Source organism: Castor canadensis, chromosome 8, assembly GCF_047511655.1.
Source record: "Castor canadensis chromosome 8, mCasCan1.hap1v2, whole genome shotgun sequence".
Taxonomy (NCBI): Eukaryota; Metazoa; Chordata; class Mammalia; order Rodentia; family Castoridae; genus Castor; species Castor canadensis.
The window spans coordinates 74827588-74971766 of NC_133393.1; positions in this window are offsets into that span (position 1 = coordinate 74827588).

The following is a 144179-nucleotide window of genomic DNA, read 5'->3' on the forward strand; positions in this document are numbered from 1 at the left end:
CTTAAATAATAATAATGAAAGACAGAACTGTAAAATAGGCACAGTGTGGGGGCACTTGAGGGAGGAGGAGGGTGAATGATGGAGTTTAAGGTGAGGGTATATGGTGGATGGACTTCATCATATACTTGCATGAAATAGAGCTCAACTGTTGCAATTGCCATAAGTGAGGGAGGAAGAGGGTAAAGGGGGAGATACAGAGAGGATGATCTAACCAATGTGCAATATAAGCCTATTTGGAATTGTCACAGTGAATCCCCCTTGTACAATGAATATAACCTAATAAAAGATAAATAAATAAAAAATAAAATTTATGCTCTTGAGGAAGAGTTAGCTTCGTATAGGTACATACACTTTTGTTTTAGTCTTTTAAGATATTGAGATTTTGATAAAGATATATAAGCTAAGTATTGTTATGCTACATTAAGAAGAAAAGATAAAGAAAATCTATTATGTTTTAGATCTATATTTTTTTTAAGAGAAGAATGTAATTCTGTGTCCTAAAAACACTTCAATCAGTGAACAAAATTTTATTATACTTCTAAACAGCCACAATAATTAAATATTTTGTTCAGGTGCCATTTTTATTTTGGTTTTCTTTCCAACAATCTCTGATATTGCCTTTTAGATTATTACAACCACTTGCATCTGTTATGATCTGGAGCCATGACTCTTTTTTGTAGCTGACATTTTAAATTTATTTGTAATGTCATTTGTTGTTTTACTTTTCTTATTCTCTAACTGCCTATTTCTTATTTGCAAGTTTGGAGCCTTCTCTAAAAGCTAGTTTGTATTTTTATGTGCCCTGTATGGAGAAACTAGTAAAAATTAAAAAAAATATTCAAAGGAGAGTTGAGTTCAATTGCTCGGTGATTTTGAGTTATTGCCTTTTCAAGTCCAGGGATCTTCTGAGTTTAAAGGCAGCTTTGTAAACTAGTGCTCTTTTTATTCTCCGGAGAAACTATTCTGCAGTAGCTACATAGAATGAGGTTTTAAACAGTGTAACTTTATAACTTTTCTTTCTGCATTTGAAGTATTATGAGGATATTACCAGACAATAAGTCCTGAGTGATTAAATAAAGGTCAGGCTTAGAGGTTAAGGGTTAGCATTCTAGGTCATGTCAAGAAATTTGAAAAGAGGGATAGTGTGACAGACAGGTGCATTGAGGGAATTTGGCAGAAATATGTCAGCAGACTGGAGAGACTCTACAATTGGAGAGTCCTCTGGAGGCATGTAGGTAGGAACCATTAAGATTCTCAATCAAAAGAATGAAAGTGCATTCTGTGACAATGCTGGCAGGATCATCCATAGTACTGGCCATGTTTAGATATGGTGGTATAGGGAGAGGAAGAAGCCAAGAATAAATTTAAGATTTCCTTTGGGACCAGAAGAACAATGAAGTTGTTAGAAGATATCAGGTTTCAGGAAGAATAGGTTTTGAAAGAGTATATTAATAATTTTAGTTTTGCATAAACCAAAGTGGAAAATCCCAGCAAGTTTTGATCTAGATTTAAAAACCATATGCATAGATGTGTTTTGGTGTCCTAGGGCAGAGGGGCACTGACTTTGTGGAGTCCTAACAAATAGGTTGAATAGCTAGGGGACCCCAGGAAAGTTCCACAAGAAGCAGACCCAGTAACTGCTTATTTTACAGAACAGCTTTACCCATAAGGTTGTACAAAATGTTTCAAACTACAGAGAAAAACATCCTGTTTTCTTGGAGACTTCCCCCTGAATTGAGGGAGTGATAAAGAGGAGGGAGGAAAGGCAGAATGGACCTAAGTGGGAACTGCTGGTTGCCCTTGATATTAATAGGGTGAACATGGTTCTCTAATCTGGGCTCGCCATGTAGGCAATCAGCCAATGAGCATAGCATCCTTCATGCACCTAATTAGCATGTACATTGACCCACACCAAGAACTAGGTCAACAAAAGCCCCTAGACCCTGCTATCACCTGTGGCCCACTCAGGATCCCTCCCTTCCCTTGGGAACTTTCCTGCTTTTACCCTTGCCATTTGTTATCAATAAACTTCATTTTTCAGCTTCATGAGACAAAACCCAGAACGTTCACACTCCCTCTGGCCAAAATGCTGTAACACTTAAGCCAACAAGGTTGATTAAAGGTTTTCAGTCCTGCCCAAATCTCCCAGATCACTAACAAATCTAGTTTGGCCACTTGCCCCAGAAACCCAAAGGAAAAAGTTACCATGAAAATCAGGAAAGAAATCTAGTTGATACAGCTATTTTAGGATGACGAGGGGGACCAAGAGTCTGCAGCCTCGTCTTTGGGTGTACGGACATGAGCTTTGGGTTTAAAGAGGGAAATAATTGGGGCAGGGGACAAGAGGTGTGCACAATTATTATTGGTCAAACTGTGGCCTGGGTGATCATGATCTCAGGTTTGGCTCTAGGGAAGTTGTCACCACTTGAGGAGGTTATTTGATTTCCACTATGCACTGATCGTTTCTGCTTAGAGGGGCAACCTCAATTCCCATCATAAGGATACTTGCTCCCAATTAGGGGAGGTGCAGTGTCACAATGGGTGATCTGCCTCCAAGGCTTGCTGTTCCTGACAGGTTAGGGCAATGACTCAAGACTTGTAGGTGCCACATTGGGGGACTGGAACAGTTATTGTAAAGGCTGACCATTGATGATTTGCTATGATGTTCCTGCAAATCTTGAAAATGCTTTAGTTACTCTTATCTCAGTATCTTCAGTTTTGAAGTGGGGGATCACCCGCTTTGGATGGACACCCCTTAAATGATTAGTGTGCTTGTGAGCAGAGTTGAGCAGGAATCTGGACCAAACTTTTAAAGTAGTGGAGACAGATACAGAATGAAGGCAGAGGTGCCAAGCTTTTATTGCTCTTCATTACTCAAGTGAACAGTCAGTACTCTTTCGCAAAGACAGCCCCTAAGTCCCTGTAACAAACAGGTTGGGTTGAAGGCACAGAAAATGTTAAAAGCACTCATAGAAAGTAAACTGCAACATAGAAAACAGTTTCTTGAAGAAAATTTGGAGAACTTCATTAAAAAATGAGAAACAAGCATGTATCATTGGAATTGAAATATATTGCGATGAGAATTAACCTAAAGGTAAAAAGATGGTGTCATTAACATCCATCTAGCTCTTTTAGGGTCAAAGAATGCTTCTCAAAGGAAGAGAGGGCTGTTTTGATATCTGAAGCCTAATTAGAGGTTTTCCAGAAAGAGCTGGGGGTGACATGCAACACTCTGTGGGTTTAGGGAAATGGTTCTTCACTGAGCCTAGGAAGGTACTTTGAAGCTTCTTCCTTGGCATCTGATCTCTGGAAGTAGTTGCAGAGACTAAATGGGAGGGTCTTTTTGCCCCAACTGCATGATTCATTGTTAGACTCTAACACATGTATATAGGCAGCAGTATATTTATATCCATTGGGATAAAGCTTACATACCAATTGGATTCCTAGCTCTTTTAGTTTCTAGCTGGAGATTGGCATTGGTTTTTGCTCAATGAAGCCCACACAGTGCTTCTTTGATAATGAATTGTGGAAAGTTCCTTTGGGTCTAACCTTGATAGGAGTTTGAAAGGGAACAGTACTGCTGGCTTCGCAAATCCCAGCCCTGGGTCAATAATACCATCTGCTCTGTAAACACTTTGATGCAAGGTTGAGCTGACAGTCCTGCTGACAGCCTAGTTAGCTGAACTTCCTGTGTAGCTAGAGTCGCAGCAAGAAACCACAGTGTGTCAGCCTACAAGGTGGCAATAAGAAAAAGCTGGTGGTTTTTCTCAAAAGTCCCTACCTGCAGCAAGAATACACTGAGAATGAGGTGACAAAACCAACCAAGAAACAGAAGCTCTAAATGCATACTATAGGGACCAGTGAGCTTTGGGGGAAGAGGAAATAAAGAGGGAGTAAAAGCAAGATAAGGAGAAACCCAAAGCATTTCAGCAGAATACTGGTTTCTGGGTTCTGCTGTTTGACTCTCTGAGCAGCCTTTTCTTTCACCCGTGTCAATAAAGCCTTCTTGTTTTAACTCTTCCAGTGTTTCTAGTTTTAATTCCTTAAAGCTTAGACAATAAGAACTATCAGCAGCCGAGCGTCTCTAACCCGTCCGTCAGGTTTTACCTTTGCATGGAGGTGAATCTTAGAAGTTCTGCTTTAATTTTTTTTTATCAAGTCACTTGTTTCACTTTTACTTTATTGAAATATTACCATGACTGTAGTTTTCCTCTAAGATGAAAGAATTTGGAGAATACTCTGAGGGTTCTGATTCCTTTCTGTCCTTGACACACTACTTTCATCCTTAGGCTCCTAATACAGGCACTATTGTACCCAGAGCCCAGAAGACACTGTCTTCTTTTTATTTGTTCCACATTTACCTCCTCAAGTTTGAAGAGTGCCCTTATATTTGGTGAAGTCATGAATCTATTCATGCATTGTTAATATGAATATATGCAGTTGAACATTGTGTACTGGCTTGTACTATATTCCTTGTGGTCAGAATGTACCAGCTTTTCATATTTCAGATTCAGTAGGAGATATTTTACAATTCCTCTTGGGGAGTGTCTTTCTATTGATGTCAGTTGTATCCTAAGGCACGTTAAAAAAATGTCAATATTGCAACTCATAACAGGCAATGGAGGCTTTTTTTTACAATTTTCTTTGGAGGACTTTAGGGCATATTTTAGAAGTATTTACCATTTTTGGAAGAACACTAATATTGTCTCAGTCAACCATGTACTATTATAATTAACCTCTTGATAATTCTCAAGTTTTAGCACCCATTTGTAATGTTTTGCAGAACAATCTACATAACAAGTAAATGTGTAGGGTTTTTCTCTGTGCTAGGTAGTGTTCTAAGTACATTAGTAAATATCGACTCAGTGCTATGATTAAAAGGTGTAAATCCTGCTAACTTGAATAAATCATTAAAAAGTAGCATGTTTTTGGGTGTAAAATATGGTAATCACTAATGATTTATATTTTAGATTAAAAAGCATGCAGAAAAGCATACTGCAGTACTAATACAGACTATATTTGAGGATTTAAGTTTCTATAGAAAATGAAAATTATCATGTATCTATTAGTCAATCTATTTGTGGAACCATCTACTTATCCATCCATTCATCTGTCCATTTATTAATTGATTAATAATTTAGAACATTTTTTACTTCAGAAGAACTTTTCATGGTTTGCAGTGTTTGGATATTTGAAAGAGCAAGTGACTTCAACAGAATGGCAAGCATGATCAGAAATGATTTAGATGAAGAAAAATATTGGTGCTGGGATCTATAGGAAGATAGTTACAACAATGAAATCTTACACTTTTCTGTTCTCTCCAAAAACAATGATGTATTCATTTTACATAATAAAAATTTAAACATGAGTTTTTCCAGAAAGACTTTTTTCTTCTAGATTCAAGGTAAAAAATTTGGGTTTTTCTTGCATAAAGATACCAAGCACTAATATTTTTGCTGTGAGAACTAGAATTTTCAAACATCATTACACACTATATCTAGGCTTCCTTCTAGTAATAACCTAACATCATCTAGCCATATTGTTTCAGTGGATTTAATTTAACAAACAGCAAGCACACATAACACCAAAAAACAGGGAAAGCGTAGTCTCAAACTTCATTGCTCTCAGCTGACTTTTAGCACATCTTTGAGAGTGATTAGTTTAAAATAGTTCTTTCTGGCTGCCTATTATACTTTGTTCCAATTCATGGAAGGAATTCAATATCTGATAGTTAATATGCATTCTGCATCACTGAGTGATGCTGTGATATTTATCCCTACAAGGGCTAGTACTTCAAGGTCCTGATCTCCTTGATTTGAATAGATGTCTCTATAAACAAATTTTATTATGGCACCTTTTGGTGGAGAGCATTTTAATTTAATGTTATTTCATGTTCATTCTGCCTTCCTAGTTTCTGAGTTTTGAGAGCAGGTGCTTTCTTACTCATCGCTGTATCTCCAGTACTTGGACAGATGTGACATGTAGAGTATTCCATACATATCTATCAAATAAATTAGTGAGTGCATGAATTAGTTTACCAGCTACTGGTATTTTTGTGGAGGCAATGGACTGTGATCAACGGAGACCAGTGGAGACTGAAATATCAATGCTGTATAACATATTTTTGAGTTCTAGCATAAATTTAGCAGCTATTTTTCAATTTTTCTGTAATTATGGGTAAAATCAGATTCAATGACTACACACACACACACACACACACACGCATGTATTATTCTTTGCAGTACTGGGGGTTGCGCTCAGGGCCCTCAAGGCCTTGTGCTCACTAGTAAGGCATTCCACCACTTGTGCTACTCTACCAGCCCTATAGAGGTTATATTTTGACTGAGGTTCTGTTCCTCAATTTTCCAGCATCAAGGAACTAACTGGTGTGCCATGATTCCATGTAGAAAGGTTCAGTTTATTGCTTGTCAAATTTATAAGAGATTGGCCTAAATGCCAATTCATTGATTTATAAGACAGATATGTTTAGCTGGGAACTCAGATTTATTGGTGGCATAGGACTTTCCCTTCTGGGAAGTTAGAAGAGTGAAAGTGAACAAAAGCTTAAATGATTTTGGATGCTCATGAAGGTATGTCTGCTTGAGTTATGGTAGCCAAGTGGATCAATCTTTTTTATTTTAAAGGCATTTTTTCTGAAGAGGGTGCAATCAGCATCCATCTGTTCCAGTCCATTGGTCAATAGATGTTTCTAGAAGGGATCATGGAACATAGGTAGAGTAGATGTTAGTAGGTAGACCCTGAAAAAGTAATTTCAGGACTCAGGATGTAGCTTAGTGGTAGAGTGTTTATATGGCATATACAAGGTGTTGGGTTTGATCCTCAGTATAGGAAAAAAAACAATGATGATTTCATGATAAAATGAATAAGAAAAAAGCAAAGCACAGATTCCTCTTGAAAATTTGGAGATTCATAATTGATGATAGGAATCCTTCCCAAAAGAAACCAAATTTATCCTAGCTTTTGTCAAATGAATTAACCTTGGAACAATTTTTCTTAGCTTACCTTAAGCATTTATTAACAAAAATTTATGGGATAAGGATTGCTTAGGCAGTTTTCAGGTCTCCAGGTGGTATACAACTCAGAATCAAACCAACATGGCCAACAATTTCCCATAACTAATAATGAAATGAGATGGTGGGGGAGGATGGAGACTGGGGAGAAGAGGAAGCAAAGAAAAATAGATTAGGATTTCTAATATGTGCTATTAAAGAATAAGGCAGGATACTGGGATTGTAAATCACAAGAGAACCTGCTTCAGATGGGATAGGTTGAGAACTATGTCTTTGAGGAGTTGAGGAATAAACTGTGCAGTGAATCATCTGTACACAGAAAAGGAGACAGCATGCACAGCAAAGAAAATGAAGTAGAGGAAGCATCATGTCGAATTGGATTGTTCCAATAGTCAGTGGAAACATCTTACAGAACCCTGTGTGTGTGTGCCCATCTGTGTGAATTTAGAACCAAGCATAGTTCTACTTGCTGGCACTTCTTGAAGGAACCATTACACTTCAGCTTGAGAATTGCAGAGAAATTCAGCTTCCCACCCCCATCCAAGACCTGAAAAAGGTCATTCTTAGTGGGGGGAAATAGGGTTTTTTCATCACCTCTCACTTGTCAATAGGAATACAAGGGATTCCTTTAGAAAATTTGTCCTAAGGTTTTTGTGCTTGGTTTTGCTTCCATGTGCATCTCCCCAAAATGCATGCTTCTCCCTGGATTGGGGCAGCTGTATGAAAACAATAGGTCTCAATCCTGTTTTCCCTTTTTTTTAATCCTGTATCATAACTGTGCAAATTAATTTCTTTTTTTTTTTGCCTCAAATGTTAGTAGCAAGGCAACTGTCTTGCCTAGGTGCAAGTAACATGATGCAATTGGGTAAATGGCCAACTGACATTTCTGTTGTGGTAACCTGGCTTCATTGTTGGCATGTTCCTTTTCTGCCAGTCTTGTTCAATCACCCTCAGCTCTAGTTTCCCTCTCATTCTGGAATGCAGAATAGAGCATGGCTTGTTCTCTCCAAATGACTTAAAAAATTTGACTGTTCCAGTGTTGCAGCTTATTTACTTTCTGAGGTCAGGTATAGTGGTGCACATCCGTAATCCCAGCTAGGTGGGAGGTATAGGTAGGAGTCTGAGGTGGTTCATAGCAAAAATGCAAGACTATCTGCAGAAAAGGCTGGCAGTATGGCTCAAGAGGCAGAGGACTTGCTTAGCAAGCACAAGGGCCTGAGTTCAAGCCCCAGTATTGCCCAAAAAAGTAAGTAATAAAATAAAAACAAAACCAAACTCACTGATATCTCAAACAAAATAACTTATGTTTTATCTGGTCTCCAGTTGCTTCTTTAGTCTTTAGTCACAGGCAAACAGGAATTGAGCAACTGACCTGGAGTACAAGCTACATCAGAAGTGAGAAGGGTGAATCTACAGCCATACCTCCTTGAATGCACCAGATCTCATCTGATCTCAGAAGCTAAGCAGGGTTGGGCCTGGTTAGTACTTGAATGGGAGGAATGAGAAAGGCTGTGGTTGGCTAAGGCATCTAATTTGGAGACTTCAGAAAAGTGGGAAAGAGACAATGTGTGGGAAATTTATAGAGATGTACCTTCAGGTCAAGTTCAGTCCACTTCTTTAAAAAGTCTTCAGAGCACCTGGAACATAGCTGTGAAGACAAAGCTCAGGAAAGGCAAGATTAACAACATTGTTTGGAGAGAAAGAGCTTCACACTCCCTAATGATAGGTCAGCTCTTATGGACATAGGGGACTCCTTTTGGTGAAACAGGCTGAAATCAGTAAATTTAGTTGCAGTGTTTAACACACTAAAAGAGCAACCTGTTCTTTCTAAACCAGCCCTACAACTAGAATCAATTATTAAGTATAAACAAAACACTTGTTTTTCTTAAAGAACTATAGCAGGGAGGAGGACCAGGAAAGAAACAGGCTGTGTTCTGATGGTGAAACAGGATGGCAAAGTAGAGAGATAAAACTTAAAGAATTGAAACATGAAGAAGGTCACATAGGATGTTGTTCTAGCTACTCTTTTTGTTTGATGAATTGAAACTACAGCTCTTCTGCTTCCAGTCCAAACACTAAGGTCATGATGCTCCCCAACACCTATCCTTCTTGGAAGAACTGAAATACCACTTTCTTGGTTTATAAGGATCCACATGGAAAGTTATAGGTTCCAAGATTAGAGCATTCTTTACTGTTTTAGGTGGTAGTTTTGTGTTAATATTGAAAGTGAGGATCATTTCATAAATTGTTCTCTAGGTACCAGAGGAGACGGATCTTCACCTAATCTCAGTGGGGTGGCAATTTTTATTCATCTTCAGTTTGGGGTCTTAAATGCAAATGCCTAGAGAGGGAAGGCAAGTAAGAAAGAAAGCCAGGGGTCAGGAAGATATGATAGGAAGCGATGGGAACTTTGTGAGCTGAGGGGCAGTTGAAGGGCATAGCCACAGGTTAGTCCTAGTGCTTACCGCCATGTGGAGATTGTCAGGTGGCTTAGATATTACATGTTTAAAAGGAACTTGAAATATCTTTTTTTTTTTTTTTTTTGTGATAGTGGAGTTTGACTTCAGGGCTTCACTCTGATGAGGCTGCTGCTCTACCACTTGAGCCATGGCTCCAGCCCATATCCCTATTTTTAGATACTAGTGACTTACTGCTTTTATAAATTTTATTTTAACAAACAGGGCAAAAACAAACAAACAAACTAGGCCTTGACTGCTACTTTGTAGACTAAGTTAGATAATAGAGGTGGCTGATCTTGCTCTTAAATTTAGTGACTTTTGTTTTTGTGTGGTTTATCCACCACCCTATGGTCTTTGAGGATAAAGTTGCATTTGAAATTTTGTTAAATAAAAAAGCCTAGAATGATGAAATGCAGAAAGTCAGAAAAAGGTCAAAATTAAGCCGATGGACATTTTTGGAGGAGGAGAGGCTTTCTATGAAATGTGTTCAAATGATCATTGCTCATTGATTCATTCATTCAGTATGTAGCACTGAGGAGCAGGGCACCTGGGAAGAGCCTTGGAATGGAACTTAAGCTGAGGTGATTTCATTACTGGCAAATTACACAAAGAGCACCTGGCTACGTCATACACATTAGCTTTAAAATGTGAACCAATGTATGTGCTTTCATGAAGTACTATGATCACAGGAAACGGTCTCAGTTATGCAAAAAGTATAAATGTGGTCAAATTACAGCAGCTATTAGCAAAAAGTAAACATTATCAAATATGTATTTAAAAAACATTAAGCTATATGACTATTTTAATTTACAAATTATTTTTATGCATTTTCCTGAGGTATTAGATTTCTAACAACACTGGGGTCTTGCATTCTTGAGCACGTGTATGTGTGCTTCTGATTCAGTGAGTGCAAACGCCTCACAGCATTTATAACATTTATATTATATTTATATGTTACAAATATAAATTTTCAAGTCTTTTTAGTGTTGCTACACTGAAATTGAGAACATTTAGATTGTCCAGGTTTGGCTAACTGCAATTAAGAAAATATCACTCCCACTATTCATATTTTCCAGTAAAATATTAGCATGAAAATGTCCAAGTTATTTGAGATATGTTTTTTTATTACAAAGAAAACTATGTATTTTTAAAAAGTCCTTCTGATTATTGCCTCATTTAAATAGTTTCTAGCAATATTTTACCAATTATAAGGAAATCCCTTGCCTCAACACTGTTCTGAAGCCATAAGGAATAAGGGCATGAGAGAGTGAATTTCAACCTGCAGTTTCATCACAATGCTATAGGCATCCTATTAACGCTCCTGTTTTCCCCTTGTAATTTTTCAGCAGACAGATACTAGATGACTTTGCATTCACTGAGTAATAATGAGATTCATTTACACATCTTTCTCTGAGAAGATGAAATGATTAAATTGAGACATATTAGAGATGGGATTTAAATCACCTAAACCACAAATTCTTACAATTATGATAGACTTGATGACAACTTGCTAAATGCCATGTAGCTGTGCTTATGGTTTGTCTAAAATAATGATTAACTTCTACAATTTGAGAGATTTTTATGAGAAGATTAAAAAATAAATTATCAAGGCCATTATGATTGTCTTTAATATTTTTCTGATATAGGCAGCAAATATAATTTGGGACACCTTAATTTCATGTAATAAACCAAGTTAATTGAAGCTAAATGGAAAAGAAGTAGTAAGAAATGACTGAAACAGAATGGTTGAAGAATATGTGGCCTGTTGAAAATCTATACATTAGAAATCTCTGTCATCTTGTACATAGCATTAAGACTTTAATTTCTCTATTTTAATAGAGTTTGTAAATGGGAGATGGTTAATGGATTATTTTTGGAGTGTTGGTTATCACCTATCTCCAAAAATCACATTTTCTATCTGCATTTGTGCAATATTTTAAAGAGAAAAAATTCTTTTATTATTTATAACGTTTGGCATGCACACCAATGATTTAAAATACATAGGAAATCTGTCTATACTCTTGATTTACAAATGCAGAGCCTGGTTTGCATGAAGTACATATAGCTAGCAAGTAGTGGAGTCAAGTCTCGAGGCTATGTTTTTGGATTCCAAGTTCAATTCTCTTTCAAGGGATTGGAAGTCTTTGCCCAATAGTAGTTGAAAGCAATTAAAATGTCTTCCAATTCAGGATGCATAAATAAATTATGCTTCATATATTCCTTGGAATACTAATAATCAGATTTTTTAAATGAGGTATCTGTAGGCTATCATGAAAAGCATTGTAAAATTTATGAATAATAAATTGCAGGTGAAAATATGCAGTGTGATTATTTAAAAATTTTTATTAGCATAATTTAATCATACAAAAGGGTTTCATTATGATATTTCCATACATGCAGATAATGTACTTTGATCAAATTCATCCCCTCCATATTCCTCTTTTTTAATCTCTTTCTTTCCTCCCCCCCTTTTAAACAGTTTTAGTGGATTTCATTGTGCTATTTTCATACTTATGTACAATAACTTCAATCATATTCAGCCCCTGTAACCCACTCCTTTCTCCCTCCTCCTACTGGCTCCCCCCCCAAGCAGTTCCCCCTTTACAATAATGTCTTATTGTGATCATTATTAGTTCTAGATTCTGTATGTGAGTGAAAACATGTGATATTGTCTTTCTGAGCTTGGCTTATCTTGCTTAATATGATGTGGTCCAGTTCCATTTATTTTCCTGCAAACGACATAATTTCATTCTTCTTTGTGACTAAATAATACTCCATTGCACATATGTACAACGTTTTCTTTATTCAATCATTGGTTGTTGGGTATGTAGTGATCCCATAGGTTGGTTATTATGAATAGAGATCCTATAAACACAGGTGTGCAAATATCTCTATTGTATGTTGACTTAAATTTCTTCAGATATGTGCCCAAGAATAGTATAGGCTGGATAATATGGTAGCTGTATTTTTAGTTTCTTGAGGAACCTCTACTCATTTCCATAGTGGCTGGACTGATCTAACAGTGCATAAAAGTTCCTTTCCTCCAGTATCCTTGCAAACATTTGTTGTTTTTTGTTTTCTTGATGATAGACATTCTGACTGGAGTGAGATGGAATCTCAGTGTCATTTCAATTTGAATTTCATTGATTGCTAAGGATGTTGAATATTTCTTATTATTTACTGGCCATTTATACTTCTTTAGAGAACTGTTTGTTCCATTAATTTTCTCATTTATTAATTAGATTATTGTTTGGTGTTTAATTTTTTGAGCTTTTTTCTTTATTTTGCATATTAGTCTTTTGTTTGATGAACAACTGGCAAAGATTCTCTCCTGTTCTATGGGTTGTCTCTTCATTCTGATAGTAGTTTCTGTTGATGTGCACAAGCTTTTTTATTTGATGTAATCCCATTTGTCAGTTCTTATTCTTATTTCCTGAGCAATTAGAGTCCTATTTGGAAAGTAATTACCTGTGCCTAGGTATCTTCCAGTGTTTTCCTACAGCAATTTCAAGACTTCAGATTTTACATTAACATCTTTCATCATTTGGAACTGATTTTTGTGTGATTATTTTTATATAACCTCTTCTCCCCCTATAACCTCACCTCCCCCAACAAAACCTATATGAACTTTACATTTCGAACCCATATAAAATCCTCCAAAGAGCTGTGACAAATACCCACCAATCCATTAATAGCAATTTTCTTGAGAAAGGAAATTAATTTGAGGGTTGGACTGAGAGTATGAATGGAAGCTCACATCTACCATGTATACTGCTTCATTTTTCTTAAATACTGCAGCAAAAATGTATTTATATTTTGTGACTGATGTATTAAGGCACCAAACTTAGGCTTGTTATTCTTTATTCACTATGTGAAAAGGAACATGTGGTGTCAATTTATTTCATTGCTCATGATTTGTGGGGGAGAGGAGGCAGTGGTAAGGATGGAACCCACTGCCTCATGCCTACTAGGCAAGCACTCAAACACTGAGCCAAACCCCTAGTCAACTAGTGATCACTTGGTTAAGATGGTGTCTGGGGTAGTTCTATCAAAGTTACATAATAAGATTCTAATTATGAGTAAATTTCAAATAAAGCTAATTTGAGAAGTAACAAAATACAAAAAAAGATGGTGGAACTGTATCAGATTAAAGGAGAGTAAAGAGACTGGCAGTGAAAAGCAATGCATGATCTGGGATTTTCTTTTGTAAGAAAGAGCAATAAATATGGCAACTAGGGTGCAAAACCAGACAGCATGAGCTCTGTGACTCCAAAACCTTGCTGAGATGCTGGAGCCACACTTGGCCAAAATAGAACTTCTCCCTGACATATTATCATTAAAAGAACAAGCACAGAGAATAGAGGAAGAACATTGAAGCCTGTAAGAGAAAAAACAAATAACATACAAAGGTAAACCCATCAAAATCACAGCAGATTTCTCAACAGAAACCTTAAGGGAGAGGTGAGGATAGGTAAGACACCTAAAAAATTAGCTAGCATTTGTTGCCCTTAATGCAGAGAAACTAAAGCAGATACCTTAAAAGCAACTGAGGCCAATAGGAAAAGGGGAACAGGTACTAGAGAAAAGGTTAGATCAAAAAGAATTAACCTAGAAGGTAACACCCACACACAGGAAATCAATGTGAGTCAGTGCCCTGTATAGCTATCCTTATCTCAACCAGCAAAAACCCTTGTTCCTTCCTATTATTGCTTATACTCTCTCTACAACAAAATTAGAAATAAGGGCAAAATAGTTTCTGCTGGGTATTGAGGGGGGGGAGCGGGAGGGGGTGGAGTGGGTGGTAAGGGAGGGGGTGGGGGCAGGGGAGTGAAATGACCCAAGCTTTGTATGCACATATGAATAATAAAAGAAAAAAAATGGTAAGAGAAAGAAAAAAAAAAAAGAAGATACATCAAAAAAAAAAAAAAATCATGGAAATCCAGGGAATCATCAGAGACTACTTTGAGAACCTATATTCCAATAAATTTGAAAATCTTGAAGAAATGGGCAAATTTCTAGATACTTGTGACCATCCAAAATTGAACCAAGAGGATATTAACCACCTAAATAGATCTATAACATGAAATGAAATTGAAGCAGCAATAAGGAATCTCCCAAAAAACAAAAGTTCAGGACCTGATAGATTCTCTGCTGAATTCTATCAGACCTTTAAAGAAGAGCTAATACCAACTCTTCTTAAACTTTTCCATAAAACAGAAAGGGAAATAATACTGTCTAACTCACTCTATGAAGTCAGTATTACACTTATCCCAACACCAGACAAAGATACATCCAAAAAGGAGAGCTATAGGCCAGTTTCCTTAATGAACATTGATCCAAAAATCCTCAATAAAATATTGGCAAACCAAATCCAACAACATATCAGAAAGATCATTCACCACAACTATGTTGGCTTCATCCCAGGGATTCAGGAATGGTTCAACATATGTAAATCTATAAATGTAACACAGCACAATAATAGAAACAAAGATAAAAACCATTTGATCATCTCAATAGATGCAGAAAAAGCCTTTGATAAGATCCAACACCACTTCATGCTAAAAGCTCTAAGAAAAGTAGGAATAGAAGGAAAGTACCTCAACATTAAAAAGGCTATATATGACAAACCTATAGCCAACATCATACTTAATGGAGAAAAACTGAAAACATTTTCCCTAAAATCATGACAAGACAAGGTTGCCCACTCTCCACTCCTATTCAACATAGTCCTGGAACTCCTAGCCAGAGCAATTAGGCAAGAAGAAGAAATAAAAGGAATACAAATAGGTAAAGAAACTGTCAAAATATCCCTATTGGAGTTGATATGATCCTATACCTTCAAGACCCACAAAACTATACCCCAAAACTCCTAGATACCATCAACAGCTAGAGCAAGGTGGCAGGATATAAAATCAACTTACAAAAATCATTAGCTTTTTTATACACTAATAACAAACTGAGAAAGAATATATGAAAACAATTCCACTTACAATAGCCTCAAAGAAAATCAAATACCTAGGAGTAACTTAACAAAGGATGTGTATGACTTCTACATGGAGAACTACAAACCCCTGAAGAAAGAGATTGAGGCAGACTACAGAAGGTGGAAAAAATCTCCTGTGCTCATGGATTGGTAGAATCAACATAGCAAAAATGGCTATACTACCAAAAGCAGTCTACATGTTTAATACAGTTTCCATCAAAATCCCAATGACATTCATCACAGAGATTGAAAAAATATACCCTAAAGTTCATTTGGAGACAAAAAAGACCATGAATAGCCAAGGCAATACTGAGCAAAAAGAGCAATGCTGGAGGTATCACAATACCTGGCTTAAAACTATATTACAAAGCAACAGCAATAAAAACAGCATGGTACTGGCACAAAAACAGATATGAAGACCAGTGGAACAGAATAGAGACCCAGATATGAATCCACACAATGATGCCCACCTTGTTTTTGACAAAGGCGCTAAAAACATATGATGGAGAAAAGACAGATTCTTCAACAAATGTTTCTGGGAAAAGTGGTTATCTATCTGCAGAAAACCAAAACTAGATCCATGTTTATCACCCTGTACTAGTATCAACTCAAAATGGATCAAGGACCTTAATATTAGACTCGAAACTCTGAAGTTAGTACAGGAAAGACCAGGGAATACTCTGGAAGCAATAGGTATAGGTAAGGACTTCCTTGCTAGAACCCCAGCAGCTCAGCAACTAAGAGAAAGGATAGACAAATGAGACTACAGGAAATTAAAAAGCTTCTGCACAACAAAAGAACTGGTCTCTAAACTGAAGAGACCCACACCCACAGAGTGGGAGAAAATATTTGCCAGCTATACATCAGACAAAGGACTGATAACCAGAATATACAGGGAGCTCAAAAAACTAAACTCCCTCAAAATCAATGAACCGATTAGGAAATGGGCAACTGAACTAAACAGAACTTTCTCAAAAGAAGAAATTCAAATGGCCCCAAAACACATGAAAAAATGCTCACCATCTCTGTCTATAAAGGAAATGTAAATCAAAACCACACTAAGATTCCACCTCGCCCCTTTTAGAATAGCTACCATCAAAAACACCACCAACAACAAATGTTGGAGAGGATGTGGGGAAAAAGGAATCCTCATACCCTGCTGGTGGGAATGTAAGCTAGTACTACCACTCTAGAAAACAATAAGGAGGCTTCTTAAAAACCTAAACATAGATCAAATCCCACTCTTAGGGATATAACTAAAGGAATGCAACACAGGTTACTCCAGAGGCATCTGCACACCCATGTTTATTGCAGCACTATTCACAATAGCCAAGTTATGGAAACAGACAAGATGCCCCACTACTGACAAATGGATTAAGAAAATGGTATTTATATACAATGGAATTTTACTCAGCCATGAAGAAAAATGAAATCTTACCATTTGCATGTAAGTGAATGGAACTGGAGAACCTCATTCTGAGTGAGGTTAGCCAGACTCAGAAAGCCAAAAATCGTATGTTCTCCCTCATATTTGGACTTTAGATCCAAAACAAATGCAGTAGTTTTATTAGACATGGTCACACGCTAAGGGAAGGAAATATACAGGAGGAAAAGGGAAAGGAAGGAAACCCAAAACTTGAAAGTGTTTGATGTACCCACTGCAGAGGAGCTAATACAGTAACCTCAAAATGACAGAGGTCAATATGGGAAGGTGACCGGGAAGTAATGAAGAGGTCTGGTAGAGATGAATCATTTCAGGTTGTAATACACTTGTGCATGGAAGCAATGCTAGGAATCTCTCTGTATAGCTATCCTTATCTCAACTAGCAAAAACACTTTGTTTTCTTAATATTGCTTATGTCTTCTCTTCAACAAAATTGGAGAAAAGTGCAAAACAGGTTTTGTCTGGAAGTGAGTGGTGTGGTGGGAGGAGGAAGGGGTGAGGGTGAGGAGGGAGAAATAGTCCAAACAAAGTATGCATATATGAATAAATGAATAAAGAAAAAAACTGATAACAAAAAAGGAAAGCAATATTAGCACTACTGGAAATATTCAAACAAAGTCTATAAAGTAAACATGATATTTAATAATTAGTAGCTGACTAGGTATAAAATTTTAAGGTCACCCTTCCTTCCTTTGATAATTTAACTGTATTGTCAACTATTTTCTAGTAGTAAGTGCTTTGATGTACAGTGGGAGGCTAATTGAGCTTGTAATTTTTTTTTCTTACCTGGATTACTCTACAGTTATTTCTTATCCTTATGCTTGAGTAACTTCCTAAGAGTATATGCCAGCACTAATCTTATTGTATTGATTTTCTTTTCCTGGAACATGATCTACTTGTTCAATCTGCATATTAAAGCCATTATTTCAGGATTATGTTCTTGTATTTTAGATTTGATATTTTGTTTAGCTCTTTTTAGATCATGAGAGCAGGAAACCTGGGGAGGGAAGAGATCTATGATCATAGTGAGCTACTATTTTTGGTGTTACATACCCTTTCACCAAATCTGTCATTTTATTACTTTTTAAAATCTGGACACATCAGTTTCCTAAGCAGGTGGTGTGGCTCAGAGCAAACCCTTTAAGACAAAAACGTGCTGACTTTCATTCCTCCTAATCACTCCTTCATTTCTGGTGATCTTTGCTCTACTGAAATCTAGGGAGTAAGTAATAGAAACAATGTGACAGTAAGATTTGAAACTGACATTTTGAGGTGGTGTGTGCATATTGAAAGGAAACAAGTCCTTGTAGGATCATCACCTCTCTTTCTACTTTCCATTCATACCCTGGATTTTGACATTTTAATTGGAGCATAGGCTAAGCCTTTCTAGACTGCAGTCCTTGTTTTGGGGAAGTGCCCAACAGGCCTATGTTCAATCTCTGCACTTCCTCTCCTAGTCCAGAGTCCATGGAGTTTGGCAGGTGAAATTCATTGAACTTTGAAATGGAAAGTCATTGAATATGGATAACTTCATCTGTGTTTCATTATTTTTTGATGGAGTTTTTTGTTTTGTTTTGCTTGAAAGTCTTGAGAAGAAATAAAAGGAAACCTAAAGTTATTTAGAAGATAAACTACTTTATGTGTTCTTATCTTCTTTAAATTTAATGGAGTCTTTGACTTATTATGGAAAGCAGAACGTGATGTAATAAACAGAATTTAAGAAGATATCTGGGAAGAAATAAAAATAGTTAGAGTCAATCTCACTTGGATTTATGGGCAATACATTGTATGCTCATGAATATGTATTAACTCCAATACAGATCTTGCTTGAACATTTTAAACTTAATTTTGTAGTCATAGATAGACTACATATGTAATTAAACTACCATTTACTGCTTAGAAAAGTTCCACTTGATGCTGATTATACTTAATGATTATAGTTCTTAACAAGTAGAATTATCTTTATCATTTAGGCTGGATTTTTAGTAAGAAAGAAGCCTAACACTTTAGTAATATAGATGTCTCAGACATAAATTATATTGAATGTCTAAGTAATTTTCAGGCTAAATCATTCAAGACTCCAGTATAGTGGGCTTCTTGGTGAGTTCTGTGTGTCTTCTGTCTTGGGCCATTTGGGTCGCAATAATGAAATACCACATACTAGGTGACTTATAAACAACAGAAATTTATTACTCACAGTTCTGAAAGCTGTGAAGTCTAAGAGAAGGTGCCAGCAGATTCAGCATCTGATGATCATAGTTGGCAACTTCCAGTTGTCTCCTCACACAGTAGAAAGAGGCAAGGCAGCTTTCTGGGGCTTCTTTCTCAAGGGCACTAATCTTATTGTGAGAACTCCATCCTCATGACCTGGTCATTTCCAAAAGGCCCACCTCCTAACACCATCAATTGAGATTAGGTTTCAACATATGAACTTGGTGGGACACAAGCCTATATACCATAGAAACTTCCTTTATCAATCTCCCTTATAAGGGAATATTGAGAGGCAAGGAACTTTTACAGCTATAAAATTAAGTTATTTTGAAACTAAATAAGAATACTACCTCTGGTAGTGGCAGCTTACACAATTCAGACCAGTGTTCTTACAAAAGGAACAAGTAACTTATTTCTGGGGAAATAATTATTTAATAACTATTTAAAGGTATTAGCAATACTTAAAAAAATGTATTAGAGAACAATCAGGACAGCAGACAATGAATGAGCCAAAAATTGGGAAGGGCAGAGGCCAGAGAAAGGGCATTTTGTGGCCTCTTTCCTCTGGATTCTTTGCAGCTTCTTCTAGGGTGGATAAAAGCCCCAGGGACTGGGTCATACCTATGACAGCCTCACTGATTCGGGTGAATAGTGATTGGTATTCAGGACACTGAGGGAAGTAGGAGCAAAACTCCTTGCTTTGATTGGGCTCCAGAAGGGGCTGCATTTTAGCAGTAGGAATGAAATAGAAGTAGCTATGGTTCTCTCAGATGGCATTGTTTAGTGTGACCTTAATTCATGAAAATTGATCAAGAAGATACCAGATCACTTGTGGCCCAGGATACCTGGCAGATGTAAATATAAATTTTCCCCAGAGGAAAATTACACCACCTCAGTCCTTACATGTTTTTTACACAAGCAATTTTACAAATAAAACTTCTGTATATAATAAAATATCCCTTTGAAAAATGAGAAGACACAAAAGAAACAGAAATGGCAGACAGAAGAAATAGACCTGTAAAGATTACTGCCATGTGATCTGTCAGAAAACACTTTAAAATGTAAGATATTTGAAAATGTTTATCACAATAATGAATTGCATATTTCAAAAAGTTAAAAGAAAGAATTTTGAATGTTTTCAACACAAAGAAGTGGTAAATGTTTCAGAATTGGACGTGTTTAACATGACTTAAGCATTATTCAATGTATATGTGTCACTCATGAAAATGTACAAGTTTTATGTATCTATTAAAAATAAATTAAAAATTTGGCAAATACCATGGCATAAAGCCAATATCAAAAAGTTAAAATCATACTTAGTATTACTTAAAGCCTTAGTATGGTTAGAATATGGTTTATCCCCCAACTCTTGCAGGAGCTCAATCCCAAGAGTCATATATTAATAGCATTAAAGGTATGGAAAACTAATCCAGTTATTGTGCTCAGGGTGGTACCCCAATGACTTATTCCTAGTGGCTTTATAAGAAGAGGTAAAGAAACCAGATGGTCGCACATAACACATGTGCTCCATGATATGGTGAAGCCAAAGTCTGTGCCATGCTGTATGGATTTTCAGTATCCAAAATGGTGAGGCAAATAAATCTCTTTTTAAAATATCACCCAGACTCATGTATTTGTTATAGTAATGAAAATGACTAATATAATCATATTGATTTATACTAGAAATTGACATCTGTAATATAAAATAATAAATAGATTTCTAAACAATAATTAGTAGAAGAAAGAAGTAATTATAATGAAACTAGATAATATTTTAATTAAATGATAGTAAAATAATACTTAATAAAACTTGTGGGATGAAGCCAAAGCACTAATTGTGGGAAATACATAACTTTAAAATAATATATCAGAAAAGAAATATGGCGAACAATCACTGACCTAAAGAGGAAAGACACATAAATTGAGTCAAAGGATTTAGAAAAATGAGAATAAGAAAGATAAAAGAGTAAAAGTTAATTAAATAAAAATAAACATACAATAAAGACGAGCAAATCAAAAAGTAGTATAATTATTCAGAGAGAAAGAAATATAACAAATAATATCAAGAATGCAAGAAAGATATCACTACAGAGTCAACAAGTATTTGAATGAGCATAAGAGTATCTTGAAAACTCTGCAACTTTAAATCAATAAATTAAAACTTATGATTATATGAATTACTAAAATATGCATTCTAACAAAATTGAAGTCTAAACAATACATAATATTAAAGAAATTTCACCCATAATTATAAAAACAATTCCTGCAACTCCATATTAGTAAAGCTTAAGCTTAAATCTGCTAAATATTTAAGGCATTGCAAATCTCTTCTAGAGACCAAAGTGAAACCAGAAAACCCTTATCAAAGCTTAATAAGAATATATAAGAAAGGATTAGCTCATATAAGAGGTTATACACAAAAATCCTAAGTAAAGTAATGAATGAATCCAGGAATCACAAAGAGAGAGAGAAAGAGAAAGAGAGAGAGAGAGAGAATGCTCAGAGAATGAACAAATTTTATGTATGTGCATAATAAGTTACATGTAAGTGGGGGGGAAGAAAGAGAGAGAGAGTAGAGGTCAGTACAAACTATTCCAAAAATGAAAGCTAGGTTTAATATTTTTTAAAATCTCCATCAATGAAATTTCCAAAATAAGACAATAAAGGAGAAATATGATTGCCTCAATAGATAAAGAAATAATACTTATAAAATTCAACATACATTAATGGAAAATGCTCTTAACAATCTAAGACTATAAATGATTTTTTAAAAAAATTTAACTGATAGAGATCAACCTACAGTGAATACCATATTTAATCATAGAAGTTTTGAAAGATTTGCCTTTGTAGTCACTATTAAGACAAAAATAGTTTCCATTCTATCTCTATTCAGATTGTAGAAGTCTTAGCCCAGGCAGTAAAGTTAAAAAAAAATCAGAAAGGGAGAAATGAAAACTCTCATTGTTCATTAATATTACCATATAAATAGAAAAAGTACAAAGCCATGTAGGGATAATTAGGATTAACAAGAAAATTTACGAAGTTTGCCAGGGCCCTCCACACCTCCAGCCTGTGCAGAGAACCTCCACTTCATGTTAAAGGGAGAAACCAGGAGGGCCCCCGGGCTGCCAGTTGCCCCCATCCAGACAGCTTGGGAAGACGCGGACAAAGTAGCTAAGCGGTATGCGGTACATCCACAGAAAACTCTGGGCCAGATCAGCATAGCCCCCTGGACAGACTGACCCCTCCCCAGGGAAAAAAGAGAAACTGAGTAATAAGCAATAAGAATAATTTTATCTCTCTCCCTACCTTTGATGAGAAAACAACTGAACTACACCTGCATGCTGAAAAACTTACTGAAACTGTATTGCATTTGAACTTGGGACACTTTTTTTTTGTGCAGTTTTATTCTACTTTATGCGTCCCCTTTGATGAGAGAACTACAGAAAAACATCTGAGGCACCATCTCCAGGATTGCAGGCTGAGGGACGAACACCAAAATTATTAAGACTGAGATATCATTGCATTTCAACTTGGAGGTTTTTATTTTTTATTTTGTTATATTTTATTTTATATATATATTTTTTCTTTCATTTACTTATTTTTTATTTTTATTCTTATCTTTACTCTTTTTATTTGCAATCCTCTCTCTGTCTCTCTAATGCCTTTTCAGCTTACGGTTGATTAGTACACTGTCTCTCCCTGTTTATATCCTTGAAAATTTTTGTTTGTTTCTTTGTTTTGTTGTCTTTTCTACTTGATTATTTGTTCTTCCCTTTTCCTTTAACTTCTTTGCTTTCCATCCCCTCTCACCCTTCCATTCTAAATATACTAGTGCTATTATTACAAGCCAGAAAATACTTAATTGCACACATACAGGGACAATAGCAACACCAAGGGCAATGTTGGGAAGACAGAAAAAACAGGGAAACCAGTTTCCCCACAGCAAAAAATTAGTACAGGAACCAGAGGGAAATGAAGAAAACAGATACTCAGATCCAGACTCCAACAAAATGAAGATAAGCTATGCCAAAGAACCCAATGAAGCCCACAAGAATAATATAAAATAAGACATACAGGTACTCAATGAGAATTTTATAGAGATGATACTGGATATGGTCAACCAAAATATACAGGAGACACTCAAGAAATTCCAAGACAACAAAAATAGAGAATTTGAAAAAGTAAAAGAAGAAATAAAGGAAACCATAGAGGCACTGTATAAACACCAAAGTGAAACAGAGAACATGATTAATAAAGAGATAAATGAACTCAGGAGAAAAATAGACAACATTAAAGAGGAACCGACCCATGATATGGAAAGCCTCAGAAAAAAGAACAAAACAGAATTGCAAAACAAAATGGAAGGCCAATCCAGCAGAATAAAACAAACAGAAGACAGATTCTCAGAACTCAAAGATGAAATGGTAATTAAAGGAAAAACCGAAGAACTATTAATTAAACAACTCAAGACCTGTGAAGAAAATGCAAGAACTCACCGACTCCATCAAGAAACCAAACTTGAGAATCATGGGCATTGAAGAAGGAGAAGAGGTGCAAGCAAAGGGAATGCACAATATATTCAACAAAATAATAACAGAAAATTTCCCAAATCTAGAGAAAGACACTCCCATACAGATGCAAGAGGCCTCCAGGACACCAAACAGACCAGATCAAAATAGAACTGCCCCACGACATATCATCATTAAAACAAGTACAGAAAATGGGAAAGAATATTGAAGGCTGTAAGAGAGAAAAAACAAATAACATACAAAGGTAAACCCATCAAAATCACAGCAGACTTCTCAATAGAAACATTAAAAGCAAGAAGAGCGTGGGATGAGATCTTCCAGGCACTGAATGAAAATAACTTCAACCCAAGGATACTCTACCCAGCAAAACTATCATTCAAAATAGATGGAGCAATAAAAGTCTTTCATGATAAGCAGAAACTAAAACAATATGTGACCACAAAGCCACCACTACAAAAGATTCTTCAAGGGATTCTACACACAGAAAGTGAAACCCAACATAACCATGAAAGGACAGGCAGCACCAAATTACAGGAAAAGAAAAAGCAAGAAAGTAGAGAGTAACCTCAACTTAGGTACACACAATCAAACCTTCAAACAACTAAGACAACTAAATGACAGGAATCGCCACATACCTATCAGTACTAACACTTAATGTTAATGGACTTAATTCACCCATCAAAAGGCACCACTTGACGAAATGGATTAAAAAGGAAGATCCAACAATTTGTTGCTTACAGGAGACCCATCTCACTGACAGAAATAAGCATAGGCTTAGGATGAAAGGCTGGAAGAAGATTTACCAAGCCAATGGCCCCTGAAAACAGGCAGGAGTAGCAATACTTATCTCTGACAAAGTAGACTTCAAACCTACATTGATCAAATGAGATAAAGAAGGACATTCCATACTAATAAAAGGGGAAATAGACAAAAAGGAAATAATAATTACCAACCTATATGCACCCAATGCCAATGCACCCAATTTCATCAAACATACCCTGAAAGACCTAAAAGCATATATTAACTCCAACACAGTGGTTGTGGGAGACTTTCACACCCCATTATCATTAATAGATAGGTCATCCAAACAAAAAATCAGTAAAGAAATCCAAGATCTAAAACATACAATAGATCAAATGGACCTACTTGATGTTTACAGAACATTTCATCCAATTTCTACACAATATGCATTCTTCTCAGCAGCCCATGGAACCTTCTCCAAAACAGATCATATCCTAGGGCACAAAGAAAGCCTTAGCAAAAATAAGAAAATAGAAATTATACCGTGCATACTATCTGATCACAATGCAATAAAACTAGAATGCAACAACAAAAGTAAAGACAAAAAACTTACAAACAGCTGGAAACTAAATAACTCATTACTTAATGAACAATGGGTCATTGATGAAATAAAAGAGGAAATTAAAAAGTTCCTGGAAGTCAATGAAAATGAAAACACAACCTACTAGAACCTATGGAACATAGCAAAGGCAGTCCTGAGAGGAAAGTTTATAGCCATGAGTGCACATGTTAAAAAGACTGAAAGATCCCAAATCAATGACATAATGCTACATCTCAAACTCCTAGAAAAATAATAATAAGAAAATCCCAACACAAATACAAGGAGAGAAATAATAAAAATAAGAATTGAAATCAATGAAATAGAAACTAAAAAAACCATACAAAGAATTAATGAAACAAAAAGTTGTTTCTTTGAAAAAATAAACAAGATCGACAGACCCCTGGCAAACCTGACTAAAATGAGGAGAGAAAAAACCCAAATTAGTAGAATCAGGAATGCAAAAGGGGAGATAACAACAAATACCATGGAAGTCCAGGAAATCATCAGAGACTACTTCAAGAACCTATATTGAAATAAATTTGAAAATCTTAAAGAAATGGACAGATTTCTAGACACATATGATCATCCAAAACTGAACCAAGAGGAAATTAATCACCTGAATAGATCTATAACACAAAATGAAATTGAAGCAGCAATCAAGAGTCTCCCCAAAGAGAAAAGTCCAGGACCTGATGGATTCTCTGCTAAATTCTATCAGACCTTTAAAGAAGAACTGATACCAACCCTCCTTAAACTGTTCCATGAAATAGAAAGGGAAGGAAAACTGCCAAACACATTTTATGAAGCCAGTATTACACTTATCCCAAAACCAGGCAAAGACACCTCCAAAAAGGAGAACAGAGGCCAATCTCCTTAATGAACATTGATGCAAAAATCCTCAACAAAATAATGGCAAACTGAATTCAACAACACATCAAAAAGATTATTCACCATGACCAAGTAGTCTTCATCCCAGGAATGCAGGGGTGGTTCAACATACGAAAATCAATACATGTAATAAACCACATTAACAGAAGCAAAGACAAAAACCAGTTGATCATCTCAATAGATGCAGAAAAAGCCTTTGATAAGACCCAACACCATTTCATGATAAAAACTCTAAGAAAACTAGGAATAGAAGGAAAGTACCTCAAAATTATAAAAGCTATATATGACAAACCTACAGCCAGCATTATACTTTACGGAATGGGTGGTAAGGGAGGCGGTGGGGGCAGCGGGGAGAAATGACTCAAGGATTGTATGCACATATGAATAATAAAACAATAAAAATAAATAAATAAATAAATAAAGAAGTTTGTCAGGTGTGATGTCATCATGTAGAATCATTTTTCTCTTTATACTGGTAATAAACAAAATTTAATAAGATGCAGATGGTCTTCAATTTAGGATTCAATTTATAATGGTTTGAAAGCTACATGCATTCATAGAAATCATACTATATGTTCAGTAGGCTGTGTGTATTGAAAACATTTTTGACTTAAGATTGAAAGAAGACATTTTGAATTATGATGAATTTATCAGGATGTAGCCTTATCATAAGTTGAAGAGCATCTGTACTATACTAGTCTGTTTGTTAACCAAATACCTTAAACTGGGTAGCATGTAAATAACAGAAATTTATTTCTCACCATTCTGGAGGCTGAGAAGTTCAAAGTCAAGGTGCTGGCAGGTTCAGTACTTGGTTTGGGCTTATCTCTGCTTCCAAGATGGCTCCTTCCTGCTGCAGCCTCCATAGTGGATTTATGCTGAGTCCTCACATGGCGGGAGGGTAGAAGGGTAAAAGGCCTAGCCCATTAATAAAGTGGATAATCATATTCATGAAGACTCTGCCCTCATGACTTCTCCTGAAGACCCCAACTTTTCATGCTATCACATTGGCGTTTAAGCTCCAATATATATGAATTTTGGAAGAACTCATGCACTCAAACATCACAGATGAAATCAGATTAAATCTCCAATATTAGGAATAAATCTAATAAAATATGTGTAAAATATCTATATAGACAATAATAAAACTTTGTGGAAGGATATTAAAGAAGATCTGGAAAAATGACAGTATATAATTTATTCATGGACATGTTGAAAGATCAGTCATGGTAAAAATATGAATCTTTACCAAACAGATTCATAGATATGATGCAAACCAAACCTTAGCAGAATTTTTTATGGATCTTTACAAGATGATTCTAAAATCTATATGAGAACACTGAAGACCAATAAAATCAAGAGGACTTGCTCAAATAACATGGATTTATTAGAACACTATGGTAATTAAGAATGTGTAGTTAAAACTGATCAAGAATGTGCAAATTGTATAAGTATAGACAAGTAGCTCAATGGAAAAGAATAAACAATCAAGAAAGAAATCTCAACATATTTGGATCCTTGAAATGTCACAAAGGTGACTCTTCAGAAAGATAAGGAAAAGCCAGACTTTCAATTAATGATAGGGGACCTCATCAAATAAGTGAAAAATTAAACTTGATTCTGACACTACACAAAAAAGATGTGCTGCTGATAGGTTGTAGAAATGAAGGTGAAAGATAAGAGGAAAGCCTAAGAAAAGAGAGTATCTTTAAGATCTTTGACCAGACAAAAACTTACATGAGATATAGAAGTCCAACAAAGAAAAAGATTGGTTAAGTATGAGTACATTCAAATTAAGAATTTATATGTCTTAAGCAACCCCCTTACAAAAGTGAAAAGACAAATCACAGCATGGTAAAAGATATTTGCAAAACTACAACTAACAAGAAGCTCATTTCTAGACTATATGTTCATATCAACAATACTCATAACAGAAAACCTAGAAGATTCTTAATGTCCATCAACAGAACAATGGACATACAAATTTTGGTATATCAAACATTTACTGTTTAAAAAACATAAATGAATTTTAAAAATGTAATGTTGAATGGATGAAGTCATACAGAAAATGATACATACTGTGATTTTATTCATGAGTTTAAAAAACACAGGCAAAACTATTATGTTTTAGAGACACATTTTAAAACTAAAACAACAACAACAACAAGGAAGTGATTACCATAAAGTCATTGATTATCATTAGCTACATTTTCAGGGTGAGAGAAGGATTGATGGTGGGGAAAGGAGCCGATAGAGCTCTATCAATACCCTTTTTCTTACAATGGGTTTCAATTGGAGAGAAATTATTTTTTGTTTTGTGCATGGAAGCTACACAGTCCAGCAAAATGTACACCACTGTATGAAATACAGATAAACAGAAAGTGTGGCCTTTCTGAATGATGCTCTATGATAGTGACACACAGTTGAGAGATTTGTAGATGAAAATTAAGAGCTGTAAAGATGAAAGACAAAAAGTGTTGGCAAGGATGTGGAAAAAGGGGTCTCTTACACACTGTTGATGGGAATGTAAGTTAGTGTAGCCATTATGGAAAATAGTATACATGGTCCCCCCAAAAGATTTTAAAACAGGGCTGGTAATGTAGTTCAATGGTAGAGTGTTTGCTTAGCATGTGTGAGGCCCTGGGTTCAACTCCTTGCACTGCCAAAAAAAAATAAATTAATTGAAAAAAGATCGAAAATAGGACTAGCTTATGAACCAGCAATCCCATTTCTGGGTACATAACCAAAGGAAGGAAAGTCCCTATGCTGAAGAGATATTTGTACTCCCATGTTCTTTGCAGCATTAGGTACAATAGCCAAGATATGGAGTCAGCCCGTGTCTATCAACAGATGAATGCATAAGAAAATGTAGCATATGTTCACAATAGAATACTATTCAGCCTTAATAAAAGACACCTTGTCATTGGAGGCAACATAAATGAGCCTAGAGGGCATTATATTAGGGAAATAAACCAGGCATAGGAAAACAGATGTGATTTCACTCATACGTAGAGTCTAATAAAAGTCAAATTCATAGAAATAGAAAGTGGAATGGTGATTATTAGGGTGAAGGGGTGGAGGGGGGATTGGAGAGATGTTGATCACATCAGATTTCACTTAGAGAGGAGGAATAAGTTCAAGAGGTCTGTTGTACAACATGGTGACTATAATTAGTAATAACATATTGTATACTTGAAAGCTGAGAAGGGAATAGATTTTAAGTGCTCTCCTCACAAAATGAATGATAGTTATGTGGGATAGTTGATATATTAACCATTCCATGCTATTTATATATATCATGTATGCCATAAATATATGCAATTTTATTTGTCAGTTAGAAGATAAATACATTTAAAATTTAAGAGCTTCCAAAATAATGCAAATTTAGTTCAAATTAATATAGATTTGACTACTTCCTAACTCTCTCTTATTAAGAGATTGCATCTCCTGCAACATGAGATGTGGCTCGTGGAGGCACAGGTGGTCCTCAGTGTTCAATTCTTCTGAACAAAGCAGTTCTTTCTGATATACTTCTATCCACAGACCTCACTAGGAAGAGTGATCAGGAAGAGAAATAATCTAGAAACGGAAGAGACCATATGAATTATGAGTTTAAAAATCACCGAAAGACCTTTTGCAAAGTCTTAGAATACACAGACCAAAGCAACTATTGGCTCTTTCAGACTGGCCAATCAAAGAAGAGGTCAAAATGAAGACTCAGGATTGGAAAAATATAGGTAAATTTAAAAAAATATGTCTTCCGAGGAGTTTTTAGGAATTGATATATCTGGTGATGGGGGGAAGTTATAAAAAGTTTAGAAATTCCTTGAGTTTACTTTATACGGTCCTATTCCTTTTTAGTTATATGTTATACATTTATTAAAAATACAATGTATCTAAGATTCTCCATTTTCTCTTGGGATATGTTTTTATAGGGATGGTTTAGATTAATGTTTTCCGATTTAAAGATAGTTATTTCTGCAGGCTGGTATTTTGGTGAATGTTTAAAACATTCTTTCAGGATTGCTGAAAACTTTTGAGGGGTACATGTACCTGTTTTTCTAATAAAATGAAAATCAAAAAAAGGTCAAACTGGAGGTTAAAACTGAACGATCAAGAGATCAAGGTTTAGCCTGGCGATGTGGCTCAAGTGGTAGAGCACTTGCCTAGCAAGTGTGAGTTCCTGAGTTCAAACCTCAGTACCACCCCCCAAAAATAGAAGAAATAAAGGTTTAAATATATTGGAACTATTGTTTAAAGTTACGAAGATAAGCAGAAAATAAGTAAAAATAACAGTGTTTGTGAGGTAGTAAAAAAGTGGTCATTACATTTTATGGAATCTACATATTATATGGAGTTGACAGACCAAGAAATAGGAATGTAAGTATGTTGTTTGATTATATCCCTACCTCAACACTGTAGTTAGAATGGTATTTTTGTTGTTTAGAAGTACTGGAGTTTGAATTCAGGACCTTGTGCTTGCTAGGCAGGCACTTGACCACTTGAGCCATGTCCCTTGCCTAGAATGGCATTTTTTAAAATGTAAATCAGATCATGACATTTTCTCACATAGAGCGTGCCAGTGGCTTCCCATTCCACTCAAATTGAAATCTAATGTCCTCATCATGGCCAGCCATTCCCGGTGTGATCCTACCTCTCACCATCACTTGCTGTGCTCCCACTGCCTGCCTCCTTGACCTTCTGCTACATGAGTCTTTACCTTAACTGCCCCTTTCAAAATGAGCTGTCATTGGCAGGGCATGTTATCCCAGGTACTTGGGAGGAAGAGATAGGTGACGGAGGTCTGAGGCTGGGGGGACAAAAGCACAAGACCCTATCTGACAAACAACTAGAAAATTAGAAGGACTGAGGATGCAGCTCAGGTGGTAAATCACTTGTATGAGGTCATGAGTTCAACCTCGAGTGCTGCCAGAAGCAAAAATAATTAGATGAGCTATTGTCTTTTCACCAGACATTTCGTGGGGAGTGTTGGAAAGAAGTGAGGAAAAAGAATGATATAATAGAGTTTAGTCATGTCTTTATAATGTGAAGAAAATATCTTGGTTTTAGGGATATAGATTCTCCAATTCTTTACTAAATTTTTACACATGCACAATTGTGATGACTAAATGCAATGTTCTTTTCTAGAATAATATTGTTAAATAATTGAGTATTTCATTTACTTAAAAAAATGAAGACTACTGGAAAGTTTTGGTCTTATCTCTAAACCATCATAGCAAGCACAAGCAAAAGTCAAAAAGACCCAAACCTGTAAATATTGTCCCAACCAGCTCCAGTGAGCATGCAGCTTGTCATGGTCTCAGCCTCCTTAAACCAGCAGGAAAGCAGCTATTGCATGAAACTTCGGTGTGGAGTCCAAGTGAGTTGACTGGAGGTGTGCTCTGCAAGCCCATACCAGATGACAAGAGATGCTATGTCTAGTAGTTTTTTAAGTATCCTGAGAAGATCCTTTGAGTAAGTGAGTTATAAAGAAAATGATATCAACTTCTGCAATTGGACCTGGTATATCACAGAAATAATAACTACAGGAGATGAGAGAGGAAAACAACTGTTAGAGAATGAAACACATCCAAACATCCCATTTACATATGAATATCATATGACATAGTTCTGTAAGCTGCTGAATAATAGGGAAGCATGGTGATAGAGTAATGGGGCGGTAATCTGAGTAAAGCACAATATACACCTGTCTGAAATGCCAAGGTGAAACTCCTTTGGATTATCAATATAGTCTTTAAAAAAAAAAGAAAAAGGATATGGGATAAAACAGGTCTTTTCTGGGAGGGGGTGGACATAAGGAAAGGTTGAATGAGGGCGAATATGGTGGATGTATTTTATATTCATATGTGAAAATAGAAGAATGAAAACTGTTGAAATTGTTCTAAAAAGGGAGGGGGGCAGGAGGGAGAATGATGGAGGGTGATATAAGATATATCATAAGCACATATGTAACTATCACAATTTATCCCATGTATAACTTTTACATGTTAATAAAAGAAAAAAGTAAGAAGAAATAGCTACCATAGGCTGTTTACTAAGTGTCAGACACTATTATACATAAGATCTAACTTAATCTTCAGAATAAGCACTTAAAGTTGTTATTCATTTTTGCAAAAGTAGAAACAGGTCTTAAAGAGCTGTATTCCTCAAGATTAATCAGGCCAAGTGGCAAAGCAGAACTTTCAACCCAAATTGGCCTAATTCTCAAAGAGGCTGTGTTCTGAACCAAATTAAATTAACTTCCAATGTCCTTTTTTTTTTAAAGAAAAGCTTTTAAAATAAAGTTATTTTAGAGTTGTTTTAGATTTATAGAAAATTATGAAGCTTGTACAGAGTTCTTATATACCACCACCCTGTTCCCTTGTTGTTAACATCTTATGGCACATTTGACATGATTAATATTGTTACACTATTATTTACTAAAGTCTCCCTTATTCAGATTTTCTTGGTTTTTACTTAATGCCTTTTACCTGTTCCAAAGCCCACTCAAGACATCATGTTATATTGGTTGTCACATGTCCTTAGGCTCTTCTAGGCTGTGACAGTTTTTCTGATGTTCCTTGATTTGATGACCTTGACAGTTTTGAGGAGTACTAGTCAGGAGTAATGGTTCCCTTGACTGAGAATGAATCTATTTCTTTTTCATGATTAGACTGGGGAAATGGACTTTGGGAAGGAAGACCACAGAGGTAAAGAATTGTTAATTATATCTCTGTCAACATGGCCCATCACTGTTGATGTTGACCTTGATCACATTGATGAGGTAGTTTGTCAGGTTTCTCCACTGTATAATTAGTTTTTTCTACCATTTCTATCCAATTCCTGCTTTTTAAATGTCAACTTTTGCCTTGATCCAAATTGACAATTTCTATCAGGAATGTAGAATTACTTATTATTAAATTTCATTTCACTTTGAAAGGACCAATTTGTGTGTATGTTTTTGGGTGTTTTAAAAAAGAAAATATTTGCTGAAGATGTTAGCATATTTGAAACACTTATCTTTTTAGAAAGAAATGTGTATAAATCATCTTAAGGTTTGAGAGGTCTTTCTATTGTTACCCTCAGATAATTGTTATATATTTTTAGTTTTTTCAGGAACTCCATAATGATTGTTTTATGTTAAAAATTGATTCTTTTATCTTATTCTCATGAAAGACATTGATCACATCTTGTGGCAGTTAAAAGTGGAATACATCCCAAAATAAGCAAAGAAGTCAAATAAAGGAGCTGCCCTTTCTCCTCTTCATTGAATTCCCTTCCTACTTGAGAATAACATGAGAACTTCACGTGGCACATGGCACACATAGGAGCCAGCATCAAGTCATTTAGTACACACCAGTTGAACTTAACTTCTCACCGAAAAGAACTTCATATTAGTTTTCAATAACTTATCACTATACTCCAGTAGATTGTCTTTTACATGCTCTGGTATGGCCTCGCCCTATTGGACTACATCTGGAAATTCATTTCTATTTCCTGTGCTCTTCCAGACTACATTCCAACACATGCACTCTTTCATGTGGGACATATTTACTATGCTTTATACAAAGTTTTCTAGCTTCATGTGCTTCCTAATAACTTAAACACCATTCAGGTTACCCACCCCAATTCTTGGAGAGTTTCCTTCTGCTAGTTTTATTTACTGCATTTTGTGGACCCCCTTACTCACCTATCAACACACTCCAACCTTAGACTCTTTTTTTGAACTATCATTTCCTTTTTTTTTTTTTTTGCAGTACAGAGATGCAATTTTTTTTTTTAATTTTGTTTTTCAACTCACAGTTAGTTGAATCCATGGATGTGGAGCCCTCCAATTCAGAGGGCTGACTGTAAGTGCAAGGACACAATGCACACATTTAGACTGCTGCACACCTTCTCAGATGATGTGAGCCTACCTGAGTGTCTCCAGAGACCAAGGGTCTAGGTGCAGAAACAGTGTTAATTCCCCAGAAACTTGGCCTGGTTTTTGGCCCTGCTACTGAGCTGCCAACTACATGTCTCCAAGCCCAAAAACAGTAGGGCTAGAAGCACTCTTGGAATTTAGGTATAGAGCACTCATTTGCAACATGGAGACCCACCCCAGAATGATCTGAAGTAAATTTCAGGTGAATAACAGTTGAAATTAAACGAGAGGAACAGTCCTTCTGGATGTGGGACCCTGGCCCACTGTATCTTAGAAGTTTCCCTGTCACTCGGCACTCTTGCACTTTTGAGGAGTGGGCATTAGACTCTGAGGAGTTCTGAGGATGCTTAACTCTGTCCACAGCACTGCCAGTATTGGACATGTAGAAGAGAAGAGGAAGGGTAAGGAGGGCAGGTGTGGGGCTAGCAATGGAGGGATGGACATGACACTTTGGGTGGCCATGCCCAAGAAATGGCCCTGTCCAGACAGCAGACAGATGTCAGAAAATAGTGAACACAAAACAAGGTTTAGACGATCAGACTGGGCCTGGTCTATTCAAATACATAGGTATTTGAATCTATTTTCACAAGCAATAGAGCAGCAGTGAATATTTTTAAGGAGGAATCCAAGTTGATAGAGATTCAACATTGGAATGGAAGGGTTGGGAAACAAGAGCCATAAGGTTCAGAGTCTGAGTAAGTACCACCTTATAAATCACTATGAGAAGCAGGGTGTGACCACTTCCTCCAGTTCTGTATATGTGACATCAACTGATTTGCTAAGCAAGGGTCTGTGGTGTGATGGTGGGACATCCCTTCCTGGGTTAACACCCCCATCAGACATGCATATTCACTTTTTTTATTATTATTAATTTATTATTCATATGTGCATACAAGCCTTGGGTCATTTCTCCCCCCTGCCCCCACCCCCTCCCTTACCACCCACTCCGACCCCTCCCTCTCCCCCCCACCCCTCAATAACCGGCAGAAACTATTTTGCCCTTATTTCTAATTTTGTTGTAGAGAGAGTATAAGCAATAATAGGAAGGAACAAGAGTTTTTGCTGGTTGAGATAAGGATAGCTATACAGGGAGTTGACTCACATTAATTTCCTGTGCGTGTGTGTTACCTTCTAGGTTAATTCTTCTTGATCTAACGTTTTCTCTAGTTCCTGTTCCCCTTTTCCTATTGGCCTCAGTTGCTTTTAAGGTATCTGCTTTAGTTTGATGTTCTCCAATTCCATCCATTAACCAGTGAATGATAACATTTCATTCTTCTTCATGGCTGTATAAAATTCCATTGTGTATAGATACCACATTTTCTTAATCCATTCGTCAGTGGTGGGGCATCTTGGCTGTTTCCATAACTTGGTTATTGTGAATAGTGCTGCAATAAACATGGGTGTGCAGGTGCCTCTGGAGTAACCTGTGTCACAGTCTTTTGGGTATATCCCCAAGAGTGGTATTGCTGGATCAAATGGTTGATCAATATTTAGCTTTTTAAGTATCCTCCAAATTTTTTTCCAGAGTGGTTGTACTAGTTTACATTCCCACCAACCGTGTGAGAGGGTTCCTTTTTTCCCACATCCTTGCCAACACTTGTTGTTGGTGGTGTTGCTAATGATGGTTATTCTAACAGGGGTGAGGTGGAATCTTAGCGTGGTTTTAATTTGCATTTCCTTTATTGCTAGAGATGGTGAGCATTTTTTCATGTGTTTTTTGGCCATTGAATTTCTTCTTTTGAGAAAGTTCTGTTTAGTTCACTTGCCCATTTCTTTATTGGTTCATTAGTTTTGGGAGAATTTAGTTTTTTAAGTTCCCTATATATTCTGGTTCTCAGTCCTTTGTCTGATGTGTGGCTGGCAAATATTTTCTCCCACTCTGTGGGTGTTCTCTTCAGTTTAGAGACCATTTCTTTTGATGAACAGAAGCTTTTTAGTTTTATGAGGTCCCATTTATCTATGCCATCTCTTAGTTGCTGTGCTGCTGGGGTTTTGTTGAGAAAGTTCTTAGCTATACCTACTAACTCCAGAGTATTTCCTACTCTTTCCTGTATCAACTTTAGAGTTTGGGGTCTGATATCCTACTCTTTCCTGTATCAACTTTAGAGTTTGGGGTCTGATATTAAGATCCTTGATCCATTTTGAGTTAATCTTGGTATAGGGTGATATACATGGATCTAGTTTCAGTTTTTTGCAGACTGCTAACCAGTTTTCCCAGCAGTTTTTGTTGAAGAGGCTGCTATTTCTCCATCGTATATTTTTAGCTCCTTTGTCAAAGATAAGTTGCTCATAGTTGTGTGGCTTCATATCTGGATCCTCTATTCTGTTCCACTGGTCTTCATGTCTGTTTTTGTGCCAGTACCATGCTGTTTTTATTGTTATTGCTTTGTAATATAGTTTGAAGTCAGGTATTGTGATACCTCCTGCATTGTTCTTTTGACTGAGTATTGCCTTGGCTATTCGTGGCCTCTTGTGTTTCCATATAAATTTAACAGTAGATTTTTCAATCTCTTTAATGAATGTCATTGGAATTTTGATGGGAATTGCATTAAACATGTAGATTACTTTTGGGAGTATAGACATTTTTACTATGTTGACTCTACCAATCCATGAGCATGGGAGATCTCTCCACTTTCTATAGTCTTCCTCAATCTCTTTCTTCAGAAGTTTATAGTTTTCCTTATAAAGGTCATTCACATCCTTTGTTAGGTTTACACCTAGGTATTTAATTTTTTTTGAGGCTATTGTAAATGGAATTGTTTTCATACATTCTTTTTCAGTTTGCTCATTGTTGGTGTATAGAAATGCTAATGATTTTTCTATGTTGATTTTATATCCTGCTACCTTGCTATAGCTATTGATGATGTCTAGAAGCTTCTGAGTAGAGGTTTTTGGATCTTTAAGGTATATCATCATGTTGTCTGCAAATAGGGATATTTTGACAGTGTCTTTACCTATTTGTATTCCTTTTATTCCTTCTTCTTGCCTAATTGCTCTGGCTAGGAATTCCAGTACTATGTTGAATAGGAGTGGAGATAGTGGGCATCCTTGTCTAGTTCCTGATTTTAGAGGGAATGGTTTCAGTTTTTCTCCGTTAAGTATAATGCTGGCTGTAGGTTTGTCATATATAGCTTTTATAATGTTGAGGTACTTTCCTTCTATTCCTAGTTTTCTTAGAGCTTTTATCATGAATTAAGTCCGTTAACATTAAGTGTTAGTACTGATAGGTATGTCGTGATTCCTGTCATTTAGTTGTCTTAGTTGTTTGAAGGTTTTATTGTGTGTACCTAAGTTGATGTTACTCTCTACTGTCTTGCTTTTTTTTTCCTGTGGTTTGGTGCTGCCTGTCTTTTCATGGTTAATTTGGGTTTCACTTTCTGTGTGCAGAATCCCTTGAAGAATCCTTTGTAGTGGTGGCTTTGTGGTCACATATTGTTTTAGTTTCTGCTTATCATGGAAGACTTTTATTGCTCCATCTATTTTGAATGATAGTTTTGCTGGGTAGAGTATCCCGGGGTTGAAGTTATTTTCATTCAGTGCCCAGAAGATCTCACCCCACGCTCTTCTTGCTTTTAATATTTCTGTTGAGAAGTCTGCTGTGATTTGATGGGTTTACCTTTGTATGTTACTTGTTTTTTCTCTCTTACAGCCTTCAATATTCTTTCCCTAGTTTCTGAACTTGTTGTTTTAATGATGATATGTCGTGGGGTAGTTCTATTTTGATCTGGTCTGTTTGGTGTCCTGGAGGCCTCTTGCATCTGTATGGGAGTATCTTTCTCTAGATTTGGGAAATTTTCTCTTATTATTTTGTTGAATGCATATTCACTTTTTAATCTTTTTTTAATAATAATTTGAGAAAGTATAGAAATGCCTATATTTTCAGGCTGTTTCATTTCTTTATTAGCAGAATATCTGACCTGATGGCTAGAATTCTTTTTTTTTTTTTTTTGAGGGCAACAAATGCTATCTAGTTTTTTAAGTGTGTTACCTATCTTCATACCTCCCTTGTGTGCTCTCACTTTATCATGTGATCAAAGTCCAGTCCCCTTGTTGTGTTTGCCCTTGATCTATGTCCACACATAAGGGAGAACATATGATTTTTGGTCTTTTGGGCCAGGCTAACCTCACTCAGAATGATGTTCTCCAATTCCATCCATTTGCCAGTGAATGATAACATTTCATTCTTCTTCATGGCTGCATAAAATTCCATTGTGTATAGATACCACATTTTCTTAATCCATTCGTCAGTGGTGGGGCATCTTGGCTGTTTCCATAACTTGGCTATTGTGAATAGTGCTGCGATAAACATGGGTGTGCAGGTGCCTCTGGAGTAACCTGTGTCACAGTCTTTTGGGTTTATTCCCAAGAGTGGTATTGCTGGATCAAATGGTAGATCAATGTCTAGCTTTTTAAGTAGCCTCCAAATTTTTTTCCAGAGTGGTTGTACTAGTTTACATTCCCACCAGCAGTGTGAGAGGGTTCCTTTTTCCCCACATCCTCACCAACACCTGTTGGTGGTGGTGTTGCTGATGATGGCCATTCTAACAGGGGTGAGGTGGAATCTTAGTGTGGTTTTAATTTGCATTTCCTTTATTGCTAGAGATGATGAGCATTTTTTCATGTGTTTTTGGCCATTTGAATTTCTTCTTTTGAGAAAGTTCTGTTTATGAACTACCATTTCCTACCTTATCTAGTCAATGTGCATTGATTCTACTTTCTGTCTCAACCACTATTAATGTAGTATTTTAGTAGCTGGTTTTATTGTTCTTACTTCTCATAATCTTCATCAGAACTTTGCCAATGTTGCCTCCGTTTAGCTAGTCTGGAATTTGTTTTTCCTTACCTGCCATCCTACTGCTTAACTTCTTATATTTTTAAGTGCTTTTTTTTTCAGTGTACTTCACTGTAAGATGATATTAATGTTTCTAGGATTCCTCTCCTAACACATTGCTTTTCACATACACAAAGTTTTTTGGTTAAAAAATAGTACTGCCATGGTCAATCACTAACTGCAATCACCATTAGTACCAAGACAAGTTTTCCCTTCCTTTATACTCATAGATAGACAGTACTTTTACATATACTAGGCTTAGGTAAAATCATTGAGAAACATAAGGTAGTGAATAAGATGCAGATGGTTCCCAATTTATGATCATTCTATTTTTGATTTTTTGACTTTACAACAGTGTGAAAGCATTATGCATTCAGTAGAAACTGTACTTTAAATTTTAAGTTTTGAATTTTTCCCTGGCTAGCAATATACATTATAATACACTCTTGTAGTGCTAGCAGTGGCGATAAGCGATAGATCCCAGTCAGTTACATGGTTATGAGGGAAAACAAACTGATACTGTTCAAGGTACTAAGCTATGATATTTGTTAGGTCAGGAGTATTAATTGCATTTCTGACTTACAGTATTTTTTTCATTTCTTTGGCTTTTCTGAAATGTCATCCAATCATAAATTGTGGAGGATCTGAATGTAGATAAATAGTGGCAAAAAGATTTAGTTTCTTGGATTATAATCTACAGATAATATAACAGGGCCCTCTCAAGTCATAGAGTTTATAATATTGTAATAGTTTTTCATTGGTATAAGAAAACACTGGAAGCATGCTACATTGTAAAGAAAAGAGGTTTGTTTACCTCATAGCTCTTGTTGGCATCATTTCAGTCCTACGAAGAGCCATCTTGACTGTAAAACATCATGGTGGATGGCAATGGTGGGAACATGTGTGGAAGAAAGATCATGTGGAGAAACAAGAGACAGAAAGGCAGAGTGGAGCCCAGCTTAGGCTTTTATAACAATTCTCCATGAGGACTAACCAGGATCCAATGAGTAATGCTTTACTCCCTTTCAAGGGTATAACCCAACTGATCTAAGAATTCCCCTAGTGTCACCTCTTGAAGGTTCTACATCATCTCCCAATGCCACCACTCTGAGGACCATGATCTCAACACATAAGCCTTTGAGGGTGTTGATAGATGAGTAAGAGGTCTAGAAATTGCAAATGAAGTATAGAAGTAATACAAAATTCAAGGTCCTCTAGAGATGGCTTAGGAATAAACACCTCTAAAGATGGTGTATAGATCTGGCCAGGACTACCATGCTTAATCCTCCCAAATCCTCATGATACTGAAAGTAATTGATTGCATATGTTTAGAGACTGGTTTCATGATGGATGTATGATACAGAAAAAATTATTAAGTAGCCACGGCCAATGTAGTAAGATGATACAGGTGGCACTGTAGGAACTAAACCTAGAAAGACATGAAAAATAAGGTTACATAATGCAATTTTTTAACCATTTAAACTTTATTTTAAATTTTAAAGTAATAGTACTGTTGTTTTAGATTGATTTAAAAAGTGTTTATGACAATACACTGATACTCCCATAATCTTCTTGTGTGAGAGTGTTCATTTTCACCATGGTTCCAATTTCACCCCTGGGGGTGCTTCATGTAGTTGTTCATCTAAAGGCCATAGTTCTGTTAGGAGATGTGTGAACTTTATAGGTTTCGAGGATCTTTTCAACTGAAAGAGGTTATCTTTTTCTAAGCCATATTCACACTTTCATTTACCTTAAATTATAGGATTTTTCCAGATATCTAAATTAATTTGAGAGGGGGAAATGAATCTAAGTACTTAGTCTCCTATGAGTTCTTAATGTGTATAATTTCTGCGTGTGTATACATAACATACAAAATGACATTATAGATGTGAAATATAAAGTATGATTTATAATTGTGATTTCCCCCGTTATAAATATGCACAAGAGTGATCACTAGTTATGGAGTTATTTGGCAATTTTTTTCGACTGATAGAAACTTGAGAAAGAGAGACAGACAGAGAGAGAGACAGACAGACAGGAGTCACTACTAATTATCTTTGGACATCAAGTATGATGTATTAAATTTTGAATGAGCAGTAGCTTATGGTTATGTGTAAATTGGTATTACATACAAATCAACATTTGAAATTGTTTCTATTTATAACAGGAATTGTAAAATTATAGCAGCAATGAATGCTATTTAATTCTAATTTTATTGGCATCTCATTATGATACTTTATAATATGCTCTGATCCAATTAACCTTAGTGTCCTCTTGAATTTGATTTTAGGTATTACTTGCTGATAGGGTTAGTCCTAACTTGATTCTCAGATTTGCTGTCCTAGAACTTTTTGGCAAATTGATGCCAATACCTTTGCTCACTTGATACTAGAAGACCATTCGCTCTCTTGTAGTACCAAGAAAAGTGTGGGAACACATTTTTAATTTAGACAATGATGATTGTCCCCAACTTCTTTCATTTTGATTCTTTGTAGACTCTTAGGAAGTGATCTTTCTATATTCACATATCTTTAAAAACCATACTTAATACTTTTCAACTATAATTTAAATAATCCTTTGAACATTTTTCAGAAATTGTGACTTTCCTTATATTACAGAATTCTCAGTGATAATATGAACAACGAGTCCTTAACAGACACCGTATTCTTTCATAGTTTTTCTCTTTTTAAAATTTCCAAGAAAATAATAAATAATAGTTGGAAATTCCAACTTGCAATATTTAAAATTTATCTCATATAAAATGTAACACTTGACTGTTTATGTGTTTAGTATTAACTTCCTTATTGGAAGTAAGATATGAAATACACAAAAATCTATATTCTGTTATAACTGCAGAAAAATAGAATATATTCATTTGATGCATGATCACTTACATTTATCTTTATATACATCATTAAAAGCAGAAGAGACTTCATATTTTGACATATTCTTAAAAACATTGACATTCAATGAAGTCAATATGATCCAAAACTAAGATAACTTTCTGAAATTAATATTTAATTCTCTTCTCATTTTCTTAAAATATAGAAAGCACCAGTTATTTTGAAGAAATACCCTGTAAAATGTGCAAGCCCCCAAAAGCAGTGGAAATGTGGAGAATATTCATGGACAGGAATCTTACTTCAAATTAATCCATACTTATAGATTTCTATGAATTTTAATTCTTAGCACACTCTTAGGAAGTAATCTTCTTAAAGCTCTTTGCCTTATTTTTTCATAGCTTTCTATAAATATTAGGTATGAAAGTCTCAATTGAACATTACAGAAAATCTTGCACTAAACTACTTTAAACTGACACATGAATAAATTTATTATCAGAGGAAATTCAGAGGTTGGGAGAACCCCAGGCAGAGTATGGATTAGTGACTAAATGGTGTTAACAAACTGCAGGCTCTTTTGACCTATCTGCTGAGCTATTTTAAGTACCAGCTTCATCCTTAGGCCATCTCCTATTTGAGGAAAGATGATGGTTCCCATGGCATTCTGAAATCTCTGCTTTGTTTTTTCATGTTCAGCATGGGAGAGTGAGGAAAATTCATCTTCTCCAACCATGGAACATAAATTGTCAAGTTTCACCATGTACCTATTCTTAGATCAATAATATATTTTGTGGGGAAGCCTGAGATCATAAGGTTAGATAAAAATAGGATCAGCTCAAACCTAGGAATTGAGAATGGTTTAACCTCCTGGAAAAATGGGGAAAGTGGGATATGTAAGCAAAATCAGACTTTAGAAAGAAAGGAATGGGAAAGTGGACAGACGATAAACAGCCTCCACTGCAACAAGCATTTTGAAAAGCTGTAGGACATAAAAGAACATCAATGACAGTATAATATGGCCCATACATTCTGTCCTTCTTAGTGCTCTATTAACCCATCTCGTCATGATAAGAACTTTGGGAAGAGGTTATTATATTTTTACCTCTATTTTTCAGAGGAGGAAACAGATGAAGAGAAGTTAGGTAATTTGCCCAGTTGGTGAAGCTGGACTTTTTTTATTTTTAAATTTTTAAAATTTCTTTTATTCATATGTGCATGCAATGTCTGTCCCTCCTCTCCCCACCCCCGCCCCCTCCCCCAGCCCCACTCCCCACCTCCAAGCAGAAACTGTTCTGCCCTTATCTCTAATTTTATTGAAGACAGAGTATAAATATTAATAAGTAGGACCGAGGGTTTTTGCTGTTTGAGATAAGGACAGCTATAGTGGGAGATTCCGAAGCTGGACTTTGAATGGTGAAGTCTGGTTTAGAGCCTACGTTCCATACCACTTCCTTATGTTCTTTATGGCTCTAATTTTATGGAGGATCAGAATGACCCTAAATACCTCTTCCTGGGTGAACATCAGACTGAATTCTCTTCTGTATTCAGGAATGGTTTGGGGTTTAGAGTAGATAGCCAGAATGATTCTCAACCCAAGCCAGTACCATGCTCCTGAACGGAAGGGAATCTGGACCTGTTTTCCTGTAGACCAGCCAGGCCTGAGGTAAGCATCTCTTAAGAAAAACAATGCCACTCAGAGGGACTGCTCACCTTCATGAAAGCAATCAAAAAGTCACAATTTAGAAGAAACTGAGCATTGTTTTTGAGGAGTTAAATTTCTATGAGTATAGACAGTTGACTGAAGGAAAAACTAGGTAGATAGAATTAACCAGAATACATGCATTTGTAATATAATGTGAATCTTGTAGCAGCCTTGTTACTTATTTTGTCAAAATGGTTGCAAGCTGGCACAAAGTGGTTGCATAAATATGTACAGAAGAGCCCTTAGAGCCACACTAGATAGTTTTAAATCTTGAATCTATAAATCCACTAGTTGTGTGATATCAGATAGCTATAGATTACACGTTATGCTATATGAAAAATAAAATATAAATACAGAGAATAACATAAGAGAACATCTTCTGGAGCTCAGAGTGTGGAAACATTTTTAAACACAAAGTAAAAAGTACTGACTATAAAGAAAAAAGTTTACAAATTGGCTTTTATTAAAATTTAAAGCATTTGCTTATCAAAAGACACCATTAAGGGAGTGCAAAGTAAGCAATAGAGTGGGAGAAGATTGCAATAGCATATGTCAATAAGGATTTCCTATTAGTTAATATGATAATGACAGACAACTCAAAGGCAAAACACTTGAGCAGACCCTTCACAAAAGAGAATATCTAATTGATTTTTAAGCATTAATTATCACAGAAGGGCAAATTGAGGCAGAGCAAGATACTTTTATGTACCTACTTAATGACAATGCCAAAAAGAACAAATACTATCAATATTAAGTATTAGCAAACATGTTGCAACTAGAATTCTCATTACCAACTGCATGGGGTATAAACTGATACAACACTTTGGCAGTACTGGGGTTTGAACACAGGTCCTTGTGCTTGCTAGGGCTGGGACTGTACCACTTGAGCCATGCCCCAGCCCTGACACAACACTTTGAGAAACCATTTGGCTAAACTATTGGGGCTGAGCATTCACAAGAGGAATATTACCTCCAAAAAGAAAGACAACCCACTTCTGCCTGAAAGAGAAACATACAAATATTTTCTAAAATGAATTTGCTGGGAGGTGGGACAATCTCCTGGTGATTCCATGAATGAGAAGAGTCAGGTAATAAAGGAGAGGCTACACTCTGAAAAGGAACAGAGGAAGAGCACTAGGAATCACTGTAGAGGTGTTAGGACAGTAAAAAAACACAGTGAAAGAGAGGCAATGGAGAAAAGGAGAAAACAGTTCCAAGCCCTCTGCCTGGCTCACTGGGAGTGGGAGGGGCAGATGAAGACTAAACACAAAGTAAGCCAGATGGTCCTGGTGACAGACTGGCAATTCTAGCTGCAGGATAATCTCACACCTCTCAAAAGCCTTGGTGGGAAAGTGACTACTCTGGTGTTGAAGGCTAGTCCTTTTGAAGAAAGACATTTTGTCACTCTGCTTATCTCAGAGGACTATATCAATGTGTCGTCTTGACTGGGAGACCTATTGAGACTGAGATACTCTGGGGACTTGAAACAAGGAAAAATAACAACATAAGGAGAATTTGGACACTCTGCTAGTGTCTGGGTGGAAGATAGCCACACAAGTAGGTGGCTGTGGATAGGGAGAAGGTCTGACTTGGACCCACAGAGAAGTGCAAGAGCAGGAAGCTCTGGCAGTAAAGGGCATTGTGGGTGGAGGCCTTATTCATCCTGGTGATGAAGAAGTCCCATCACCTGGAGGTGGGGGAGGTCAAGGTGGAAATGAGCCTGTGGCTGGTATAGTATTCAACCTCCAGGGCCTGCCTCTGGGCTTCGTGCGTTGGCAGTCGGGTGGACTGAGAACTCAGAGTCCAGGCCCTCTGAAACATCTGACTTCCACGTGCAGGGAGGTAAATCGTTGGGCAGGTTCTGAAAGTACTGAGACCAACCTCTGGGACCTGCCTCCTGGAGAGTGTTTGCTGCCAGGATGAATGGAAGATGTCCAGCCCAGTTGCTCTGGATCATGTGACTTCCATAGCCATTGCCCTCCCTGCAGGTGAACTGTTGGGTGGGGTCTGACAGCATTGAAACCAGCAAGCACAGTGCCTAGGTCATTCAGTTGTCCCTTGCTAGTGCAGAACTCAGTGCTCTGTTTACGGCTCCCATTCTCTGATGGCTTTGGTGTGTCACACCTAAACTTGGGTGCTTGTTGCCCCTGGAGACACAAACTGGGGCACTTGTGGAGCACATGGAAACCTGACTGGCTCACAGGCTGTAATTCTTCCTGAAATCAGCAATGGTTCCAAGTAGACAAAGCTTCTTTAATGAAATCATTCTAGAAGTAGACAACCAACCCTTCTACAAGAAATAGAAGTCACTCAGATAAAAAGACCTCTCACATTTATTGATCAGAAGAATTAATATTACAAAAATTGCTATACTGCCAAAAGCAATCTACAGGTTCAATGCATTCCCATTATAAAATTCCAATGTCATTTTTCACAGAAATAGAAAATCAATCGTAAAATTCATAAGGAAGCATAAAAGACCCTTATTAGCCAAAGCAATCCTGAGAAAAAAGAGCAGTGCTGGAAGTATTACAATACCTGACTTCAAATTCTACTACAGAGCCATAGTAACAAAAACAGCATGGTATTGCACAAAAAAATAGATACACAGAGCAATGGAATAGAATAGAAAACCCATAAATAAATGCACACAGGTATGGCCATCTGATTTATGACAAAGTTACCAAAAACATACATTGGAGAACAGTCTCTTCAACAAATGGTGCTGGGAAAACAGGATATCCACATGTAGAAGATTGAAATTAGATCCATATCTCTCATCCTGTACAAAAATTAACTCAAAATGGATCAAATCTCTAAGATCTGCAATTTTTAAACTACTAGAGGAAAACATATGGAAAACACTTGAATATATAGATAGTGGTAATGTTTTTCTGAATAGGACTCTAATTGCTCAGGAAATAAGAGCAAGAATTGACAAATGGGATGGCAACAAATTAAAAAGCTTCTGCTACACATCAAAGGAAACATTTACCAGAGTGAAGAGACAGTCAAAAGAAAGGAGTAAGTCTGCCAGCTATTTGTCAGCTAAAGGATTAATATCCAGAATATATAAAGATGATATAAAATTTAAAACATTGAACCTTAACCAAAAGCAACGTAATCCAATTAGTAAGTGGACAAATGAACTGAACAGATAGTTCTCAAAGTACAAATGGCCAATAAATAATGAAGAACTGTTCCATATCTTTAGCCATGAAGGAAGTGAAAATCAGAGTGATATTGCGATTCTATTTCACCCCAGTGAGAATGGCAATCATCAAGAAAACAAACAACAACAAATTCTGGTGAGGATGTGGGGAAAAATTAACCTTCCCGAAGTGCTGGTGAGAATGTAAATTAGGGGAGCCACGGTGGAAATCAGTATGGAGGTTCCTTCAAAAATGAAAAATAAAACTAGCACACAATCCAATAGTACCACTTTGTGCATATATCAAAAGGAATGTAAGTCTGCATACAATATAGACACTTGCACACTCATGTTTTTAGCAGCATTATTCCCAATAGCCAAGTGATGGAACAAGCCTAGGTGTTTACCAACTGATAAATTTAAAGGAAATACATGACAGAGTCATCAGAAGAATGAAATTTTGTCATTTTCTGGAAACAATGGAATTGGAGATCATCATGTGAAGCAAAATGAGCAGTCTGAGAAAAACAAATACATGTTCTCTCTCATAAAAAAAGAGAATGACACAAATGTAGAATGAAGACTATTTGGGGATGAGAACTAGCAGGAAGGAGAGAGTGATAGGAGAAGGTCTTCACCTGTAAGTAGTTCATACACATATATAAAAATAGAATAATGAAACCTGTTAAAATTGTTTTAAAAAGGAAGAGACCCAACATAACCTCAACCTAGACACAGTAATTTTTGCCCATGAACATATTCATACATATATGAATGCATATACATATATAATATGCTATATAATATTTAGCAATGAAAAAGAATGAATTGCTACTGCATGCCACAACAAGGATGAATCTCATGAAAATAATATTGAATCAAAGATGCCACACATGAAAGTGTTCATGCTTTATGATTTTATTAATAAGTTTTAAAATACAAAATTTATATAGCAAGGTAGAAGTTAAGAGAGTGGTTTTCTTTGTGGGGTGATTGATGTCTGGGAAGTGATGTAAGCAATGCTAACAACATTCTATTATATCTTAATCTGATTGAAGCTACACTGTGTATCTATGTTCTAAATATTTGTATAGTTACACACTTAAACTTTATGAACTACATTTTATTTTGCCTTTCAATAAAAAAGATTTTAAATCTATAATATTAGTCAAAATCCAAATGAATTTCTGCCAACAACACATAATTTACTGGTATCAAAAACTACCTGGGGGCAACAGGGGATGCCAATACTTTCTCTCCAGACTGATGTTTCTAAAGGATCAAAGGGGGTTTGAGTCTATTATGCAAACTGATCTGATTGGTGTAATTCATAGAACATCTATATTGTGCCTACCATTTTTCTAGTGCTATTCATAAGTTGTATATTCTATTAAATATTCAGAAATAAATTGAATTATTACAGTTTTGGAATAATAAAATAAGACAATAGTTTATGCATTTGTATTTTCAGCCAGTGTTTGTGTGAAATTCTATTCATTTATTTTTACTGGAGTATGAGAAATTTTTATGTGTCAGATGAATACAAGCCTAGGGCTACTTGGCAAATATGGCTGTCAAGACAATCTCTAATCCATTGTTCGTTGGTTCTCTAAGCTGTGGCTGTTGGTATAGATAAATGAAAGTGATTGATTTGAATTATGATGTATCTGAAGAAGTAAGGTGAGAAGACAACTGTCTTTGTGCTTTTGCATTATTAGAGTAGGAGCACTGGGCAGATGGGGAAGGAATTTATCTAGAAAATCTTACACTCTCAGGATAAATTGCTATAATGTCTTTGGCAGTGTACTTGCTAAGATAGGATATTTCTAAAATATATCATAAGGCTAATTTAATGATTGTTTTGGAGAAGCTAAACCAGTAAGGATTTTATTAGGAACTCTTTAAAACACTGATTTTCTATTAGAGCCTTGCCATGTAATTAGATAAGACTTGCCTCTTTTCTTTAATGAATGACAAAGGCATTTCCATCCCAAAGAGATAAGCATTAGCTTGTAGAATTCCTATGTATAAAAAACATTCCCTTTATTACAGCATGTAATCAATTATTGTAATTTCATTATACATGTTCTGTTACAACTGCTCACCCATTATATCAATATGTTATCTTGCTCTGACAGATTTCAAAACATTTTAGTCTTGGTAATGGATACTGGCTATAAATTTAGTAAATAATCTTAGAAAGATATATCCAGATAACATTGTTTGAGTTTGATATGCAAAAGGAAAAAGTCCTTTCTCTACTTACAAAGTCTTGGTTGGATGTGTAAGGTCAGCCATTTAGTAAACTTTATAATCTCTTCCTCTATCTTCTGTGTTCTGTTCCTTATGGAAGTCAGGTCCTTCCTTCCTCTTTGTCAAAAACAAAATGATACTCACCCACCATTATTTGTAGATGGTGCTTTTGCTTTTACAATGTGTTTTGTGAATACACTGGTAACACATTATTATTATGAATATTCATTTGAGAAATGCTCATGACCTACAAAAAGTGAGTTGAAACAGAGGCTGAGTTGAGGGCATTTTAGAGTAATTCCTCACTTCCTGACCAATCCCTCACTCTCACTGCTTCAGCATTCTCGAACTTTTTCTTGTATTGTGATTCTGGACAAAGGTGAAGAGGTAAGGAACTGAGCCCCAAAAGTGTTCTTAGCTGTTCTTTAGCAGAGCAATGTAATGGGGAAGAGCTTGATCACACATAGTTGGATTAAAGTCTTAGGTTGGACACATACACGCTGTGAAGACTTGAGCAACACCATTCCTTATAGGTCGACCAAAGTGGATTAAGTGGCATACAGCATGTGAAGTCATTAAGATAGCGTTGACACTGAAAGGTACTCAACATATAGCTGCCACGTGAGATAAAATCTTGGGTACACAGTTTACTATGTGTCTGACCTTGGGTAATCACTGAGTTTCCTTAAGGCTTCTTTTTCTTCTCTATTGAATGAAGAGAGCTAACAGGATATACCTTGAGGACTTTTGGGAGCAATAAAGAAGATATGCACTCTGTCCTCCCCAGGCTACCTGGTTCCTAGAAGAGGCTTACTAAATGTTGGCTACAATAATTGTGCTGTCTGTCCCTTTCCTTAAAGTAAATGACACAACATAGAAATTCCCTGTTATCCCCTGACCCTCTCCCAAAAACCTTTGAAAATAACACTGATGATAATAATGGTAGGATATAGTTATAAACTTACTGTAAAACTGGATTTTTGACCTTAAGAAAATGACTTAATTTTTCCTCATCCTTATTTTCTTATCATGAAATAGAGAGAATATCACCTACTTCTTAAGGCTATAATTATAAAGAAAAAAATTATTCTTCATTAAAAACAAAATTATTTATTCTTTGTTAAAGAATAAAGGGTAAAATCCTGTCATAGGACAGGTTTTGAAATCCAATAAGTACCTTAGTCATGTTAGTTTCTAAAAGTGTTTTCACCCATATAGTGAACGTTTTTTGACTATGACAGGTGTTTCTCTAGGTGAGCCTTTTCAGTAAATACTAAGACATACTGGACCTTTTTCAAACACATACAGATAGAAGTCAGCCTGGACCATCTAAACATTTAACTTGAGATTGTTTTGCAGGGATGAGTCAATATGGAACAGTCCTTCTCCCTGATATGAGCCTTGACCTAGCTGTCAGGCCTAAAAGTCAATAGTAATGCAGACAGTCCTGAAGTTGTTTCAGTTTAAACAGCATCAATCATTAATAGTTGAGTGCAGATGAATTTATGAGGACATATCCTGCCAGTTTAGGCAGGGTATGTAGGAGAAGGTGGGAAAGCAAAGCATTTCAAGTGCCTGAAGAGACAAGGGCCCTAAAGAGAGAAAAGGGCCTAAACAGGGAAAAATGCAAGATGACACATGCCACCTACTTCACATCTTTGCCAGTGGCTGACCCTGGCTGCCATCTGCTTCCTGATGGACAGACTCCCTGACTGTTTTGGCAGCTCCTCAGTGGATGTTTTGGCTCTCTCACTGTGGAAGAGATATGGTCTCAAATGTATCCCGTGACATAGATAACATATGTCATGACATCGAGGGAAGTTATTAATTCTAAATACATTAGAATCCCAAATGTGCTTGATTAATTTCTGATACCATGTCATTGGAGAAGAACAATTCAAAGCAATTAAAAAAATAAATTTTATGTAAAGTGAGGGTGTTATGCCTGATGTACTTTGGATATATCAAATATGATTCTTATTTTTTCTTCCCCAAGAATTGTGTGGAAAAGGGAAGAAACTCCCAATGCTACCTTCATGTGATATCACCTAGTTAAGAGCTCCAGATTTTTCACTGATCAAGTGCATAGTGCTGACTATTGCCTACAGGTCTATGTGCAGAGTTATTATAGAAACTTGCACTTGTTTTAGTTACTGCACAAGAATTGAAAGAAGTAGACAGTTTTTCCTTGCTCTGCATTTGCTCTATTTAGATTTTGATTGGAGAGAAGGATCTCTAGTGAAGAAGGAGTCATGAGCAGAGAAAACAGAGGTCAAGCTGCCTTCACATGAGGAAAAAGTTTAAGTGTCTCTAATCATGAAAGAACCAGACATATCAGAGTGTGGGCAGTGTCCTGGAGAGGAGAGCTATAAAGTGACTGTGGTGTCTGGACTGAAGGACTAGAGAGGACTACAAGGAGTTCAGGAATACTGGATACAGCAAAAGGCAAAGGTCAGGACTCAATAGTAGCACTGCTAGCAGAAGGATAAAAATATGGATGGCCTTCTCTTCCATTTTCTAGGTATTACATAAGTGCCTTAGATTCTTGCAAGACTGTGGGAGGGAGAGAAGCTCCCTAACATGACTGGGATTAGATTTTCCCACACTCTGAGGAACGTTTTGTTTGACTTAGAAAACAGATCATTCTTGTACCTCCCTTGTGGAACAGATTCTTATGTTCTATGAATACAAGATCTATGTTTTTTTTTTTAAACCACTGTGTTAGCATTAACTGCGGAGTATCTAGTATATGGATTCCTGACAAACAATGGGCAGAATAACTAACTAAGTGGAATGTATTAAAATTTAAAAGCCTTAGTCGAACTCAAGTTTTGGATTTGCTATTTACTGGGTGAACCTTTGGTATAGGGCAGAGTTTCTCAACCTTAGTACTATTGACATTTTTATCCAGATGTGTGTGTGTGTGTGTGTGTGTGTGTGTGTGTATGTGGTGTCCTGGAATGTTTAGAAGCTTCCTCAGTTTCTACTTAAATTGCAAAAGCAACAAATATCAGAAAATTAGAATCAAATTATTTTGTTTGTTTGTGACGTTGGACTCTGTAAGTGGCATATTTGAAACTGAGATTGTTGTTATAAGGGACAATCTGGTTTTCTGAGTTCACCTATTAAGCAGCATTAGAACTGAGTTTTATGTGTGTGGAATTTGCTGGTAGGAAGCAGTGAGGATTTAAAAAGAACACTGTACTCATATTTATAAGACAGAAGATTGAATTCTGGCTTTGCCATATACTACTTTTGTGAAACTTTCAACATTTCTCTCTCTCATATTTTTGGTCTACATTTAGGAAATAAATGCATTTTCTTGGAAAATTATGGAACTCACACTACATGAAAATGCCTATTCATTTCTTTGAAAACCTTGACTAATTGCCTGCGATACACTGAATACCTTTTAAAATGCAAATGTCCTTGGGAGTGGTAACTGAAGATGAGAAAGGCATATGAAGTCTGAGACTGATGAGGGAAAAATCAATTTTCTCTTCTTGCTCATAGTTCAACTTTGGACCTGAGTAAATACACGAAACACTGGGAGTTTTCCAAACAGACATAGCTGAAAGATTCTTTCCATGTTTAGACTTATCAGGAGAGTTTGTAAGTTAAATAATCTAGAGTTGAGGGCTTAGGTGGAAAAAGCCTAAACAAGTATGAGTAGAGGGAGTATGAAAATCAAGTAGAGAGGCCTGGCTAGGTGGAAGCTTCAGCAGATGCCAGGATACTCTGATCAGATTCCAGGACATCCCCAGCCATGCAGGGGCTCATGGGTAGGATGGAGATCTCTGGTGTTTTGGAATCATGACTCTGTCACTGGAGATGTTGTGTGGTCCTGGAAGACGCTCAATTCTATGCTAAGTGGTCCTGACATTCTGATGAGGAAGAAGACATAATTCTGTCACACACCTTGGGGATATCTTGTCTAGAAATTTCAAATAAGATTTGAGAGTGAATGAACAACTACTAAGTTATAGATTTGGAATTAAATTTATTTTGGTTTATATGTTGATTTATGGTCCCGGTGAACTTTCAGGAGCATCTATTCTTATACGGTAATATACTTCATCTCACATTCTTCTTCAATCTTTCAACTCGATAAGTATTCTTGCAAGGTAAAAATCAACAATATTCAAAACCTAATGTATGGCTTGAAAATGATAGTCTGAGAATAAGACTATTATATAACTACCATGTCACATCTATAAGCATCCAGTAATGTCAACCTCTATCAAGATTTTTAAAAAATGGAGGAATGGCTTACTATTCCACCCTATTGAAGCAAGGCTGGTCCATTAGAATTGACTGAGGAAGCAGTAAAACTATTGTACTAAACCTTCCCATGAAGAGATTCTGATTTAATTGATCTTGGGTGAAGACAATGAATCTTTATTATTTTTTATTTAAAAAAACCTCCCAGATGAGATTAATGCACAATATGTTTTGAGAAGTATTATTAATAAAAATTTTAATTGCTTAGAAATTCTCCTTTAAGTTGTACTAGATATTTCTTAAATGATCCAGTGAAGCTTATAAAAAAGTTTTTAGACTGGCTGCTTTAGAGTTTAAATTTTCATGAGGAAGCTTTATCTTCATGTACCTAAAAAAATTAACCATATTCATTTGTCAGAATACAAATCTATGAACCTCAAAGCAGGAGCTTGGTTCCTTGCTTTATGTTATGGTTCTGCTTCACCTAAAATGCCTCCAATGTGATTATAAATCCCTCCATCCATAGGCAAAGGACTCTGCAGAGTTTGAAGATGGAGTTTACATTCCTATTTTGGGTACACTGAGTTCATGCCTACTATGGTGTAATGTCCATCTGTCTGCAGTGGTGGATAAGCACCTGTACTTTCATAGACAACTATTTTCCTTCTTTTGATAAATTTTAAAAGTCTGATAGAAAGTGTCTTATAATAATTCTCCCTTGAATGCCTGTTTTGTGTCATCCCACTAATCTACCTGAATGATTATGATCAAGTGAAAAGATCATGGCCTTTGGATATGAATTTGAATTCAAACTTTGTTATCTCGTTAATTAATTGATTCATTAATTAGACAAACAAGTGTCTTCTGGGTTCCAGAGGCTGTTCTTGACATGGTGATGGCATGGACTCTGAGAAACAATTTTTACAGAGTGACAAGCTCTGAGGATGAAGACCTTAATATGAATTTGATATTGGGGTGAGTCTTGCTGGGAGGATAATGGAATTTTTAGAATCTTCTGGGAGAAAGTTGACTTTAGCTTACAACTTAAAGAAATTTTAAGTTAAGCAAGAAGGATGTGGGGTAGTTCAGTGTGGTGGTTAAAGCAGATTTGTCAACTTGACTGGATTGTGGGGACTAGAAACTTCATGAGGCTCTCTTTGTGTCTGTGAGGGTGTTTCCAGAGAACACTGGAAATCTAGGATTGTGGCCCTTAGAGGCTTCCAAGTGGTGTGAGGCTTACTAGGGTAGAGGGCTGGTAGCTTCATGTACATGAGGCCTGTACTTTTTATGTTCACTAGTGATCCTATTTAATTCTTGCTTCTGGATCCAGATTAATCTCCCAGTTCATGGGTGCTCATTTTTCAGTGCAAACATTACAGGTATGTTGGTTGGGTGAGACTCAGGGTACAATTAAAAATACAAATTTGGAGTTCAAGGTGGATGTCTGTACTAGATACTTAGGGAGACAGTTCTATATGCATTATAAGCCTAAATTGACTCCTTTCAAGATCTTGGCCTCATTTTTTTCTGAGTGTTTTAAGTAATAGACAGTCATCTACTCAGTGTAATGTTTAAAAGTTCTTAGATCATTCTTTGAAAGCCCACTATAGTTTTACAGTTTAAGCCCAAATATACTTAAGCTAAGAAGCACTAATATTTTGATTTATAACAGCACTTACAGATTTTTATATTGTATACTCAATAAAAATGTCCACATGATTAACTGAAGTGTTTTTCAAGTTGAGAAACCTAATTATGTAGAAGAGCAAACCTTTTCAAACTCTTAAGTACCTTGAATATTTGTAGAGTTTACATATTACTTATTAAACTCTTACATATGCAGTTTCTATGTTTTGTGTTATATATAATTTAGTAAAAAAAATAGCCTAATGTTCTAGAAAGTCATAGTGTAATATGAAGTAAAAAAGATAAGACAAAACCAAGAAACATATATTCTAAATGAAAGGATATGGAGGGAGAAGTTAGATATACTAACATAGCTAAACAAATGCTGTATGTTGGCCACTTGATACTAAATTTTACTAATTTAACCAGGCAATGTTCATGTGGAATCCAAGTCTGAATGATTAGTGATGGAAAAGGCAGTCTCCTAGGTGGGTTAAGACCCTAGGACTCTCCTCCCATGTGACCCAAGACAACTCTAAAGAACACCACAGTGACAAATGGTAGGCATGGTCATACCAAATTCTCAGAGGGTCAATTGAAAATCTTCCTCAGCACCTGCAGGCAAAACCCTTACCCTGGTCATATCCTGAAACAAAACTTGCCTTAGAAATCAACACTGAAGTTTCAAGAACCCAGATTTGCTCTCAGAATTGCAGATTCCAGGAAGGACCAGAACTTGAGGAGGATTCAAAATGAAGCCAAGGCGGGAGGCAAGATCACCCTGAAGAGCAGATTGAAAGTAGAGAAGCTAGGAGTAATACCAGCTACAGATCCTCTCAGTTTCACATCCTCCTCCTCATCAATGTATTTATGAGCAGTCTTTACCTAGGATTGATCCCAGAGAGCAATTTACCAAAGAAATTGGAGTTCCAGAGTCAAGAGTCAAAATTTGGTTTTAAGATTAAAGATTCTATGTCCAGAGAAAAAGAAAACCTGATGAGTCCTTAAGACAGGACCAAGGACAGGATCTCTGAGATGGAGTTTAAGGTACAGAAGTTGTACAATATGGCATTAACTTTACTAGCAAACCTGTTATTTCTTTGAAAGAACATGGTGACACTAAGACAAATTCAATGTACTTGAGATCATCGACTGGGCCTGAAATATCTCCCACACTCTTCCTGGAATTTACCTTTCTTTTAATCTGTCTTTGTTTTTACATGCATATGAGCTCACTTCTTTTCTTTCTTACTCTTACAAGATGGCACTTTGCAGAAAACATATTTCATGCTGTAGGTTTAAGGGGCAGAGTCCCACGTATGAAGGAATGAAGTTACCCAGTGCATCTTCAGTCAATTTTAAGTCTGTCTAATTCTGAGTTTAGGAACAGGAAACTAACTTTTGTATAGGCTCAAGCCATGTTGTATAATCAACGCTTTATTAATGATAGAGTTGATAACTTGATCTTCATGTGCCCCAATTTTTTTTTTCTTATTTCTCAAATGGTTTAGAGCTTGGACAAGGAAAATGGGTGCTTATGGGTCCCTCCTAAAATATCAACTTGTGGAAGTGACAGGAACATCATAAGATAGATTTAAGTATACAAAATAACATTACCAACTTGGTTATTTTTAGTTTCAAGTTGGGTTTTATAACTTTGCCATGACTTATATTGTTCCTTGTAACTGGATTTTACATTCAAGGATCCAGTGTGAACTGTGATAACTTAAGTCTTAGAATTAAGAATTGACTATGATAGCTTTTTACATGAACAAGTCACAACTTAAGATGTTTTTCCTCTAGGAAGGACCTCTTTTCAACTGGGAAGAAGCTGTGATAGAAACAGAGCAGCACTCATGAGACCAATCGTGTTGCTGAAGTTGTTTCTGAAGAGGTAGATGGTCAGCTCATTGTCACTGCGGATGATTTGGGATGTGCAGAGGAGTGGGCTGAGCTCTCAGAAGGCAAATGTGCTGAGCTTGAAGAAAAACTGATAACTGTGAACAACTTGAAGTCACTGGAAATTTGGGCTGAGAAGTATTTGCAGCAGGAAGACAAATATGAAGAAAAGGTCAAGGTTCTTTCTGACAAGCTGAAAGGGATTGAGACTCTGGCTGAGTTTGGAAGAGGTCAGTAGCTAAATTGGAGGAAGCATTGATGACTTAGAGGAGAAAGTGGCTCATGTCAAAGAATACTTCAGTGTGCATCAGATGCAGGATCAGACTTTCCCACCTGTAAGTAACATGTAAAACCTTATCTGTGACCACATTCTTTCATTTTGTTTTTGTTGTTTTATTTTTAAACACCAGCCAATAGTGAAATACCTTTTACCACTGTCACAACACTCTTGCAACATCTACAAAATACCAATTAGGATAGGGGGTGAGGGAAGCAAGCACAGCAAGACAAGTCTGTATCAGGACAACAAAGGTGAAATGTGTCATTTCCCAGGTTAATGTTCTCACATTTTGTAGTTTTGTCACACAGTATGCTTAGTCAGTGTAGGAATACTCACAAAACAGATCTTCACTTACAATGCCACCGCTATGTTATCAGTTTAAGGCAGTACATCCAATTCTTACAGAAAGCTAATTTCTTAAGGGTTATAACCATATGTAAACACAAATGCAAATTATAGGATATTAACAGAAGGATGAGGAGAAGGAGAAAGAGAAAGAGGAGGAGGAGGAGGAGGAGAAGAAGAAGAAAAGAAGAAGAAGGAGCAGAAGCAGCTAGTAATCATAGATGACCGTTGTTCTTACGTTTACTTTCCTAGTATTACAAGAGCTCATCTAAGTGGAAGAACATAATTTGCATAATAAAGTATGCTGCAAAGGAGTCTGATAGAATATACATTATATTTTTCCAACTTTCCTAATTAGAAGTATAGAATAAGGATTTCTCACTGAGTAAATTGAGTGAATCCTCAATTTTCAATATTGAAAGTTACTTTTTTCAATTTTCTATGGGATATTTTAAACACACAATTGAAGTGAATATCATAGGAAAATAAACCCCATGTAGCACTGAGAGAAAGAATAAAATGAAAGTGGTCATTCAATTCCAGAAAATCGAGAGAACCCTTCATGCTTATAGAAAAGGAAAATAAACGATTTCAGAAGTCTGTTAAGTTATTAGAAACTCATTTGAGCCTCCTTTGCTACAGAAAATAAGCAGAGAAAAATGAAAGAGGAGAGACATTTCATAAGACTATAGAAAATGTTGGAACTGAATAAAAAGCTTCTCAAAATTGGAAATGTTGCAAGGTTACAGAAAAACGTGTTTTGAGAAGGTCACAGGGAACATATTAGCCCTCAGTAGGCCCCAGGAGCTCACCCTCAGAAGTATCAAGCCCAGTTTTAGGCTGGCAGTCTGCTGAGGTGATTCTCTTAGCTGAAGGAAAAGAAAGAAATATTTCTCAGAAGCCCTAAGCAATTACACAGCATGTGGTAATGGCAGCAGCCACCACGGCATGGCATACAAAGTGTCTACTCCCTGGATGTGAGGACTTTGAGAATGTTGGCTATTAAAGTTGCACACTGTTTTCTTAAACATCTCCATTCCTTTCCCATAATGTCATATCCGTGGAGTCATAAGATATGCAACATTTTTGGGTTGGCTAATTTCATTTTGTGCTGTATATGTATGTTAAGTTTCTTCCATGTCTATTCATGTCTAGACAGCTCATTTTAGGTCAGAATGATATCCTATTTTCTAGATTTACTACAGATTATCTATTTAGGATGGCTTATCTTTGCTTTCAACTCGATTGGATTGAGAAGTGCCTAAGATATTAGTAAAGCACATTTCTGTGTGTCTGTAAGGTTACTTTTCTTCTGGAGAGGATTACTTAAGGGAGAAGTATCATCCTGAATGTGGACAACAGCACTCCATAGGTTGGAGGCCTGGACAGAATGAAAGCAGAAAAAAGAAAAAGCCCATGAATGCAGGATTCTCTCTGCTTCCTGCCCACCACAAAGTGAGTAAATCTCTGCCCCATGATCCTGCGGCCGTGATGTCCTGTGTCACCATGGGGCACAGTCTATATGGACTGAAACCTCTGAAACCATGAGCAAAATAAATCTTTTCTTCTTTTGTGTATGTCAGGCATTCTGTCATAGCTATAAGAAAACTAACTAACATACCATTCTCCTCCTGAAGGACATCTTGGTTGCTTCTCATTTTGGCAAGTACAAATAAGGATGCTATGAATAGCCACATACAGGTTTTTGTGTGGATAAAGTTTTCAGTTTATTTCAGTGACTACAGGGGGATGCAATTTCTGGATAAGGGTATGTTTAGTTTGGTAAGAAACTGCCAAACTGTCTTGCAAAAGTAGCTGTACCATTTTGTCTTCCTACTAGAAATGAATAAGATTTCCTGTTACCCATACCCTTGCCAGCAGTTGGTGTGGTCGGGCTTTGGGATTTTTGCCATTCTAATAGATGTGTGGTGACATTGCTTCATTTTGATTTGTAATCCCATAATGACACGATGTTCGACATTTTTTCATATGCTGATTTATCATCTATCTGTCTTTTTGGTTGGGCATCTCTTCAGATCTCTTGACCACTTAAAAATAAGGCTTTTCTTTTTGCTAAGTTGTGTGAGGTATTTTGATTTTTTTTTTTGTATTTTTTCAATGTCTTTTGAAAATATCCTTTCTAGTTTGTGACTTTTGTTTTCATTCTTGCCAGTGTCTTTTATAGAACAGAAAATTTTAATTTAAGTGAAGCCCAGCTTATCAGTTCTTCCTTTTATGGATTGTGCCTTAGGTGTTGCATCTAAAATGTCACTGCCAAATCCGTGGTTTTCCAGATTTTCTCCCAGGGTTGTGTTCCAGGTGTTTTATAGGTTTGTGTTTTACATTTAGATCTATGATGTATTTGTAAGATTTTGTTAAGAGTGTGAGGTTTATATCTAGATTCATTTTCTTTGGCCCATGGATACCCAGTTTTTACCACATCATTTGTTGAAAATAATATCCATTCTGCATTGAATCACTTTTTCTCCTTTGTCAAACATTATATAACTATGTTGGCATACATCTATTTCTAGAATCTGTCTGTTTCATTTGTTTACTGTTTTTTTTTTCTAATACACTTCTGTGGTTTTAAAATAAGTCTTAAAATCAGGCAGTGCGAAGCTTCCAAACTGGTTGTTATTTTTCAGTATTGTGTTGACTATAAACTGTTCATATAAACTTTAGAACCAGTCTGTCAATATGTACAAAATAGCTTACGAAGATTTCAGTTAAGCTTGTATTGAATCTATAGATCACTTTGGGAACAATTTGTATCTTATTTTAGTTTTTAAAAATTTAAACCTATTTTAACTGTTACATAGTAACAGAAAATTATACATATTCATGGATACCATGAATGTGTGATGAATGTGTGATGTTTTGATACATATTTACACTGTATAATGCTCAAGTCAGGCCAAGCATATATATCACCTCAAACGCATGCCATTTCTTTGTGGTAAAATCATTCACGATCCTTTCTTCTGGCTTTTTGCAATAGTACAGTGCATTATCATTGGTTGTAGTACTTTGCACACTAAACTTACTCTTATCTACTATCACTTAATACTCACCCATCAAACTGCTCCCATCCCTTCCTTCCCCCTACTACCCCCATCATTTTAAACAATCCGTGGTATCGCTAATCTGTTGTTGAAATAGCTCTCTATTGATGTAGACATTGTTTTGATTCTTTCAGAATTTAGTGGTTTGCTGTGTATAGATACTCTACATATTTTTGATGGATTTAAACTTCAAGGATCTCATTTTTGTGGTATTATAAAAAAAACCTATCAAATTCCAATTGTTCATTGTTGGTGTATATAAAAGTAATCTACTTTCGTCTGTTAACTTTGTATCTTACAACCTTGCATGCTGCCTTATTAATTTCCAGTTTTTGTTGTTAATGACAATCAGTCATGCCATCTCGAAACAAAGACAGTTTATTTCTTCCTACCCAATAGGTATGCCTTCTATTTCTTTGTCTTGTCTTATTGTTAGCTAGAGTCTCCAGTTCTATGATTCTGATCCTAAGGGAAAATTACTGATGTTACTATGTTACTGGATTTTTTAAGATTTTTTTTTATCAAGTTGAGGAACTTCTTCTTTAGGCCCAAGAGTTTTTATTTTGAATTGGGATTAGATTTTGTCAAATGCCTTTCTGCATTGATTGATATGATCATGTGATTTTTATTTCTTTGTTATTTCTTTATTTTTTTTTTTTTTGCAGTACTGGAGTTTGAACTCAAGGCCTTGGCACTTGCTAGGCAGGCACTCTACCACTTGAACCATGTCCCCAGCCCTTTTTTGCTTTAGCTATTTTTTGCATAGGGTTTTGTGCTTAGGGCCATGATCCTCCTACCCATGACTCCCACATAGCTGGGATTATAGATACCTGGCTTATTTGTTGAGATGGGATCTCACAAACTTCTTGCCTGGGTTTACCTTGAATTGCAATCCTTCCTACCTCTGTCTTCTAAGTAGGTGGGATTGTAGGTATAAGTTGCTACACATAACTGTGAATTTTCTTTTTCAGTCCATTGATGTGGTGGATCACATTGGTTGACTTTTAAAGTGTTGAGACAGCCTTGCATATCTGAGATAAATCCTATGTGGTGTATAGTTTTAATGTATTGTTGGATTCAATTAACTAGAGTACTTTGTTAAGGATTTTTGCAACTATGATCTTTAGAGCTATTGGTTTGCAGTAGTTTCCTGTCTGAGATATATTTACCTTGTTTTGGTATTAGGATAACACTGACTTCATAGAATGAGTCAGGAAGTGTTTCCTCTGCTTCTCACTTCTGAGGGAATCGTGGATAATTGGAATAATTTTTTCCTTAGTTGTTTGACACAATTCACAGTGAACCTTTCTGGACCTGATGTTTTCTTTTTATGGAAAGTTATTAATTTTTGATTCAAATTATTTAATGGATTAGGCCAATTCAGTTTACGTATTTCAAAGAATTGGTACATTTCATCTAAATTTCCAAAATTAGCAAATTTGTGGGTATTCCATTATTACTTTTTTCCCCAGTATGGGGGATTGAACCCAGGGCCTCACACATGTTAAGCAAGCACTTTGCCTTTTGAGCCCTTTTGTTTCTGAGATAGGGTCTGGCTAATGTTTTTTATTTAGTTTTGCTTGAGCCTTGTTCTCTGACTGTGTGCTACTTAGAATTGCTTAATCTCTAAATATTTAGGGATTTTCAAGCTATTTTTAAATTCTATTGTCCTCAAATAACATTTTATATAATTTTTTTCTTGGAAAATTTTTTGAGATATGTTTCATGGCAAGAATTAAGGCTATCTTTCTGAATTTAACATGTGAAGTTGAGAGGAATGTGTATCCTGTTGTTGTTGGGTGGTGTGCTTTATTAATGTCAATTAAATCCAGTTGACAAATAGTACTCTTTAAGCCAACTGTATTCACACTGATTTTCTGCCAGTTTGTTCTACCAGATACTGAAAGAATGCTGTTTGAAATTTCCAAGTATAATAGTGGATTTGTCTGTTACTTCTTTCATTTCTATCAGTTTTTAGATTGCATATTTTGATGTTCTGAGTTATGTACACATTGCTAACTTTTTGGAGAATTGACTTATTCCTTATGTCATCCTCATCTTTTCTTTCTTTTTTGGGGGGAAGGTTTGAACTCAGGGCCTTGTTCTTGCTAGGAAGGTCTCTACCACTTGAGCCACACTTCCTGTCCTTTTTGCTGTGGTTATTTTGGAGATAGGATCTCACTTTTTTTTCTCCTGCTGGCCTGGACACCATTGTAAAATGTAAAAAAAAGAAAAAAAAGTAAAAAGGAAGATGTCCTATTTTACACTTTCCACCATTGCTGGGATGACAGGTGTGTGCCACCACCTCCAGCTTTTTTCTGCTGAGACAGGATCTTGCAGACTTTTTGCCTGAGTTGGCCTGGAGCCATGATCTTCCCAATCTCAAAGTCTTCTTTGTCTGAAATTAATAGTGCTACCCTAGCTTTCTTTTGAATAATATTAGCATGGATAGCTTTCTTCATCCTTTCACTTTTATCCTATCTGAGTCATTATATTTAAGCTGGATTTCTTATAGATGACATATTATTCAATATTATTTTTTTAATCATTTGACAATCTCTTAATATATTTATATAATCACATTAAAAGTAATTTATATGTAGTTGGGCTAAGCTAATACCTGCCATATTTGTAGCTGCTTTCTATTCATGACATTTATTGTTTCTTTCCTTCCCTACTTTTTCTACCTCATTTGTTTTTAATTGAACATTTAATATGCTTTCTTTTTATCTCTCTCCTTTAGTATATCAATTATGTTTTGTTAAAATGCTTTTTGAAGGTAGGGCATGATACTTCATGCCTCTAATAACTGTTGTTTGGGAGGTAGATATCAGAAGGACTGTAGTTGGAAGCCAGCCTGGGCAAAAAGTTAGTGAGATCCTATTTTAAAGAACAAGTCAGGTATGGTGGTGCCTGTTAGTAATTCCAGCTATATGGGAGGAGGAGGTAGGAGGATCATGGTCCAAGGCAAAAATGTAAGACCATTTCTGAAACATAACAAAAGCAAAAATGGACTGGAGGTCTGGCTCTAGTGGTGGAGTGCTTGTCTAGCAAGTGTTGAGGTCCTGAGTTCAAACCCAATACCTCAAAAAAAAAGTTTTTAGTTGTACTGCTAGTTTTTAATACACATTTTATAGTCTTCAAATAACATTACTCCACCTCAGATGTAGTGTAGGTATAACAGAATCTTCCCAACCCTGCCTCTCATTCTTCTGACATTGCTCTCCATCTTTTTGCTTATCCGTGATAATCTATAATCACCCAACATGCTGCTATTCTTATTCATTAATTTTAGGCCAGTTAGGAATAAGAGAATATGACATTTTATTCTACCTTTCTTTATTCATTCTCTACTGTTCTTCTTTTATCTAGAGCCAAGTCTCTGATCCATGTGTTATTTTTCATTTTTCTCTTTTCATGATGAACCTTAAAAAATTTTCTTCCAGCTCAAATATCCTGATTACAATGAACTCCCTTGGTGTTTCATTCTCTGAAACTCTTCATTTCTTCATCAATTTTTAAAATTTATGATTCCATTAGCATTTAATGGTTTTACATGGGGATATATTCATATATATTTAAAATATATCTTAGATGATTTACCCCCTCCATCATTCTCCCTTTTCTCCCATCCTCTCATTCTTAAAACAATTTCAACAGGTTTCATTCTTCTATTTTCATATATGGATATAAAATACATCATATACATCCTCATTCTCTTCATCATTTTTTTTGGAAGATGATTTCATGGAACATAAACTTCTAAATTAGTTTTCTTTCAACAATTTAAATATTACCCTGTTCTACCATCTTGCTTACATGTTTTTTGATGAAACTCTACCATAATTCTCATCATTGTTTCTCTATAAATAGGTAAGGTGAATTTTTCTTCTGTTATCTTTCAAGATTTTTCTTTCTCTTTGGTTTTCTGCAGTTTGAATATGTTATGCCCAAGTATAGAGTTTTTCATATTTATCTTTTTAGGGTGTCTCTAAATTTCCTGGATCTTTGATTTGTTGTCTGTCCATAATTTAAGAAAATTCTCAACAAATACTACTCCAAATACTTCTTCTGATATTTCCTGTCTTTCCGGTATTTCAATTATACCTATAGTATATCTTTTCAATTTTTTCTCAGATATCTTGATTACTCCTTTCTGAGTTTCTCTTTACCCATTCTTTTTTCCCTTTGCACTTCAGTTTGGCAAGTTTCTACTACCCTCTCTTCAAACCCACTGATTATCTCTTTAGCTTTGTCCAGCCTACTGATATACCTATCAAAGGCATTCTCTAAAGATTTTGACTTCTAGTATTTCCTCTTGAATCTTCCTTAGATGTCTCATCTCTCTGCTAAAATTACCCAGCTGCGTTTGCTTATTTTCCTTTAGAATCCTTTACAGATTAACCATATTTATTTTAAATTCCTTGTTTGAATTAATACTGATATCATACCAGAGTCTGGTTCTGCTTTCTTTTAATTTGACTGTGTTTTTGCCTTTAAGCATGACATGATGTTTTGTTGAAAGCCAAACATGTTGAATAATACAAGCTAAGGTAAAGAGGATATTAGCATGAGGTTTTATGTCAATCTAGCTAGGAGTTGTGTTGTGCTACATTTTTGCTATAGTTTTAGGTATCCGAGGCTTTAAATTCCTGTGGTGTCATTTTATTTGTCTTCCCTGTTCTTCCGTAAGAACTCCTTAGAGAGAGGTTGTGTCTTGAAACTTTTGCCTGTGATCCAATATTATTATTATAGAGCTCTGTAGGTGTAATAAAAGTGTATGGAGGAGGGGAAGCATTTTATAATAATTTTATTAAATCTTAATCTTTTAGTAGAATTATGTCTCTTTGGTTTCATTTTTTTTTTTTTTTAACATTTTCTCTCTCTTTTGTGTGATAAGAAGACTAGAAGAATCTGGAGAAGGAGAATGCTTTTCTTTTCTTTTCTTTTTATTTTTATTTTATTCATATGTGCATACAATGTTTGGGTCATTTCTCCCCCCTTCACCACTCCCTCCCTTACCCCTCCCACTCCCTCCTTCTTCCCCCCTATCCCCGGCAGATACTATTTTGCCCTTATCTCTAATTTTGTTGAAGAGAGAGTATAGGCAATAATAGGAAGAACCAAGGGATTTTGCTAGCTGAGCTAAGGATAGCTATACATGGAGTTGACTTGCACTGATTTCCTGTGCATGTGTGTTACCTTCTAAGTTAATTCTTCTTGAACTAACCTTTTCTTTAGTTCCTGATCCCCTTCTCCTATTGGCCTCAGTTGCTTTAAAGTATCTGCTTTAGTTTCTCTGTGTTGAGGGCAACAAATGCTATCTAGTTTTTTGGGTGTCTTACTTATCCTCATACCTCCCTTGTGTGCTCTCGATTTATTTATTTATTTCCATTTTTCTTTTATTATTCATATGTGCATACAAGGCTTGGTTCATTTCTCCCCCCTGCCCCCACCCCCTCCCTTACCACCCACTCCGCCCCCTCCCTCTCCCCCCCCAATACCCAGCAGAAACTATTTTGCCCTTATTTCTAATTTTGTTGTAGAGAGAGTATAAGCAATAAATAGGAAGGAACAAGGGTTTTTGCTGGTTGAGATAAGGATAACTATACAGGGCATTGACTCACATTGATTTCCTGTGCGTGGGTGTTACCTTCTAGGTTAATTCTTTTTGATCTAACCTTTTCTCTAGTACCTGTTCCCCTTTTCCTATTGGCCTCAGTTGCTTTAAGGTATCTGCTTTAGTTTCTCTGCGTTAAGGGCAACAAATGCTAGCTAGTTTTTTAGGTGTCTTACCTATCCTCACCCCTCCCTTGTGTGCTCTCACTTTTATCATGTGCTCATAGTCCAATCCCCTTGTTGTGTTTGCCCTTGATCTAATGTGCACATATGAGGGAGAACATACGATTTTTGGTTTTTTGAGCCAGGCTAACCTCACTCAGAATGATGTTCTCCAATTCCATCCATTTACCAGCGAATGATAACATTTCGTTCTTCTTCATGGCTGCATAAAATTCCATTGTGTATAGATACCACATTTTCTTAATCCATTCATCAGTGCTGGGGCATCTTGGCTGTTTCCATAACTTGGCTATTGTGAATAGTGCCGCAATAAACATGGATGTGCAGGTGCCTCTGGAGTAACAGTCTTTTGGGTATATCCATAAGAGTGGTATTGCTGGATCAAATGGTAGATCGATGTCCAGCTTTTTAAGTAGCCTCCAAATTTTTTTCCAGAGTGGTTGTACTAGTCTACATTCCCACCAACTGTGTAAGAGGGTTCCTTTTTCCCCGCATCCTCGCCAAAACCTGTTGGTGGTGGTGTTGCTGATGATGGCTATTCTAACAGGGGTGAGGTGGAATCTTAGCGTGGTTTTAATTTGCATTTCCTTTATTGCTAGAGATGGTGAGCATTTTTTCATGTGTTTTTTGGCCATTGAATTTCTTCTTTTGAGAAAGTTCTGTTTAGTTCACTTGCCCATTTCTTTATTGGTTCATTAGTTTTGGGAGAATTTAGTTTTTTAAGTTCCCTATATATTCTGGTTCTCAGTCCTTTGTCTGATGTGTGGCTGGCAAATATTTTCTCCCACTCTGTGGGTGTTCTCTTCAGTTTAGAGACCATTTCTTTTGATGAACAGAAGCTTTTTAGTTTTATGAGGTCCCATTTATCTATGCTATCTCTTAGTTGCTGTGCTGCTGGGGTTTCATTAAGAAAGTTCTTAGCTATACCTACTAACTCCAGAGTATTTCCTACTCTTTCTTGTACCAACTTAAGAGTTTGGGGTCTGATATTAAGATCCTTGATCCATTTTGAGTTAATCTTGGTATAGGGTGATATACATGGATCTAGTTTCAGTTTTTTGCAGACTGCTAACCAGTTTTCCCAGCAGTTTTTGTTGAAGAGGCTGCTATTTCTCCATCGTATATTTTTAGCTCCTTTGTCAAAGATAAGTTGCTTATAGTTGTGTGGCTTCATATCTGGATCCTCTATTCTGTTCCACTGGTCTTCATGTCTGTTTTTGTGCCAGTACCATGCTGTTTTTATTGTTATTGTTTTGTAATATAGTTTGAAGTCAGGTATTGTGATACCTCCTGCATTGTTCTTTTGACTGAATATTGCCTTGGCTATTCGTGGCCTCTTGTGTTTCCATATAAATTTAACAGTAGATTTTTCAATCTCTTTAATGAATGTCATTGGAATTTTGATGGGAATTGCATTAAACATGTAGATTACTTTGGGGAGTATCAACATTTTTACTATGTTGATTCTACCAATCCATGGTGCTCTCGATTTATCATGTGATCAAAGTCCAATCCCCTTGTTGTGTTTGTCCTTGATCTAATGTCTGCATATGAGGGAGAACATATGATTTTTGGTCTCTTGGGCCAGGCTAACCTCACTCAGAATGATGTTCTCCAAGAGAATGCTTTTCTTTTTCTCCATATGAGATAAAGGCATGGCAAAGTTCACCACCCCTCCCTACTTGCTGCCCGCCCCCAGAGAATTGTCTTTTGTTATGGGGAATGGTTTGGGTATATTTTTATAATGATTGTCTTTCCTTTCCCAGCTTTACTCAAGAGGCATCCTTCTCTACCATGAGAGGCTGGTGGAGTTTCTAGAAGTAAAGTCCACTAATGTGTGTGGGTTGGCCTAAGACTAGCCACAAGAAGTTTCTTAATCTCATGCTAATCTATACTAAACCTCCCTATAATTTGTAAGTGTTACTGCTAACTGCCAAGTCTGGTCCAGGTAAATATATCTTATCTGTGACTCTCTATTCACTTGCTTTTCCAGATTTTAGGATGAATGATTTACCCTGTGACCCCAGTTCTCTAATTGGTCAATTTTCAGTCTATTCAGCTTTTTCTTTTTCTTTTTGTTTTTCTTGTAGGGACACCTAGGATGATTTCTAAACTTCATATGTTGGAGCTGAAATTGGAAGTCCATCTTACAGGTTTTTGTTGGAAACATGACTACTTATGATACAGAAGAGAAACAGAAGAGGAGAGGGGTTTTCAGTCTTGAAGTATATGACTTCAGAGTCCTATTAGTTGAGGGGTGTTTAGTACATTTAGGAACAAAAATAAAAACTGCCTCTCAGGGATCTCAGGTGGATCCTTGTCAGAGAAATTTGTGAGAAGCAGCAGCATTTGAAAGTGGGAGCAGGACTGTTGGAAGAAAGTTCTGATCTCGCCTATATAAAGAATCACCATGCCCTGTGTTGACCATCATTAAGCTCAAATGGCCAAAAGACTGAAAACTGGGGAACTATCAGAAGGGAACACTGATTTTCCCAGCCCTAGTTATTTTAGGCTGCTCAATTAGATTTATACTCTAGGTCTTTTGCTCTCTTCTACTCCTCTCCAGGGTTGGTAGAATGACTCATGCTGATGAGTTTGGGAAGGAAATGAAGAATTTCACTTTGGTTCCTTCACTCCTCTTGGAAGCCTGGGATCTATACAAAGCACTCATTCTGATCTGCTGCTCTAAACTGTTTAAATGGCCAGGCCTCACCTATTATTTCTTATACTTGGATGGGGATTATGGATGTGAGGAAGAACACCACAAAAGTGGAACACTGTTCTTATTGTATCACTTCAGGGCTCACCAACATGACATCACTAGTCATGTAAACCAGCTCACCCTGCCACAGTATTATTTTCTAGATTTAGCTGCTGTATAATTGCTCTCCCCCCTTCTTTTTTCCATATTGCAATCTTTGGATGTGTGACATTGGTTATATCTCATATTCAAGGGGAAATGCTTAGATATTTTTGGTCTTATTTTACAGTTAGCAGAGCACGCAGACAAAGAGAATTGATATTTGTCTGACCACATGAAACCTCAACATTTGGAAATAACCCCCACTGGTCACCAGCAGAATTAGTCAGGAGAGCAGATCCATTAAATAGACAGAGACATCCGTGGTTAGATGAATAGGAGTGGACTTCAGGACCAGGGGCTTCTCTTACTTACTGGAGAAAGTAATTGGCTAATGATGGCAAGTGGTTTAGCAACAACCAAAGAAAGATACAGTGTGTTCCTACTGCAGGACTTCAGCACATTGAGCTCAGTTAAAGAACACACTTGCTCAGTGCATTGCACAAGTGAAAAAAAATCAATTTTCGTGTTTTGCTTTATATGAAAACTCAATGTTTTTTGCTTGTTTGAGCATTCATGTGTGACTGATGGTCAGGAAAATCCAAATGAATTAACTTTTAAGGGCAACCTCAGCCCCTGGGACATCTTTGCTAAAGAAAGACAAGTGGGTGGGTGAACAGACAAATTAAAAACCTTCTACTGTCAACAAAGTTATCTTAGTTTAGATTGAAAACCAAGGAAACTAATTTAATTTTGTGTTGCTACCATTCTGAAGCTCTTCCACTCTGTAGGTTATTGCTACTATAAGATTGATGTTTTTATGTAGCTTCTTAAATCAATAAAAAATAGGGACTTAAAGGTGGGTCACCTGCTTGTTAGATGCAGAGTTCTGATTGTATTCTGTTTTTCTAAATAAAACAACATGACTTTTTATGCTTTTTCTTCAATAATCATATAATTTTCTTTTAAAATTTATATTTGTAACATATATCCGAAAAGAACTCAAGGACAAGAGGGAGAAATCACTCATATATTTCAAGTTTATAAATAAATAGTTAAAGTGTTAGACCATGAAAGAGATTCTCAAGAAATTCTCTAAATTTTCTTATTTTATTCATAGTCTTTGTAGAAAAAATTATATCTACACATATGACATTCCTTATGCTTATTTTAACATTTTTGTTTATATAAGCAATTCATGCCCATTGTGCAAAAATTGAAAACCACAGATTATCAAAATAAAAATTATCCTGAAACTATTATAGAAACTTTTTTTCAGAGGTAGGGATATAGCAGTGAACAAAAATAGAAAAAAAATTCTTGCCCTGACAGAGCTTTCATTCCAGTGGGAGGAGACAGAAGGACAAAAGAGTTATATATAAAAATAAAACATATGTATATATGTTTTAAAGGACATAATAAGTGCAATGGAAAAAGACATGAGTAGGAAGGAAGAACAAGAGTGTTGGGGGGGAGTGCATGTAGCATTTTAAAGCATGGATGTAGGGAAAAGATCATTTACAAAGGGACATTTGAAAAAATACCAGAAAGAGTTGAGGAAGAGAACCAAGAGTGAGCCTGAGAAAGAGCAATTTAGGCAGAATACACATCAAGGATGGAGACCCTGAGAGCCGGCTTTTACTTGAAGTGGGTTGGGAATCATTACGGTGTCTTGAGCAGTGGAGAGATTTTATAAGGTAATTTTAAGAGGACCTCTTTGACCACTCTAGGTAAACACACTTTACAAGGCAAGGATAAGGTGGGCAGACCCACTGTATGGCTCTTAACTAAGGTGGAGGTGGTGTAATATATTGCATGTTTATTTGATAGTAGAGCTGGGAAGTTATGCAGAGGATTTTATTTGTAGTGTGAGATTAAGTGAGCAGCCAATAATGCCACAAACTTTGATATGAATACCTAGTAAAATGGAGTTATATTTTTTCAAGATGAGAAATACTGAGGGGAAAACTTGCAGAATTAGGGCAAAGATCAACAGTTTGATTTATCAACACGTGTTCTCATTTCCTTTGTTTTCTTTCTTTACATTTTTAGTTTTCCTAAATCACATCCTTTTCACTAAAAAAGAAAATGCTATTTCAAAAGAATACTTTTATTTGTGGAGTGGGGAGAGAATATAAACAATCAACGAATGGTGGAATTGACCACAGTGATTCTGCTGGAAATTTGTGAAAACATGAGTAACAAAAATTCATTTTGTTTTTAAATAGTATTTCATAAAATCTCACAACTTGTATCATAGTATTTTATTTTTGATGCTCTTCTACAAAAATCAAAGAAACTTAACATTAAAGAAAAAATCTGCCTGTGGATCCTAGTGACTTATAGATATTTTGCTTTTATAATAAATCATGCTGGTATGTTAGCCAGCTTTCTGGTACTGTAACAAAATATCTGAAACAATTAACTAGTTTCCAGACCAAGACTGGGTGGGACACATTGCTGTGGGCCTCTGTTGGGGAGCCAGGTGGCAATGACTGGTGTATGGCAGGGAAAACTGCTCACCGTATGGCCAGGAAGCAAATAAGAAAGAGGAAGAGCTAGGGGCCCGTAATCCTCTTAAAGATTATTCCTCTAATGACTCAACTTCCTTCCAGCCTCCTAAAGACTCCACCCCCTCCACAACAGCAACATACCAGGGATCAAGCCTTTAACTCAGAGACCTATGGGGAACATTCAACATTAAATGCTGTGCTTATGGTCTATAATAATCTCAGATAGTTCCAGTTCATTTTTAATCTATGACTTCTCATTCTAGAATACTTAAACTTGATTCATTTTTCAGTCAACTAAAATAATAACATGAAAGGTATATGATATAGTTTCTGAGTACTTGCGCTATTGAGAATCTTTTTATGTATGAAGGCAATGCGAAACTAATTTGGGTATAAAATGTTTGTTTCAATACAACATTTTTATTTTCTATCTTACCATTTTACAAACTATATCTTTTTATTGACTTATTGACTGCATACTGTAAAAGACAATTTTGATACAACTTGACACTTGTTCATGTACATAAACAAACATGTACATATACATATATATTTTGATTGGACATACATAAAAGCCTATTCAGAGATATAAATTTGATTGTGAACATGTGGTCATTTAAAACTAAATTCAGCCAGATGTGGTGCTTCATATCTATTGTAATCCCAGCTAAATGAGAGGTATGAGTAGGAAGATCACAGTCTGAGGCCAGCCCCAGACAAAAATACATCTTATCAGAAAAATAACTAAAGCAAAACAGGGTTGGGGGCATAGCTCAAGAGGCAGAGTGCTTGCCTAGAAAGTGCAAGGCCCTGAGTTTAAACCCCAGTACTGGCCCCCCAAAAGTAGGGAATTCAGTGATTGTTTTTCAGTCTGCATTTATTTATATACAGAAATTTCAACACAGAAATTTTTATTCTATTTCTTTTTTGATTATTGCCTTTTTTCTAAATAATCTGGTTTATCACTTAGACCCATGGTTGGTCTTGGAGTATTATAATTAAGTCTCATTGTGTTTTCCTCTGCTAGTGTTACTATTTCTGGGAGAACTTAATTTTACTACTATGGAATAGATTACTAAAAACTTTTGCAATATCAGTTTTGTTCTTGACTAATGTTATTGAAGTTTATAATCTCTATTATATTTATAGATTTCTTACAATCTGTTTTTGGGAAGAATTTTAATAAACTTATAATTATCAGTTTGTTCAAGATCTTGGGCAAGCTGGGTGCTGGTGGCTAATGCCTGTAATCGTAGCTATTCAGGAGGCAGAGATCAGGAGAATCTCAGTTTGAAGTCAGATGGGGCAAATACTTCAGAAAAACCCTATCTCGAAAATATCCATTACAAAAAAAAAAACTTAAATAAAGACTATGTTGATCACTGTTTAAATCAATTAATATTAACCTCCCTCTGTCTCTACCTACCTGCACTCCCAGCATTTCATGCTACCTCTCATAGCCAGCAGCAGAGGAACAATGGCCAGCTGCTTGTAGGGGCAAATGGTGAGCTTTTTGAAGCCTTGCTTTCTACTATTTTTCTAAGAGCCACAGACTGTTATACTGCTTTGTGAAACTGGCAGAAAAACTTTTGAAAGTGTTCATTCTCAGTTTTCTTCTGCTCAGTTTGTTTTAGTGAAGAGAAATCTGTAAACCTTTATATTTTTTCAAACAACTGAAAAATAATGACAATAAAGTTTGCACAGAAAATATGGAGGAAACTTCAGCACTGACTCAAGTATTTGATGAGCTGATTTCACACTCAGAATGTTTTTCTACTACATATTTTATATGTAGTAGAAAAAAGGTAATGATTAACAATACGGATAAGGAAAGAATTTGCATTGTTTTATAATTCCTTATCTCCTTTGTCTGCCACTGACCTCAGGCTCCTTTATTTCCATCTTCTCTCCCTATGGTTTTCTGGTCCTATTTCAAAAAGGGCATATATTTATTAATCCAACTGAGAATGCCAAATATTTTTCTGAAGTTTCCTCTGTATCTTTCCTCCTTTGACTCTCTTTTCTTGGTCTATATCACTTGGTATGTTTTTGTTTTATTCATTCTCAAATAAAACAAATCCTTTGGGCCTGAGAATTTCCAGTGGAGTGTTTTTGCAGAGTGTGTCAAGGATTTGCCTTGGGCCCGCTTCTGTCTACTTGGCTGAATCAGTTCCCTATTCCCTCTACAGCTGGAAGAAGGTAAGTGGGCTAACTCCGCACTCAGTACCCAGAAGTATCTCATTTGTTTTAGCTTTATTGGCCTAAAACAAGATAATCTTTTACCTCCACTATTTGAACAGATGTAATGCACAAAATGCCACAGTTTCCAGCAGATGGTTTCTGTCTTTGCCCCTGTGTACCACTCTTCATTTATGGTGACTAAATACTCCAGCCTGAAATGTGCCTGTACTTGTTTTGTATATAATGTTACCAATGCCATTGTTTTCAGTGTGGAAAGGGGTACAGGTGGGAGGAGCTCAGGACCTTGACTGAATCCAAATTCACCTGCATGAACTTAAGGCATGGTTGCTTTTCTTCTAGATATTTGCAGGCTTTCAAAGCTGTATGGCAAATGCTCTTCAGCTACTGATGATAGAACTACATGCCTAGGAATATATTTTTGCACACAGTTTTTGACATGGCTATTGTTTGAGAAATGAGTCAAAATAGCCTTCTAAGTGTGAACAATTGTGATGAATTGCTTCAATAAAATGTGACAGAGGCCGATTTGGTGAGAAAGCCTACACTAGGCCAACTGGTATTGTTCTTGATTTCACTCTCCTCCAAACTGGAGACCCGTGTAGCATATGCTTAGAAATGTGACATATTTGTGTGTAATTTCTCCATCTGGTTTTTAAGCTGGAGACAGATTTGGCAGGGACTGGGTAGGGCTTCAGATATTTTTCATCCTTCATTTTCTTTCTCTCTAAAACTTAACAAATAAAAGAATGCTGAAATACGAACAGTAGACCAGATGGCTCTTGTGTTTGCCTCTATATACTACTTTTTATTTGTGGGGACTACATATCCCAGCCTGTAATGTAACTGTACATGTTTTGCACTTAGTGTTACACACTGCCATTGTTTCCTGCATATCATTACCTTGAATGTATGTGCTCTAAAGGCTGCCCTCTAACTCTAAGCGAAAGCCAGCAAGAGGCTGCCTAGCCTAGGACCCTATTTGGCAATAACCTCACATGAACTTCTTTCTGTCCAGTAGTTTTTTTCTTTCTTTCTTTCTGTTCTAATCAGTTCTCTAATTCAGTTCTAATCAGCTCTCTAATTTGGGGGAATGCTATAAAGTTTTAGCTTTCCTGGTGTCTTCCCAGTCATCCAAAGCAAAATGCTCCCCAATGGTGACTTCTATTCCATAAAGGGTTTGGGGTACATAACAACCAAGTTTTTACTGAGTTTCTTTAGATTCATTTCTAGATGTGTTGTCTAACTTTTTCACCATTGCCCAAGGGAATGTTTACTATTTCTAGAGAACAGAGAGGAGAGCTCTCAACTTCAGATCACTGTCTGTAGGCAGCTTAATCTCTGATCATTTGTTTTCATTTGCCTCCAGCAGAAATCAAGTGACTTTTTACTAAGATTTATTTCCAGAAACAATTGTGTTTGGTGAAGAAACACCTCCCATAGTTGAAGGACAGACCTCAGGAGGTCAAGGTGACACTTCTCCTCCCTAGGAATTGCCTGTTTGCATCTGAAAGGCATCTCCACCCTCAGGCAATGCAAAAATAGGCTATAAAACCCCACTCCCCACCCCGACACATGGGATCACTGGTTTCCAGTTCCCCCTGCATTCTCCAATATGCAGTATTTCTCTTCTCTTCTCTACAAATAAAACCTTTCCAACCTCTGCTGTTGGAGTCCACCTGTGATTTCATTCTCAGAGTGGGCTCAAGAACACTGAGCACCTGAAATTCCTGCACGTGACATCTGTGCATCATATTTGGCAATGCACAAAGGGACCAGCCATCACCTGAGGTTGGTATAGGTTGTGCCAAACTGGGAAAGACTGCCTAGGAATGTGACCATGAGCGTCTGGCACTCTGGTGGAGTCTGTTTTCCAGGAGAGACCCACCACCATGGCCTAGCTATGGTGGAACTTTCAGGTTGAATTTTTCTCCCTCTCTCTCTGTCTTGTTAAGGAGGGTTTCTTCCTTGGGAAACTGAGGGAAAGGTCCAAGCCCACTACAGCTGTATGGAAGGCAATCTGAGGAAACTTGGATGCCACGTGGGGATTTATACCACACTGCTATTGCTACATGGATGGAACTCGACTTCAATGTACCAAGGCTTTTTCTTTTTTCCTCTCCTTAAACACTAACACTCTCTTTCAAGATCTGACCAGCTTAAGGGGAGGTCTGAAAACAGCTGGTGGAAAAGCACCACCAGCTTTTTCATAGAAAAGCATATATGCCTCATAGGATATATATGGGGACAAAAGTCTACTTCATCAGGAGTCCCCATCCATGCCTCTAAAGGGGTCCTCCTTCTGGCCATGCAAGCCCTCTTGGTTACTTTGATAGAGTTATTTTTATTAATTACAAGCATTCAGCTGGTAGAGGAGAACTAGGCCTACCTGGGTCGCAGGGCAAACAGGCAAGTCAAAATAGATAAGAGATTGGTCAAAGATCATCTCAGGGGGGGTGGGTGCAATTGAGACATCTATCTGTAAATCCTCCAAGGCTTTACCTACAAGTGGCAGTGGAAGGAGCAAGGGAGAGCGGGACGCCCTCTCCCACTAGAGTTTTTCCTGATCTGGGGACACTTAGATAAAAGGAGAAACCTCTGTTAAGGTGACCAATTTTCCCTTGTTTCCCTTTTTAGATGGGAAATCAAGCCTCAAGGATCCAGGAAGGATCCCCCCTTGCCTGCTTATTAAAACATTGAAAAGATCTTGATCCAGAAAGTCTTCAGCAAAAGCGACTCAAGTTTTACTGCATCCAGGCTTGGCCACAGTATCCTCTGGGAGATGAGGAAAGATGGCCAGAAGGAGGCAGCATTAATTATAATACCATTCTTCTATTAGATATGTTCTGTAAAAAGGAGGGAAAGTGGACTGAAGTTCCATATATTCAACTGTTCTTTTTCCTAAGAGATCACCCAGAATGGCTGAACAAATGCAGGCTAGATACTCAGACCATGGTAATCCTTTGCAAAAAGCCCCCAAACTCCCTTGAGCCAAAAAAACCCATCTAATGCTCCATCAGCTTCCCCTCTCCCCCCTTACCCAGCTACCTCACACACTGGATGCTGTCCCACAGGACTCTACCCCCTCCAGTTAAGTCCTGGAGGTGACAGAGCTCATGTTCCTTTTAGAGTGAGTGAACTTAAAGAAATAAAAAAGGATTTAGGAATTACACAGAAAACCCAGATCAGTACATCCAGGCATTTAGAGAAGTCAGTCAAAACTTTGAACTGAGCTGGAAAGATGTAATGCTATTGCTATCTCAGACCCTCACTTCTCTGGAGAAACAGCAGGTTTCAGGCAGTCACAGCTGGAGACAATTGTCACTTAGATAAAAGCGGCCCTACAGCCCTGTCTTGGACTGGGCCCTCACTGGGGGAGGAGAGGAAGGAAGAAGAAAGACAAAGACATTGGATACCTAAAAGAGAACCTCAATTCCCAATTCCAACATCAGGCAGTGCCTAGGTATGACCCTAAGTGGGACCCTAAAAATGACAAGGATGAATAGAGTTATAACCATTTCATCTACTACATTCTTGAGGGTCTAAGGAGAGCCAAGGTAAAACCTCTTAATTACTCCCAAGTCACAGCTGTACAGCAAGGACCCTTAGAAACTCCAGTAGCTTTCTTACAGAGTCTTAAGGATGCTTTACAAAATCATACAGGAATTTACAGGAAGAGGAAATTTTTCTAAAAGATAAATTTCTAAAATAGTCAGCACCAGATATCCTTAAAAAGCTTCAGAAATTGTGGCTGATGGGAGCAGAGATCTGGACCAATTGGTCCATGTAGCCGCATCTGTATACTATGACAGGGACTTAGAAAAAGAAAGGAAGGACCTGGAAAAGGAAAAGATAAAGGATAAGTGGCAGGAGGCTCTGATTGCAGAGCTCAGAGAGGCTTCCTTGGGGCAAAGTCCAAACCCAAGGACATGCTTTCAATGTGGACAGGCAGGCCATTTTAGGAGGGAGTGCCCCCAGAGAAAGCTACCTCCGGGACCCTGCCCCATTTGTTAGGGAAAACATTGGAAGGCACACTGACCTGGTTCCCCTGAGAACTGAGGCCAGAGCCCTCCACCCAATGATGGGTCCCTGGGCCTCCCATTCAGGCTCCTGTGACCACCATAAAAGCAGAGGAGCCCTGGGTTTTACTCACAATTGAAAAGCAAAGGACCGGCCTCCTTATCACTACTGGAGCCAGCATCCCAGCCATTCCTCTCTCTCCCAGACCCTGGTCCTCCAAGAAAATTGCTGTTCAAGGCATATCAGGCCAGCCTCTACAGTGTTATTTCACTCAGCCTTTAGCCTGCTCCTGGGGAGATTTCCATTTCTGTCACTCCTTTTTAATTGTCCCAGAAACTCCTACTACTCTGCTAGAGTGAGACCTTCTGTCTAAATTGGGGGTGCAGCTACTTTTACCCTCAGGAGAGTACTTTTGCTTGCCCCTAATAGAGGAACAAGTAGACCCCACAGTGTGGACGGATGGATACACTGTGGGACAGGCTCGAACAGCTGCCCCATTCCTAATTCATCTCAAGGACCCCTCCTGGTTTCCCCATCAAAAACAGTATCCTTTAAAGCCAGAAGTTAAGGAGGGGCTAATTCCCATAATCAAAGACTTAAAGAGACAGGGACTGGTAATAGAATATTCCAGCCCATATAATACTCCTATTCTTGGTGTCAGGAAGGGACCTAACAAATGGAGGCTAGTCCAGGATCTCCACCTGATCAATGAAGCAGTAGTGCCTCTCCACCCTGTAGTTCCAAATCCCTATATGCTTTTAGCCCAAATACCTCCAGGTACCACTTACTACTCTGTCCTGGATTTAAAAGATGCCTTCTTTTGCATTCCCTTACACCCTAAAAATCAACCTATCTTTGCCTTTGAGGACCCCACATGAAAGTCTGGACAGGTCACCTGGACTGTCCTCCCCCAGGGATTCAGAGACAGCCCCCACCTCTTTGGGTTAGCTCTAACCCAAGATCTGGCAGAATGGCAATATCCACAAGCTACTCTGCTACAATATATAGATGACCTCCTGCTCTGTGGACCAAATAAGCCTGTCATTTCACGAGCCACTGAGTCCTTACTAAACTTCTTAGCAGATAAGAGGTTATAAAATCTCTAAAGAAAAAGCCCAATTGTGTCAGTCTAGGGTTACATATTTAGGTCTTGTCCTGGAGAAAGAAATGAGGTCTCTAGGAGAAGATAGAATCCGTCCAATCCTGATGTTTCCTCTACCTAAAACTCTAAAGCAATTGAGGGCCTTTTTGGTGGTCACAGGATACTGTAGAATTTGGATCCTGAGATATTCAGACCTAGCCAGTCCCTTATATCAAATCCTTAAGGAAGCACAGAATTCAATCCCTTTATTGAATGGGATGACAAGTCAGAAAATGCATTCCACAGGTTAAAGAAGACTCTTATGACAGCTCTGGCCCTGGGTCTCCCAGTGCAAGACAAGTTTCAATTATATATTAATGAAAAGGGAGGACTGGCCTTGGGCATGGTGACTCAGCTCTGGGACATCACTCCCCAGCCAGTAGGCTACTTAAGCAAAGAGTTAGATCAGGTAGCCAAGGGATGGCCAAGATGCCTCAGAGCAATGGCTGCAGTAAGCCTTCTAGTGCTTGACGCTCAGAAACTTATCCTAAACCGCCCCCTAATGGTTTATACCCCACATGACCTAGGGGGAATTTTAAACTCGAAAGGAGAACTTTGGCTATCTGACAGCCGTCTACTTAAATACCAGGCCCAGCTTCTGGGAGGGACAGAAATAACTTTAAGGACCTTTCAGAGCCTAAATCCTTGCATCCCTTCTACCAGAGGCAGAAGGAAATCCTGAGCACTTGTGTGAGGAGGTACTTATGGAAAATTATGCTTCCCGACCTGACTTAACTGACGGGCCCTTAAAAAAAACCCAGATCTAGAATTATACACTGATGGCAGTTCTTTTGTCAAAAATGGTGTCAGACATACAGGGTGTGCAGTTCTGACAGAATTTGGCATCCTCAAATCAGGTCCTCTTTTTCCTAATACAAGTGCTCAACTGGCAGAATTAGTGGCCCTAACAGAAGCCCTAAGACTGTCAAAAGAACAGAGAGTCAACATCTATACAGATTCTAAGTATGCCTTCCTGATCCTGCATGCTCATGCGGCCATTTGGAAGAAAAGAGGAATGCTAACGAATAGGAACAGCTTCCCATAGAAATAAGAGAGGTTACTTTAGTAGTTTTAGGGATAACAGCATTAGTTTCAGTCCTTGGTGAAATCAGTTATGGGGTGATTGCCAATCATGTAATTGCAAAAAACCTAACCAAAGGGGTAGAGGACACCTCAGACCAGGTAGGCCTTGCTATTAAGGACATGCAAAGGTCTTTTTTGTCCGTTGCCTGTGTGGTAATGGACCACCGCCTGGCCCTAGATTTTCTTTTGGCCAAACAAAGGGGGGTATGTGGTGCCATCGCCAATACTTCTTGTTGCACATATATAAACACTTCAGGCATTGTAGAGGAACATACAGATTACATTCTCTAACAGGATAAATGGCTCTGGGAGCAATTTCTTGAAACTCAAGTTTCTACTCAGGTATGGAAACAATTAAAATCTTGGCTTCCCCCCAGGACTTGGTTCCTACTCTTTCTTGGCTCTATAGTTGCCCTTATTCTCTTGCTTGTGTTTGGGCCTTGCATTTTATACTTGTCAAGTTTGTTTCTTCTTGCCTAGAATCCATTAAACTACAAATGCCTCTGATGGAAATGAAAATGACCTACTACTGTGGTCCCCTTGACAACCCCTCTCATGGTCAGCCCTGATGCTGCAGGCCCCTTATTGCCCCCTGTCAGCGGAAGCAGTTACTGAACAGACTTCGTCCTCTCTATCCCTAACAGCAGTTAGGGCAATCACTGAGGGGGGGAACTTTGAAGGACAGACCTCAGGAGGTCAAGGAGACACTTCTCCTCCCTAGGAAACGCCTGTTTGCATCTGAAAGGCATCTCTGCCCTCAGGCAATGCAAAAATAGGCTATAAAACCCACTCCCCACCCTGACCCATGGGATCATCGGTTTCTGGGTCCCCCTGCATTCTCCAATATGCAGTCTTTCTCTTCTCTTCAGCATTTATTTCATATCAGCATCATCACCATATGTCAAAAAAAGAGTATGCTAACTGATATGAAATAAATCCAAGAGAAAAACTGGAAACAGCAAAGAATCACTAGTCACTATGATGCATGGATGACACGCACAGGAATTTCAGGTGCTCAGGGTTCTTGAGCCTGCTCTGAGGATGAAAGCACAGGGGGACTCCAACAGCAGAGGTCGGAAAGATTTTATTTGTAGAGAACTTAGTTGGAGAAAAGAGAAGAGAGAGACTGCACTTTGGGGAATGGAGGGGGACCTGGAAACTGGTGATCCCATGGGTCAGGTTGGGGATTGGGTTTTATAGACTTTTTTTGCATTGCCTGGGGGCAGAGATGTCTCTCAGGTGCAGACAGAGGTTTCCTGGGAAGGAGAGGTGTCTCCTTGATCACTTAGTACCTTTTGGGACCTTCTGCAGTCTGTCCTTTAGTCCTTCAGTGAGACTCTCCAACTTGGTTGAAATCACCACTCTTTTTTTAATTCTTTTTATTTTTTTCAGACAGGGCCTTGCTGTGTAGCCCAGACTGGTCTTGAAGTTATAACCCTCCTGCTTCCCAATTGCTGGGATTACAGATGTATGCCCTGTTCCCAATCCTAAAAATCACTCCTCTTTTGCATTCCTAGTTTATTTAAGTCAATGATTCTCAAAGTGTGGTTTCTAGAGCAGCAGAATCAGTAGTGCCTATGAATTTCTAAGATACACAGATCCTCAGGTCCCAACCTAGACCTACTGAATAAGAAACTCTTGGACTGGAGCAAGGCAATCTGTTTTTATTAGTCCTTCTGATGCCTGAATCCATGCCAAACAAAACAAAACAAAAAACCTTGTAAATGCTCATTCTCTCAGGAATGTTAGTGCTATTAGATGTAGAAAAGGAAGAAGACTGGCTGAAAGGATGAACATTTTCTTTTAAGAATGGTTTCTGGGTTTTCTGTATGCTAGTCTTATTTAAGAACTGCTACTCCACGTGGACTTCCTTTTGCCAGCTTTAAGACTAACCAGTGTTACTGGCCTTGTTCTTAGTAACCATCTGTCAATTTGTGTGGCATTAGTATTTCTATTTTACATTGGATAGGTTTTATTTGCCAGACAAACAGTGGTTATGAAGCACCATCACAAAGAAATTTGATGAGGAGAAATATTTTTACACATAGGGTTCTCTCCTCTGTAAAATCAGGGACTATGGGACATCACAGGCATCACAAATTCAAATCTGGTTGGCATCTGCTTTTCATCATTACATAAGCTGATGACAGGGTTAGTGAGAACTAGCTTCACCTGCAAGCTAGCCAGTCTTTTCTATTTGCAGTATTCATGGCTTTTGCAATGAAGAAAAGTAAAATCATCTTGAATCTCTTAATCTTCATAAGGACCTCTCAAATTAGAAATCTAGCAAGCATTCTTAACTAGAAATTTTATTTCTAATCACATAAGCTGTCATTTTTTTTTTAAAAGTCTGGTGAACAAACCTGCTCAGCCAGTTGGTTCTGTGTTGATTACAAAAAGTAAGCAATTGCAACCCAGTAACACACACAAAAGCCAGGAAAATTGGTCCAGTAGATTAAAAAAAAAAAAAAGATAGCCATTAGCCCAAGCTTCCTAGCATACTGCTTTTTATGTAACCAAAAAGTGATGTATGAAAAAAAAATAAAATTGTCTGTGCTTAACCACAATATTCTGTAAACTGCTAGAAATGCTTATAGGAACTTTCTGGTTTGTCACCATAGGAAACAGAAACCAACAGGGTGGTTGTTGGGCAATCGAGGTCCTATCTCATGTGCTTCTTATTCTTGAGAAGGTTAAATTTTAGCTTTTGAATTATTATGGGTTAAAAAAAGTTTCATTTGCTAAAAGATACACTTTAGGCTAAAGGAAGATGATAACAGCTTGATTTACATGAAGAAATAAAAAGAGGAAGAAATGGTAAATAAGTGACTGAATATAATACATTTGTTTCTTCTTTTAATTGGCTTGAACTCAATTATTTAAATAAAAATAATACAGGAAGACAATGGTGTGTAACACAATAGAAGTAGAGGTCAGAGCAAAACTTACATAAAAATTAATAGGATAATTAAATGGGCATACTCTTTTAACATGTGATGTTATTAAATTTTTGATGTGAGTGGTGTTAAATGTTGCAGTAGGCTGAGTAATGATTTCCCAGTGATATCTATGCATGTGCTACCCTACATGGCTAAAGGGACTTTGCAGGTGTGATTAAAAATTTTGAGATGGGGAAATTATCTTAGATTACTTGGGTGGGCCTAATGCAGTCCTTCAGAGGAAGACAGGAATATCAGAAGCAGAGAAAGAGACATAGGGAAAGAAGCAATGATCAGAGAGGAGAGAAGATGCAACGTTGTGGCTTTTAAGATAGAGGAAGGAGCCACAGACAAAGAATATAGTTGGCCTCTAGAATCTGAAAAAGGCATGACCAGACAATTTATAAAAGATACCTGAACAGCCACTGTGTACATGAGAAATATCTGAACATAGTTATTTATCATGGAAATTCAAATTAAAACCACAATGAAGAATCACTACAACCTCACAGCATGGCTGAAATTAGAAGACTGATGATACTCTTTGTTGGTAAGAATTAGAGGCAACTAAAATTCTCATGTACTGCTGGTGATTATGATGCACAGATGACATGTGCAGAATTTCAGGTGCTCAGGGATCTTGAGCCCACTCTGAGAATGAAAGCACAGACAGACTCCAACAGCAGAGGTCGGAAAGATTTTATTTGTAGAGAAGAGAAGAGAAGAGAAAGACTGCATGTTGGGGAATTCAGGGGGACCCGGAAACCGGTGGTCCCGTCAGCATGGTGATTGGGTTTTATAGCGTTTTCCTTTGTGTATTGCCAGAGGGTGGAGATGCCTTTCAGATGCAGACGGGCATTTCCTGGGGAGGAGAAGTGTCTCTTTGACCTCCCATGGTTAGTCCTTCAGTTATACAACTGATCTGGGTAATAGTTTGGAATTTTTTTTCTTATAAAGTTAGACATACATTTATCCTGTTACTTAGCAATTATAGTACTAGGTATTTATCCAAGGGAAATGAAAAAAAGTCCACATTAAAACTTGTAAAGAATGTTTACAATGGTTTTATTCACAATAGCCAAAACTAAATTTAATCTACAAATCTATCAACAAAAGCATGGGTAAATAATTTTCACTCATACAAAGAACTATTACACAAATAAGAATAAACAAAAAAGAACAAACTTCTGGTATGTTTAATGATACAAATTTTTATACATGCTGAGTGAAAGAAGTCAGACAAAAGAATATCTAGAGATGACTCCTTATATATGATGTTCTGGAAAGGGAAAATCTATTCAGAAATAATTGAGAAAAGTGTTTAATTTGAGGCTGAGGTGAGAGCTGGGATTGACCCACAATAGGGGCTAGGTATGTTTCTGAGGTTCTGGAAACATCAGTATCTTGATAGGTACATGGGTTACATGTGCATATATTTTTGTTATGTGCTAGACATCAAGAGGTTTGTGCCTGAAAAAACTCAAAGGATCTAGGAACTATGTGTAACACTCTCTTTGCCATGAGGGAAAGCAACATCAGAGAATTCTACAGAAGAGCAAACAACCATACAAATAAACATATATTTCTTATAGCAGTATGTTGCAATCATGTTACATACATCTCAGTAATAAAAACCTAACTATAATTTACAAGTTTCATGCTGAGCATTGTATATTTATACAGAGCACAACATTAATGGTTTCCTTACTTCACTTATTGATTTTCTATTCAATTTTTCACTCATCTAACATACGGAATTTATGTCTCAGCAACCCAAAAACAATGAACCTCTTAACATTGAAATATAGCTCTGACTTGTTCAGATTTAGCATGCTCTATATTTTTGTTTGTATTTCACAGTGATACTTTTTTTCCCTTTTATTTTATGTCTCTGTATGTGTTCCAAAATTCTGGTTCCCTGGAGAACATTATCTGGAGTGAATTTAGCCAGGTTCAGAAGGTCAAAAACTACATGTTTCCTCTCATATGTGGAATATAGACCTGATACAAATACAACAATATTATGAAAAACATGTCACACCAAGGGGAGGTCACATACAAGAGGGGGAGGGTAAAAGAAGGAGCTTAAGAAGGTGAATATAGTTGATGTACTGTCTATACAGGAATGAATCTAGAATTTTTAAACCTGTTGAAAAATAAAGATGAACCAACTGTGGTTATAATACATATATACATGGAAATGTAACAAGGAAACTCCCTGCAAAACTATCTTAAACAAGCAAAAACATCATTTTTTTTTCTTTTTACTTCTACTAAGTCAGAAAACAGGAGGGTGGAACAGGTCCTGGTGGGGAGGGGGTTGGTACCAGTAGGAGGGGAGAGGATGTGGGGAAAAGGTGTAGGAGGATGAATATGGCACAAATACTTTGTACACATGCATGTAAATGTAAAAATGATACCTGTTAAAACTATTGCAGGAATGGGAGGATGGAGGGGGATAAAGAATGGTGGAGAGGGTGAATTCAAGTATGATGTATTCAATACATTGCAAGAACTTTTATAAATGCCACAATGTATCCCCACTCAGCAAAACAACAACAAAAAAAATTCTGGTTTCCAAATGATGGAAATGAACATCATGTGCTGAGCTGATTCAGAATACATATACTAGATGCTTACCAGGTCTATCAAGTAAGAACCTTTGGGTGCTCTTCCAAATAACCACTTTTTAAAACAATTTCTTTTCTTGGTGTTTTGAATTTACAATAACATGAAACCCCTTTTCTAGAGTAGAATTATCTAGGGAGCTGATGATAGGGATTGGCTTATCAACACCACTCATCAACTGTCTTGCCTTTACTCAGAGTTGGCCTCTCAAATCATTGGCCATCATTGGCTATAATATAGACACAAAGAGTTTCATATCCATTCATGACAATTACTTTTACTCTGCTAATACTTGAAATGTTTTCCTTAGAGACAACAGCCATACTCTTCCTTTAAAGGTTAATCTTAAAATGCAAATTTCCTGGGAAGAGAAGGCTTTGTTTCTCAACAGTGGTATTGTTAAGTACTTAAAGAAAAAGGAGAAGAATCATCGGGGGGGGGGGGGGGGGGGGGGGGGGGGGGGGACTATGGTGTAGTGGGGAAATGGGTACCTGCAGGATTATTGGGATGTTTAATATAGAATTTTTCCCTTTATAGTTTTGCCATAATCTAGGCTGTTCTGCAGAGCAGAAAGCACTAGTGGACTTGGATTATTGTTACATAGAAGAGAGAAGATATAGCTAGCATCTGCCTCCCAAGAATTTCTTATCTGATTGAAATGAAGGCCTCATAGGAGTTTACACAGAGAATGCAGACTCTGATTGGCCACTGACTTTTCTTGAAGATTTACAAAATTTGCAGAGTTTGGTCTAAAAAGGTTGACTCTGTATATTAGTTTGTTTTCTGTAACTTTAGTAAATTACCTGAAGATGGATTCCTATAAAGAAAAGAGGTTTATTTAGCTCACAGTTTGGGGAAGCATGGCATCAGCTCTTGGTAGAGGCATTGCAATGGACACAGCTTGTGTGAGAAGAAAAGATCCTATCAGGAGACAGGAAGCCAGAAGGAGAGACTGGGATGCAATAAGAACTATGTGAATCTTTTGCAAGGGCATGCCACCAGTGATCTAATAACCTCCCATAAGGTCTTACCACCTCTCTGCTGCCACACTGAGGACCCAGCTTCTAACATGTGAAACTTCAGGACACAAACGCATCCAAGCCATGCACTCTATTTTCTTTACCTTGTACTGCAGGAGCCACCCAAGTTTTAAGTAAATAAAAATAAAATCAAAAGCTCTGAGATGTATTTGGCTGGGATGTGCAAGGTTCTGGGTCTGGTCCCCAGCATTGCCAAAAAAAAAAAAACCAATCCCCCCCAAAACTAACAATAACAAAAAAAACCCCTAGAATTCTCTGGATAACATATTTGAATGGAGAACTGAGAAAGATTTATTCTGCACTTAGTGTTTGATTAAAGCAAATTTTTCCATCCTATTAATAAAAATTAATCTTTCTTGTTTTCTAACTTAAGTAGCCACAAAAATTACATTGGAGTTAAAAATAATGCCTGAGTTTAGTTTGTGGTTTGAGAATTGAATTATAGACTAACCAGGTGTATATCAAAAGTGTATCCCAAAGTGAGAGATGTAGAAATAGTTCTAGAACCCTCATTTGCATTTGTGTTTTTCTAAGAAAGAATGCTTTACAAACATCAGATTGATAGTAGTGAATGAATAATGTATGAATAAATATTTAGCTTAAATATTTATACATTGGGAGTGCATGTATAAAAAGTTGTTATTGGAAAGTATACATGAACAAAAATTCAGTGACAAGTTATTTTGAAAAATAGTTTGTATTGCAGGGACTAGTTTACATATTGCTGTCTTTCATGGATGACAATTTTGATCTAGAGTGAATGGCAGAGTTTGAAAGAGTCATTTATGATACCCTCTCTTGGAGTCTTCCTTGGCTTTGTAGCCACTGTCATTTGGGGTGGCTTTTGTCTCACTTGTGATGATGCTTCTGTGCAGTTGGCAATTGATCTCTGCTCATGAGAAAGTCTGGGATGGTCCAGGTGAGAGGTACATCAGAGATTTATTCTATCTCCTTATTTTAAAAATGAAAAAACAGAGATCAAAGGCACAGGTAGTGAAAAGACAAATTTAGTTATTCAAGTAAGTTAAGAAGAATTCTCAACATTGGAAATAGCACTGTTTTCATTTTTCTACAATGGCCAATGTGCTTACCAAAAGAGAGTGACTATTAGCATTGAATGGATATCTGCTTCCCATGCAACCTGACACAATAAATAGTGATAAGATTCCTGCTTAGTATATCTGACAATGGCCACTGCCATCTGGCTGATAGGACTGGAAGCAATCTATAAATATTTAGACCTTTATAACAAGGAAAGGGAAAGTGAATTTATTACTTCTCTCTAGTGAAGAATAGAAACATTTTACACAGGGATTTTTCATTTTTTTCTAAGTTTTCTGAATTATATTTACTTATGGAAATGAGAATTAGGTCTGTAGGCTACTTCTTCAATAAAGATACTTTTGTTATTATACCAGTATTTTTCCAGCATCAACATTGACATGCAAAGAAGTATAAGACATATTCTTGGGGAAGCAAAACTAACTGATATGAAATATGATGCCAAATTCCATTCTAATTTGGAAGGTATAGATAATACAAAATATGAGTGATTTTAGAAATCAATTTGCCTTTCAAATCAATGCTTCTCCACAAAAATATGGAGAAAATGCCATAATTTTTCATTTCTCTGGCCTCTGATTCCTATAGTTATCCAGCCAGGCTCTCTTGACAGCAAGTATGTAAACAGTCTTAGTTGCTCCTTTGGTTTGGATTTAGACAAAGACACCCTGGGATGTCTTTGTCTGATGTCTGTCTCTGATCATCTATTCCTCCCAATCAGGCTTTAATTCTGAAACTCTTGGGCTTGCTGGGTGCCTGTGTTTCCCTGAGCTGGACTTCTTCCAGTCCTCATGTATGCCAGGTTCTGAAATTCTGATTAGCTTTCTGCTACTCTGCCTTGTTTTTTAGTTGCTTTTCAAAGTACTGCAGTCTGACTCTGAAACTTCAGAGCTGTCTTGAATCTGCGACTGCATGCTCAAACTGCCATGGTCTGACATCCCTAAAAGGTTTATGCAGTAAAGTCTTCCCCACTCTACGAGAAAGTCTTTAATGCTGCTCCCAGAAAGGAGGAAGGAGAAGGTTTGACTCTTGGATGCATGGTCACATTAAGAGAAAAAATTAATATTGGACAAATGGGTATCAAGAATGAATGTATTTTATTACTGACACCCACTCTAAGTCCCAGATCATTAAAGCAGACAGAAGATTTTCACATAGAACATATACAGCCAAGTGCATTTTAGCCTTCACTATTGGTGCAGTTGTTTGAGTGTATCTGGCTGTCCTGACGTCCTTGGTGCTGTGTCTGTATTTTGTAGCTTGTGAGAAGATGGATCCTCACAATGTGTACATGAAAATGAGATGAGCTTTTCAATTCCTGCTTCATAGTCATGTCACCCTCACAGACAGGAAGTGATTTTCCAGACTTCATTGGATCAAGCTGAGCCCTAGAAGCTAGAGGAAGAGATACAGGTTATCTACTACATGGCCTCTCAGACTAAGAAACCGTCTGATCTACTTCTCCCAGAAGAGGTGATGTGGGGCTCCAGCATACACACAGTGTATACCTCCCCATCTGCCCCTTCTCCCCGACCCAGCTCCACACATGCACACCCATGGCAGTAGCAATGGAGCCAAGTTGACCAGACTTAAGACAAATGATTTTTCCTGGGGCATCAGTGCTGCAGCTGAGTGAGAGAAGATGTCCGGATGGGAACTGTGAGTTCATTTAGATAATATTCACTGACCATCAGCCAATACTGGTGGGTGTGGTATAGGCAGACATATGACCGATGCCATTCTGAAGACCTCTTAGTCTTGGGACAGAGTCCTAGCTCATTATAGGTAAAGTGGGGTTAGGGAGACAATGCCTGCTTTCTACAGAAGGAGAGATGGAAGCTAAAAATTGTCAGCAACACACCACCAAGAAAATGTAAGCCTCTGTCAAAATAGGAGCCCATTATCTGTGAGCTTTGCTTTTGCAAATCAAATTTACAGGAAAGTTGAAAGCGCAGTAGGGAAATCTTCCTTATGTCTTTTACTTGTCCACGTTTTTTCACCAGGCCCCTTTAGCCCTTGTGTATAGTTCCTATTAACAACAGTAGTCACTTTCATAACTGTAGTGCAGCTATCAAATTCAGAAAATTTAATGCTGATGAAACATTTTGTGAATTTTTGGTTAACATTTCATATGTTCATAAGAAGCACATTTTGGTGGTTGATTCATTTACATAAGGCCCGCTATATTGCTTTTTCTGCTGAGATCTTCTATATACCTCTTTGGGTTTTCTTTGTTATTTAATCTGTCTTATACTGAATGTTGTACCAAATTCTTTTTTTTATTAGTACAGTATTAATACTATTTTTATTGCATTACATGTAATTTTGGGTTTGTATAGGTAGTTGCAGTTTTTGGATGTGTAGATATTTATAATTCATGCATCTTCATTGCAAATTATAACAGTAGATATTATAAAATTACCTTTCCTGATCTTAATTAATAACTTTTGGCCTGAATTCTCTATTGTCTGATGTTGAGATCATAATCAGATTTTCTCATTGTTCCAATTTGCCAAGAATAGCTGCCTGTTGATTTACATTTTTCCTTTTTGAATAATTTTGTTTTAGGTGTGTCTTTATTTACAGCATAGAGTTGGATTTTACTCTTTGAGTCAATTTAAAAGTCTTTTAATAAACAAACTGAACCTATTAACATTTATTTATGTGATTGAAAGAGTTGGTATAAACTGTTATTCAATCTCATTATTGCATGTTTGTTACCCTATTTTTAACTACTGTGTGTATGTATAATCACTTTACAGACTTCCCCACAGTATGTGGGAATGAAATGTGACCATATCTCTTCTGTATATCTTTTTTTTTTTTTTGCAGTACTGGGGTTTGAACTCAGGACCAACACTTTGAGCCACTCCACCAGCCCTTCATTGTGAGGGGTTCTTTTCAAGAGAGGGTCTTACAAACTCTTTGCTCTGGGTTGGCTTCAAACCACTATCCTCCTGATCTCTGCCTCCTGGGTAGTTAGGATTACAGATCTGAGCCACCAGCACCTGGCTTCTTCTGTATATGTTGATTATTTAATCTAAGAATGAATTATCTTTTCTAGTACACTATAAGCTTCTGAAGGAAAGAATCTGTAATTAATCACCTTTTAGTTTCCATCTGTGTACTTATTACAGTATTGTTGAATGAGTAGATGCTTATTTCTTCATATAAAATTTATTAAACTTCAGAAAAGATTTATTTTTACTTACTTGAAAACAAAGAGTAAGAATGAATGGTTTGACACTAGGCCTTTGACCCATGTTCCCCCTACCAGGGGAGTCACCATGTGTACATGACCTCTCTGCACACGCCTGCATCCTAGGCAGCAACTGCTGCAGCAGGCATATCATGCAGTTCTGGTTCCATGGCTACTCCCTGAGCACTGACTCCTAAGACAATGGAGGCACTGCTATAATGGGGGTGTTTATGCTGTGGATAGTGGAGCTACTGTAGCTGTCATGTTCACCCTCAGGACCTTGCCTCTCCACCTGCTCCACAAGCGTCCAAACCTCACACCTGTGTCCCAGCCACCAGTGACACTGTTGCCAGAACCCCAAAATATAGTTTCCTCATGGACATCAAATTTTATGGCCACTCCATAGGAGCTACACAGAAAACACTTGTGTCTCCATGACCCAGATGTGATGCCAAGAGAAATGACTTCATCCATGACTTTCTTTGTGGGAGAAAAAGACACCAGGAAGACCTAAACAGCATTTGTAACCATAAACCCCAAGAGCCCTAACCACCACTGCAGATACTCACAGCCTTGGTTGATGAAGACCCCTGAAATACTTCCTGTGCTGACTTCAGCCGGTGGTTCAGCACAAAGACTTTTTTACTGTATTCTAATGGAGTTAGAACTACATTAACCACCCAGGGGGTGCCCTTGAACACCAACCCTCCTGGGGGCACGAGGATTGTAAATTTGGTGTAAGTTTAAGGCCAGCCTGGGCTATATATTAGCATTTGTAGCCAAAGGCCCCAGCAACCCTAACCACCATGGCAGGCAGGAGAGAGAGAGAGAGAGAGAGAGAGAGAGAGAGAGAGAATGAGAATGACTGAAAAATTTCCAAGTTTAGGGAGAGATATGTACATACAATAACAATAATAAGAAGTTTAATGGTCTCTTCTTAGCTTCAATCCAAAGATATATTATATTTTAATATAATTTACCAATATAATTATATTAAAATATAATTATATTTTAATAATATTTACCAAGACATATTATAATTTAAGCTATCAAAAATAAATATCAAAGATAGAATTTTGAGAGTTCTGAGAGAAAAGAAATTTTTCACAAGCAAAGGAACTGCCCATCAGGCTATTGGTGGATTTCTTTGCAGAACTCTGCAGTACAGGAGAGAGTGAAATAAAATTGTCAAGGTACAGAAAGAAAGGAAACAGAAAGAAACCCTCCCAAAAACAAAAACAAAAGTTCTTTTAACCAAGAATACTTAACCTAGGTGGTGTGGCTCAAGTAATAAGAGTCCCTGTCTAACAAGAGTGAAGTCCTGAGTTCAAACCCCAGTGCCATAAAAAAAAGGAAAAAAAAAAGAATACTCAACGTAGCAAAGATGTCCTTCAGAAATAAAGGAGAAATAAAGACTTTCCCAGAACAACAGAAACCATGGGAGTTAATCACCACTATATCTGTCTTTAAGAAATGCTAAAAAAGAGTTCTTTAAGAAAGAAAAAGATACTAATTAGTATGAAAATTATGAAAGTATAAAACTCACTAGTAAAAGTAAGTATATGATCAAATTAAGAACACTCTCACACTGTGAAATTGATGTACAAATTATATCTCTACTATAAAGTTTAAACACAAACTATTAAAAACAAGTAGAGCTGGAATAATTTGTTAAGGGATACATAATATAAGTAGATTATGATATCAAAAACAAAAATGGAGGTATTAAAAATGTAGAGATTTTTTATGTGATCCAAGGTTAATTTGTTATAATATGTTATAAGTATAAGATGCTTTATTTAAAGCCTCATGGCAACTACAAAGCAAAAATATATGGTATATACCCAAAAGAGAAAGAGAAAGTTACCAAAGCACACCGCTACAGACAATTATTAAATCAAAGGAAGACACCAAACAAGAAACAAAGGAGCTATAAAAGAGCCAGGAAATGACTTAAAAATGACAATGATAACTCCTGACCTATCAATTATTACTTTAAACATAAATGAATTAAGTTCTCCAATGAAAAGACAAAGAGTAAGCCAGGTACTGGTGGTTCATGCTTGCAATCCTAACTATTTGGGAGGCTGAGATCAGGACTGAAGTTCAACGTCAGCCCAGGCAAAAAAAACTTTGTGAGATCCAGTACCAGCAGATTAAAAAGGTGGGCATGGTGGCATATGCCTGTCATTCCAGCGACAGTAGGAAGCATAAAATAGGAGGATCAGGTCCAGGCTGACCTGGGCAAAAAATGAAACCTATCTCTAAACTAACCAGAGCAAAAAGGGCTAGAGGCATGGCTCAAGTGAGAGATTCACTTCAGCTTTAAGGGTGCACATTAACTGAAAAAGAAGTAATGAAAAAATATATTCCGTGAAAAAAGAAATCAAAGAGAAGAGGTAACCATATTAATATCAGACAAAAGAGACTTCAAGTCAAAGCTATAAAAAGAGGCAAGGTTATTATATAATGATAAAAGTATCAAGTAAGCTTGAAAGTGTAGCAATCTTAAATAAGTATGCACTGAACATCAGAGCACCCAAATATTTAAAGCAAATATCACTAGCTCTGAACCAGAAAGAGACTGCAATCCAGTAATAGTAGGAAAATTTCAATATCCTGTTTTTAACAGTAAATGCATCATCTCAGTACAAATTCAAGAAGAAATTGTTGGATTCAAAACTGTGCTTTATGCAAATGGTTCTAACAGACATACAGATTTTCATGTTTCTCAAGCACACATAGAAAATTCTACGGAATAGATAACACATTAGGTCACAAAACAAGTCTTTAAGAAGATTGAAATCACTTAAGCTGTCTTTCCTTGAGCTGGTGGAGTAGCTCAAGTGGTAGAGAACCTGCCTAGCAAGCATGAGGCCCTGAGTTCAAACCCCAGTACCACAAAAAAAAAAAAAAAAGATGTATTTCCAACCACTACAGCATGAAACTAGTAATCACTAATAAGAGGAATTTCAGAAATGTCCCAGAATACATGGGAATTAAACAATGGTCAAAGGAGAAATCAAAATGAGAAATTAAAAATATTTTGAGACAAACATGGAATACAGTAAAAGCAATTTTGAGAGAGAAATAGATAATGGTAAATGCCAACATGAAGAAAAAAGATTTTAATAAACAACCTAACTTTGAAACTCCAGGAACTAGAGAAGGAATGAAAAACTAATTCCAATGTTAGTAGAAGTAAGCAAATAACCAAGATCAAATCAAACATATATGAAATAGAGCCTAGAAAAGATGAATGAGATCAAGTGTTGGTCTTTAAAAAGATACATAAAATTGACATATCTTTATTTAGACTAAGAAGAAAAAAGTTTCAAATAAATAGAACAAAAAATGAAAGAACAGAAATTACAAATGATACCACAGAAACAAAAGAGAACAGAAGAAACTACTATTAAAGTCATATGCTAACATGTTAGATAACTTGGAAGAACTGTACATGATGAAAATAAACTATGAACAGATCCATAATGAGTATCTCCCACCAAAGAAAAGCCCAGAACCAAATTAATTCATTGCTGGATTCTACCATACATTTGAAGAATTATCACCAATTCTCCTCAGACTCTTTCAAAAAATTAAATGGAAGAAATACTGCTAAATGCATTTTATGAAGTCCCAGCATCACCCTAATTTCAATAAAAGAAAATTATAGGTCAGTGTCCAGATGAACATAAATGTAAAAATCCTCAACAAGATGCTAGCAAAATGAACTTATTGGCACATTTAAAAGGCCATTTCATTATAGTTAAGTAGAACTTACCCCTGGGATGCAAGAATGACTCAACAGACACATATCAATAAATGTGACATACCACATTAAGAAAATGAAGAACAAGAGTAAATGACCATCTCAAGAGGTGCAGCAAAAATCCATTTGACAAAATTCAATATCCTTTCATGAAAAACTCAGCAAATTAGATTTAGAAGAAACATATGGCAACACAATAAATAAATAAATAGATAGAGTAGACAAATAAATAGAGTATGATAAACCTCTAAGTACGTTATACTTACCACTGTAAAGGTGGGAGCTTTTCCACTAAGATCAGAAATAAGACAAGGATCCCCAATCTCACCACTTCTATTCAATGTAGTACTGGAAGTCTTAACCAAAGCAATGAGCTAAGAAAAAGAAAAGTCATCCAAATTTGAATAAGAAATTGAGCAGTCTGTTTGTAGATGACATGATCTTAAATATAGAAAAACCTGAAAACTCCACGAAAAAACTGTTAGAACTATTACATTAATTTGGTAAAATGGCAGGATATAGAACGAACATACAAAAGTCTGTAGTATTTCTAAAATCTAACAATGAACTATCCAAAAATAAATTAAGGATATAATCTTGTTCATAATAACTATCAAAAATAGTACTTACCAAAAATAAACTTAACTACAAAATGTGAAAGCTTGATATAGTGAAAACTATAAAACATTGATGAAGAAATTGAAGAAGCCACATATAAATGGAAAGATATCCCATGTTCATGTATCATAGTCATCAATAAAGTCCAGATGTCTACACTACCTAATGTGATCTATAGATTCACTATAATTCCTACCAAAATTCCAGTGGCATTTTTCACAGAAATAGAAACAAATCTTCCTAAAATGTGTGTGTAAACACAAATGGCCCCAAATAGATAAATCGAGAGCAAGAAGAACAAAGATGGAAGCATCACCCTACAGTGCTAAGGTAGTCAAAAGAGCAAAGGTAGGGGCATAAAAAAAGATGTGCAGACCAAAGGAACAGACTAGAAGTCTAGAAATAAACCCGCATGTAGTATTCAGTAAACTATTGAGGATACACAGTGAGGTGATAAGGAAAGGAGAGTTTCTTCAACAAATGGTGTTAAGAAAACTGAATATAGCCACATGCCAACAATAAAACTAGATTCTTATTTTATACCATATACAAAAATATCAACTCATGAAAGACTTAAGTTTGAGATTTGCAATAATAAAACTCCTAGGAAATTGGTCATTGCAATGAGTTAAATATTATCAAAAGCATTGCAATAAAGGCAAAAATATACAAGTGGTACTCCATTCATTTCTTCACAGCATAGGAAACAGCAAGCAAATGAAAAGGAAACCAAGGAAAAAGGAGAAAATATTTGTAAACCTTGTATTCAATATGTAAGGAGTTCATATAATTTAACAACAGCAAAAAAAAAAAAAGTAACACTGATGAACATTAGATGAAATATATGTGCAGACATTTGTCCAAAGAAGACATGCAAATGTCACTAAGCATCAGGGAAATTGCAAGTGAAGCCACAATGACATACCATCTTACACCTGTAAATATTACTATTATCAAAAAGAGGGAAGATAACAAGTACTTTTGAAAATGTAAATGTAAATATAATCATTGGATCCTACTGATGGGAGTGTAAATTGTTACAGGCATTGTGGAAAATTATGTAATTTCCTCCAAAAACTGAAAACAGCAATACCATGTGATTCATCAGTCCCATTATTGGGTATGTATCCCAAAGAAATATAATTATTGTCTGGAAGAGATATTTGCACTCCAATGCTCTTTGCAGTATTATTCACAATAACTAAGATGCAGAATCAATAAGTGCTTAACAATATATGTATGGATAAAGAAAATTGTACACATATATGTATGTATATTCATAATGTGTGCATATATCCATAGATATACACCTTTGTGTGTACAGATATATATGTATGTATGTATTTGTGTATATGTACAAAGGAATATTTTCAATGACAAAAAACTCTAAGGAGATCCTGTCTTTTGGCTGAACCCGAAAGACATTATGCTAAGTTAAGTAAACCAGACACAAAGAGATAAATACTACATGATCTCATTTATACACAGAACATAAAAAAAAGTTGACCTCATAGAAATAAAGACTAGAATGGTAGTTCCTAGGGGCAATGACGGAAGAAATGGGAAGACATTGGATAAAGGACACAAACCTTCAATGATAAGATGGACAAGTTGTCTACATCAAACAGTGATAAGAAATTATTTTTAAAATAATAATAATTAAAAATTATTAAGAAGCAACTCAAGCACACACAAAAAAATCAATCATGTGAGTTGTTAGATATATATTAATTAGCTCAGTTGGGGTAATTATTTCATAATTTATATATATAACAAAACATCCTGCTGGATGAATTGAACATATACAAATTTTACTTCATAATTAGACCTCAATAAAATAGAGAAAAAAAATCAGCAAAGTCAAGAGTTTTGAAAACTTGTATGACTAAGGTAGTGTTATGTAGGACTAAAGATGAGAGATGAAGAAAATCTACAGAAATTTAATAATCATGGTAAAAGATATTAAGAACTTATTCAGTGCTTGGTAATGGTCTTCCTTCATGAAAGATTTGGCAATTATTAGCTTATGAGAGGCAAGGCAGTTAAAGAGAATTTTATAATTCCCAGCATGGCTGACTAAAAAGTAAAAATATTAAAGAGGAATAAATTCCTGAGGGCAGTTAGATGAGTCATCTGACTTCTATAATCTAAATACATGGAAGAATGTAGCTTTACCAATTTCCTCGATATATATATGTTTGAATTTGTTTTACAGATTTTTTATTTGCCCCTCCATGTACTATTTGGTTTATTTCCTATATTTTTAGCCTCAGAGCTTCATAGCTCTGCTCACTTACTCATCCTATATAGATTCATTTCATTCTTGCCCTAGATTCTGGAGCCAATTCAGATGCTAGGCAGAAAATCACATGATCTTAACACTAATAGTGCAGAGGCTCTTTTTCTCATTGTAGTCTAGTGGCTAGTTTCTTGATTTCTTCCTCATGTTCCTGAGAATACCTATGTCTTGGAATGGGCTTCTTTTTTGACCTTAGTCTTTTTCTGTAATTGAAGCCCTGTTCCTGAAGTTTAGATCCCATAGCAAGACCCAGTGCTGGTGATTGCTACCTCCTGTTTCCCTCACTCAGTATTGTAAGTAAACTCCACTTTTGTTGAGTGTGGCAAACAGAGACTGAAATCAATACTATGATGAGCTTCTGCTTAATTTACAATCTTTCATAAATGAAAACCAAATTTACATGTTCATGATCATGCTAATACATATGTGATCATGACCACACAAGTGTACATTTATGCTTAATATTCAGTCGTGGGTAGTGTTGTGGTTTGAATATGAAATGTCCCACACGGACTCATGTGTTGAACACTTGGTCCCCATCTGGTGGCACTGTTCTGGGAGGTAATGGAAACTTCAGGAGGTGGGGCCTAGCTGGAGGAAGTAGGTAACTAGGATTGAGCCTTTCAAGTTTATACCTGGTTCCCAGTTCCTTCCTCTTTTTTTGCTTCCTGTCTGCCGTGAGATGAGCTGCTCTGCCATGACCTTCCTTCCACGATGGACTGAAATCTCTGAAAATGGGAGCTAAATAAATCATTCTTCCTTTTAAGTCATTTATGCCAGGTATTTTGTCACCGTGACGAGAAGGTAAGTATCACAACAGATTGTGCTATAATCATCTACTTTTTAAAAATTCTTTGGTAGTACTGGGGTTTGTCAGGGCTTCACACTTGCTAGGCAGGAACTCTACCACTTGAGCCACCCTGCCAGCCCTTTTTTGTGTTGGGTATTTTCGAGATAGGATCTTGTGAACTATTTGCCCAGGCTGGCTTCAAATTGCGATCCTCCTGATCTCTGTTTCCTGAGTAGTTAGGATTACAGGCATAAGCCACTGGCACCTGCTTTTTTTTTTTTTAAATATCATTATCAGGTATATCTATCTTGATAATTCATTTACTTAACAAAGGAGGAACATTTAATTGAATGTAAAATTATAGGAATAAAATTACTTTATCAGAATCCCCTTGTGAGTTGAGTGCTTAGCATATAATCTCAAACCTTCTGCCAGGTCTCTGTTGGCCAAGGGAATCATCACTACGTGATTCATGACTCAGTCCTGGGGATCTTATTATTTTGGGAGGTTGGGCAGGGAGAACTGAAGAGGCAACAATTGAAAGGAGGAGGAGTTCTGCTCTGCAAAGTACTATGAATTACTTATTTCAAATTCTTATACTTTTCTGTAAAAGTAGCAGAGAAAGAAGTTTTGTTACATCTACATTAAACAAGAATGTGATGTGTATCACTGGCAATCAGCCTTTTATATAGCCAAGCAGACACTACCTTTTCAATGCATGTTCTTATAGGGGAAGAAAAGTTGTTTTTTCTTTATCCCTAGTTATTAGTCTTTTAATAAAAAACACACAATAAGAGACAAAAATACAAGTTTAATAACATGCATGCTATGGTTTAGATGTGATTTGCTTCCCAAAGAATTGTGTGTTGGAGGCTTGGTTCCAGGTGCAGCATGGTGAAAGGTGATGGAACTTTCAAGAGATGAGTCCTAGTGGAAGGTCCTAGGTCACTGAGGGTACCACCCTTGGAAAGAAATAAGGTAGTTCTGAGAGTAAGTTGTAAGAGTGAGCCCTGCCCCTGAATCAAACCCTAAATTCCTGTTTGCTGTTGTGACCTCTCCTTCCTGCAGCTGCTCCTGCTATCATTATGACGTCCTCTCTAGATCCCAGCTGATGCCAATGTCATGCCCTTGAATCTCCAGAACTATGAGCTAAACAAACCTCTTTTCTTTATAGAGTTAGCCTGCTTTGGGTATTTCATTATAGTAATGAAGAACAGACACTGTCTTATGTAGGGATAAAAAAATGAGTAAATATCAGAGGTGGCTTTGTATTCAGGATTGCACCAACCCCTGACACACAAAAAAGAAGGGTGTTTGGGGGCCAGTAATTGGGAGATGCCTAAGGAAGGAAAAGGTTTGTCATGCAGATTTAAGTTGGTACCTTCTTCATTGCTAAGAACCCATAGTGATTTAGTCATTCCTGTCACAGAGAAGCTCACGCATGGAGATTTTCTTTACAGATGTAAATTTTCCTTAGAACAAGGAAATGTCTATTGTATCTGCAGTTTCTCAAGATAATCCTTATGCTAATGATACTTATTTTGGGGTGGCATATGTTGATCCCCACATTTTCAAGATAAATGGAGGATAGTTTTTAAGAAGAGGATATGACAGTACCATTTGTCAAACAAAGTTCATGTTAATTCTAAGTATTAGAGTGGTCATCTGTGCTTACTACTATTGCATCTATCCAGAGAAAAAATAAACTTATCCTACTTTTATGAAAGGCTGTGGCCATAAGAGGATCTTTTATGATCATTTGACTTCAGGATGCTTTGTCCTAGGCTCAGGGAAATGTCCTCCTGAGCAGAGCTGTACATTTTCTTCTGTATGTATGTTTTTTCCCACCCTGTAAGGTACTGTGTGCAGTGTGATTTTATTTCAGAGAATATAAGAGGGGCAGCAGTTGTAAAGGGAAGCAGGGCCAGTCCTCAACCACTTTCCTCTTAGGCCTGCAGTGAGAGGACACTTTACTGTGAAGGGGCTGGGAGGAGGAGTTTCTAACAGCAAACAGCAGCTCGGTGATGACCTATGGCAGAGGTGGATGTCTTGATGAGAAATGTAGGAAAAAGTTTTTGGGTTTATAATATGTAGAAGAGAAAGCTGAAACTGAGGGTGTTCTAGTGTTGAAGGAAATGCTTGGCTTGGGTAATATCTTGTGACATATTTAATAAATCACACACAGTGTGTTTTTATAATGTTACAGTGAACTTCTTTACACACACATACACACAATCATTTCTCTACTGCAAATTGTCTTAAAGAAATAAATACTAACTTACATTTAAGTGTATGAGAATATCCAGTTCACTTATTCATTTATTTATTTATTTATTTTCTGGTGGCACTGGGGTTTGAACTCAGGGTCTCACGCTTGCTAGGTTAGCACTCTACCATTTGAATCATGCCCCACAGCCCAATTTATTTTTATTTTATACTCATAAGCTCTGGTGTCCTCTTTCCTTCATTCTTTTTATTCCTTCAGGAAAAATATCACACATTTAGATATGCATTTAAAATAATTTGTGATATAATTTATAAATTCACATTGAACTCATGTTCATATATTCACATTTAGTTGTTATTTATATTTTTTCTGTGAGTTACCTGTTTACATTTGTTGTCTCACTTTTCTATAGAGACACTTTTCTTAATTTATACAGTGACTTGTAAGTTTTTAAAGATATTATGGGTCTTACCAGGTCTGTAACTTATGATACATTTCTTCTAGTTTTCATAAAAGTTATTTTAACTTTAGAGCTTTTATATGATAGAGGGTCAGACTTTTAAGGATCAAGTGTTTATACTCTGTGGCTTTGCATGTTATAAAGACATTTTCTATGATTTCTTCTAGTATTTCATTTTATTCTTTGTTTATAAACTTCATATAAAAATATGTAATAAATGCTGATGTCTGGGTTTATTTTGTAAAAAGATAACAATGGGTTTCAAAACATTTTTTTCTTTTCATTACAGTATTTACCATAAGATTAACAATTCATCCTGAACTTGAAATGCCATTTGTTTTACCTCAAACTCATGAAACATGATTATATTGGAATTTTGTCATTTATTCTAAAACCTCATAAAAATTTAACCAAACCAGAAGGTTAATGAAATACACAGTAAACACAAACAGTATTTAAATGATGTTTCAAAATAGGGTAACTAAGTTCTATGTAGATTTTCAAAAATCAATCTTGCTTCTCTAAGGCTGTCTACTAGTAATTGAATTTGATTCATCTTTATGTAAATGGAGTGTGTTGGAGAAAAACAGGTTTGCTGGTAATATTTTTTAAAATTACCATTTGAAGCTATTCTGATGCATTTCAAAATCAAATAAAGGGCTATGTCTATTTTTGCACAAAAGATAATATATAAAATTAACTCCCACTTGCATGTGAACATATTTCTCTCCTTGAATAAGAGTTTCAGTTAAAACCTGTACAATTTCATTTCAAAGTTGATGTAAAATATTCTCTTTTTCTGAGAGATACTCTAAGACATCGTGTCCCTTTAACAGCTTTCATACAACCGGGCAGTGGGTTTTCACAGTGCCATTGTAGATGTGATGGCCCTTCATTGGCAGATCTTTGCTTTTGCAGTACTGGGGTTTGAACTCAGGGCCTACACCTTGAGCTATTCTACCAGCCCATTTTTGTGATGTGGTTTTTCCAAGATAAGATCTCATGAACTATTTGCCCAGGCTGGCTTCGAGCCATGATCCTCCTGATCTCCTGCAGATCATTTTTGAGGTCTGTTTTTATGAAAATAAAATTGTAAAACAAAGCCGTTAATATTAACCAATTTCAGCGCTTCTCCCAAATGTCTATGATTGGCCTCCCAAGTTCTCCTTGGAGGCACAAAGGTGACCACATCTGCCCATTGTCCTCTATCAACAGTGTGCTGAGTGTACATTGGGTTTGGAATCTTGGTGTGTGGTTCCACAAGGAGCCTATAGATGCATCTGTCAGTTAAGTGTTTTCTATACCAAGGGCCAGTGCTAGACTTAGTAGGTTAGACTTCCTATTATCAACTATCAACGAATTGAAATTTCTCAGAGAGACTAAGACAAGTATTAACCTTAAAAGAAGCATTATATAAGCAAAACTAAGGGAATGAACTAGAGGTGTAAATTATATATTAGTCTATAATAATGTTATAGCATTCAAATTTTTGTATTTTGTCATGAATTTCAATTTTAAATACGTCATTTATCTTATTACTGAGTTATTCAGCAGTCTTAAATTTTTTACACAAAGCATCATCTTACTACTTTTCCCTCCCCTCATCTAGTCCTGACTCTGGGAAATATTAAAAAGATGTTAGATGTAATTATTTGGAAAGGAATAAGAGAAAAACAAAGCTTTTAAAATCTGAAGATAGTTTGACATACTTTGCCTAATATGGAACTTAGAATTTGCATTTCTCAAACAATAGTCAAACTCTTCACTGGGGCCCAGAGCTCCTGTTTAATCTCACCTCAGTCTGCTCTACCACTGCATATCACTCTCCTGTGGCTAATGATGCTCCAATATCTCTTTTATCTTCTTTCAGTTTCTGAAATAAACAAGCATTTATTTATTTTTTTGATTTAGGTCATTTGTATGCACTTTCCATTCTTCCACTTTCTTTCTCTTCATCTTTTAAGTCTCAGGTTAGATGTTACCTCCAAAAGAGGCCTTCCTTGTTTTTGTATTGTGCCTAGGATAAAATAAACCTCAATGTACATTAAATTAAAAGAAATTTCCTGTTAGATAATTCAACATGCATGTTCTCTGTATTGAGTTCAAAAGCAAATATATATTCACTTATTATGTATAAGCTCAAGGATTGATATAAAGTTGAAAACAAAGTGACACATGACAATCAAGTATCATAGAAGAAAAGCCATCAAAAGGCCACAGCTTCGATTGCAGCTTTAATAGTATTTGGATGATTTACTTAAAACTTTATATGAAGATTTTGACCTTTAAGATCTCTTCCAGTTCTAAAATTCTGTGATTCATTTGATTTTTCATTCACTTACTCACTGTTTTATTTTGTAATTCAAATCATGCCCAGGCACTGTACTCATCTTGGGGGGTACCTGGCAGCATGAGATCACTAGGCTGTCCCTTGTAGAATTTACATCCTAATGTCCTGGCATTTCTTTCCTTTCTTGCTATTAAAAAGAATAAGAATAGATGAACAAATCTGAAATAATTTTTTGAGTTTTATGAGACTATATCAATTAGATATTTAAGGCTTCAGCAATCTCTTTTTGTGTGGGGATGGAATTGAACACAAGACTTGTGTATGCTGTGTTAGCACTTTACCTCTGAACTGCATCCCTAGCCTAGAAGAATTCTTAAAATTAAAGGACATAATTATGTTTTGTGGCCACTTATTTTCTGTGAGCGCCATATAGGAATTAGCCTAAAGAAGAAAGACTATTGCGGACATTCACGCATTGCCCATTTTTGTAGTGTTCCTCGGTCCTTACATCCTTAGCCTATGGATTGCACTGTTAGACAAAAAGAAAGTTCAGCAATGAGATATTTATTTCTCTTTTATGATTTTTTTTTTGTGTGTGTGCTACTGGGGATTGAATTTATGGCTTTTGCTTGCTATGCAAGTGCTTTACCACTTGAGCCATATCCCCAGTCCTTTTGCTTTTTAGTTTGCTTTTTTGTTTTCAGATATGGTTTCACTAACTTTGCCCTGGGAGCTAATCTTCAACAGTGATCCTCCTACCTGTGCCTCCCAAGTAGCTGGGATTACAGGCCTATAACACCATGCCAGGCATCTTTTATGAATCTTAAGTAATTGAAACATTGGATAGATGGATTGATATTCAAAATGTGCAAATTCTATAGTGTCTACATCTTTACATGTAACACTTCTATATTTGTCCCAGGAGCAAAGCAGTTTTTTCATCAATTTGTCACAAAAAGTGACAAATGATGAGGAAGTGACAATGATAAGGTGTACAATTCTACCACCTGTCACAATCATAATTTCAAAGTCACAATTCTTCTAAAGAACTGGAAGAACTGTTGAGTATCAAAATTTAAGAGAGGAAGACAAGCTAATATAATTCCATAGTCCTAAACATGATGTTATTAGGGATGAAAGTTTTACTAACTGACGTTTAACCTATTTTAAAAGTTGAACTCAATCAATTCCATTAAAATTTGAAGAAGTATATGCAGATGTTGACTGAAGGACAGATAAGCAAGAAGAAAGTATTCAAATATGTGCAAAGTATCAAGTGAATTTGATAATGGAGCTGCACACAGAAGTGAATTTAGAATTATAGAATTTTACTGCCAAAGGGGCTTTAGAGATGATTGGATCCAATTATTAGTGAAATAGTCAAAAGATTAAAGGCAACTTTTCCATTAAGATGTGATTCTGCCCACCCTGTATCCTGCTACCATCAACTACAACCTGCTTTAAGGGAAAATATAATTCCTGCTGTAGTATTTTATATGTCAGAAATTACAAAGGTAATTATGGTTAAATAAAAAACAGAATATAAAAAATGTTGCTTGCTTCTGTGTTGTATTTTACTCTGTGTTAGAAAAAGATATGAGATGCTTGACTGTGTGGGTAGAAAGAAAAACAGATTTCTATGTTCAGAGAAAGACAATAATGTTTTTCTGTTCACAAAAGAAAAAAATGCATTTTCATTTAATAATATTTGGCAAAAATAATAAGCATAGTATTTCTGAGAAGTGACCACTTTTAACATTTAGTATATATCCTTTCACTTTTTTTTCCCCATTACACGTCTCTTTTATATAGTCAAGCACATACTGTTTCAGCTGTATGTATGAATCCTAAATAAATGCAACCTGCATAGATGTATTGGTAGTCAAAATTCTAGGGCTGACAGAATGTCTCAGAATGGTAGAGAATGTGCCTAGCAAGCATGAGACCCTGAGTTCAAACTCTAGTACCACCAAAAAAATGTATAAATTCCATAACATCCACATCTTCACAGTGCAGACGTATGTAGTGTCTAAGAATGGAGCATAGGTAATGAAACTGATGATTTAGACTGGGGTCAGACTAGGGAAAGCTTTGACCAACCACATTGTTGAGAAAACACCACGCTCTATTCTGTTTAGTCCCTAGTTTCTGGACCCTAGCTTGGCAGCCATTCCCTTTGGCCACCTGTGAATCACTTTTTTATTAAGCTTTAAAGAGAGCAAGTTGTGGTGGCCTTTGTCTGCAGAGCCCATGACTCAATATTTACCCAGGCAAAGGCTCCTGCACCCTAGACCCAAAGATAACCCAAATAATGTTCCATTGCAGAACCTCTGCCTCACTCACTTTCCAAAATACATCAACTTGTCAGTTCCCTTCCTAAGATGAATACAGCACAGGAGAGCAATATGGCTGTCATCACAGTGGGCCAACTCAATAGCCCAATGAAAAGTGCCCCCTGTTTTCAGCTAACTCTGTTCTAGCAAACTACAGCAGATCATTTTAAGGGTTTCACCTCCCCATATTCTGTCATATAATGGTTCCCTAATGAGTCATCTACCTAAAGCAGAGAGAATTAAATCATAAATGTAATCATAATTTAAAAGGCTCATTAACATAGTTCTGTTCTGATTTTTTAAAAATGAAGTAGAAAATTCAAATTGGTCATAATCATAATTACAAAGTAATGTGTTATATATCATATCACATGTAAAATTAATTTTCTTATTAAAGTTGTATTTAAAACCTTTTTTTAAAATGTTGATTATAGTTTTGTTTGAGATTATTATGACTTAACATTTCTTATGTCTCTAAATATATTCAACTCAAGAAACCAATCTTATTTTGCTTTCTGTTATATTTGTGTTGTTATTTTTTCAGGAAAGGGCTTCAAGCTGGTGACCTTCATCAGCATGTAGGAAAAATTGGTAGGTGCCCATTATAAGCACTTTTAAGTGACAGTAGGAAGAAGCTATGTAAGGTCAAATGAGTGTAATTCACTCACAGAAGTTAATGTCACTTGGAGAATGACATTTTCCTATAGTCCAAGGATATATGATATGATTACTACTTTGAGTAGTTGAGGTTAAATAACCATCTACTTTCTGACATAGTGAAGCCTGAGTATCATTCTTAAGCTGAAGTCTAGTATATTTTATATAGCATGTATGCACACAGAGTGCCTCTTCATTTGATTTTCTCTGCTACAGCTAAATTTCTTCAGTTTTTTTGTTTTGATGCCCTCAAATTGGAAACCAGCCAATCAATATAAGAAATCCATTATTACTTGAGCTATGTCTACTCCAGGAGGTCTGAATTGCTCCAAATTTTCTCTTAGGGTTTTTGGAAATCATTGTAATATAAAATAGCCTTGATTTTATTTGAAGAATGAGTTTTGTGCCAGAAAATTTTAAGTACTGGAAGCCTACCTATGACAGCTCTAGGACTTTCACAGGTGTTAGATCCACAGGATAAGAATAAGATTGACATTTAATAGTAGCATTTTATGAATATTAATTTCATTCAGCAGTCCTTTTGGAGAACCACTTATCATTTCACTTTTTAGTCCTGGTTAATGGAGGAAAGTTACACCCAGGAGATAGATAAAAGCATCAGGAAGCCCAGATTCAATTGAGAAACTGCTTTTATTCCATATTTTACATTACACTTAATGATGGGAAAAATTATGTTGCAAAGATAGCTTTGATTGTTGCAGGTTGAATTTATAAGACCTGAAAAAATATTCTTCTTTAGACTCATTTAATGCATCACATAATTTAGATTTAATTAAAAGAGTATCACAATTTTAGAGTACAGATTCTAGGAATTTATTCTTTGAAAGACCAAATGGTAGAGTTAGGATAAATGAGTAGAAGTTATAGTGGATTTCAGACTCAATACAGAGAAAGATTTTGTAACCATTATAGCTATTAAAAAATGGAATGGACTGACTTATAAAGTAGTAATAAATTGTCTGCCTTTGGAAATGTCAATCAAAGGCCAGATGAACACTCTGTATAAAGATTGTGAGTAGAGTTCTTGATTTAGAAGATTAGGCTGAATGACTTTATGTAGCCTGTGTTCCAGAAAATCCAAGGAATATTCATATCTTTTTTTTTTTTAAACATTGGCCTTGTCCCCTGTCTTGAATGTCTTTTTTCCTTTGAATTCCAACTCATCTTTCAAGATTCAGTTTCATTGAAAACTTTCTTTATCTAGGGAGTTAATGCTTTTTCTTTTGTATATTTATAGAATGTTGATGAATATATATTAAATGGTTATTTAAAAAATTATATACTTGTCTTGTCTATCTTGCTATTGCTGGAGACCTGGAAAGCAACAGTGTCTGTATTCTGTGCATATTTTTTATTTCTAACAGTTAACACAATGCTAGGCACATAGACTGTACTTAATAATGGTTACCAATACAAAGCCTCTCCAGATATGGTACTCGGGTTGCAGATGTTCTATACCAATATTCTAAATAGGATTTTTTGGAGCTAGGTGTTGTTATTTCCATTAACCAGGAGGAAATGGAAGCTCAAACTTTGCTAAAATTATCAGACTAGCTAGGTGGAAGGACCCCCTGGAATCTGAATTCAGGCAGAAATTGTATCTGAATTCCAATATTTCAATATTGTTTTCAATTCCCAGCCCAGCTGCTTTAAACTGGTTTCTTATCTGAGATACTGAGTCTCACTTTAGGTTTTAGCCAACTAAAGGTTTGAGGAACCTCATAAATCTGGGAGATAAAGTGAAGTCTTTCTAGAATAATGTGCCTTTCATATTTAAAAAATGACTTATGTATTAAGGACAAAGATCATCTCCCTGGGGTGAAAAAACTTTCAGACTTAACCTTGTAAGAGTGAATTTGCTTTATTTAAGAAGCACTTAGAGTTTTTACTTACCTTTTTAAACAATTTAAAGTGCTGTTTTTATGTGCATGTGTTGGGTGTTTGCTTGGAGTTAATAGAGCTTTTTAGACTTCAAATAAGCCTAGTATTTCAGGAAATAGCCAAGGCTTTGCTGTAACTCTCTGAAAGGGCCTGTGGAAACTTTCCATATTTGTGTAGGAAAGAAGGAAGACATGGCCAGGAAGACCTCATAGACTGCTATCTTCAAGAAGAATTGCATGGAGGAGTGCTTTGAGGGCCAGAGCAGTACTTCCACCAGTGGTAGAAATGAGGATCTCTTTAGAAGGGTAGATAATCCAGTTTGCGTTTGTAGGAGAGTAAAGAGCAAGTCTTGGAAGTCATATAGGTTGGTTTGAAATTCAAGATTTAATGTTTATAGGATTCTCATGTATCCCTCCTTCCTGTTTATCAGCTTAGACGTGGTTTCTCTGATCAGCATTAATTTAGATAATGTAATTGTCTCAATTTTCTCTGAGCACCCAAAAAATATGTATTTTAAATGTGAAACAGAACTTTCATGCATTTACTTGGCAGTTACATTTGTGAAGTTTTTAGTGTTAAATCACTCTTTTCGTGGTTCACTTCCTAATGTTACTACTAAAGTTTTAGGTAAATAGTCCCTGAACACATCTTTTTAAATTTAAATTTTTATTACCTGTATAAATGGATTTCATAGTGATATTTAAAACATGCATATAATGTATTTAGATCAAATTTATATTGTTAGGTCCCTGGCATTCTTAGGGCAGGTGGAAGTTCCCAAGGCTAGCACTGAAACCAGACCCCCTAATTTATGACCTCTTGCCAAACTGCCCTGATTGTTTCTTAGCTTGCAAAACAACTCAGGAACTTCCAGTTATTCAACTAGAGAGGCATGTCGACCTGTTCCATCTGATGATCACAGATAATCAGAGACCAGAGCCTCTCTCCCTCCCCTATGGGTTGGCCCCTCCTATAAAGCCCACTACCCATTTTCAGCCAAGCTGCTTCACTCTGAACCCAAAAAGAGTGACAGCCCTGTGGTCTGGTTCAAATAAATCTTTCTTTTTCACACGTGGCGTGGTCTTTATTCAGCAGTACCTTACATCTGGTGCCGAAACCCAGGAGAGGTTAACAGGATGCTCAGGCCCAGGGCTACTCCCTTGGCTTTCATGTCCTGCCCTCTCCTGAACCCAGACTGCTGAATTGACCCCATGTGCCTCTGGATTGTGGATCTCAGACCTTACTGCCTTGCTGGCTTTCCCATCCATCATTAGCCTTTCTCTTCCTGACCTACTAGTCAGACTTGGTTTCACCTTCCTGCCGGGGCTACCTGCTCTGCCTGGTCCGGAAGTCATAGTGCTATGTCAAGTATGGCTCTCTCCACCCACTGGGGTGCCCACCACTTAGCACAGGGACACCTGGCTGACCGGTTGGGACATTTTCCATTGGACAGCAACCCAAGCTGGGGATGCCTGCCCTTGGGAACCCGTCAGGGTGACACTCCCACTCTCTCTCACTCTCTCTTTCTTGCTCTCCCTCTCCGTTTTCCTTTCCTCCACCTAAGGTGAGAGCTCAACAACCCCTCCAGCTTACTTTGACCAAACAGCAACCTGATGATTCTGCCCTCCTTGCCTGAGTCATGTAAGGGAGGCTAGGTCTTGACCTTGATCAATATTGGCCTGAAGAGTAAACTCATCAAGGCACCTGCCTCTCTCTCTTTCTGTCTCTCTTTCTCTCCTTCCACATTATGGGGACCACACACTCGAAATCAGATGCATTCATGCCCCTGAGATGTTTTCTCTGCTCCCTCAGGAACCTTTCTCTCCGCTCTCAACCCTCCCTGCTCCAATCTTGCAATGCTGTTCAAATCCTCCTTGCCAGTGACAAACCTCCCTCAAAGTCCAAAACTCCCCCTGACCCCTCTCCTGAAGACTCTTCTCTTACTTGTGACCTCATGGGCTCTGTCTGCCCACCTCCCAACTCCTTGCGCCAATCCTGTACTTCAATCTCTTCTCCCACCCCATCCTCTCATGACTCAGACCCCACTTCTTCCACCCCTGCTGGCTCTCCCAAACATCCGCCACCCTATTCCCCTTCTACAGTGGTCACAACTGACCCTGAGCCATTGGCTCCTCAGGAGCCAACACCACCAGCTTTGCCTTTGGCCCCTGCTATACCCTCACCCTTCTCCTCCCCACCTGCATCCCATACCCACTCCCATACCTCCTCCCAAGCATGCCCAGCCCATCTTTACCCACTCCGGGAGGTGGCAGGAGCTGACAGCATTATCAGAGTTCATGTGTCTTTTTCCATGACTGACCTCTCCCAAACTGAAAAGAGACTTGACTCCTTCTCAAATGACTCAGCCTCCTATATTAAAGAATTTAAATACCTAACCCAAGCATATAATATGACTTGGCATGATATATATGTTATTTTTTTCCTTCACTTTAACTCCAGATGAAAAGGAAAGAGTTTGGTTAGCAGCCCAAGTACATGCCGATGACATCCACCACACAGATCTCACTCTCCTGGTGGGGTCTATGGCTGTGCCACATAACGACCCACATTGGGACTATCAGGACTCCACCATGCTAGCCACCCAAAATTATATACTCACCTGCCTCCTTGTGAGGCTACAGACTGCTTCCTACAGGGCAGTCAGTTTTGACAAACTCAGAGAAATTATCCAATGCCCAACTGAAAACCCCACTGACTTCTTAGGGTGACTTATTGAAGCTTTAACCCACTATACTAAGCTAGACCCATCTTCCAAGGATGGAATAATTATCCTCAACTCTCATTTATTTCCCAATCCTTCCCTGATATTCGAAGAAAACTTAAACAGGCAGAGGATGGCCCTCAAAGCCCCCAGGAAGATCTTGTGAAAATGGCGCTTAAGGTATTTAATAGCCAAGGTGAGGGGCCTGATACCAGCAAAAGGCCAAGCTCTTGGTGGCTGCCCGGAGGCCACCTCCTCCAACTTTGAGATGGGCCAGACAACAACACACACCTCCAGGGGTCTGCTACAAGTGCAACCAGATGGGACACTGGGCAAAGCACTGCCCTTCACCTCACTCGCCACTAGGACCCTGTCCATGATGTGGCTGGAATGGACACTGGAAGGACGACTGCCCCTCTTTGTCTCTGCAAGGCACTCCCACTCCCACTCTCAACAGAGTGAAGGCCTCACAGACCTCTTGGGCCTGGTGGCAGAAGACTGATGTGGCCCTGGGACCTTTTACCCCTTCAGAGGAGCCCAGGGTAACTAAGTAGCAGGTAGGCCAATCTCATTCCTGCTGGACACAGGGGCTAGTAATTTGGTGCTACCCAATTTTCCAGGTAAGCTTTATCCCTCACAGATCTCCATGGTGGGAGTAGATGGTGTCCTCCACCAGCCAAAAACTACTGGGCCACTTTCTTGCAACTTATCAGATGTCCCCTTTATACACTCATTTCTTATCCTGCCCTCTTGCCCCACTCCGCTGTTGGGAAGGGATCTTCTCTCCAAACTTCATTTCACCCTCTCCTTTACACCCCCACTCACTATTCAAGACCAGTCCAGTGTCCTTTTCCTAATGGTCCTTACTAATTGCCCTCTCTCATCAACGCCAGACTCTCTCCCTCTGCCTCCTGATATAGTAAATCCAATAGTCTGGGATATCTCCTCCCCTTCTGTTGCTTCCCAACACTCACCAATTAAAATATATCTAAAAGACCCTAAATCTCACCCAAACAGGCCACAATATCTCATCTCCCTAAAACATAGGTGAGGACTAAAGCCCCCATTGACAAATTCCTTGCCAAGAAGATTCTTAAACCCACCCACTCCCCATGTAACACCCCCATTCTACCTGTCCTAAAACCTGATGGCTCATACAGACTGGTTCAGGACCTGAGAGTTGTTAACTTGGCTGTGCTTCCCACCCACCCTGTGGTACCCAACCCACATACACTATTATCTCCTATTCCTTCAGACACCTCTTATTTTTCTGTCCTTGATCTTAAGGATGCTTTCTTCACTATCCCCCTTCACCCTGATTGTCACAGTCTCTTTGGATTTATGTGGGAGGACCCAGCCTCGGGGCTAGCACAACAGCTCACCTGGACAGTCCTTCCCCAGGGCTTCAGGGATAGCCCCTACTTCTTTGGCCAGGCTCTGGCACGGGACTTATCCTCACTTAACCTTCAATCCAGTACTCTGCTCCATTATGTTGATGATCTCCCTCTCTGTAGCCCCACCCTTACCTGCTCTCAAGACCACACTGCCTTACTACTCAACTTTCTGGCACAAAAGGGCTATTGAGTTTTACCTTCAAAAGTTCAGCTTTCCCTACCAGAAGTTAAATACCTGGGGGGTCCTTCTAACAACCTCCAGACAGATTACAGTAGACAGGAAGGTCCACATCAGGTTGTTAATGGTCCCCTCTACTAAAGGAGAAGTACTTTCTTTCCTAGGTCTGACTGGCTATCTCAGGTCATGGATTCCCAGTTTTGCTCTCTTGGCCCAGCCTCTCTATGAGGCTGCAAGGGGCCCTCTAACTGAACCCCTTGACCTAATCAAGCCGATTAAAACTCCCTTTCTTAATCTTCAAGAAGCCCACCTTCAGGCCCTTGCTCTCTCTCTCCCAAACTTAGATGGCTCTTTCAAGCTATATGTCACTGAGAGAGGAGGGATGTCACTGGGAGTGTTAGGACAGATGAAGGGTCCCACTTTCACCCCTATAGCCTACTTATCCAAACAGCTTGACCCTGTTATCAAGGGCTGGCAGCCTTGCCTGTGTGCTTTGGCTATGGCCAGCCCTATTAACTCAGGAATCCTCCAAACTCACTTTTGGGAAACCCACTACTGTCCTGTCCCCCGGCTGACTGACCTCTTGTCTCACCGCTGCCTTTTCAACCTGTCTCCCTCAAGACTACAACTCTTCCACCTCACTTTATAGAAAACCCTGATGTTACTTTACAAGCCTGCCCTCCCCTTCATCCCGCCACCCTACTTCCTGATGTCACACCCCTGGAACACTCTTGCCTGGAATCCTTAGATTCTCTAACTTACTGTCAACCCCATCTGTCAAGCTCACCTCTGCTGAACCCAGACATTTCTTGGTTTATAGATGGCGGTTCCTCTCTGGATTCCACAGGCAGGAGATGAGCATTTGTCCCTCACAAATGTTATTGAGTCCAGTCCTCTCCCATGGGGTACCACCTCTCAAAAGGCAGAACTGATCGCTCTAACCAGAGCCCTCACCTTAGCTGAGGGTAAGACAGCCAACATCTTTACTGACTCTAAACATGCTTACCACATTATACACCATCATGCTGCTCTCTGGGAGGAAAGGGGCTTTCTCACCACAAAGGGCACACCTATCACCAGCAGGTCTCTAATTCTTAAACTGCTAAAGGCCTCTTATCTTCCCACAAAAGTAGCAGTAATCCATTGCAAGGGACACCAACCAGAAACTACAGAGACTGCCCAGGGCAATGCCTTTGCTGACAGAGAGGCAAAAAGGGTTAGCACTCAGACTCTCCCCACAGCACTTTTCATAACTACCCTTAAGATAAACCCTACCTATACATCAGAAGAGCAAAATAAATCTAGGAGCCACACCAGGTTCACCAGGATGGGTCCTTTTAAATGGAAAATATGTTCTCCCCAACACACAAGCAGAAAGGGTTCTAAGGGCCATTCACAAAACCCTTCCTATTGGTGCTAAGCCCCTTCTCTGCTTTCTTCAGCCTTTATTTTTTCATCCTTCCTTCCCATCTCTCATAAAAAAAGATTACCCAAGAGTGCCCCAACTGTACCCAGGTTTCCCCCCAACGTGGCCTGAGACCACCCACTTCCTTCTCTGCTCACCAGCTCTGGGGCTCCATACCAGGGGAAGACTGGCAGATTGATTTTACCCATATGGCAGTTCATAAAAAACTTAAATATTTATTAACCTTAGTTGTTACCTTTTCTGGATGGGTTGAGGCTTTTCCTACTACAGGCAAGAGGGTAGACATAGTGTCTACCCACTTAATCAATGACATTATCCCCCACTTGGATTGCCTCAGACTTTACAATCTGATAATGGTCCAGCCTTCATTTCAAAGGTGACCCAAATTGTCTCCTCTACCCTGGGAGTGGCCTAGAACCTACATATCCCTTATCACCCTCAACTGTCAGGAAAAGTAGAGAGAATAAACAGAATAATAAAAAACCATCTAAAAAAGCTGTGCATTGAGCTCCACTTGCCCAGGACTCAGCTCTTGCCCTTAGCTTTGGCCCACATCAGAGCTACCCTCAAAGCCCTTCCTTCTTGAGCCCCTTTGAAATAATGTATGGCTGCCCATTTCTCTTGGGAAACTTGCCTCCAACAGACCCTGCTCTTTTGGCTGACTGTCTGCCTTACCTTAACCTTCTCCAGGAACTTCTCAGCGAGCATGCAGACCAGATCCTGCCCCATCCCACAGAGGGCCCTATAACAATTTCTGTTATGCCAGGGGATCTTGTTCTCCTCAAGGATCTTCGACCCTCCCCGTTGGGACCTTGGTGGACTGGCCCTCATCTGGTCATTCTCACAATGCCCACCACTGTCAAGCTCAATGGAATTCCCCAGTGGCAGCACCTTTCAAGGATAAAACATTGCCCACCAACTTCAGACTGTTCCACTACAGCAAAGGATGAGTACTCTTGTGTGCCACTGGGCCCCATACAGCTATGCCTCTCCCACAAACTTTCTTCCTCTTCCCCTTCTACATAAGTTCTTAGTCCTCATCTGGCTCTCAATTTTCTGCCATAGGTGAACTTACCAACAATTGGCCTTGTCTACAAATGAAGCCTGGGAATAAAACCATCAGCCTCCGCTCCTGGGGACCTCACAAATTTCCAAATTCCAGCAGAATCCTCCCCTTAATGATGCCCCACTCAGCACGAAGCAGCTAGGTCGATCGGCGCCCATAATACCAACAAAAGGCTGGAATGTTAGGTCCCTGGCATTCTTGGGGTGGGTGGAAGATCCCAAGGCTAGCACTGAAACCAGACCCCCAATTTATGACTGCTTGCCAAACTCCTCTGACTATTTCTTAGCTTGCAAAACAACACAGGAACTTCCAGTTATTCAACTAGCCAGGCATGTGATCTGGTGATCACAGATAATAAGAGACCAGAGCCTCTCTCCCTCCTGCATGCGTTGACCCCTCTTATAAAGCCCACTACCCATTTTCAGCCAAGCTGCTTCACTCTGAACCTGAAAAGAGTGACAACTCTGTGGTCTGGTTCCAATAAATCTTTCTTTTCCACACATGGCATGGTCTTTATTCGGCAGTACCTTACATATACCACCTATATTACTGTTTCTTAACCCTCCTCCCTCCTTTTTAAACAGTTTTTGTGGGTTTCCTTATGCTATCTTCATGCATATTTAAATAATATACTTCTATAATATTCACACCACACACATCTCTCCTTTCCCCTTTCCCCCACCTGCTGGTTCCCTCCTTGTTTGTGGGGACCAGACAATCTCCCTTTTATAATCATGTTATTATTTTTTTAGGTCTAGATTCTGCATATGAATGAAAGCATGCATTTGTCTTTCTGAGGTTGGCTTAGCTCTCTTAACATGATGATCTCCAGTTGCACCCATTTTCCTGCAAATGACATCATTTCATTCTTCTTTACAGCTGAATAAATCCTCTGAATATTTCTAATGTAAACTATGCATTTATGACTAGTACTTTTGATTTGTTTAAAAAGTTTTTTTGTTTGCTACCAGAATTAAACTGAAAGCTAAAGTGTTTGCTCATAGTAAGGCCAGCTTTTTGGGACTTGGAAGAGAGATTCCATTTTATTTTTACTTTTAATTCTCTGTGTAAGAATTTAAATATGTGCTACATAAATTTGCTAGTTATTATGAAAAACATGTAACTTAACTATTAAAATCTTGAATTTGAAATATAAATGTGTAGTTCTATCTATTATCCAGTGTTCATAAAACATGACTTTGATGTGTAGACAAGTGATGGTGTATAATGTGGAAGCTGTCAGGCATGGGGATACAGCATAAACATGTTCATTGGAATACTCACAGTTGAAGCTCTGAGATGGCACATAAGAAGCCCACCTCCTCTGAGGTCATAGGGAGGTCAAGCCATGTTGGGGAGACCATATGCAATTGATCCTGTCACCAACTCTCCTTGTCTTCCCAGCCAATAGCCAGAGTCAGCCACCAGTCATATGAGTGACCCTTCATGGTCACTAAATCCCATTGAGCATTAAATTGACTTTAGTCACAATCAAAACTGGATTGTAATGATATGACAGACCCTGTGCAAGAGTAACCCAGATGAGCCATTCCTGAGTTTCTGACCCGCAGAATCTGAGCATAATAAAATAGGTATTGATCAAAGACATTAAGTTTGAGATGATACTATGGTAGCAATAATAGTATTCAAACTAGGCTATATTCATTATTATTTTATTTTGTAAGTCAGGCTATATTTAAGAATCGGAAATTAAGGAAGAAAAAAGTTCAGGTATAGTTCCCAGAAAAAAGGAGGAAACTATTGATAAATATCAACTGAGGCAACAACCAATTCATGCAGTTCAACTTACGTTTCTTAGAACATCTTTATAAAGAGTAGCCACCATATCCTGTACAGATAGACTAAGAGCCAATATCGTCTCTATCTTCATGGGGATACAGCTGACTAATGACTAGAGAGCAATAACATTAAAATCTATTACTAGTTACTATGATGTTTTGTCTTGTGTTGAAATTTTTGAAGAAATACCAGTTAGGAGGCCAACTACAACTAAATTGAAAAATAGAATGTAGATAAAAAGATGGGAGAGGGTAGAACATTCCAAGTGTGAAATAGTACAAACAAGTGTACAGACAGATGTCAACAATGTCTGTTTGAGGGCAGTAAGGAATTTTCTGGCTGAAGTAGACATCTGTTGAATTCAATGCAGAGTTCCTGGCAATTACAGAGGAGAAAGCAGGATGGGCTATCTTAGGGAATTTTATCTGTGTGCAGAGGAAATTTTGTGGAAGAATGCTAGTCCTTTGGTACTTGTCCATCAATCTGAGTTCTCTACTGCTTTCCACTTTTGCTTCTACCTAGACCTAATCTTTATTTTCTGGTGCTTGCTATATAGACATTGGCCAGTTCTCTTTTACCTCTTGTTTGAGATATGCCCCTGCAAACATCTGAAAAAAGTGTGTGCTATTGCTAGATAGCTGGTATATTAGTCATGATTGTATTAGTCATGGTTCTTCAGAAAAATAGAACCAATAGGAGGTACATATGTAAAAAAATATATATTTTATATATTTATATATATAAAGTAAATTAATCTATTAAATTATATATATAATTATTTATTTTAAAGATCTCACTGGCAAGTTCAAAATTTGCAAGATGGCTCAGCAGCCTAAAGACAGGTGTGACCTGATGCTGCAGTTCAAACCCCAAGGCTGTCTGCTGCTGTTCTCTTTTGCTCTGGAGGTCAATCCTTTGTAGTAGTCAGGACTTCAAATGATAGGGTAAAGCTCAGCCACATTATAAAGCGTAGTCTAGCTTACTCAAAGTCCACTGATTTAATATTATTCTCAGTCAAAAACACCCTGAAAATGTTTGACCAAATGACCAACATCCATGGCCTAGGAAAACTGACACATATAATTAATTGTCACAGCTGAATTAACAACAAGGATGATTTGGAGAAATCCACTGTTGGGTAATTTCTTCATGGCAGGGACATCATCACAGTATGTACTTACATAGACCTGATGCTATTGCCTGCTAGACAAATAGGCTACTGTGTATCGTTTATTGCTTCTAGGCTACAGACCTGTACAGCATACTACTGTATTGAATACTGTAGGCAACCATAACACAATTTTAAGTATTCCTCTATCTCTACTTATCTAAGCATAGAAAAGGGATAGTGAAAATACTAGACGATGGGGATTTTTCAGCTCCATTTTATTCTTACAGACCAGTATCTAACATGTGGTTGGTTGTTGATTGAAATGTCACATGTTGCATGATGACACAATATTTTAGAAGAGTTTAATAGACAGTAATATCATATGGATTCATATTCTGCAAATTGTGATGGAGCTCTCCTGAACCCCACAGTAAGTATTAATCATAACTTTTACCCATGTCAGCATGGTCTTTCAGTGGATTCCACTTTATTTTAGGTACTGAAGGTGATGACAATATTTACAAAAATAATTCATTCCACTTAAAAGAAGCCTTAACCTGTTAAATGCACCACAACTTGGAGTCCCAGGAGTGATTAAGGGCTGGGAGGGCAGGGCATGGCCAAGCAGGAGAGGTGAGGAGGTGCTGAGAGGGCTGAATGGAGAACAATGTAGAACAGCCAATAGGTTCAAATCTCCTCTAAGAAAAGGTGGCAGAGACAGGCTGAACATAGTTTTCTGGACACATATCATGATGCTTTTATCTCTTTACTAGTTCTTTTTTTGGTGATACTGGAGTTTGAACTCAGGGCTTTTCAATTGCTCCTGATCTCAGCCTCTTGCAAAGCTGGGAGACAGATGCCCACCACTATGTCCAGCTATTGGCTGAGTTGAGGACTCAACTTTTTTCCTGGGCTGACCTCTAACTGAGATCCTCCTAATCTTCTCTCAAGTAGGTAGGATTACAGGTGTGAGCCATGGGTACCTGGCTTTGTTTACTACTAATTCTTTAGTTGCTTGTGAAGATTTAGGAATTATTTAAAAGATATAAAGAAAATAATGGGCCAAATACCCATCTAAGTTATGAAAAAGGAAATTACTATTTTATTTCCTTCTCTGATGGAAACAGTAGAAATCTTTTATATTCAATGGTAGCCATGTTATATTGTTGAGCAGAAGAAAAAACACTTTAGAGTTTTGTCTGTGTACAGAGGACATCACTTCTTTAGTGTGTGTTTATTACTCTTAGTTCTCTTTATACTTTTGTCACTTATTTTGTATCCCTAGACAATAGATTCTTCAGTTTTGCATAATTTAGAGTCTTATATAAATGGAATCATACTGTACTAATCTTTTGCAACTTACTTGTTCTCTTAATATTATTCCAGAGATATAGTCATGTTGTTTTGGGTAGACATAATTTGTTCAATTAATTGCAGTCAAATTCCTTGTGCAAACACACCACAGCTCGCAATTAAAGGTTCGTGTTTTTCTTTCTTATTATACATTGAGCTTTTAAGGGTGAAAAGGTTTTCTTTTGTTTTCATAGACTTGACACAGTCTTGGTCGCAACAATTGCAATGTAGAGAATATTAAATGACTGCTTTTATAACGATAAGCTCTTAAGTAGGGTAGTAGAAAATGTGAAAAAAAAACACTTCTGAGCCTCTAAGATACATAATTTAGACATTCACACCTCTCAACCAATTTAACAGGAATCCTCAGAACAAAAAATGTAAAGATATATTTTCTCACTATAGAATGCACTTGTACTTTCTGGGCTTAATATCTTTAGCAATAGTCTCTGGCAGGCATGGCAGAATTAGATGTTTTGTTTTATTTTGTTTGAACCCATATGTCTTTACTAGTGACCATTATATAGTAAGTTTGAAAAAGAGGAAGGTTGGTCTTAAACTGTACACTGTTTTCCCAGGGATATTATGTAACATGGTGTTGCATAACCTAAACAAGTAACATCTTAGCAACATGACAGATAATTAGCTTTTCAACAGAGCAGGTAATTTTCCAGATTTGTTCTTTGCATAAAGCAAACAAAACAAAACAAAACAAAGCAACCAAAACCAAAACACCTATACGGTGTATTTTTTTTTTTTTTTTTTTTATGTTTCTGAGATACTCTCCATTATTCTTGTAAGTGGGACAGAAAAAGATTGAGTTGCTTTTAGGGCTTTATATTTTTCATGTACAAACAGTCTGAAAATCATCACCTTCATTACTATAGATTTTGTGATATTGCTTCTCCCCAGGAAGTACAGTTTGACAATATGTTTCATTAATCGCACAAAATAACAAACTGTGTGTTTCGTAATGTGTTTTCCTGTGAGCAATCACTGTAGCTCCTTTTCAATTGAGTTAAAATTTAAGATTTAAAATAATGCTTTCAAACCTGGGGGCTGTGGATCCTTGGGAGGCTGGAGTGTATTGATAGATTTGTGGAAATTTTCAAGCATTCTTCTATAGATTGAATGTAATTCGTGGATATAAATTATATATAAATGTTCAAATCTAGGTAGATGTAATCATGTTTAATAAAACAAAATAAACTTTAAAGTGCTACTAAATATGTTTGAAGATATTTATCATTTTTCTTATAATTTAAATTTAATTTTAATTTTTTTCATGCTAGATATGCTCACACACACAGTTTTGGAAAGTCGGTGGGTTTATACTGAAAATGCTGTGGTCTGAATGTTGTATCTCCCCAAAGTTAATTTGAAATAATCACCAACAGGAAGGGGGTGGTGATTAGGTAATGAAGGTTGTAAGAGAGCCCAGGGAGCTGCCTTGTCCCTTTCTCCTGGTGAGGACAGAGTCTATGAGAAAGTAGGAGCTTGTCAGATATCAGATATTTTTGTCTTGATCTTGGGCTTCCTAGCTTCCAGAACTGTGAGAAATAAATCATTATTGTTTAGAGGCCCTCTAGTCTAAGGTACTCTGTTAGCAGCTCAAATGAACTAATATAAGAGGCAGGAGGACCTCTGTTTCAGCCTTATCAGTCTCTCATTTTACCTGTTCATAGGCAGTTACTTCCTGGTTTTAGTTATTTCTTTGAGTATTCATCTTATTTCTAAACATTATACATATGCTACCAGTTTTTAATTTTTTAGTTCTAGATACTGTTCATTTACTTCCAAGTTAGGAAATGAAGATTTATGTCTATTCCTCTCTTATCTGCACAATTACAAGATGTAATCATATCATACATCATTAAGACAAACTACTTATTTTAGGCAAGTCACAAAATGAAAATTGAACAATTTTTATTATTTTGCCCTTTGGGGATATTAATAATGATAATTTTTGGAATTCACTCAATTAACTCTATACATTCCTAATCTCTCCACTGAAAGTATATTACTTATATCACAAACATCAGATCATATTTAGTTTCAAATATCACCATCTATCCGTTGTCAGCTCTAACCTGGAGAAGTGTTTCTACACATCTGTGCTTTTCTGACATCACAATGCCTTCCTTTCCATCATCCTGGAAATCCTCTATGTATTGGATTTTCTATTTCTAGTGCATAGTAGGTAAAAGTTTTGAGATCTTACATATTCAAAGATGTCTTCATTCTACACTTAGAAATGACTGATATGGTAGATCCTGAAATCTAGTTTGTATATAAGTTCACTAAGAATTTTTAAATGCTTTTACTATTTCCTCAATTTCCATTTTCATCTTGCACAATAACTGTCCTGATACTCTTTCCCTTGGCATGGTTTGTTTTTTCCTTGTTTATCTTTATCTTACCTTCTCTGGAAGGTTTTTAGATCCTATGCTTATTTTCAGAGTTCTAAAGTTTCATATTAAAATATAAGTCTTATAAAAAATTTTATTAGCATATGATAGCTATACAAGGGGGATACATTGTGATATTTACATATGTGCTTACAATATATCTTAATTAAATATTAATCTCCCTTATGTGATATGAATCTTTTAAATTCATTGTGCAGGGTACTTTGTGGGGCCTTTCAATATAAATTTTGGGCAATTTCATTGAAGAAATTATTATAAAACTTTATCTTTTGCATTTTATCTACTTCTGTACTTCATTATATTATCTTGGGTCATAGTGAATGGTCTGCAACTTTCTTTTTTCTAAAACTTGTATATTTTCTGGAAGAGCTTTTCAGTGTTATCTCTCCATTGTCCTATGGATTTCTTTTCTTTTTGAAACACGGTCTTGTTACCTCACCCAAACTGGCCTTGAATTCATGATCCTCATGACTCAGCCTCTTAAGTGCTGGGATTATAGACATGTGCCACCATGAATGTCTCCTTTGGGTTTTTCAATGTGTCTATCATGTTTTTATTTTATTTTTCCATTTAATTTCACATTTATTCTCATTATATTTGATGGAGAAAGGAAGGAGTCACCAGTGACAGAATTGCTGTCTTCTGTGTATTCCAGACAGAATTGAGATTCAGTTTCTAATTGACTTTATTGAGGCTTTGACTAGAGTTGTAAGAGGTTGACCACTGCTGTTGGATGCTGGGGGTTCCTGGGAGAATGGGAGGATATGAGATATGAAATTCTCCAGGAAGAATACATGTTCCATGCCTACTCTCTGCATACTTGAGGATCCACTACAAAGGTGACAGGCTAAAGGGCCCACAGCAGCTTCTCAAAAGGAGTGGGGATGCTACAGCCCTGGGGCTGGTACAGAGGAGGTCGGAGGTTAGTGTATCATTGCAAGATGACCTGAGACACCACTGTTCTTCCACCTATATCCCAATATCTTGTGTAGTGCCTCTCCATGAGGACAAGGCAAAGGTAGCTCTCACTTCAGTAATTGAAAATCAAAATATAATATCAAGAAGTTCAATTACATGGTTGCCATGTAATTGCTATAGTAATATCTAGCTATAAATAGACATGCTAAAAAAATTTAGGCTCATTAAAAAAATCTTGCTTAGATTTTAGTGTTGAAGGTAGGACACTTTGAATATAGCATGAGATTAACCTAAAGTTGATTAAATTGTTGATTTGAATTAATATCAATAAAGTAAATTAAATGAAGACAAGTTTTCTGAAAATGATGACAAAAGCAGGGAGATCCATTCCAGAAAGTTTACCTATGTTTAAAACTAGAGGCAAGAGGCTGAAAGAGTGGCCCAAGTGGTAGACCACTTGCCTAGCAAGACTGAGGCTCTGAGTTTAGACACCAATACCACCAATACATAGAGAAAATGAAACCAGAGGCAAATAATTTTAGGTGTAGAGAGATGCACTATATTTTTATTGTTTGTCTAGACAAAAGTCAATATTAACTCCCACCTTCACAGTTATATTGATGTCTTGAAGATCTGGAGGTGTGCACTAGCCTAGGAGGTTCCATATGCTTATTGTTGTTCTTACAATTTTAGGGCAAATAATTAATAAACATAGAGTTGTAAAAATAATGAGTTTAATAGTGAGTAAATTCATGTTGAATAATGAATTTGTGCTAAGAGAATTATGGAGTATATGCATGCCTTGGTAAACTTTTTCTTTTATTGTAGACAAAACATTAAAACCAAGAACACATGCTAGCACAGATCTTCTATTCACATTGTTGGACAAGCTGGGGTGGTGCCCCTTGCGTAGACTTGTTTGTGACTGGTGGTCCCCAGAGCTATAAATTGTGGTGGCCCTGATAGCAAGATCAATTGACTTTATCAATTAACTAAATTCAACACTATTTCCTAGTTAGATAGAGAAAAAGTCACAGGAGGAAAATATGAAGACTTTTTCTCAGGAAAGGATTTTAAACTTTATCCAAACGAGGCATGAATCTGTGTTGCACAAGCACCATTAAATGAAAATGTCATGCATCTGCTTTTCATATGACTTTGATAAGTTGTTATTGAAGGAGCTAGAAATTTTCCCATAAAACTCTCTACATGTCAGGAGGTCAATGACTAACAAGTCTTTAAAAACGTGCATAATGACACAAAAGTGTAGGACTCCGCAGAGAACCAAGAACTGATGGGCTGGAATGAAGTAGTACAGTGTTTAAGTTTGGGGATGAAATCCCTGGGTGTCTGAAACCCTGGCTCCCATTCTACCTCCACCACTTACTGACTGTGTGGATTTGGCCAGTTTTCCTTTCTGTGCTATATTTCTCTTACCTCTAAAATAAATACTTGCATCACAAGATTTTTAAAGCTTAAATGTAATGATGTATGAAGAAACCTCATATTCCAGCTTCAGGTCCATAATAACTCTCAATAACATGTCAGAGATGTTTTGCTCATGAAACTCTATGTAAATGATTTGTTCAGAAGTGCAGTTTTGGGAAAAATAAAATCAAAGGTTTTCTAGTTGACACATGTTTGGGAACCCTTGAAGCTACTCCTAGGAACCCTCAGAATCACTCAGAGTCCATTTGAAAAACCACGAGTTTATTACAGCTTATAGTCTCTCCACCAGAAAGGTTAGAAAAATCTTTCTTTCTGGGTTATTTTCTGGGAGTAGTAGGCCCACTAAGTCATTGACAATTTATATACCCATCCTTGAGAAAGAGATACAAACAAAGGTCAAATATCCTTAGACTGTATATAGTAATTTTTATTTATTTTTTTTTACTGGTTCCACAATTTATTAACTAAGCCATGAAAAAAAACCATTCAAATAGAACTGCCAAGTCCTTAGCAGAAAGGACAGTGGTGCTTAGAATTTAGATGTAAGTTCTGCTACACATTAACTCTGTCTCCACCTATCAGCTCAGTTGATCTGGGAGACTTATGTGCCTTCTCTGTGTTTCAGATTCCTTATTTGTAAAATAGGTTTAACTATGCTTTTGACACTGTCATAAGGATGGAACAATGTCATTTTGCATGCCTGATACATAGACACTAGTTTATTTCATCAAACAGTAGACAAATTCTCTTCATTGTATATTTCCTAGAGTGTAAGGATATTCATGGCTTCAGTTTGGTAGAATCTCTAATACATCAGCTAGAAAAGTAGCACTGAGGAAACATGGAGATGGGATTTGTGTTTATCAGGTTTCCTTTGCAGTGACAAAATACCTGAGATAAACAATGTCAGAGGTTTCAGTCCATGGTTGTCTGCTCCATTGCTTTGGGGCCTAAGGTGAGGCAACACATTATGGTGGAATGGCACATAAAGCAGAGCTGCTTAACTCATGGTGAGCAGGAAGGAAAGAGACAGAGAAAGAGAGAGAGAATTGGCCTAGGAACAAGATCTACTCTTCAAATTCAAGCTCCCCAGTGACCTACTTCTTCTGATTAGGCCTCACCTACTAATAGCCCATTCAGCTATGAACATGTCAAAGGCTTAATCAATTCATGAGATTAGCACCCTCATATCCAATCATCTCCCAATAGCCCCACCAAGTTAGGACCAAGCCTACAATATATGAGCCCTTTGAGGAGACACTTCATATCTAAACCATAACAAGATTCTACATAACTTTTCAAATTGATGTAAAATTTGAATTTGGGGTAAGTATAAATACTGCTTATGCCTGGCTGAATCTGTGTGGCTGTTCTGTATTTGCAGAAAATGGTTATAAATGTGAGCAAGCACTACTATTGCAGTGGCAGAGCTTCAAGCAGGCATTCTAAAGACAGATTTCTCAGTGACACTTATGTTGTACTTAAGATGTCACTTCACTGACTCATTTGATCAATCTAAAAAACCTCAGGCTAAAAATAGTTGCATTTAAAAAGTCCCATGATTATATTCAGAGTTTTACCATATTTTGTGTGCTCAATAGATCTGCAGTAAGAGTCAGCATCTTAGAGAAAAATACATTACAAATTCCTCACTCCCTGGAGAAGCTTTAATACTGATAATGAATGACACCTATAGGAAATTTACCCACGAAATCTTTTTTCAGCGACTACAACTTTTTGCTGTTTGTGCTTTTTATTTTGAGGGGCTTATTGTAGATGTGGGAAGTCTCATTGTCTTTCTTTAAGGTACCCTATTGCCAAATTATGGCTAACGAATTTCATACACATTCTCATGCTTATAGAGATGAACTTTTCATTTGAAATCAGAAAAGTCGGATTTGAGTTTTCCCTTTCTTCCACTTTCTCTCCATGTGGATTTGAATAAATCATTTATCTTTCTAAGACTCATTTGCTAAATCTTTAAAATGATTATAATGAACTCAGTCTTTGGATTATTATGCTAGAATGAGGTAATGGCAAAGGGTGCTTTGCAACTGTAAAATGGTATGCAAATGGGTTGTCATTTCTTTCTTGGTTTGGAAAGGGAAAAGGAAAAGCAAAGTAGCTGTGATTTTTCTCTGATAAGAGGGAATTTTTTAAAATTAAGATTTGGGTGATATAAGTATTCTTATGATATTGATATTTCTGCATCTTGTCAAATACAGAGATTTTAAAAGATAGGGAAATGTGTATAATTTTAATATCCCAAACCAACAATATTTAGCTTGATTCTTAGTTGTCAAATTTTACTGCATGATACAGATTTGGCTTAGTTCTATGACTGACTAGCTGTGACTTCTTGGGTAATCCATAGCAGGCATGTTTTTAAAGAATTAACTGTGCTCACATCACTGCACTGGGATGTGATGAGAAAGAAAGATAAAGATGAGAAGGTCCTGATCTTGCTTTCAAGGAATTTATAATTCAAATGAGGTAGAAAATATGATACAATGAGAAATTAGGAAATGATCATTATACCAAGAGTCATAGATGAAAGGCTGACTTTTCAAAGAAGGAAGATTCCATCCTCTAACAATGAGACCTTGCCTGAATCTCTGGTATTTGAGACTGACTTAGAATGAGGAGATGGAATTTTTCAGATGAGCAGTCTATTATTCTTTCATGCTACCATAACAGAATATCTGAGCTGGGTGAGTTTTTTAAAAAGAGGTTTATTTGACAATTCTGGTGGCTGGAGGGGCCAAACATTATAGCACTAGTGTGTTGTGAAGCCCCTGGCTATGCCACAATGTGGTGGAGAAACAGAAACTAGGTGTATGCAGAATGGAAAAAGCATTTGGGAGTGGCTTTACTATGTAACAACCCACTCTTGTGAGAACCAACTCACTTCAGGTACCTAATCACCTTCCATGAGGTCCCACCTCTTATACGACCCATCATGTGAACACTGCCACAGTCACACTGAAGATCAAGCTTTCAGCACATGAACCTTTGGGGAACAAACTATCCAAACCATAGCTGACAGAAATGGGAAGAAGAGTACAGAGATGACAAACTCTAGGTAGTGTTTATAGAGTAGAAAGGATCAGTTTTAACTGGAAAATGTACAAACAAGTTGATAAATAGAAAATACCTTGAATATATAGTAGTCACATTATGTAAGACCCTAAATGTCAAGAAAAAGCATTTTTATTTAATTTATTAGGACACTTGGAATCTTTGAACATATTTTGTCCAGAAAGCAGCATGTTCAGACTTATTCTGGACTCTGAAATTAATTCAAGGTAGTAAGTTTGATGGGTTTGGAGACGAGGGAAATCTGACCTGGTGAGGTTGATGAAGAGGCTATTCTGAGGTTTGGGTAAGAGGCAAGGAAGGTGGGACTCCAGCAATCTTTTGGGAACTACAGTTGAATATCTTCATGTGACATGTGTGGGTTTTATTGAAAGCATGGACTGATTAGATGAAAGAGATTGAAGAATCCTTGATAACCATTATGATTTTGAGGTAAGGTGGTTTGGCCTTAAGTGTTTTGGTTGTAAGGAAGAGAGAGGCATTTGAGGTACCTTTTAGAAAAGAATAACACAGTTGGAAGTGGAGCTAAAAGTCAGTAGGACCTTCTTTTTCCATTTTCTCTCTCCCCTTCCTTCCTCTCTTGCTCTTTCTTGATTTCTCTGCTTTTCTTTATACTTTATTTTCTTTTCTGTCAGTTGACTTCTTTTGTGTGACTAGTCCTGAAGCAATCACTCTGGCCCTTAGCCGTATGCTGGTGTTATGTTTTGAAATGCCAAGGCAAAAAATTAGATTGGTCCTTTGCATTCTCCTAAAGCAAGTGAAAATAAATTAGAAAACCTGCCAGTCCATGGATGGCTGCTTTTGGGTCTGGGGTCTTTGTCTAAGTAATAATGGCTGAAGGTGGGACATGATGCATGGTTATGTGATACAAGTTTAAACAACTTGACATGTGGATGAGGATGGATTTCCTGAAAAAGAAATAAGGGTGGGGCATGGTATTTGTCAGTGTTCTCCCAGGAAAACACAGCCAGAAGGACTCTGTAGATTTTATCAATCTATCTATATGTCTGTCTGTCTTTCTATCTATCATCTATCTATCTAGCGAGGAGTTGGCTTACTCTATTATGGGGACTGGCTTAGCAAGTTTGTAATCCATAAGGCAGGCCTCAGGAAGAACAGGTGGGAAACTGTCCTGCAAAAGTTCAGGGCTGGGCCCTGGTGGCTCATGCCTGTAATCCTAGCTACTCAGGAGGCAGAGATCAGGAGGATCATGGTTCAAAGTCAGCCTGGGCAAATAGTTCACAAGACCCTATCTCGAAAAACCCTTCACAAAAATAGGGCTGGAGGAGTGGCTGAAGGTGAAGGCCCTGAGTTCAAGCCCCAGTACTTCAAAAAAAGAAAAATAAGTTAGTATTGCAATTTGCATGTAGAATTTCTTCTTTCCAGGAAAAAGCACAGGTTTGTTATTAGGTTTTTTTTTTTAAACTGATTAGATGAGATTCATTCAGATTATTGAGGATAACCTCCTTTGCTTAAAGTCAGTTGATGCTAATCATATCTATGGAACGCCTTTACAGCAATGTCTGGATTAGCATCTCCACAAAAGGAGACCACATCCTAGCCATGCTGATCAATAAAATTAGCCATCACAGATAGGCACTTCAAGTCCTAATAAACTGATGCATAAGAAGCACATTAGAAGGAAAAGCCAGAGCCTGGTTTCAAACATGTTTTCAGCATTCCTGAGTCAATGACATGTTTTCTTTATGCTTTTGTATGAAGGGGTTGTTCTAGATGATTTCTGAGGCTTCTTTCAGTTACAAAATAATTTTTTTATTATAATATAAAAAGGCAATAGAGATGATTAACCCAAGAGAACTGTCATTGGAAAGAGAATAAGCTTGTAGATTTGACAGTTTTCCCCATCTATCACCTTTCCTCCAAAGAAAGATAGCAGAATGCAGTAATTATGGCAAAGAAATGAGGCAAAGAATAAGTCACTTACTGAACACACCACAGGCCATTTATACAATGATACAAATATAAGAGGACTATGATTGTGTTCATGGACTATAATCTAATCACTATTAGCAAATGACCATTTCAGTACAATGTGCTACATGGTGTAAGAGAGATGTGCATAGCATTGAGGAGTAGCATCTGAACCAAGCCAGGGATCCAAGCAAGGTTTCTTGGGCAACATATATTTGGAAATGAAGTTGAAGGTCAGAATTTAAATAGACAGAGAAGGTGGCTACAGGGAAGCAGAGCTGCTGTGAACAGAGAAACATTGGGAATGCCTCTGTCCCAGGCTGATAAGGTGAATAGAGAAAACACAATTGAATGGGCTATTTAATTTCTTGCAGAATGTTACAGGTTTGTGGGGAAAGGAGTTGGTGTGTTTCAGACAGTGAGGAAAGCCACAAATTTTAATTAGAATTGTAAGAAAGGAGAAGGAATTTCTAGGGGCAAAAGGGTGGGTAGGGGGTTAGGACATGGGGGCAGTTGGAGGGGTATTTCAGGCAAAGGCTGAAATACAGCAGATTTTGTGTAAGGAAGATGGTGATTAATTGGTTTGCTTTTGGGTATGTTGTGTATCTCTATACAGTGTCATTAGCCTGTATTGTAGACATTAGGTCAGAATCCAAACCTTATGCATTGCGTTTTAAGGTAATTATATTGTACAGAAAAGGTCTAAAGAGACGGGTAATTTTACCCAAGAATTATTTCATTTAATTTCAAACAAAATTGTATTAAAATCCCTTTGACTTCCCCCCTGTTGTTTTGGTTTCTTCATCTTTCAGTTTTCTAGTTATATTAATACTTCCTTGCATAACAATCAAGTTAAATTTCTTCAGCATACATGTTAAGTTTCCAAATTGTTGCTAGACCCCCCCAGCAGTTCAAATAATTCTCATTTATTCTTGCCATTTTAAACACTGATTGGAAGCAGTGGTTTTACATGCTGCTGTACCCATGCACTGTGAAAGCTGTCTAGGAGAATGTCATTTGTTTATTAATACAAACCTTAAATCATCCTAGGGATTTTTGAATAAGAAGAAATTTATCTGCTCAGGACAAGTTACTATTTATTTTCATTTCAGTGCTGTGAACCATCACCTAACACATTCTCAGAACATGCAGATATAAAGTGGATGGTAGACTTTGCTGTGTGATGGTAGACGTGTATGTGTGCGTGTGCGTGTGCGTGTTCAGTGGACTTTCCCAGTGAAATAATGAAGAACACCAAAGAAATGTTAATTCCTGGCTTTTTCCTTATTTTGTGATCAAGTAGTCTCTGCCCTATGTCTGAGGTAAGTTATGTGATGGCTGTCTGTATGAGCAATGCACTATATTAGGGTAGAACACAGCTCTTTGACTGCTATTGAAAAAATACTTCAGGCTGGGTGTGTCTTACTGCAACAAAAATGTGCTGTGGTTTGAATGCATTCCCTCCAATTTCAGGTGTTGAAATTTAATGGCCAGTGTAACAATAATAAGAGGTGTGGTCTTTGAGAGATGATTCACAAGCTGCTCCCTTGTGAATAGAATTAGATGCCCTTTTATAAGGGACAGAAATCCATCTTTTTCTGCTCTTCCTCCTTCTGCCACACAATTGTTAATCACTTCTGAGTACTTACCATTTACCAAATACTCTTCTCTGTATTTCATATGTATTTAATCTTCACAATAATTGCATGAAGCAAATACTATCATTACCTACATTTTACAGATGTGGAAACTGAGTCGTAATGAAGTCCATTAACTGCCCAAAGCTGTATAAGGATTGAGGGTGGAAGACTTACACCTGTGTTCTTAAACATATTTCTCAATATTTCATCTAACTGAACCTAGCAGGAAAAGTGAAAGGCACACAAACATATAAACCGAAAATGCCATGAGAGACTTTCATAGAAAGTGGTACTACAGCAGCTATGAGGACATTGGCAGTCTTCATGGGCCTTGAGCGATAGAGAAGATTTTTACACAGAAAAGTAAAGGAAACATTCTAGCTACAGGGAATAATTCAATTTATCTTGTTTGCTTGGGACATTGAGTGGAGAAGTCAGAACAAAGCCTGGAAGTGCAGATGTATTGTGTGAAGCTTTAAATGCAAGTAGAGAAGTTGACATTTAACATGTCAAATTACACACCTAAAGGTTTTGAGCAGGAGAGCCACAAAATCAATACACAGACTTGGAAAAAAACACGTATTAGCCTTCTATGGAATGGATTAGCATGTGAGTGTTCAGAGTTTGGGAGACTGGTGAGATGTTTAGTAAGAGACTAGAGGCTTCCATTCAACTGTTGGTTTGGGAAATGAAAAGGAGAGAAATAAAGGGCAGCATAAGTCCTTACAAGGACTTGGCAACTATTTAAGGAATAGTGAGGTCTCTAGTTTCTCTCCAGGCAGTGTAACTCTGGCAGAGTAGTGACACAGGATGGAGGTTTGGGGGAAACAGAGTGGCTTTAAGGGGACATCAGTGGTCTGCCAGGACTGTGCTGCCTTTCTTTTTCTTCCTTTCTTTGTGTTATCTCACATTTGGCCTCCTTGCCACTTGGGAAGTTCCCCAGTGCCTGCACCAACAGCTTACCATTTTATCTCCTCCCAATTCTCCATTGTCTCAACCAAACCCATAAAGTTATACATCTTAGTTATTACATCAGCATGGTGGTGAGCCTTTGGTAATAAAAATATTCATTTTGGCTGGCTTTAGTGAAAAAATGAAAGTGAAACCCAACAGGACACAACAAATAAACCAATAGCCTTTAAGCAAGAGAAATAGGGAAGCCAGGCTTCATGAGATAACCCTTACAGAAACCAGGCAGAAACTGCCACAGAAACAATGCTGTCCCATTTATCTTTCTGCTCTTATCTCAGGTTCTGCCAGTGCAAACCTGAGAGTCAGCCTATAACAATGATCAGAGTAAGATCTGTGGGCAACAGATTAGATCAGTATAATAAAACTCGTGAGTTAGGCAGAAAGGAAAGATCTGGTTTTCTGAACTGGATGAACAGAAGTAAAGGAACTGTGTGAAGAGAGGTCCCAGTGAGTTAATCAAAGGAAAAGCATTGAAATATTGTTCTGAATACTGTATTACAGAATGCAAGTTCAGAATGCTTAAGAATAGCTTTATCATATCATAGTCCTTTAATCTCATTAGCTGTCAGCTAATGGGATCAGGAGAAGGAAAAGCATTTTTAAAAAATTCCCTTCTGTCAATCTGTAAGATTTTTAGTGAAATTAATTCCTGGTGAGTATTTTGTTGAAAATCATGGCTAGGGAACAGATTTGAGATCAAGTTTTTTTTTTTTTCTGTATCAGTTTGAAACACCATTGAATATTTTGCCTTTGGTTCCCCCCACCTCCATACCCCCATGTGCTATAATTTAGGTCCAAATCTGTGCCCTCTAGTATTTTACCATCTGCTTCTGTCTTCCACAGCCATCTCTATACATTGTTCATCTGATTTTATGTTATGTGCCCTCAGGAGTAAGCATTTCTCCTAAACATGTTACCAATAGAGTCATACTTCCCAGTTCACCCCTTGAACCTTCTTTAGGTTATGAACATCTCAGGGATAGGGATTGTCTTTATTAGTCCCTCTCCCTAATACCTGTTCTGCTGCCCAAGTTCAGGGCAAGTAGCACTGCTGCTGGGGTGGTCTCCCTGACCCCCTTTCTTCTCTAGTTGTGTTTGGCAGAAGCTTATGAATCTTAACATACACTGATTTTCATCTGCCCTTGAGCACAAACACTGTGTTGTCCTTCATTTTGTATATTTAGGGCTTTGCGTTATTTTCACCACATAATAATGACTGGTGGAGTGAAAATCAATGGAACCACACGAAACTGTTTATTTGTATCTGTTAAATGATGTATGCCTTGGAAAATGCACCCATATTGTTATTGATATAAATCAAGTTTGTTTTCAGCCTTTTTCCAACCCCCCTTTTTGAGGCATCTTTCTCCATACTAGTCTACCTCATTTGGTACTGGTGATCTTAGCTACCTTTGGCATTAAGTTCCAAAAGTGCCCACTGCTTCTCTTCTGATCAATACTTCTACTCCTCCATACCTGTGGTAATAGGCACTTATTAACAAAAGAAGACATTTTCTTTTAATTCTCACAAAATAGCAAAGAACTAATAATTTGATGGTTTAATTTTCCCAAATATATTAAGTAAAAAGCAATAGTGTTAATGTCAAAGAATCAATCTCTAATGGTAAGACTGGGGTACTGTCTTCCAGATATTTCATAGCCTATGAGTTTACTCATAAAATCCAGTCTGCACACTGATGGCCTTTACGTTGGGACAGGGGAAGTTACTTGGGGTGGCATGCACTAGGATAATGACCTTTCAGCTGCCATCCCTAGCTCTCCACACACTTTGGGTTGGAGCTCAGCATAAGCTTAGTGCTTAGTGCTTACTGCAAAAAAGAGAGCCCAGGTTGCTTTCCAGGCTCCTCTATTGCTACTTCCATCTGCACACCCTCTGCTCCAGCCCTGCTAGCTTTACTTCACTTTGTATGTGTAGCCAAGTCTTTTCTGGTCTCAGAACATACTATCCCATCTTCCAACAATGCCATGTCCCTCCTCCTCATCTGGCTAACTTCTTCTCTTTCTCAAGGCCTGCCCTCACCTGGCACTTCCTCCTTGAAGGCTTCCCTGACATCCTTTAGATAAGATGTCTCTCACGGCATCTTGCTCCTCTGTCCTGGGGAGTAGAGGCACAAACATCATCGTGTGCTAAAGACATGGACTTAAGCCGTCCAGGTTCAAATCCCAGTTTGGCTAATTACTGGCTCTGTGAACTTGGGTGAATTTTATTTACCTACTCTATACTTCAGTTTTATTTTCTCATTTGTAAAATGGAAAAGGTGGTAGTACTTTATCACATATGGGCTCTGTGGGGATCAAATGAGATGAAACTTAAAGTTTTTAAATAATGATGAAATTCTATGAAGAACAAGCTAAGGAAGTTCACATATGAGGGAGGAGGGTAAAACAAGGACGTTAAAAGGTGAATATGGCAGATGTACTCTCTATACAAGAATGGAAATAGAATTTTTAAACCTGTTGAAACCACCATAAGAAAGGGACTAAGTTAGACAGAAGAAAAATAGAGAAGATGAACTAATTCAGGCTATAGTACATATAAACATGAAAGTACCTCAAGGAAACTCCCTGCGTAGCATTCTTAAGCAACCAAAATGTCATCTTTTTCTTCTTCTTCTTCTTGAGGTCTGAACTTCAATATGTGTGACTTTGCCTTGGTTTTCTTGTGCTGTAGGCATGGCTGGATGGCTCCACAATGTCAAGATCTCAGGATCTTTCTACTTTTATCTACTAGTATCCTCAAAAATGCCACGTTCCAGGCAGGAGGATGAGAAAAGAGAAAAAGCAAAGACAGGTAAATAGGGATTACTGCCATTTTTAAACTCCAAATATAATTTGGATTCCATTTGTAAGGAAGATTACAGAATGGACACCAGTTAGACCTACAATATTGAGTTGACAGTAACATCATCTCATTGCTCATGAACTTAATTGTTCAGAGTCTTTAAACAGAAATAGTGTGTCTAAAGTCCTGGGCTTCTGGAGTCTCCAAAAAAGCCTCATGTGGCTAGAACACTCTGATTGAGGGCACATGGAAAAACCGAGATGAGATTGGCCCAGCAGACAGGGACAGTACACACAGGGAGAAAAATAAGGGAGGACAGGCCCAGCAGAGGGGACTGCTGCAGGTATCAGCTTTCAAGGGGGTTTTGGCATTAGTGATTGATAAAAGGAGAAACAATGGGGAGCCTGGAGCTGTGACTCCATTGGAAGACAAGATGCAGGTAGAGGGCACTTTGGTCCAGCTAAGAAGGTCAGATTGGGTTGCAAGCGAACTGGTTGAGGTGCAGGTGGGTGATGGACATGGGCAGCTTGGTCAAATATAGACTGTATGGTGCTCAGGCAGGTTGCTGGGTACTGCTGGATAAATTTAAAGAAAGCAACACAAGGCAAGGAAGCATGTCAGAGAAGGGTGGAAGAAGTCTAGGTAAGCTATTACAAAGGCATAAATTTAATGGTATCAATCAGCATTTTTGTTTCTAAGTGAAGGAACCAGGGAAGAACTCAAACAATAAAGAGAGCAAAGAAGAACAGGAAGATAATTACAACAGCTGCAATTTATCAGGAGGCCACTAGGAGCTGGGCCTTGTTTGAGCACTTTCCTTGAATTAATTTAATCAATCCTCTTGACTTATTGTATTTATCTACTTATTATACTTATAAACTCGTTATACTTTTATGCTTATGTTATTATGCTATTTTACACAGAAAATAGTACAAGGAAGCTGGGAGTGTAGCTTTTTACATACTGTGTTGTTTTAATTGACACATGAAAATTGTACATTATGGGGTGCAGTAGGATGGTTCAACACATGTGTGCGATGCCCAGTGACCAAATCAGGGTAATCAGTACTTCTTGCTCCTTAAACATTTATCACTTCTGTGTCAGGAAACTCTGAACATTTCTAGTTATTTATAAAATATGCCATACATTGTTGGAAACTATAGTTACCCTACACTGCTATAGAATATTAGAAGTTATCCCTCCTATGTAACTGTATTTTGTTCCTGTTAGCCAGTGTTCCTCACTCTGCCCCCCTCCCAGCTCTAGTGACCACACTTTATCCTTCCTTGAGAGAAACTCTTTCAGCTTTATATACGAGTGAGAACATGTGGTGTTTATTTTTCTGTGTTCTCTGCCTAATTTCACTTAACACTTCTATCTATGTTACTGCAAACAATAGGATTTCATTCACTTTTATGGCTGAATAATATTCTATTATATATGTTTAATATATCACATTTTCTTTGTCTTTTCATGTGTCAGTGGACACATAGGTGAATTCAACATCTTGGGTCTTTTAAATAGTAATTCAGTAAACATGGGAGTGAAGATGTCTCTTTGATACATGATTTTAATTCCTTTGGAAGAGATTTCTGTGTCTAATAAGGAGTGGGGAGCCTCTTTCACTTCCTCTTCTTAAGAGTGTTTACTTATGAAATAATAGACCACAAAAGAGGCCAGATGTTTAGATTTCACAAGGCTTATTCCTGGGCATTTTGACCTTGCAAATTGTCAACACATACCTCCATGATTAACTTAGAATTCCCTTAAAGGGCTGGAGGCATGGCTCAAGTAGTAGAGTGCCTGCCTAGTAAGCACTAAGATCCCAGTACCACAAGGAAAAAAAAAAAAAGATGGAATTCCCTTGTGAGGATTCCAGGAGACAACACAAGGTGAGTCCACTTGTCTCTCAAGGAGATAAAAAGAGAATTATTCTCTCTTCCAATTTTTTTGTCACAGATTTATGCACAGAGGAGTTAAATGTCTTGTGTAAAACCAAGCAGTGAGTTAGTGATATGACTGGGAGTAGAACTGAAAAAATGGTGAATGGGACGCAGATGCAGACTCTGAGTTCTGGGAATCAGGGACCTTGCTGAGACACTGTAGACACACTTGGCTGAGGTAAAGCACCAGGGAGAGCTGAAACTTCAGCACCCTGAACCCCTAGCCTGTGGAAGGCTTCTCCACATCATAATACACTGAAAGAACAGGCGGTTCTCCACCCCCACACTGCCACTGCCTGCCTGCCTGCCCATTGGGCTTCCACCATGCTGGCCCGCCAGGCCACTGCCTGCTGCCATGCAAGGCCTCTGCCCTACCAGCCCACCGGGGCTGCTGCTCTGAAGGGACTGCCACCCCACCAGGCCACTGCCCACATGTCTTCCAGGACACTGCCCACCCACCAGCCTGCTGGCACAGGAGCCACCGTCAGCCATAGGAGGGCTCCAGCACCACCAGATGCCGGCTCCAAACCTGCCTAGGAGATGCAGACAAATAGGACTGGATACTAAAAGAGTAACACCAGAACTACTAAGAGTGAAATTCTACTGTTCCTGAACTAGGGATTATTTTTCTCTTTTTTTTTCTTTTTCCTTTTCTTTAAGTGTTTGTTTGTCTTGTTTGCTGTTTGATTGCCCACCATCTTTCCCTGTTGATTTGTCTTTTCCTCCATTTTTTTCTTTCTTTTTCATTTTTCTCCTTCTTTCTTGGTTTTGGTAGTTCTACTATCATAGAAACAGTATGAAGTGGAATGATGGGAAGATAAAAAAGGGATGGAAACCATTCTCCCCCCAAAATAAATTAGTACAAGATTCAGAGGGAAATGGAGAAAATGGATACACAGATCCAGACTCCAACAAAACAAAGATAAACTATACCAAGGAACCCAATGAAGCCCACAAACAAACCCTGAAAGAACAAATTCTGCAAGTAATCAATGATAATTTCATAGAGATGTTACTAGACATGGTCAATCAAAATGTATAGGAGGCACTCAAGAAATTCCAAGACGTCAAAAATAAGGAATATGAGAAAACACAAAAAGAAATAAATGAAATCATAGGAGCCCTAAATAAACACCAAAGTGAAACAGAAAACACCATAAATAGAGAGACAAATGAATTAAGGATGAAAATTGACACTATTAAAGAGGAAGTGACCCATGATATGGAAAACCTCAGAAAAAAGAATGAAACAAATACGAAATGCAATGGAAGGCTACTCCAGCAGACTAAAACAAGCAGAAGACAGAATCTCAGAACTTGAAGATGAAATGGTAATTAAAGGAAAAACTAAAGAACTATTAGTCAGACAACTCAAGTCCTTTGAAAGGAATATGCAAGAACTCACTGACTCCATCAAAAGACCAAACCTGAGAATCATGGGCATTGAAGAAGGAGAAGAGGTGCAACCAAAAATAATTTGTAATATAGTCAACAAAATAATAACAGAAAATTTCCTAAATCTAGTGGAAACTATGCCCATTCAGGTACAGGAAGCCACCAGGACACCAAACAGATGACCAAAATAGAACTACCCCATGACAAATTATCATTAAAACAACAAGCAAAGAATGGAGAAAGAATATTGAAGGCTGTAAGAGATAAAAAACAAATAACATACAAAGGTAAACCCATCAAAATCACAGATTTCTCAGTGGAAACCTTAAAAGCAAGAAGAGCATACAGTGAGGTCTTCCAGGCACTGAATTAAAATAAAATCAACCCCCGGATACTCTACCCAGCAAAACTATCAATCAAAATAGATGGCGCAATAAAAGTCTTCCATGATAAGCAGAAACTAAAACAATATATGAACATCAAGCCACCACTACAAAAGATTCTCCAAGGGATTCTGCACACAGAAAGTGAAAGAAAACAAAACTATGAAAGGAAAGGCAGTACCAAACCACAGAAGAAAAGGCAAGAAAGTAGAGAGTAACATTGATTAAGCTGCACACAATCAAACCCTTAAACAACGAAGAAAACTAAATGACAGGAATCACCACATACCTATCAATACTAAATACTGAATGTTAACAGACTTTATTCCCTCATCAAAAGACACCATTTGGCAAACTGGAGTAAAAAGGAAGATTCAACAATCTGTTGCTTACAGGAGACCCATCTCATTGACAGAAACAAGCACTGGCTTAGGGTGAAAGGCTGGAAGAATATTTACCAAGCCAATAGCCCCCCAAAACAGGCAGGTGTAGCAATACTTATCTCAGACAAAATAGAGTTCAAACTTACATTGATCAAATGAGATAAAGAAGGACACTCCATACTAATAAAAGGGGAAATACAACAAAAGGAAATAACAATTATCAACCTACATGAACCCAAAGTCAGTGCACCCAATTTCATCAAACATACTCTGAAGGACCTAAAAAGATATATAAACTCCAGCATGGTGGTAGTGGGAGACTTTAATACCCCCCGTCACAAATAGATAGGTCATCCAAACATAAAAATTAATAAAGAATTTCTAGAACTAAATCACACCACAGATCAAATGGACCTAGCTGATGTCTACAGAATGTTTCCTCCAACTTCTGCACAATATACATTCTTCTCAGCAGCTCATGGAACCATCTCCAAAATTGATCATATCATAGGGCACAAAGCAAGCCTCAGCAAATATAAGAAAATAGAAATAATTCCATGCATTCTATCTGATCATAATGCATTAAAACTAGAAATCAACAATAAAAAATAAGAAAACATGCAAACAGTTGGAAGCTGAGCAACACATTACTCAATGATCAATGGGTCATTGATGAAATACAAGAGCAAATTAAAAGGTTCCTGGAAGTTAATGGAAATGAAAACATGACCTACCAGAACCTATGGGACACAGCAAAAGCAATCCTAAGAAGAAAGTCTATAGCCATGAATGCATATATTAAAAGAAGAGAAAGATCCCAAATCAATGACCTAATGCTACATCTCAAACTCCTAGAAAAGCAAGAACAAGTAAATTCCAAAATAAGCAGGAGAGAAATAATAAAAACAAGAGCTGAAATCAATGAAATGGAAACAACCAACAAAACAAACCATACAAAGAATCAATGAAACAAAAAGTTGGTTCTTTGAAAAAATAAATAAGATTGACAGACCCCTGGGAAACCTGACTAAAATGAGTAGAGAAAAAAATCCAAATAAGTAAAATTAGAAATGCAAAAGGGGAAATAACCACAAACACCACGGAAATCCAGAAAATCATCAGAGACTACTTTGAGAACCTATATTTGAATAAATTTGAAAATCTTGAAGAAATGGACAGATTTCTAGATACTTATGACCATCCAAAACTGAAACAAGAGGATATCAATCACCTGAATAGATCTATAACAAAATGAAATTGAAGTAGCAATAAAGAGTCCCAGAAAGAAATGTCCAGGATCTGATGGATTCTCTGCTGAATTCTATCAGACATTTAAAGAACTAATACAACCTTCCTAAAACTGTTCCACAAAATAGAAAGGGAAGGAACACTACCTAACTCATTTTATGAAGCCAATGTTACTCTCATCCCAAAACTAGACAGAGACGCATCCAAAAAGGAGAACTATAGGCCAATTTCCTTAATGAACATAGATGCAAAAATCCTCAATAAAATAATGGCAAACCGAATCCAACAACACATCAGAAAGATTATCCACCATGTCCAAGTTGGCTGCATCCCAGGGATGCAGGGGTGGTTCAACACATGGAAACCTATAAATGTAATACAGCACATTAATAGAAGCAAAGACAAAAACCACTTGATCATCACAATAGATGCAGAAAAAGCCTTTTACAAAATCCAACACCACTTCATGAAAAAAGCGCTAAGAAAGTGGGAATAGAAGGAATGTACTCAACATTGTATATGAAAAACCTAAAGCCAACATCATACCTAATAGTGAAAAACTGAAACATTTCCCCTAAAATCAGGAATGAGACAAGGATGCCCACTATCCACACTCCTATTCAACATAGTCCTAGAATTCCTAGCCAGAACAATTAGGCAAGAAGAAGAAATAAAAGGAATACAAATAGGTAAAGAAACTGTCAAAATATCCCTATTTGCAGACAATATGATCCTATACCTTAAAGACCCAAAAAATCTCTACCCCCCCAAACTCCTAGACCCCATAAACAGCTATATCAAGGTGGCAGGATAGAAAATCAACTTACAAAAATCATTAGCTATTCTATACACCAACAACAAACAAACTGAGAAGGAATATATGGAAACAATTCCAGTCCCAATAGTCTCAAAAATAAATCAAATACCTAGGAGTAAACTTAACAAAGGATGTGTATGACCTGTATAAGGAGAACTAAAAACCCCTGAAGAAAGATATCAAGGAAGACTACAGAAGATGGAAAGGTCTCCTGTGATCATGGATTGGTAGAATCAACATAATAAAACTGGCTATACTACCAAAAGCAATCTACATGTTTAATCCAATTCCCATCAAAATCCCAGTGACTTTATCACAGAGATTGAAAAATCTACCCTAAAGTTCATTTGGAAACACAAGAGACCACAAATAGCCAAGGCAATACTCAGCAAAAAGTGCAATGCTGGAGGTATCACAATATCAAACTTCAAACTATATCACAAAGCAATACAATAAAAACAGCATGGCACGGGCACAAAAACAGACATGAAGACCAGTGGAACAGAATTAAGGACCCAGATGTGAATCAACACAACTGTGCCACCTTATTTTTAATAAAGATGCTAAAAATATACGAGGGAGAAAAGACAGCCTCTTCAACAAATGTTGCTGGGAAAAGTGGTTATCCATCTGCATGAAACTGAAACTACATCCATGTTTATCACCCTGTACTAGTATCAACTCAAAATGGATCAAGGACCTTAATATCAGACTCAAAACTCTAAAATTAGTACAGGAAAGAGCAGAAAACACTGTGGAAGTAATAGGTATGGTTAAGGACTTCCTCAATAGAACCCCAGCAGCTCAGCAACTAAGAGAAAGCATACACAAATGGGACTTCATAAAACTAAAATGCTTCTGCACAACAATAGAAGTGGTCTCTAAACTGAAGAGACCACTCACAGACTTGGAGAAAACTTTTGCCAGCTATACCTCAGAGAAAGGACTGATAACCAGAATATACAGGGAACTCGAAAAACCAAACTCTCCAAAAATCAATGAACCAACAAATGGGCAACTGACCTAAACAGAACTTTCTCAAAAGAAGAAATTTAAATGGCCAAAAAACACATGAAAAAAATGCTCACCATCTCTGGCTATAAAGGAGATGCAAATCTAACCACACTAAGATTTCACCTCACCTCTGTTAGAATAGCCATCATTAAAACACTACTAACAATAGGTGTTGGCGAGGATGTGGAGAAAAAGGAACCCTTATACACTGCTGGTGGGAATGCAAAGTAGTGGAACCACTCTGGAAAAAAATTTGGAGGTTTCTTAAAAATTTAAACATAGATCTGCCATATGATCCAGCAATCCCACTCCTGGGGATATACCAAAAAGAATGTGACACAGGGTACTCCAGAGGCACCTGCACACCCATGTTTATTGCAGCACTATTCACAATAGTCAAGTTATGCAAACAGCCAAGATGCCCCAGCACTGATGAATGGATTAAGAAAATGTGGTACTTGTACACAAGGGAATTTTACTCAGCCATGAAGAAGAATGAAATCTTATCATTTGCAGGTAAATGGATGGAGTTGGAGAATATCATTGTGAGCAAGGTTAGCCAGGCTTGAAAGACCAAAAATCATATGTTCTCCCTCATATGTGGACTTTAGATCTAGGGGAAATACATCAGTTTGGTTGGAGTTGGGTCACATGATAAGGGGAGAGCACACACTGGAGGTATGAGGATAGGTAAGACACCCAAAACTGATAGTATTTGATGTCCCCACTGCAAAGGATCTAATATAGAAACCTTAAAGTGACAGAGGTCAATATGAGAAGGGGATAGAAACTAGTGAAAAGGTCAGGTAGAGATGAATCAACTTGGGATGTAACACATTTATATTTGTACATGGAAGCAATGCTAGGAATCTCTTCATATAGCTATCCTATCTCAACTAGCAAAAACGCTTTGTCTTTCATATTAATTGCTTATACTTTCTCTTCAACAAAATTAGAGATAAAGGCAGAACAGATTCTGCCTGGAAGAGAGGAGTGTGGGAGGAAGAGGGTGGGGGCTAGGGTTATGGGGGAGAAATGGCCCAAACAATGTATGCACATATGAATAAATGAATAAAAAGATAAAAAATAAAAAGTCAAGTTGCATCCAAAAAAGAAAAAGAAAGAAAGAAAAAGCTAGTACAAGGCTGAAGAACCTTGAAGGAATTATTCAGACATGCTCAATGGCCTTTTGAGATGTTATATGTAAGGGAGTAAAAGAATATGAAGAAACTGTTACTGGGAAGTGAACAAGAATATATTTTTGATATTGGAGAAAGTTTAGGAACACCATCACTTTCTGTAATGTGAAAGGTAAAAAAAGTCTGCCCAAATGAGTGAAATTTTTAGCTAAGTAGATTCCCAAGTAAAATATTGGGTGTGACACCTGGCTTCTTCCTGCTGTGAGAGGAGAGAGATAAGATAAAAGGAAGTGAAGATAAGCACAAAGAAGTAAAGAAATTTCCTAGGCTCTTTATTCATCAAATGATGACTAAATTAACAAATGGTTTTCAGACAAAGATCAAATCCAGGACACATCAGGAAAATATGGTTTTCAGTAAACTGTGATATGAGCAACACATAAATCTCCATTTTGTTCAGCCTTTGAAATTTGGAGTTTTTCATTGTAAGTGCAATACAATAGTCTGCTTTATTCTTATCAGCACAATGAGCAAAGTCAGGAAATCTGATTACAAGGGAGCAGATTGTATCTAAGGTTCTCTAATGAGTCAGGTATCAGTTATCTTCAGGCACTTTGCCAAAATTCTCATATCCACTTCTCTTCCCATGAACCCTTAAAGAATTTACTTTTCATGTGAGTGGTCAATAGTGAATAGGATCACAAGGAATCGATGTCTGTAGCTAAAAGGACAAGGAAGTAAGTGACTAGCTAGAGCTTTATTGCATCCTGAATTACTTCCGTTCTCTATGAGTCATTGCTTTGAAACTCAGAGACATGTGCCTAATGGTTCAGGAAGCCAAGTGCCTATGCTCTGAAGCCAGAACACCTAAGTTCAAATCCTAGCAATTTACTTCCAGTCTGTGGCTCCAAGAAATCATTATCTATCTCCTTAAGATATGGTGAGATATAGACCCATTAATGTATAAAAAATGCTTAAGACTTTGATGTGGCTTGGATATGAAATTAACCTCCCTGCACCCCTGCCCCCCAAAAAAGCTCAAATAGTCAAGTCTTGGTCACCAGCTGGTGGGACTATTTTAGGAGGTTCTGGAAATTTTAGGAGGTAGGGCCTAACTGGAGGAAGTATGTTGGGGGTGGGGTTGGGGAGGGGTCCTTGGATATTTGTCTTATCTCAGCACTCCCTCATTCTCCTCTCTACCTCTTGTCCACCAGGAGGTGAGCCACTTTGCTCCACCACATTCTCCCTGCCATGATATTATTCTGTCCTCCACACTCAGGCGCAGAGCAACAGTCAAGATATGAAGCCACACAACTATAAGCAACTTATCTTTGACAAAGGAGCTAAAAATATACGATGGAGAAATAGCAGCCTCTTCAACAAAAACTGCTGGGAAAACTGGTTAGCAGTCTGCAAAAAACTGAAACTAGATCCACGTATATTACCTTATACCAAGATTAACTCAAAATGGATCACAGATCTTAATATCAGACCCCAAACTCTTAAGTTGATACAGGAAAGAGTAGGAAATACTCTGGAGTTAGTAGGTATAGCTAAGAACTTTCTCAATGAAACCCCAGCAGCACAGCAACTAAGAGATAGCATAGATAAATGGGACCTCATAAAACTAAAAAGCTTCTGTTCATCAAAAGAAATGGTCTCTAAACTGAAGAGAACACCCACAGAGTGGGAGAAAATATTTGCCAACTATACATCAGACAAAGGACTGATAACCAGAATATACAGGGAACTTAAAAAACTAAATTC